This window comes from Caloenas nicobarica, chromosome 22, assembly GCF_036013445.1.
Source record: "Caloenas nicobarica isolate bCalNic1 chromosome 22, bCalNic1.hap1, whole genome shotgun sequence".
Lineage (NCBI taxonomy): Eukaryota > Metazoa > Chordata > Aves > Columbiformes > Columbidae > Caloenas > Caloenas nicobarica.
The window spans coordinates 5,992,777-6,101,878 of NC_088266.1; the positions used below are offsets into that span (position 1 = coordinate 5,992,777).

A 109,102-nucleotide genomic window follows, 5' to 3' on the forward strand; every position below is an offset into this window, starting at 1 on the left:
CTATATACAATCAAAGGCAAAATCTCATCAAAATAATCACAGTAAAGTTTTTATCTTGGCCATGGACTAAGCTGCTGATGCTGTATGACTTCGTGTTTGCCTGCCAAGGTGACTTCACACAATCTAACACAGTTTTCCAATTTTTTTTTTGTTTCGATTTTTTTTTTTTTTTAAGAAAGATAACCTGGAAAAAAAAGCCTAATATATCTTAAGAGTCTGGGCATGGTCTTCCTGACAGGCTAGTGGGAAAAAGAAATGGCACGTGATTTTTTTTTATGACCTTGCTACCGGATTCCTGTTGTGAGCGAAGGGTCTCACGCTGGCAAGTTCCGTGCTGTGTTCTGATGCTGCAGGCCGCCTGCGTTTGGCACAAATGTTATCACTCAATTTTACTGCTGTGAATGCTGTTCTTCGCTATCAACGCAGGCCACTCTTCTAACCCTTGTGCTGTGCCAGTCTGCATTAGCGAAGACTAAAAGACAGACAAAACTAACTTCAATACAGCCGTGCTGGACGTGCCACGGAGCAACAGAGCGGCGCCTTTAAGGGAGTTACACCGAATTGCAAAATCTCCCTTGCAGCGGACTGACCCACCCTAGAATCACCCCAAAAATCAAACGCTCAAAAAAAGAGCATCCTGCCGTGGATCCCGCACCCTTTCCCGCGGCTTGCAATGGCCATTTTTTTGCCTGCGCAGAGAAAACAGGAAACGATCCCAAGTATTTTATTCTCCCGGACACCACGAAGGCGCCGGGCGAAGCAGCAACACGCGGGTCGGGGCCGCCGCCGTGTCCAGCAGCGGCCGGGCCGAACGGGAACCCGGGGCGGCCGCGCGGTCCCTCCCCAGGCCCGGCGGGTCGGGAACGGGAACCCGGGGCGGCCGCGCGGTCCCTCCCCAGGCCCGGCGGGTCGGGGCCAGGCCGGGCCGCGCCGCGGGGGCCTCCCGGGACTTGTAGTCGGCGGCGGCCCGCGGGCGGCGAGCGGGGCGGGCGGGGAACTACCGCTCCCAGCATGCCCAGCCGCGCTGCGAGGGGCCGGGGCGGGGAGCGAGGGCGGCCCCGGGGGAGCGGGCTGGAGCGGCGCCGCTGCAGCACCCGCGGGGCGGCCGGTGCCTCGGCGGCTTCCCCGCGGGTAAGAGCGGGGAGCGGGGCCGGGGCGGCGCGGAGGCCTCCGGGGTGTCTGGGTGTCGCTGCCGAGCGGGGCCCGTGGCGGCCGACCCGCGGCGGGGCCCGGGGGCGGGAGGAGGGAGGCGGCCGTGGGGAGGTGCCTGCGGCGGGGGGGCTGCGGCCGGGGCCGGGCTCGGGCCCACCGCCGTTGCGGGGCCGGGGCTGGACGGGGAGAGGAGCCGCCGCCCGGTGCCCGCCGCCCGGTGCCCGCCGCCCGGTGCCCGCCGCCCGGTGCCCGCCGCCCGGTGCCCGCCGCCCGGTGCCCGCCGCCCGGTGCCCGCCGCCCGCCTGAGCGGCTTCTCGTGTTTTCTCCTCCCCAGGTCACTGTGGAAGTTCTGCTGCTCGGACTCTGCGCTGAGAATGAATGGGGGAAGGAAGCAAACGCAGCCCTTGGCTAAGGACAGCAGCTTTCTCAAGGGCTCTCTGAATTTTCTTCTTTCTCCACTCCATCAGGTACGTGCCTGTTTTTTTTTTCCCTTTTTTATTCCTTGGGAATAGGTCTGCTCTAAGTGGCTGGTTTTCTTTCTACCACCTCTAGCCAGGCTTGAGTCCAGGCACGTCTGCTTGCTCTTGCTCCAATTTTATTTATTTTATGCATTTCCTTTGGGATGGTGAGTACTGGCAGCCCTGAACAGCGTAAACACACATCCTGTTTTCCCGTTTGGAAACAGGAACTGCAGGTACGTCCGTACTTGCTAAGGTGAGAGCTGAGTGCTGGCACCGATTCCTGCCGGGCAGTTTGTGTCATGTGCCGAATGCTGAATATAACTCAGAACTGAAGCACACGCGGGCTTTTTCTCTTCTGTGTTTCTATGATATTTGCGATCTTCCTGAACTGAGAAAGAGCCATGAAAACAGGGGCCAAACTTAAACCTAGAGAAGATGGTACGGCTGCATTGGAAGCACTACATGTGTTCTGATTTCCTTGCAGACACTCAACTCCAGAAATCCCTTTGTGAATGTAGCAAATTCTAATTTCTGCCTTACACTTAGAAACAAGTGAGCTCTGGCTCACCTTCATGGAGGTCACTTGAGCTTGGCTTTACCGCTCAACCTTTTCTCTTTTTGGCTAAGAGCCTCATTACATCCTCTGCACTTCTCTGTTGCTATAGGAGGAGTTTATTTGCGCTCAAATGGGATACTGTTCTTATTTCTATTCTGTTTAACAGCTCCTTCGTTCCCTAAAGCTACTTCCTATAAAGACCAATGCAGTTGTTCATCCTTCTAGGTCCTTCTTCCATGCTTGATTACCTGTTGAATTTTTCATCCGTGGTTACAGGATATAGATGAGCGAATTGTCAAGGGGTGCAGTTACTGTAAATAACCCACATTACCCTCATTGTTATGATTGGAATGATGTCGTGCGTCGCTAAAACTTTGACGAGTGTTTTGGAAATTGAAAAAAATGTAGAAGTACTACAAGTATGGTGGTTGCAATTGTCTCCTTCCATTTTCACTTGGAAAGCGGTACGTTCGTGGTTTTCTAAGATACCTCGATCAACAATCGTATGGCTGCGTGACCACCACGGGCTGTTCAGAGCTGTTATTTGTGAAACAAGTTCGTCTCTTGCCTTGTGTTTGTGTAGCATTCGTATTGATTGCTCACAGAGACCCGTCTTGGTTGCCCGTGGTTTCACTGAAGTTGAAGGTTTTCTCCAACTTGATAATGAAGCTCTCCTAGGTCACGCTGCCACTGCCTGCCTGTTCCCATCAAATCTGTTTGATACAGAACTGCTTCTGGGCTCTGGCAGAACTCAGGGTCGTGCTGAATGTGACCGCACCGCTTGCGACAGAACTGATCATGCCCTTTCATTTTGAGTTACTGTTTTGCAGGGATCCAGGAATAGAATGCAAAGTCTTGCGAGCAGACTATTTGAGTCCCAGTTGTTTTTCAAGGATTCTAATTCTTGGCTTACAAGGGCATTTGTAGCAGGGCTTGGTGTTGTAATACAGCATGCTCAGGGGGAGCCCAGCGCAGCTTTCAGTACGCTCTCACTAGAACTTTGATTGGAGAAAGATCGTTGAATAATCTTCCCTTAAGCAAAGAGAATTTCTTGGGAGACTTAGGAATTTAAATATTTCTGCTCCCTCTGTAATGAGAGCTGTAGTGGTGCTTGAAATTTCCAGTATGGGCCAGGCTGTGGAGAGCAGAACTTGGTGCTAGGATATGTGAGCTTTGTTCCTATACAACTATGGCTCCGTTTCCTATCTGTGAAGTGGTTTTGTGTCTTCTAAAGTACTCAGCTATCCAGAGCTGAAAGATGGCATTGATACTTCTAAAATGTACAAACTCGTAAGTGAATTAGTGTACGTGCTGACCCTCAAGCCTTTGTTAGGTACCAGGAAGGAAAGCAACAGCCAGCTACTCAATTCATTCTGCTCCTGCGCAGCCGATGTCTGCCGAGTCAAAGGCATGTCAGGATAGATTAGATTTAAACCTTTTGATCTGCTTTCAGATCACAGAAAGGGCAAGTCCCAGGCTGAAAACTGACAGGAGTGCAATGCTGACCGTTCTGAAAGCCTAAAGGGGAATCTGAAAGTTGGTAGCATGAGCTATCAAGGCTCAGCAGAGATTCAGCAGCTTTTATGCTCCGGCTTGCTCTGTGCCAGAGTCTGAAGCAGATACTTCGCATTTTGAAAGGTCGGAGGAAGTTAGTGGGAAGTCCCTCAATGCTTATGAGTTTTCATTTGTTTTCCTTATGCCACAGGGATCTTCCAGGGAGGGAGAGCACAGGAAGGTTAAAATACGATTCTGCCATTTTTTCTATGTAAAGTGCAAAAGACCTTAATTCAAACTTAGCAAATGATTGCTTGCTTTCTTTTCTTTTTTTTTTTTTTTTTTTAAACAACATCACCCAGTAGTTGTGTGTGCTTTTTGGTGGAAGGGTGTGTGTGTTTGGATTTACTGTAATGCAATGCAAATTTAACTCTGAAATCCGCTATTGAATAAAAAGTGGATTCTCATCAGCCCTAGCTACTGAGCTTTTCAAGGCTTGAGGCAGCAATCTGCAAACTGTCAGGTCCAATTAAAGCAAGTGGCTGGAGCTGTTTTTTTCCCTCCTGGAGAAAGCAGAGTTCATCAAAAGCCAGAAGGAAATTTCATCGGGCTCATGAGCAATTGTCTTCTGGGATGTAATAAGAGAGATCCAGTAGATGCTCAGTTTGAACTTTCACTTATCATCACTTTTAATTCTCCAGTGGGCAAATAAGCACTGATCTCATAAATGTAAAGCCTGAAGTTTTTGTGTTTAGTAGAAGCTGGTAGAGGGAACTTGTTCTTTTGTAGAGTTTGACTGATGTTGACTTGTAAATCTGAATTTTGAACAGCCCTGATTTGCCAGTTTTGTGTCCACTGAAGCTATTAGGCAGTGCCTTACTCACACGTAATGAACCCGAAAATGTAAGACGTGTGACTTCTGCAAAACTTCCATCTTTAGGATCTATTCTGAGATTGTTTGCCACTTCTTAGGAAACCAGAATGCTGGGGTTAAGCTTCTCAGAAGGGTTTGCACAAAACTACTGTTATTGAATATTAATGAATTAGCTGATGCTTCTTTTAGGCCTGCATCCTTTAACAAGGTGAAAGAATAGATAGCAAGCTGGCATGATAACCACTGAAAGTATCGCTTCTACAACTTGAAAGGGAAGGCAGCGTTCACTTCTCACTGTCTCAGTGCTAGAACACACCCAGTGTAAAATTCAGTTTAGGCAAAACAGATCAATGGGCTGGCATTTGTAAAAGACGAGTGTTGATGGTAGCGATAAAATGCACTCAATGGGACCATCTTTAAGCGTAGTGCCTGGCTCGTTATTTTTAGTGTTTCCTCACTCTGTGTCCCAGTATTGCAGGATGTGTGCCTGCTCTTGTACAGTCAAGCTGAAATGACAAGATATTAATCCCTGAGCAAAGGCATATTAATCACCTGCTTTATTCTGTTTATATAACACAGTGAAATATACTTTGAGAGCAGGTGGGGTAGGAGGCACAGAAATGGTTTAACCTCATGCAGGCTTTTTCTTGATTGATTGGTTTTAACAGTGGCAGCTGCCCCGTTTGTATTTTTTTTTCTGCTGAGAGTAATTTGTCAGTAGAATGGCTTCATTTATCTGCTATTGATCTTTAAGCTGCAGAAACATCATCTGCTCTTCCCTCCCTCTCTGTGCCAGTGATGCCATTTTGCAAAATTTAGATTAAACAGAACTGACCGCCTAAGGAAAAGTGAAGCAAAGTGTCATTGAGACCTTGTGGCTTTGCAGTGGAATATTAAACTATTCACTCTAGCCAATTCTGCAAATCCTTTTGGTGGGCTGAGGGGGAATTTAACAGGTTTAGCCTAATTTCTAGTGGTTAAGTTTGTCAGATAGTGGCTGCGATGGTGTCACTCTTCTACCTTAAAAGATCCGCTAGTACTGGGAACTAGGAGTTCGTATTAATATCTTCTCCAAAATGGAGAGTGGGGCCATACTAGACTTTTGGTCTCGGTGGCTAAACAAGGCCTGGTCTGACAGTGCTGCTCTTGGTATGAGCAAGGGCTGTGGAATGAGATCTGGGAAACAATAAACAATGAAATGGGCCTGACTGCATGTTTTTGCACATCGAGAAGTGGGACTTGCGCTAGGGCTGTGCTGTGAGGTAGTGTTAAAGCCCAGCGTTTGTGAAGTAATAATTTATTGAAACAACTGTTCTGAAAGCAGAAAAATCTTTGTCATGTGTTAAAATTCAATATTAGCCCTTATACTAGAGTTTTGTTTCTCGTTTAATAGGGTTTTATGTATAGGTGACAGAAGGCATTATTGCCAGGGAGCGCCTTAGAAGAGGCCTGCTAAGAAGGCAAGGGTTTTGTTTCTGGAGTGGGGAAACTGGTTGGAAGTAAGAGACTAAGTTGAGGAGTGGATGATAAACTCAGTTCTGAGGAAATGGGAGACAATTAAAATCTGTATTTCCGCAGGAGGAGTTTTGGGCCCAATACAAATGGGCTGCATAGAAAGTCAAAGTCCAGAGCAGACAAGGAGATTTGCAAGTGGTAGAACTTGCAAACTGGAGCTGAGATAATAAAAAGCCGTGGGATAGGCAAAAATCCCTCAGACAGGGCCCCTGCTAGAACCTAGAGGTGGAATTTGGGTGTGCTGGGTGCCAGGGAGGGCAGAAAATCACAAAATACAGCACACCTGGGCACCACAGCCAGCTGGCGCCAGTGAGGGCTGCCGGCCTCCCCTGCGAGCCAGGACCGGACAAAAGCCGGTAAGTCAAACCACACCACAAAAGGTGGTAAGTCAAAAAAGGATTATTTACTGTGTTTTGCTGGTTTTCTGGTCTGCTTTCGTTTAATAGTGGATATATTTGTGGGAACTGTGAGCACCCTTGAGAGAAATTATGCTGCATTCTGTTAGTGAGAGCACAGGCCTGTGTCTGCTGCTGTGCTGTCCTCAGGTCTTACTGTTTACTGAGGGGAAAGAAAAGTGAAGGATGAGTCTTTGAGCTTCTTGGCATGAATGCTAGCTTTGGTAATTAACTTAGTGGCTTTGAGCCTTGGTCAGAGGTATTTGATCCTAGTTGTTGTCCATTATTAAAGAATACAAAAGTATTTATTTCTGTTTTGCGGGTCGGGAACAATAGGCAGAGCTCTCTGAGGTGGAGTCATTCACCCGAGAAGACAGTTCAAACCACAAAATATGTGTAAAGGAAAAAGAAAATCTGCTTAAAACCCTCCAAACCTCCAGAAACAGAACCACTTGCATCTTCCTCTGTTTACCGTACTGTTCAAATAAGTTGATAACCAAGTTCCATGCAGTGATTTTGTCAATCTGCTTACACCACTGTTGGGTTCTGTTTACTCTGTACCCGGTACAGCAGCAACCTTTGCCTCTTACGGATGAATATTAGGTTGCCCATGGAGCACCTTCTACCAACAGCGCAGTTTGAATATCGGCAGAACGTTCCAACAATTATTGCGTCTAAAATGTCGCAGACTGAAGGCACTAAAGTATTTTCCCTTTCTTCCAGTTAAGTATTATGGGGATTTCCTAAGAATGGACTCGTAGATGACACCTGGGCTGTTCTTTCCTGTGGCACAGCAGATGAGGTCAGAATGGTCAGGATTCAGAAATATGCTTGTGTCTTATAATGGATTATTTGTTCATAATTACTTTAAACTCCCCTGGGAAACTGGTGTTTTCTCTGTGAATCATTTCTGGCAGCTATACCTATCTTTCTGGGGAATAATTATGACCCAGATAGCATTGAGGGAAGAGTATTTGCTTCAATGAGTGAAACATTTCCACTTAGGAAGTAAATAATACTGATCTCTGGCAAGGTTCAGACTGCATGAGCTTTGTAATCCATCTCGTAAAGATTTTGAACGGTTCTTTACTCTCGTTACGCATCACCCCTCCAGATTAGGTGGGAATGCAGAATTTGGTGCCTTCTTGTGTGGCAAATGGAGTATTCCCATTAAAGGGGCAGCCTTCAGAGCAGTGAGCGAGGGCTTGCATGAAGGTCATTGCAGCACCGGCAGCTCCATGAACTCCATCCTCATCTAAAAAGCCCCATGGTATTTGTTATTTCCTTCTCTAAGCATGCAATTCCCTTTGCTGCTGTTACCTCCCTCTGCCTGCCACCAGCTCGCTTGGATGAATCAGGAAGGGTGGTGGTTGTTTTTAAGGAAATAATTGACCTGTGCTTCTCTGGTACCTTTGTATTGCTGGATGTTTCCATTTGTTTTCGCTGCAGCGGGTTTGACTGTGTTGACTGGTCGATAGCAGCCTTTTAAGAAAGCAGTTCTGCCTCTTAGCTAAAGCGTCCATTTTATTCGTTTCTGATGTGGAGGAAGAGGGATCGTACAAATCTCATTAGGCTCTGCAATGCTTTCTGAAAAATATATTCTTTTTGATAATTTCTCTTTTCATAAAGACAATAAACACTGGCGTGCCTTAAACTTGGCAATGTTACATCCACCACCACAAAAGAAGTCTAAATGAAAGTATTGCCCAAGGCATCTTTTCGTGATGATTAGAACAAAAGATGATGTGAAGTTCACAAGGACATTTGGTTTTGATATTGCTGTGATGTGGCGGGTGTTTGGACATCACAGTGGTGCATAGCAGGACAAGTCTGAAGTGAGAGAGGTGCTAAAGCTGAGCAGCAATAGGGCTCGTTCTGCATGCTAGAAACTTGATTTTGCATCAGACTACTCCTCCATACATTTAAAAGGGGATGTGTGGCTGGACGAAGAGTTTATTTTTAGGCGTCGGTGGTTTCAATTGCTTTATTGGTAGGCGTAGTGTTAACATCATCTCACGTGGCCCAAAGCTGCTCCTCTTGCTGTCTCTGAGTTCACATCCTATTAACTTGTCAGCCGGTTTGTCAGCCCGGGTTGAGCTGGCTCCGTCTCATGGCAGTTGGTAAGGTTTGCTGTACTTTGGGAAGCTGCACAATTTGGCCCTTGGCATTCGGTTTGTGTGTGGGTTTGTTTGTTTGTTTAATTTTGAGAAAATGTTGGATGTTATGGATGGCTTGAGAGGAAGAGGGAGACACAGGGATGCCCAAAGATAAATGGATGCTACAGGAGATTTTTCCAGAAGTCAAAGCAACAGCTTGGCCCTAAATATTAAAAGCAACACTCCTCTGTCTCATTGTTCTGGTAAAGAGGTAAAGCAGGCTTTGACGATCTATTGGATTTAATTCGGAGTTGTGGATGTGCTGCATCTGTGTGGTATTCACCTCATTTACCAATTGTCATGGCAACAGCTGGAAAGGCCATCCCAAGCTTTGACTGATCCCAGCACAAAATCTGCAGTGCTCGTTGCAGGTAAGCAGTATAGCTAGCATTGATAAATAGCGGCAAAGATTGACCTTTCTCTGACGCTGGCACTTTTTGAAAAACTGCTATTACTTTTGGAAAACAGACAAACGTTTCTTTCATGTGTGTCTTTAAAACTTCCTGTATCCCAAAATCAAAACCAAAACTAACTTTCTGGGCAAGCGAAACTCAGCCCTGTGGTATTATGTGGTAAGATGCATATGAAGAGTCTTCCTCAAAAATAGACTAGTGTTGACTTCCTCGCTAAAATCATGCTGCTGGTGTTTTCCCGGTCATTTCTTTAAACTCTGTTTTCTGTGCTTTTTTGTTTCTGTTGCCATTGTGTCCATATTCTTGCATTTTAAACCAAGGGCTGGTCTTGGAGTTTTGTAAAGACTTCTTGCCCAGTTCTCTTCCCTCATGCCCAGTGCTCTGGAATAGGTCTTTGGATATTATGCAGATGTTTCTGTGCCTTGGAAGTCTGGGTAGTTTGTGTATCCTTCCCATCTGTGCTAAAGCTGTGAGGATCCTTGTTTTAAATAAAGTGAAGATTTACCTACTCAGCAGGTCAGGCCTCTTTTGTAGCCAGATCATTCTGGGGAGAAAAATTTCCTTTCTTGCTTTTATTCTTAATTATCTTTATTAATGGGGTTGGAATTACATTTACCTATGATACTATGAAGAAAAGGGGCTTCCAATTATCTTGCTAAAGGCAGTTGTCATTTTTAAAACACCAACTGGACTGTAATTAAGATTTAAGCTAAATAGAAGGTAGTCAGGATGTTCCTCGGTAATATCTCTTCGCACAGAATGTCTTACGATGGTGTTTTGAGCAGAGTGGGATAAGCGCTTCAAGTTGGGGTTTGAGTTCTTTTCATTTGAATCTGGAAAACCTGCTGGCCCTGCTAATTCAGCTTGAGTTGTGTACCAAGGGTATGAGCTGAAGTGGCATCCACTCATTTCGCTATGAAAGTTATTGCTGTGACGCGTTGAGTGGCGTCACTTAATTGCGTGTTGTCTCATTAGGTGTGCTGAACATGCTGCTGACGATGCCGAATGTGTTGCTGATGATACTGCCTGTCTCCAAGACCCGTTACATGGAAGAATTGTAGGGGTTGCTGCGCAGATCGATGGACGTGGACCCCTATGCCAGCATGCAGGTTGGGATGCGGGTGGTGCGTGGAGTGGACTGGAAGTGGGGCAACCAGGACAACGGCGAAGGGAACGTTGGGACCGTGGTTGAGATCGGTCGGACGGGCAGCCCAACCACTCCAGATAAGACTGTGGTCGTGCAGTGGGATCAAGGCAACAGAACCAATTATCGAACTGGATTCCAAGGGGCTTACGACCTTCTTCTGTACGATAACGCACAAATCGGTAAGTGTGGCATGGACAAGAAGCGCAGACACTGGTGCTGTAAACCCATCTTCTTTAGTACGTGTAACACCTGAACCTGGAATGTTTGGCATGTTGCGACTGCCTGTGGACGGATGCTGAGCAGAGATTTGCACTCAACCGGTTCATGGCGATGGAATTCCTCTCTGCCTCTAAGCAGAGGCTTTTCTCTCCTCTTTTTTTATCTATGGGTCTAACAGTTTTGCTGACTTGGTCATCCTGCTAGATCCTGGCATGACTTTTAGGATCAGAGTCCATTAAGCCAGAAAATGGATACTTCATATTACACATATTGCTTCGTATTATATTATTGCATCATATTCAATAACTGCACAGTACATGATTTTTCTCTTTAAAACATGCCAATGTAGTTTTAAGAGCCTTGTCAGCTTGGTCTCTCTGATTTTGTGTGGATCTTAATATCATTTTCCTTTTGTTCTCCAAGGTGTTCGTCACCCAAACATCATCTGTGACTGCTGCAAGAAGCACGGTATACGGGGAATGCGGTGGAAATGCAAAATGTGTTTTGACTATGACTTGTGCACGCAGTGTTACATGAACAACAAGCACGATCTGTCTCACTCCTTCGAGCGCTATGAGACAGCACACTCGCAACCGTAAGTAGAATCTGAATGGTGAGAGATGCAAACAGAGTAATTTTTCCTTTCAAGGCTCGTATCTGACCTCTGGCCAGGCTGCTGTTTGGATTAGGCAGTAGAATATTTGCTGTCGGTGTAAAAAGAGAGCTGGGAGGGCTGCCAGTAAACTTGCCGGCCCTGGTACTGCCCTGCGTAAGTTGTTTGACTTTCACAAAACACTGCAGCGCTGATCTGGAATGTCCTCGAAGCGCTGGAGGGCTCTTTGGAGGTAGACGGTTGTAGTCTTGGGCTGACCATCGGTGAGATCCGATGTGAGCAAAGGCCTCTAGTGGGACAGTTTTGGAGATTGCAGCATGACGTCCTTGTGCAGCAAACTGCTGTCATCTGCGCTGCTGTTGCCACACCCACCCCGTGGCACTTGTACAGCTAAACCTGGCTAAGGCCGACACACAAGTGTTCATAGCAGCTCACTAATCCTGGGATTTAAGAGGCCCTAAGCCCAGACAGACACTGCAGAGGGTTCCCAGTCAGTTTTCTAAAGAGGCTTTGAAGACACCTTTACCTGAAGGCTATTTCAGGTCTTAAGTGACCTGAGTTTGAACCTCTGGTGGCAGAAAACCATTATTTTTATATATATATTTTGCCGTTTGAAGTAACATCTTCCTGACATCTGCCAATTGTTGCTATTTTTTTATTGGTCTTGTTTGATTTGAGTTATATAGCTGTTTAGGGAGAGGCTCTCGTCCTTAGTTTAACAGGACAGCTCAGTTTCACTGAAGCCGTCCTTTTTTCGCAATCTTGTATCCATTTGCTGAATATATGCTTAGTAATTAGAAGATAAATCCGTGTCTGTAAGCAGCATAGCAAAGCAAAACCCGTCAGGTTTATGTTAGGGCTGGAATAGTCAGGCACACTCCGGTGAGTTCTGCAAATAATCAAGTCTGAAATAATCTTCCTCTTAAATAAAATATTATTATATTCAAGTGCAAAAGCAGCAGTGGCATTTTGCATGCATCACCTTCTCGGGGATGACGCTAAGTTGAATTTTAGAAGGGGGTGTGGTGCTTTTACCCAGGCTGTTTTCTAGACTTCACTCGCCAATAAATCACAACCTTAACAGATTTTCAAAAGTCCTGTTTATTACTGGAGAACAATGGAGTCAGAGGAGCCAGCAAGCTACACAGGGCAATATTTTGTGTAATCGAGCGTAAGAAATACAAATATTTTGTCACATTGTGTTTTATACTATAGTCAAAACAGAGTTTGCAGTTATTTTCAGCCATAATTCTTGAAGCAGCTCTGTCTGGTCTCGTTACCAGTTGTATTTCTAAAGGGGATACGTTACAAGAACAAGTGCATGCTGTCGGTCGGGTGTGCGTGTGTAATGCAGACCCATTCAAGGCAGCTTTAATAATCCAGCCTTCCATCTGTGACTGCTTATACCATAAGCCTGAACTAATATAGCAGCTGAGTGACAACTGCTGGGAGTTTGATTACTAGGCAATAAAGGGGATGCAGGTTTATTTACTGTAGTAACCTCTTCAACGTGTGTTATTTATGCGGTGCCAGTTTAAGCTGCTAGACTTAGAAATTTTGGGGAGTAACATTTTGAACCAAATCTGACTCTTGTGTGATGATGTTTGTTTCCTAACTTTTTAAAATGCTCGTTAAGTATGGATGAATTTATTAATATGAATTTACTTATGAACTTATTCTGTTAATGAGTATAATTTTACTTCTAAAAACCCCTATGATTTACCAGATGCACTACCTAACTCTGTCCCTTTGAAAAACCACATACATTGCAGAACACTAGGGTATATCCCCACACTAGGGCTTCCCTTATTTAGTTTGGAGTATTCTATTTGTGCAATAGATATTAAATTTCAGTGATGTCTTTTACCTTCATCTTTTCTGGAATTACACGATCAAGACTGTAAGGAAGAGGAATTGTCACTAAAATGTCTTTAGCCTGTGTTTTGAACTAATAGCCATGTTTAAAGGGTGATAATGACATTTCACTTCGTGTGCCCACCAGTGCTTCTGTATCATTCTCCATACAATATTCTGCCATTAGAGGCTGCATGGAGACATCTCTGAGAGCTCAGTTGAGAAAACCTTCTGTCTGCAGCACAGTGGTGAGTCTTAGGTGCACACACGCATTTTAGTTCACATTTAGTAGCCTCGGTCTGAAATCTTGCCTGCCATGGCTTTCCAAACCCAATAACCTTTGGGATCAGTGACAATGACAGCAAGCGTCAGCCCAACCGCGACCCTGTCGCCTGAGCTGTACAGCTGGTTTTGTGCAGAGCTGTGCCTTGGCAAGGAAGGGGAGGATTGACAATGGAAATTCTTGGTAAAGACAGTTCCTGAAATAGGTTTCTGTGATCCTGATCCCTCACTACTGTCCTTGTCTTAGTCTGGTTCATGCTTCAGCAATCAGCACCCGCCTGCCATCTGTCAGAATTTCCTTCCTTTATCCTTTGCTGGAAGTGCTTCAGCAAAAGCTTTGTAAGGGAGGATTAGAAAATCTCAAATTTCTTGCATCGCTGAGGTTGGTCTTACCTGTGGTTTCCGTAAGATCTTCGTGTTGACCTTTCTTGAGGCAGCCTGCATAGATATTTATACATCCTAGAAGGAGCGTGGGTTTGTACTGCCACGAGCTGAGATTCTAGTTTACAGCTGTGCCTTTCTGAAGATGTGGGACGATCTAAACAAAACATTTATGGCCTGCCACCTTGCAGGGTGACCATCCCTTCAGCTTTCCAGTCCTGCGCATTGCGCTTGTTGCCTCGGATGAGAATTTTCTGCAGCAGAGACGTCTCTGTCTTGCAAAATACGTTGGCTGTGCCTGGTACAAAGGGGCCCTGACTTCTGCAGGGCCTTGGATCGCTACTGCAAATTAAAAGCAGTTTCTGTTTAAGCTTCTCCAAGTCAGTTGTTTTGGGTCTCAGATCTCTATCTGTAAAGCACGGGTCATGCTGTTTTTCTGGCTGTCTGGAGGGAAGCTCTCAGGGATGCAAAAGGCTATGTAAGCACCTCTTGAAATTTGAGCACAGGCAGAGTATCCCCAGGGGGTGGTTCCCAGCATGCTGAAGAGAGACATAACTTCATTCTGTACAGCACATGCTCCCAAGTGTCTTCTGGATTCCATAGTAATTTAATATTGTTGGAATTTGTAGGGCAGAAATGGCTGCAGACTTAGGCTGTCATAATTAAAGCTGTTATTAAAGGCAATATTGCAGTGATTAAATTTATCCCTAGGGGGTTTTTGCAACTTTGGTTGTTATCCAGTATTTGGAGCAAAACATATTGAATTAGATTAAAATCTGAGATGAATGGGCTCAGGACATCTGGTTCTCGCATCATTGTTTGGTGTTGCTGGTCAGCAGCCTGGTTCAGGACAGGGCCGGTATGGTGAGTTGCCTCCAGTATTTAAGTAGAATGAGAGATGAAGTTTCTTACACTTCTTCCTCCTTTAAGGAGCCTCAGCTTTCTGAACTGGACAGCTTTGTTTCCCTGGCCTCCAGCCACAAATTTTACTGAAAGTGACAAGTTAGCATGAGAGCTGTTGAAATGGCAGACGATTTCTGCTATATGATGATAAAAAAAGGGAAATAATGCTAGAAATGCAACAAATAGCAGTTATTTTGCTGTTTAAGCGTCTTGCTTGAGCTTAGCTTGGCACTTTATTTTACTGTCACTGGTAATCTTTGCATTGAAAACCCCTCCCTTGTTAGAGCAGGATTTGGGGAAAGAACTGTATTTTTATCACTTTGTGTCAGGGCTTGACTAAGACGTCTTTGATAAATTGTTAGAAGAATATTTGACAAAATACAGTGAAAATAGCATGTTGTAGCTAAGCTGTTATAGGTGTAATACACAAATCCATGCTGGTTTTTGGAGCCAGCCTATGGTGCATGACACAGGGCAATAAAATGAATGCTGATCAGCATTTCTTTTTAGCTGAGCTTTTTCCTAGCCCTATTTCGTTATCTTCTCTTTCATAGCAACTGCCAGCCTTGGTGGTGTGTAAAACTGACAAAATCTTAACCATTCAAAAAATGGTCTTTGTCTTCCTCCTGTTGGGCTACAATCTGGATAATGAACATTCGATGATTACAAGAACGTGTAAATAATCTCTCCCTCATTTTAAACACGTTAGGTCGTAAAGTGCAGGTGGGAGATCTGCTAACAAGTTGGGAAAGGTAAAAGACGTAGGCTTTTGGTGGATAAGTAAACAGTGAGTTCAAGCATAAGCTTTTTATCCTTCCGAGTCTCCACCTTCTCTCTCTAGGTATTAGATGGAAAATAGAGGCAGCGTTCTGAGGTCAGTCCTACCCCGGGTATCCCCTCCCCTTTCCCCGTGGAACAGCTGCTGAACTTCAGTTTGCTCTCTCTGGTCTGGGAGTTTGTCAGGAGGAGGTGCACGATTCCAGGCATGGATTGTGGCGCCTTTGCAGTCACCTAGAAAAGTGGATTGTGACACGAACGGGTCCGTAAGGACTTTGGGGGCTTGGTATCTCATGAGAGAGCTTTCTGCTGGCGAGCAGAGACTGGGAACAGCACGCACAGAACCAGCAGAGAAGCTGCTGTAACATTATGGGAATTGGAAGCTGCTTTAACAGGACATCAGACCCCCTGTTTACTATCACGTAGGTATTTTTTTTTTTTTACCTTAAGGTGGATTGGTGAGGATGCCTATGATTGCAGGGCAGACAGAAGGGTCTGTGTTTTCCTGGAAGCAGTCTAGCCACAGCACTGCTGGTCTAATCTCAGCTTTCCAGCGAGTGAAGCAGACTGTGCGGGCTGCAGCTTAGCTTAGGAAATGTGCTGAACTCCTTATGGCTTTGAGCTCGGAGTCTGCCTGAGCCATTAATGCTTTTGTGCAGCGTACGCCCCAGTGATGGCTGTAAGCATTGCCTTAAACTTAACCACGGCATACAAGGGCAGCTCAAAGGCAAGTTTCACTCTCCCTCTGAAGTGATGTGTGACTTTCTGGACAAGTTACTAACTTTCTCCTTACTCCTCTATTTTTTTTTGCCCCTCTCAGGGGCTTTGTTTTAAAGATATGTTTTAATTGTGTGAGCATTCTATTAATTGACTTGGCTATTTGTGGATTATAAGTAGCCCAGCTGGCAATGAAAATTACCATGCTCTCCTGTCATGATGTTTAAGATTGCTCGATGATATTTGTAGCAGGGCTTCCCCTGCTTTGTGTAGGCAATGGGGTGAACTTACTAAATCCGGATTTTGATGAGTTTGGTTTGCAGTGTTGTACCTTATGCTGTAGAATACTGGTAAATAGTTACGTTAAAAAGTATTCATTTGCTTGCGTTCACAGTAATCATACTTGGCCCTCAGTGAGCTGCTTTACCCTAATATAATTTGTAGTTTGTGCATCTCATAGGGTTGTGTGGGGAATTTTTTCTTCTTTGGAGCTACTAGGTTTTGGTTTTGCCCTACACAGCCCCCTCACGGCCCTCGAAGTTCTGAAAGAAGGATGATTTTTTTCCTTCAGGGCTAAGCATGCTGTGTGTGAGTGAATGTAATTGTTTTGAGTCTTTGTGTTTATAGATGTTCGACTTCCCGAGAAGCAAGATGCCATTCTGGTGTCTTAACAACATGAGAGAGACCCCAGCACGGTCCTGCTGCTTGTGTGTCAATCTGTGTTTGTCCCCAGACAGACCTCAGTTGGAACAGAGCTTTATAAAGCATGAATAGTAACAATAGATTAATTTGTCTTCTCTTTTTTCCAGAGTTCTGGTGAGTCCTCGACAGAATTTGACTCGCATCACATTAAAAGGGACTTTTCAGGGAGCTAAAGTAGTCCGTGGCCCTGACTGGGAGTGGGGTAACCAGGATGGTAAGCTGCTTTGGAGATGTCCTGTGAAACACCATTCATTTTTTTTTTCTTTTTGCCAAATTGCTAGTTGAAAATGCGTGTGCTGAGCAGTAGCTTCCAGGGGAGCTGTTCAGATGATGCAGATTGCAGTTCTTTAGAGTATTAAATATTATTTGTTTTCTTGTAGTTGTTTAAAAACACATCTGTGACATAAGCTGTGTGCATTCATTCAGGGTGTGGGAGGAAAGTTTTGCTGTGAAAACTCATGGGAACCATCCTGGAAGATCTTGTATAGAAGTATAAATGTACACCACGTTACATTCTCTGTTCCAGAGCCTTGTACACACCATTTACAGCATATTTTTTCTCTTAATTATTAAGTTTGAAGTCCAAAGGCTTCCAGTGTTGACTCCGTCTGGGTTCAGTGGAGGACATGGATACTTGCAGGCTCTGAGAGCAAAAGAAGCTTATGCTCAGTACAGCTTATCCATCCTTTTGAGATCAGATCAACATTTACATGTCTGAGACTTGTGTTGTCTACACTGTGACCTGAAAGCAGTTACACGTGCAAGACAAGTGAGAAGAAAGAAAAGGGCGGCCATCAGGCTGGTCTCTGGTGGGTCCTGCCTTGTCTTTGGTGGAGCTGCCCCATCCACAGCAGTTAGATGAGGAAGATTTACTTTCTCACAAATATATCCTCCTGTTCTGGATTGTTTCCATCATACTTCTTGCTTGGGCAGGTGATGAGTAGTACCAGGGCAAACTTTACTTGATGTTCTTCCACCTGACCAGTGTTGGGGAGAGATTAAAGATCTTGGGTGGATTTGACAACGCTGCTGTGTTTTTATGTTGCCACAGTGTGGTGCCACGACGCTGTGTGTTGCCTGGCTAGGCAGTGTTTCTGTACACCCGAAGGGATGTCTGCTTCGACACAAAATTCAGCTTTTCCACATTTGTATTCCAAAGGAAAGGGCTGACTGGCTTTCACTGAGTTTAATGTAGAGATTCTCTCCTCGTTGGTCAAACTGAGTTGTCTCGTGGATAATTTTTCTAATTAGAAAGGTGACCGACTCTTTTTTTTTTTTTTTCCCTTATTTTTCCATCAGGTGGTGAAGGTAAAACTGGACGCGTGGTCGATATTCGTGGCTGGGATGTGGAGACTGGACGCAGTGTGGCCAGCGTCATGTGGTCTGATGGCACCACAAATGTCTACAGGGTTGGACACAAGGGAAAAGTGGACCTGAAATGCACCGTGGAGGCATCTGGTGGCTTTTACTACAAAGAGCATCTCCCAAAATTAGGTGTGTAGAGACAAGTCTTGTGTTGAGAAATTCTGATTGATGCTGCCATTTCCTGACACTGAAGCCATTTTGCTTGGAAGACAGAACATCAGGAGGTGGTTTTATAAAGTTCCCACATAATATGTAATATTTTAAAAAGTGGTTGATGTGTGAACATAGTGCTTTATTTCAGAGTATTAGTCAAGTAGGTGGGCCTTTCAGTGGTAGGATGCCCACAGCACAGGGGGCATCCTGCCTGTATGTGGGTGGTGTCGTTCTTCTCTTTAGGAAAACCAGCTGAACTGCAGAGGAAAGAAAGCACAGACAGGCACCCGTTCCAGCACGGGGACAAAGTGAAGTGCCTGCTGGACATCGACATCTTGCGGGAGATGCAGGAGGGCCATGGTGGCTGGAATCCGAAAATGGCTGAGGTATGCTGCTGCTTGCTCCTCTTCTCTCGGCGATTTATCGATCACCATCTCAGACTACCTAAGTAGGCACGGGCTAGGAAGTTACCAGAACATCTTTGTATAAATTTAAATTGTGTTGCCTGAATCACAAATACAAATTCTTTAGTGATAGGACACTGGATTCAGATTGATTTTTAGGCTCAGATAAATCTGTGTTGCCTGAGCATTGCCTTGTGGAGCCCTGCATAATTTCTGAGAGTCTACGGTGGGTCAAAAGAGTTGCTCAAAAGTCTTGGAAGCCAGTGTGAAAAACTAATGGCTGGTTTGTTTGTTTTTAAAAGATCTGTGGATCTTTACCTTGGAGTTCTGGATCCATTCCCTGTTTGGCTTCTTTTGCACTGTGCATTACTACTAATAAAAGTTATGTGTTTTGTCAACAGTGGCCCTGGCCAGGGCTGAAATTTCTTGGCCCATATTGATGTTCTGTCTCTGATCCTGTATTAGTAACTTGTATAAAAGTGGCTTTTTTTGAGAGGGAGGGAAGCGTATAGCCACAAGCATCCCAAATACCTGCTACCTTTGAGTCAGTAAACTGAATAACCTGCAGGTCTGATTCTGAGACAGCGTCTAAAGCCTTGGTATGTGAAGCAGTGCTATAAAATTCTAAAGATACATTATATATGTATCCTAGCCCAACCTGCCCTGTTGGTGAGCACTCTTTTTGAAATCAGACTTTGAAATGTCAAGACAAATGACGTCATTTCAGTTTCAATGTGGAAATCTATTAACTGAGCATCGGTCTCTTTTTTTTAGCCTGATGGGCAGGGATTTAACATCTTCTGGCATGAACTTTAAGGCAGCTGTCAGTAGAGCCATGGATTTTTTTATTCAAAAGCTATAGTTTTTGAATGTTGCTGTGTAGCTAACATAGTCTGCTGGGTTGTTAAATCTCTACGCTTTGGAATTCCTGTTGGTGGTGAATGCAGGTGTAGAGAGGGATACTAAACAGAGAAAAAGTAGGTAATTTAGCTATCTATGCCTCACATGCCTGCTTTCCCCGCTATTAAGCAATGTGATTTATTTAGGGGGTTTCCCCTACTTTTTTTTTCCCCCCTTATCAAAAGTTCATTGGCCAGACAGGGACTGTGCACAGAATCACGGACAGAGGGGACGTGAGGGTCCAGTTCAACAGTGAAACCCGCTGGACGTTCCATCCTGGAGCTCTGACAAAGGTAGGTGCTGACAGGCGAGCGTGCCCAGAACGAGAAGAGCTGCAGGGAACAGCTCTCCCTTTAACCTGCTCTGTTAGGACACACCGTGTCTCAAGCAAGTGCCGAAGACACAGACCGCTCTTCTAAAAGCGGTAGTTCTAGGCAGAATTTCCTGCAAGCTGTCAGAGTCAAGGTAGATGGTTGCAGACAGTGGGAGCTGGGCTCCTAGGCTGTCCAGTTTTATGAATCTTTGCATTTCAAATGTTGTAAGTTCTTAAAGTAAATTCCATTTCTTAATTACAGCTTCTTTGATAAGAGCGATAACACTAGAACTACAGTAGCTCATCCTTCTGCAGCTTCTTTTCATTTGTGATTAACCTGCTTCCCCATCATTTCCATTTGATTTTTTTCTTTCTTCTTGTGTCTTTATGTTATTCTAGTTTTTGCATCTTTCTTTGTCTCGCTTCTCTCTGATTTTTCTGGATGACCTGAGTCTTTAATCCAGCTCTTCTAATTTTGTGTCTGCACTTTTAAAGCTCATAGCTCGGCTTCCCCAGAGGTTTGGGGACTTGAAATGTGGATGATAAGAAACAGGGCTAATAGGTATAGAAAGACCACAAAATTCTGAAAGACCTGAACAAGGTCACAGTGCTAAAAACTCCAGTACCAATGGAAAATGCAGTGTCAGGCTTTTGCATAAAATTAATCTGCTTTTAAAAGTACGTTTTGACAGAGCTCCCTTCTTAGCTCAGTGAGCAGAGGCAGCATCTGGCAAATTAGCAGTACAGATACACTCTGGATTCCCTTTTATGTTTTAAATAACAGATTTAACTTCCATATTAAAGTGAATTAAGATCTCCAGTGCCAAGTCAGGTATAGTGATGAGATGGACCAAGGAAAGTTCCATATGTACTTTATACTGGTATTAATTATAAATGGTTTGAAGAAGAAAAGAAAAATGTTTTGTCCCAAATTATTTCCCTACTTAATTGTGTACTTGGCTTAAAATAGAAATACGGCAGCCCTTGGACTGTGTTTATTTTGCAGTGCAGTGATTACAGATTTCTTGGTAGTCGTACTTACATTTTGTATTGCCTTGGTTTTTTTGAGTCAATGGGCTTCTTGTTTGGTTGGGTTTTCTGAGGGTGGGGGTGGAGTGGAAGGGCTGATTGCTACATATTTTATTTCCTGGCTTTGTCCCCCAAAAGCTTATGACTTTCTTTTTCTTGTAGCTCAACACCTTTTGGGTTGGTGATGTTGTCCGAGTGATAGATGATATGGAAACAGTGAAGCGATTCCAACCTGGTCATGGGGAGTGGACAGATGAAATGGCACCTGTGAGTGCGCGCCAGTTCCAGGACAGTCCAGTAACTTCCTGAGTTTTCCCAAGTAATTAGTTGTAGTGACTGGGCTTGCGTTGCCCTCCAGTGTTCCTGCTGCTCAGTGAGTGCACAGACCTTTCTGGGACTGCTGAGGCTTTGCAAAATAAATGTTGGTTGGAGCTAGCGGTGGTAAATCTGATTGCAGCACCCGAAGCAAAGTGGGTAGATGGGGAATCTGACAAAGGGTTTGGCTACCAGTAAGTCAGATAAGAGGTTTCACTAACCAAAGTAACAAGTCCTCTTACACCCTTCCGAATTCTCTGGAATGAGCCAGGAGTGTCCAGGTTGAAGAATGGCCTGATCAGACCAGTATGGCTAAAAAACAGAATACAGGTGTCCTCCAGGAGCAATTAAATGCACAGAGGAAACCTTTCCTAGCCCCAATTTTATCAGTTCTCTCGGTTCTTCAGACCATGTTTTGTTGTTTCACCACCTTCCTCTCCAGACATTTGTAATGTGTCTGGGAAACCTTTCTTATGTAAAACCAGCAGCAGAGAAACTGCTGAGAACCCTCTGGTGTCCTTGCGAGTGCGTCACTGTCCGTGCTTCTTTTCACAGAGCAGGAGGTGCCGCCTGCGAAACAGCTCTTAGAAGCGTTGCGTTGGTTCTGAGGTGTGAAGCAGACTGCGTCTTGCCTTTTGAAAGCGGTTTCTCTCTTTCCATTGCAGACCCTGGGGCACATCGGCAAAGTGATCAAGGTGTATGGGGATGGAGATTTGCGAGTCTCGGTTGGAGGGCAGTCCTGGACGTTTAACCCGGCTTGCCTGACAGCCTACCAGAGAGATGAGGAAGCAAACCTCATGACAACAGAGAACACAAAGGAATCCAAAAGTGAGCTAGTGAGAACAGAGATGTCTGATCTGGCAGGGACTGCGAAATGGTTGCTCTGGTGTAACAACAGCAACACGCTTCGGGCAGTGTTAAACTCCAGCTGCCTGTTCCTCCCCAGACAGAGTTCCAGATCCGAACTCTGCCTTACCAGGGAAGCAAAGCTGGCCTTAGCAGGAAAATACAGAATTTAGGACTCGGGAGTGCTAACCATAGCCCTGCCCTGGGTTCAGTGTTTGCTTCTGCCTTGATTTGTCTCAATTTTGTGTTCTGTCTTGCTGCCTTTCGTGGGGGAGGATACTAATTCTTGAATGCTTGGGAAATATTTCTAGGTCCTTGAGTGGAAGTGTGGTCAAATCAACAATTATTTTGCCCAGTCCACCCCAAAATTGAGTTTGGGATCACATGTTGTGTAGAGGGGATTTTGTCTGTTTTATACGTCTGCTCTTAAAATTTTTTGTAGCCTCACCGCACTAGTTTCCTTTAGATGTCAGGATCGTGCAGGAGGGAGGACAGACTTACTGGGGTTTTTTTGTTTGTTTTGCTATGTAGATGGGTCTTAAACTGTTTGCTTGAGTTAAACTTCAATGAGAACTTTTGTATGAGCCCAAGCTTTTAAACTTGGTTCTATCTGTAACCACTCTGTCCTCTCAAGCATTCAAAAGGCTGTAATTAGGGAGGCCCATCTGAAAAGACCTGTATTTCTTCCCTACAGCATCGTTTCCAAAACCATGCATTCCTCTTCAAATTATTTGCCTTTTAGGAATGATTTTTCTGTGTTGGTCTTCTGTACCATGGTCTCATATCTTTTTGGGTTCTCAAAACATCAGACTTGTAAAACAAAAGTTGTGTGTAAGCCACAAATTTGTAAAGCTTTTTGTGTGAGCTAGAGTATTAGAGGTACAGCAGGGCCATACTGTGGCTATACAGCTGTACGCATGTCTACATATGATCTTTGGTCCTCTTAACCCTTGGCTGTTTCTCATTCCTACCAGGTACTTTAATTACTGTATTGGAGAAGCTGCTGTCCCAGAAGACGGAGTTGGAGCACGCAGGGTGCCTGGTCATTTGTGCGGCGCTCAACAACTCCGCTAAAGTCCGGGAGCTCCTTCAGAAGTACCCAGACAAGGCAAGTTTTGAAGAGATCCTGAATGGTTATTTTTTGTCGCTCTTCTTTAAAATTCTGTCATAAAATTTTGTAGTCAAGTGGGATGGGAGAAAAAGAATGATTTTTCAGACCTAGTATTAGCTCCTAACAGCTGAAAAATTATTTTGCTGCGATTTAGGATTAAATTTGTATATTAAATGTGGATAGTTTATGGCTCCAGTTTGTGGCACTAAATCTGAGCTCGAGTTAAGTCCTACAACATGTTTCTAAAGCCAGCTTTTCCCAGATTTCATGTATGGACACTACACCAGTAGAACTAGGGGAGATGTATTCATCTGTATGAAAACACTAACAAGATGTCTGAGTATCCAGCCTCTGTTTGAAAAGAAAGCTGGGGTTGTGTCTGCCTGGATGTGTCTGTCCTTACATGACCTTGCAAAATGCTGTTGTTGGAATCGGGAAAGAGAAAAGCCGCCCAGATCCTGGTGCTGTGTGTGTCTGTGTGGTGTCTTATCTCCTGTCTGACTGGAGCAGGGAACTGGGCTGGACTTGTTGCTGAACAATCTATGTGCTTGCTGAGCGCCAGACTGTTAGGATCACATCTGCTCACATCACTGCTCTTTTAAGCTGCCTCTTTGAAGGCTCAAGCTCCTAAACAGGTTAAAAAAGGAGAACCAGAGAACAAAGTATTTCAGCAATGTCCTTGGGGACCATTGGTAACAAAACATGAGTTTTGTTGAGCCTCTGTCTGATGGCTGGCAGGAGCAGCTGGGTGCATGAACCAGGAAAACTAGGATCAATTCTGAAAGAACCCATGTGAAGCTCATTTAGTAGTTAGTTGTCTGATATTTATTGTAGTTCTTTGTTTACAAAGTTAATGGGGCCTCTGGAGATGTGAGGAATAGACAAATACCTGCAGTTGTTGAATTTATTACAGATAAGCAAGTGCCGAGAGTCAGAAATCCCTTATGTTATTAGTTATTTTTATTAGATTTCTATTGCTATTCTAATATTTATATTAATAAACTGTTATTTCTATTAGAGTCTTATATACAGCAATAGGAGGCTGGATTTTATGCTCACTTAGTAGTGCAAGTTGGAGCTGCTTGCCAAGGCCTTTTCAGCTTATCAGCTTTTTCTTTCTTGCGTAAATGGAATAATAACACCGTGGCCTCTAATGCCTCCTTGTCTGAATGACTCACCCATCATTTTGGGTGAATCAAGGGAAGTCTTGCCTGCTCTGCTCTCCTGACTGCTGCATAGAACCAGCTGCAGGGAAAAAACCCCTTTGTTCTCCTTGCCAGGCTGCTGAGGTTCTGCTAGATCCTTCATTGCTTCTCCTTAGTCTCCCACTGATTTCAGTAGCTTCTTTTCCTTTTTTTTTTTTCTTGCCTTTCATACAGCCTCTCTTTGTTCTTCAGTCCCTTTAATTCTCAAAAAAATCTCATTGCAGCATTTCGACACTGTGATATACCCTCCAGCCATTGTGCCGAGTAAAGCACCTGCAGTAACACAGAACAATGGGGACTTGGCATCTTCACAGCCCTATGCAAAGCGAATTTGATCTCCTCATGCATTTTCCTATTGGGAAAGGAGTTGTTGGCAGAGATGCCAAGAAGCATTCTGCTTGCAGGCAGAGGGATTTGGCATCAGAGCTGCAATTAGAGCCCTGGCTTCCAGCTTGAGTCACTCACTTGTCCCTTCTTGACTAAATGTGCTGTCCCCTTCCTCTTTAGAAATATTTTGGGACAAGGTCAGTGTTGTAGTTGACGTACACAAAACAGAGCCGCTGGGGCAGGGATTCTGCTTTGCATTTCTGAGCCTGCGACTGCTCTGCAGCCAGTGACTTCCATCCTGCTAAGCCTTCTCTAGAACAGAGCTGAGGCTTGAACACAAGGCAAGGGCTTTCCTAACCGAGCTGTTTGCCGTGTCTCTGCCCCTTCCTGTAGGTCGACACCAAGAACCAGGGCAGGACGGCCCTGCAGATTGCTTCTTACCAGGGACATCTGGATGTCGTGAAGATTCTGCTGCAGGCACACGCCAACGTCAACCTAAGGGATGAAGAGGGGGATACAGCCCTGCACTACGCAGCTTTTGGGTAGGACATCTGTCGTCTTGCTGTCTCTTTCTAGATATAAATGGGCAGTGTGAGAGGAGTGTGGCTGATGGAGGCTTTTCTCTGATTTTACCTTATGTTAGAAATCGAAGCTTCATGGCCCCAGGTGCATTTCTTAGTGCATTAATTTAACCCCACAACTAAGTCAGTTCCCATGCTAGAAGTTTTGGGGGGAATCAGAGCAGGTTTTGGTTACTAGATTTTTTTTCAGGAAGATGTTGGGGTGGTTTGGTTGTTTAGGATTGGTTTTGGTTTTTTGTTGCCTTACAAGAAGGAAGAATTTACTGCCTGCACAGGACTGAATCTAATCTGTTTTACTTCTTATTTTGAAATCAGAAACCAAGCTGAGGTTGCCCGTGTGCTTATTGGTAAAGGAGCCAGTGCAGACCTGTTAAACAACGCAAAGTGCACAGCATTGTATGTTGCTGTCAGTCAAGGATTCACAGAGGTCGTGCGGACCCTCTGCGAGCTCAACTGCGATGTCAACCTCCCAGTAAGTTCTGGGATTTGGGGTGTGGGGTGTGTGTTGGTGGTTTTTTGGGTTTTGGTGTTTGTTTGTTTTGAGGGTTTTTTTTTTTTTGAGGTAGGGAGGTGTTTCTTTATGTCTTACACCATCTGTTGCTTCATAGAATTTGAAGGTCATTCTCTTAAAACACACTACTGTGCATTGGACAGAGGAAGTATTCCTCTATCTTCAGTAGTCTGAAATTCCAGGTTTGGGTCTGCTCTTTCTCCACAGCTCAATCCAGCAACACTTCTTGCTGCGCTGGACTTGGGCTTCCAGCGAGAGCTGATCTGCTGCTCGTGTGCGTTGTTGAAACACTCCTGCTCCCAGCAATAGGGAGCGGTGAGATTTTTTACGAGTGTCATTTGATACTCTGAGGTAGGTGACTTGTATTGTGCTTTGGTGTCCTTGTTCAGGATTCCCAGGGAGACACCCCTCTGCATTACGCTATCACTGCAGATTACACAGTCGTTATTGAGATTCTCACTGAAGTACCCAACATCGACTTCACTGTCCAGAATTGCCAGGGCTTCAACCTGCTCCACTATTCTGCTCTGAAAGGCAACAAGCTGTAAGTGACCCTTTATCATTCTTAGTGCTTTTACAGGTGTTAACTCGTGGTTGCTGCCTTAACAGTAAGAACATAGTTGACCTAGCTAGCTAGGAAGGAAATGGTTGGCTATATGTTTCTTGGGTTTGGATACAGATAGGTATAGCTGTTGCCCTCTTTCATGCATTCACAGAAAACTGCTGCCATCCCATCTCTCTCATACCTCCCTAGCCCGGCTAGGAAATCTGTCTGCTTCTGCGTAGTCTCTGTAGATGTTTGGGTTCACACATAGAAGGACAGGAGAAGGTCTGTAGTAAACCATACTTGAAAAGACTATGTCTAGCTGGGAGCCTCTGGAATTCTTCCAAGGATAAATCCGCCCATTATTTTCATAGCAGTATGAGTTTACCCTACTTTATTAAATTATAACCGAGGGCTTTTGTTGTATTCTTGTAATTCAGTCTGTGAGATAGAGGGGGTGCTCTGCATCACAGTGGCCAACTCACGGTGCTGCCTATTAAAACATTAATATTTGTAATTGCTGAGCAGCAGAGGCAGGCCTGTCTTCTCTGCATTGTTTTCTTTCCTGATAAAGTAACTCTTCCATCTCTGCTAACCTCCAACACTCTAGAGCCATAAAGAATATTCTAGCAAGAGCTCGGCAGCTGGTTGACTCCAAAAAGGAAGATGGCTTCACCGCCCTGCACCTTGCTGCTCTCAACAATCACAAAGAAGTGGCAGAAATTCTCATCAAAGAGGTAAGTGACAAGTTTTCATACCCAAGTCATCATCAGGAAAATGTTATTTGTGTGTCAGTTGGGCACTTGGCTTCCAATCCTCACTTTCTTGATATTTGGGTGTGTGGGCGATATGGCCGAGATACAGAGGGCTGGATCATGTAGCTCTCCTGGAGATCTCTGTCCTGACGAAGACGGACTTGAGACATGGGGCCTCCACCATCACCACAGCTGCAGCACTCTTCTTCAGCCAAACTCAGCAGCAGCAGCTCACTCTGATGCAATTCTTCTCTTCAAGGGTCGCTGCGATGTCAACCTCAAGAACAACCGTAACCAGACGCCGCTGCACCTGGCTGTCATCCAGGGACACGTGGGGATGGTGCAGCTGCTGGTCAGCGAGGGCAGCGATGTCAATGCTGAAGATGAGGACGGGGACACAGCCATGCACATCGCCTTGGAACGGCAGCAGCTCATGTCCGTCATGATGGAGAAGCGCGAAGGGGAGATGGGGTTGTCCCTCCTTTCCAAGGTGAGCTGGGAGGAGGAGAAATTCCCAGCACCCAGGGCAGGAAAACGCTTGATGATGTTAGAATGAGAGCAGAGAGTGGGACCTAAGGGAGCAAAGAAAGGCAGGGAAATTGTGTAAAGCCAGTCCAGATGGGCAGTGTGGAAACAAACCTTCTCGCTGTGGGAAAACAAGAATAGATCCTCTGAGGGTATGTTTGAATGAAATTTCACATAGTCAGACAACAATTCATGCTGTCTCCCCCGATATTTTTATTAGCATTGCGCGTTTCTTTCTTAACATGGGAAAGGTCATGAATCCAGTTGCAGAGCCAAGAGTCTTGGGTTTAATTCATGCCCCAGAACCACAGCAATTAATTTCTGCCTGATGGTGTGGAAAATATGAGGACAGCCAGCCACAAACACCCCAGTAATCTGCAGATGTAGAACAGAATGTGAGAGGTGAGACATATCAGTTTTCATTGTACTTCCTTTTCACTACCTGAAGAAGTGAGTGCCCGTTACTATGATTAGTAATGATTAGCACCAGTTAGGACCAGTTATGCACTCTTGTTCCCAGAATACAAGATTCGAATCTGCTATTTGTATTTTTCAAAAAAGAATGCTAAATGGCCCTTTCGAATTGTAAGTACAAGGATTAAGACTTTGATCTGTATCAAGTTTTAAACAAAGCCACATAACAGAAACTTTTTCTATTAACAGAGAGTGTTTCTCAACTTCTTTTAGCTCCAGGCTTCTGGCATTCTTGGAAATGTAGAGCTGAATGTTGGAACTGCCATTGCATGCTACTTAGCACAAGAGGGAGCAGATATTAATTATGCAAACCATCGGGGAAAGTCTCCGTTAGACCTCATTACAGATGGAAGGATTGTCCAGATCGTCAAAGACTTCTCACAGAAATTCAGGTAAACCGTGTCCTCTGGAAACTACCTCCAGTTCCAGTTCCTTGCAGAATGCGAAGCGCTCGCACAGCACGGTGGTGTCACCGCACGTTGCAGTTGGTTGGATGCTGAGGGCTTTGGATTTGGGACTCGTAATGCCAGGACAGAAGTCTGAATTCGAGCCTGTGTCACGTCAGAGGCAAACTCCCAGACAGCCGCCCCAGGTGCCTTTCAGGAACATGCAAATATGGAGAATCGTTAGGGCTGCGCTTTTGAAATAGCTCCTAAAAACTGGCTGCTCCCCACAAATTATTGTACTGTCAGTACCCTTCAAAAGAGCAGTTTCAGATGGTGTAAATGCTAGTCATCCCTGCTCTTTCCCATTCTTTTTACATAGAACCAGTCAGAATCCCAGCTGTTGAGGGCTGAGTTGGTCCTGCTGGGGCAGTAAATGTTCACAGGTTTATGCTACTTGAGCATCTGCTGCTCTGTCTCTTTGTGGAGTGTTCGCCAGGGAGCAACACAACATTATCTGGTTGCTGAGAAGGACCTGGAGCATGTGGCTCAAATTTGATTCCTTGTTCACGGTTGCAGGGAACAGCAGGTTTCTTCAGACAGCTCAGCCGTCACCTGCAGCCTTCGCCGGGTGCACACCACCCCCAACACCATGACCAACCTTAGTGTCTCGAGTGTGGCGGTCCCCACAGAGTGCCTGGTCTGCTCGGAGCTGGCCTTGCTCATCCATTTCTTCCCCTGCCAGCACAGTATTGTGTGTGAAGGTAAGCCCATTCTGGGTTTTTCCTTTTTTCTTTTTTTGTTTTTAATTTTTTCTTTCCTCTTCCACCGTATAGCTTCCCTAGCTGGACTGTCAGAAATCAAGTCCTCTTTAGACACAAAGCTATTGTGCTGCTTGTGTCCTGAAACAACCCCAGCATGATTTCAGCACCACTGTAAGGTGTCCAAAGCTACCTGCGAAAAGCACAGTGTGTTCTCACCACCTGATGATCAGGAACCCAGGCAGCTTTGCTTATGCTTATAGATGCCCTGGATAATTCCAAAGGAAAGCCAGATGTTTCAGTCCTAGCTGGCAGTGCTTTATCCATCAAACATGTATTTGCTACTGGCGTAGGAAAGACTAAACCAAGAGACTGGGACGTAGCTCAAAAAGAAGGTAGTGTCCTCATTTCCATGCAGAAATCGTCTCTTAATCATCCAGGGAGCTCTCAGGTTGTTCAAAGCTGATGTTCTTGAGTCTGTTGTCTCCTCTTGATTTTGGCATCAGTGGGCTTGATCGTTATCTCTTCTTGTGTCATTTGTGGTAGAATGCTCCAGGAGGATGAAGAAGTGCATCAAATGTCAAGTGACAATAACCAAAAAACTGAAACAAGGTACGTTTGCTGTTAAGTGCTGTGGGAAGGGTCTTGCATAGAGTTAGTTTGAGCAGCATCGATGATTTTTCAGTGAAATAAGCATAAGAAAGGGAATTGATTTTTGTTCATTTGTTGTGGTTTTTTGTTTTGTTGGTTTTCGAGGGGACTGGCTGTTGTGTTGACCACCTTTAGAGAGGAAAAGGTAGATTCTCTAAAGGTGTCGCGGGCCAAGCCCAAGCTGCATAGACAGGACAGGACATCTCATGAAGCTTGTCCTGTATAGCCTGAACTAATTGCTGCTCTTGAGGGGCAGCGGCTAATTAAAAAGCCGCTGTGTGAGGCAGAGCACGCTGGTGACTGGCTCTTGCTCTCCTGCAGACAGCACCGAGGTGGAGTGCAGCCCCAGCTTGGAATCCACCGACCAGAGGAAGCTCATGGAGGAGCTGCAGAACCGCTACCGGCAGATGGAAGAGCGCATCACCTGCCCGATTTGCATCGACGACCAAATCAAACTGGTGTTCCAGTGCGGCCACGGCTCTTGCCCGGACTGCAGCACAGCCCTCACCGTCTGCCCCATCTGCCGGCAGGCCATCCGGGAGAGGATCCAGATCTTCGTCTAAGGATGCGCTCGCTTCCCTTCCCATTCCCGCCTCCCTCCTTTCCTTCCTTTTTGTTTGCATTTTAGATGAGAGGCGCTAGTCAGGCTGATGCGTTTGGCTCCTTGCAAAAAGCCATCGTGAAAGAGAGGAGAGCAAAAAAGTGACATGATTCGGGTGCAGGGGGAGGGAGTCCCCTCTGCTGCAGTGTCACGACGCCAGGGAGCAGCACGGGAGGGCTGGCAGCCCCTCACCCCCTGCTGCCGATCCAGCCAAAACGACCCCAAGTGAAGAACACTGACCTGTCTTCTGAAGGCAGAAGTTTCAGACCACAGGCAAACAGGCGTCCATGCGCAGATGTTTTCAGCGGCATCCAGCTCCAGTGACTGCATTGCGTCTCGTGCTCCGCGGCGTCAGATTTGCAGCCTTGCGCTGCTTGGGATGGAGATGCTGGAGGAGGATGCACCTCGTACCGATGGCAAAGCATCCGCTTGCACTTTGCGTGAGGAGATCCCAGAGACCCCAGACGCCTGTTGGTGGGAGGGAGGGAACGTCCCAGGACAGCACGCTCTCAGATCTGGTATTTTACGGGCTCAACGAGAACTTGGACTGACAGAGACAAATCTGGATGTAATGAGATCCTAAAGACAGAGTGTGTGCCTTAGAGATAAAGTAGTGAACACTGATTGGAGAAAATACGTTGTTGCTACAAATATTTCTAACCTCTAAGTGACACTCTTCTTCCATTTTTTGGTTTTTTTTGGCTCAACCGTGTGTTCAGAGACTCCTGAGCTTTCTATCCATAATGCCAAAGGCAAGTTTAAATACTCCAATCAAAATGTAAAGAAAATAAATAGTAATAATTAAGACATGAGAAAAAGGGATTTCATTTGTTTCTTTGTTTTGCAGCAAAACTTAATAAAATAAAAAATATATTTTCCTGAGCATTAAAATGAATGTACAAACAGTAGCTGAAATATGGATCCAGCTGTATTGTGTTTTCCAGCTGTCTGGCTGAAGAAATATTATCCAGAGTCCGTCCTGTAAAGTCACTGTTGGTGGCAGCGGCCACCTCGGACTGGTGTGCCATGTGCGTATGTACACGGACGTGTTTGCGGGTGTGCTGTGTATCTTTAACCACACAATTATACACAACTATACTGTTTATTACATATTGCAAGCAATATTTAAAACAAAAATATTGTGTTCCTCTACTATCTTTATTCGTTAGCAAATCTTTTAAAGCAATTTTTAACTTTGTGGAATATGTGGTAGTTACAGAAATATTTATTATTTCTTCATAATCCCCTGGTGTTGTGAGAAAGTCTTGTGTGTGCTGGGACTTGGGGAAGAGGGGCCAGAGGTGGCAAACGGTTCCATGTCTGTTGTGTTACTCTCATTTCTTATGCCTAAGGTGTCAGTGCATTCAGGAGAAAACAACAGGGAGCATTTGCTTCATTTTTTTATAATTTCTTTGGATACTAAATGAAGAGAGTCTTCCAAGTGAGTATTGTCCCTGAAGGAAAGAAAACGTAGGAAGGCTGCAGCCTTCAACTTCCAAGCTGTGCAGCTGTTGCAGAAAATTTATTTTTATTTTTTTCCCCTGTAATGAAAAGAGATTTTGTAGGGGAAAGAAGAGCTCCCCTCAAGTTTATGTTTTTATTTTTTAAAATTCTTTTCCATTTCAGGATCTCCTGATCTTGTTTTCATATCTGAAACTCACTGTATGGCCAAGATAGAGACGGAATTTTGCGCAGCACAATATACCTGCTTGAGAGCTGCTGTTTGTAAAGAGAGCTTTCAGGTTGGGAGTTTTTTCCTTTCATTTCCCTCTTCCTGCTGTGGTTGCTTTTGAGGAGCAAGAGCTGAGCCGTTCAGCACCATTCTGACCCTTTCATTTCGCTAGCAAGAAGAAGGGAATGGCTGCACCACAACCCAGAAGAGCCAAGGTGGTCAGTGGAGCCCCAGGAATTATATGACAGAGGCGAGAGAATGCCGCGTGTGCCAGGTATGTTTTTGGTGAATTGGTTAATCCGTGTGGACAGTGAGTAACTTTCTGCTTGATGTTTGTTGCTGGTTGGTCTCCCACAAACGTGCTGGGGAGCTCCTTGTTTTCCCTGGGGCTTCTGCCACCACGACGTGCAGCTCTGTGTGCGAGGTACAGCGATGGTTTTGGAAGGGAAGGATCTTGCTCAGTCCTTCTGGTGTAAAAACTTCAAATATAGCTCATCTCATACTCGGAACCGGGGTTTCTAAAGCATTTCCTTTGGAAGCGAGGCCAAAACTCAGCGTTTTACAGACAGCGTGAGACTGAGGGAGTGGAGAGGGAGATGACTGGTCAGGAGAAGAACCCATTTCTAGTTTGATTATGTTCCCACTAGGATTTCAGGAGGATTGATCCATCCACAAGTGGATTACAGATGGTTAATGCAGCCCAGTAAAGTGCAACAACAAAAATATCCCCACCCAGGGAAGCAATTGTTACTCTGTTATGGACACACTTTATTCTGTGTATTGAGAAAAAATTCTCCCTCATTTCATTCCTGAAATTCTCCTTGCTACGTGGCCATGACGGGGCTGCCGAGCTTCTGGCTGAGGTCAGGACCACGTCTCTTTGGTAACGCAAGGTCAGGCCGGTGCAGGCACTTCTGAGAGCTGCAGCTCCAAATTGACAGTTAAGCAAAATATTCCATTTTCCTTGCCAGCTGGAGCAATCCCTTGTTTTCAGCTCATTTGCTATTCAGCAGAGTGTGGATTTTTCTAGGAACATGCAGATGCTGATCACGAGGGGCTGCATGACAGTGGGAGAATGCTTGGGGACTAAAGAACATTTTTATTCTCTACCTCCCTGGGGAATGTTGCTCCTTGGTACAGCAGATAAAATCCTTTTTAGTCCATGACCCACTGAAAAAGTACAAGTTTTAACTGCCGTTCCCACAGGAACCACACAAAAATGTTGGGTTGTCGTTTTTTTCTTTTCCCCCCAAGTTGTGAGACGAAGGGATAAATATGTAAGTGCTTTTTAAAATAGGAGCTATATGAGGATTTGCTAATTCTTTTCACATGGGCCGCAGAGGAGCCAATATGTGGTAAATCACATTCAGCTGTGTGTGCTCCCCCTCCCCTGCCCGTGCTGGGTTTGGAGTGGTGCCCGAGGGATGAACCGCTGATGCCGTGAGCCATTGGACACCATCAGATCTTGGGTCCTTCTCCTTTCCTTGTCTTCCCCACCTCTGTGTAAAACTCCCAGTTCGTGACGGGGAAGCTAATGAGAGCAGTTTGTTCCAGTGCTGAATAATATGCACTTAATCCACGATTAAATAAGAGGTTTTGTGAGAGGTGAGATTTATTTTGGGTATTCAGACAGCTGCAGTTCTAGCACGAATGGTTGTAGTACCTATAGATACGTTGTAGTACATATAGATATGTTGTAATAGGTTGTTCTTGCATCATCTTGGGGACTTGAACGAAGCGGTGCCAGTGAGATTCCTGGCCCATGCACCAGGGCTGACTTTCCTTTTAAATGTGGCAAACGAGAACCATTTAGAAATAGTGCTAAAGTAACATTTAGTGTTTGCAATGCTGAATGAAGGTGGGGAGAGAAATGCTAAGAATAATCCACGGAAGTGAGAAAGTATTTATTTTGAGCTAAAACTTGCCCTTGGGAATGTAGCCATATGTTGTGTATGATATGTCAGCCCCACTTTAAACATTTTGGCAATTAAGACTGAAAGATAAGACTGAAAATAGGAAAGCAGGACTGAGGTGATTTAACAAGGAAAGTGCATCGTGTTGTGCAAATGATCCAGTCCTTTATGTTCTCCATAGCCTCTAGTCGACTGTTGGCAGATTTTATACAACATTCATTCCCTCTCGACAGCTGTTTAGAGCTTTCTCATGTGACATTCATTGCGTGCAGAGATCTTGGGATACACATCCCTGTTTGCTTAGAAATCCCAGCTCCCTGCAACGATAGCCAGGTCGCCGCTGCCGACAGGGTGAAGACAAAGCAGAGTTGGTTCTGTTCCCTGCCCTCCTTTCCAATTCCCCATTACACCAGATGGGTTCCCTCAAAGTGTAATGTGTTCCATTGCTTTGAGACACTGTGCAGAAACCAAAGCCAGGAATGCTCTTCTGTCCAAATATAGTCAGGATGACAGTTCTTGCCTGTACTCCAAACCAAATATCTGCACTCAAGAACCCGAGACCTCTAAAATTCATCCGAACTCCGAAGTCACAGCATCCGGTTTCTGCACTTGCAGAAAAGGTGTCGTTTGAGGGGCTCAGGCTGCCTGGTAAAGCAGGGAGAACATGTTCAGGTATTGGAGAAGACAGAGATAAATCTTTAGAGTTCTGACTAACTTCTTTCCCTTGGCACAGGGAAAGGGGACTCTGGGAGTTGTCTGAAGTGTCTGAATGAGGCTTAAATTCTGACAAGTGCTGTAGATTTGAGGCCACTGATGGCTGGATTTGAGAGTCTTTTAGGCACAATTATGTCTTGGCAAAGCCATGATGTTCTTAACCCAGGGCAGGAAACAGATGAAATGTCAACAGATGTGCACTCTGGTTCTAATAATCCTTAAGATACCTACAGAAGGGAGCTGTGCTTGAAATTCAACAGCTACAGTATTAACAAACTAAGCATAAACCTGCAATTTTGCTTTTTTACCAGCAGCGGCACTGAAGATTGTGCACTGAAGAACCCAGATGCACAGTGACTTTATCAGAAGCGTTGTTAGTGAGCACGGCGTGGAGTTCACGTGTCTCCCTCAGCTCCGCGAGTTGCATCTGTAAGTTCTGAATACCTCAGCAGAAGAGCTTTCCCCATCTGACTCTCATTGCCATAGCTGAGGTTTATGTTGGCCTTACTGCTGAGCTGGTTTCTGAGCAAATATTTGGCTTAAGTTTTGAAAGCGTTCTGCAGCCAGTGGTTTGGTGAAGTTGGACGCACAGGCACTGAATTTCGCTGGGGATGGGCACAGCGCATTCCCAGCATTTCCCCGGGGGGAAAGTGAACTATATGCTTTCCAAGAAATGCGGCTCTTGCTTCTGATCCATCAAGGTGTAACCTGCTACCTCGCCGGGGAAGCAGGATCCTAAATGTCACAGAGGTCACAAATCATCTCCGCAGCACATGGCGCAAGAAAATAAATGGTTAATATACAGTCTGAGCTCTGTCCTTCTTCAGAATATTTCAGTAACTCATGGAAGAAGCCTTGGCTGCATAAATAAGTATTCAGAAACAATGAGATCCTCAAGAATGCCCTTTTACTAAAGCTCCAGATACTGAGCTCCGGATACTCTTTGCTGGCAGAATTTTTCTTTTGAGCCAGCGCTGCTTTACTGGGAACTGCTTGGGAAACAGGGAGATTGCAGAGTTGCTTTTCCTCCACCTGCTCAGAACTGTTTGGCTAAGGACACCCCGAATCAGGAGTATCCAGCACTCAGTGAACAGGCAGAAAAGTGCAGCTGTTTCTGAAAACCTGAGGATTTCTGAGTAAGCTTTTTAGAAAGTCCTGAGTTGACCTATTGTCTGCAGCCTGGAGCTGCCTTAGAGAAGCGAACAGTTAAAGACAAACTGAGCACTTCTGCAAGCCTGTCTTCCTGACGTGCTCAAGCTGAGGTACCCAAAATCAGTATGATTCTGAAAATACTTGTCTTTCTCAGCATGAAAACCCCGTGCTGGGTAGCTCCCAGGTACACCGTAACTTTGCAGGTCACTTGCCAAATTTCATGGATGAGGGGGTCGATATTTACTTTTGTCTGAGTTTGTAAACCCGTTTCTTGAGCAGAGCCGGCTGCCTGTTCCCTCACAGCATCTCATTTTTCATCCTGCTCCCACAGCCCCTGACAAATGACAGCTCTTTGAGCGTTAAGCATCCCTAACGAAACATTCCAAGGGCGTGATGCTGGCTGCTGGATTCCTTTTGCTGCCCCCTCCCCCAATTTTTTCATTACATAAAGCTGGCAAGTGCAGATTTGTCCTCTGCTGATTATCCAGTCAGTTAAAGAGTTTATGTCCATCCCAGCTTGTTTCATTTTGCTGCTTTTCTTCCCAACTTTCAGCTGCAGAAATATGAAACCTCTTGGCAGAGGCTGAGAGAATCTTTGGCACATTGGAAAGCAGCTCAATGTAAAGTCTACATTTTTTTCTTTTTTTTCTTTTTTTTCTTTTTTTTAGGGCTTTTTGAAACTCCAGTGGTTCTGCACAGCTTTGGCAGTAACCGCAGAGCTACTCACAAATGCTCCAAATGCAACTGTGAGCAAAAGGATTACCAGCACATTCTGTGAAGAGAATGTCTCAGTGTCTGCCACATCTCTCTTTAATGCTTTTGTATTAAAGGACGACATGGATCAAGCAGAACAAGTCTGTGCAGACAGAAGGAAGAGCTTCCTCTCAGCTGACAAGAAGAGGAGCAATGGCTGTAGGACCATGGTGGGGGTTTTCTGCATTTTCCCTGCGGTGGCTTTGCTGGCTGTTGTGGGAGACCCAGCTGGAGCTGCAGTTCAGGAAAATCAGGTAGGGGAAAGGATCTAATTCTCAAATGCTTGAAAGGGGAGTGGGGGCATCAAATGTATGTGATGTCTATTCTTTTTAGAAGACGGATACACTCATAAAGCAATCTAAACAATATGCGAATAACTGCTAAGGCAACAAAATCTGTTTACGGCTGTTTGAATCCCTTTTTGCAAAGGATCCCAAAAGGTAATTATGCATCCAAGTAGAGTCAATTATCAGAGGTGTGTTTGCAGCTTGCAGGCGACCAAGCAGTGAACGCACAGATGATTTGGGTGGATTTCCCTCGGAGCTTTGGCTGTTCTGGGTACCTTTGCTTTCCCAGCCCAGTGTGATGTGGCATGTGGATATTCCCATTTCTGCAGCAGCCGAGCTTTCCTGGGAACTCCAGAGGCAGAGCTCGTGGTGTAAGAGCTAAACTGAGTTAATGCTGGACCTACGAAACTATTAGCTGTTATTAACTCATTTTTGAGGTCCATCTATTAGCATGACGTGCTGGGACAAGCTGGCATTCAGAGGGAGCTGTAGAAAGGCTCTGGCGCTCTCAGAAATCGATCTTAATTTTTGCTTTTAGTTTAAATTTACCTTTTGATTTTATTAAAAAACCAATCTTCTTCAAGCGCTTGCATCCTCTCCTGCCGTTTGTCTTTATGAAGATGCTGGCAGTAGCAGCCTTTGTTTGCATCACGTGCTCTTACTAATTGGTACCAAGTCACAGAGTCACGTTACTGTTCAGTTTATGAGAGGGGAACTGCATGACTAGGAGTGAGAGAGGGGAATTAATTATATTCATTACAACTCAATTAAGTAAATTAATGGAGGTCTGACTGCACAGGCTGAATAACGTGTGTTGGGTCCCATTTTTTCACCTCCACTGCTCAAGACTAAAAGGCTTTTACAGTTTGAGTCAGACCTGTCACCCAATTTTGTCTTTTACTGTATGATGGCTTTAAATGCACTCCAAGGTCTCTAGGGCTCCTATTTACTTGGAAGGCATTTCAGATCCACAGTGCAGCTCTATAAAGAGCTCTCTGCACAAAGCGTTGCCTGTTTTACTCATTTGTCCAGTATTTCACTTCTCCTGTGGTGAGGCTGGAGAGCAATAGCAAAGTGAAAAGGAAATGAGAACTTTCCAGGAAGAGCTGCAGAACTCGCCGTGGCCTCATTCCTGCTCCGTCTGTGCCTGTTGTGTTCCCCAGCCTCCAAACGCCCCGTACCTGGTAGTTTTTCACTCTGTCTCCCATCTCTTTCAACCTCCTGTTTTGTCTTTTAAGGAAGATGCCACATCACCTGGAGTTCACAGAGCGAGCGCCTCTGCTTTGCACAGCCCGGCTTTCCCACCTCAGCCTCCGGGACGGAGAAAACGATACACGATCACCCCAGGGCACCTGAAATGGGACCACTTCAACTTGACGTACAAGTACGGACTTGAACGAGCTCTAAGAGTGACGCTGGGGTCTGCGTTTTTCCTGGGTATAGATATTAACCACATGGATGTTGCTAATCTATTTGGTAGTGAATGGAGAGCACTAAGGCCACTCTAAAGTAGGGAGTTCTTCTACAGTATTGATTTTTCCCAGTGGACAGCAGGGGTTAGTTGTGCTGTGAGCCCAAAGAACGAGTGGGTGGCATCAACCTGCCTCCTTCACTCTGAGCAGAGAACACAAATCTCCCTTTACGCTCATCCCAAACAGGCTAAGCTTCATGATAGTCTGAATTGTCCAGGTTTACACTCATTAACAGCCTGGCTTGATACGAAACCTGCTCCCTTTAGGATGTGCTGGGACGGAGGGAGAACATAAAGTGCGTACCTAAAGAACAGAGGGAATAGCAGAATATACGCAGCTTTTCCCAATTGCTACGCTTCAGGCAATGTCCTGAATGTGGATCTTCTTTTGGGACAAGATAAGTTTCTAGGGGCCATCGATACATTTCCACGATACAAACAGGGGTTTTGCCATCCTGCACCAGGAGTTCTCTTACAGTTCAGCTGGATCAATACCTGTGGCCTAAGTAAAATCTTCTCACAAGTCTCTCTCTTCCAAGCAATGAGATTTTTTTCAAGGGAAATAGCTTGTTTCTCTTTCAAAACTTTTGAGGGAGAGTATTATAATTTAGTGCATGCACATACCATTGTAGCCTAAGTGTGATGAACAGGAGTTACCGCTACTGAAATGCAGTTGTTTTCCAGCAACACTGTGCAACAGATTGGGAGATGCTGGGATAAAAATAGTTTTCCAAGTGAACCTTGTCTAAAATGATGTGCCTGAGGAAGGACAAAAGCTGTAGTCCAGAACCTGTGACTGTAAAGAATATCAGTGAAATATTAGTCCCTGTGGGGGTTTTATTAAATATTCTTGATATCCAGTTTGAGCTACTCCTGTTTTGAACCTTTTAGAGTGAATGGAAAGACTGGATCGTCTGATGCAGCCTCGAGAGCCTTCAGCTTCTGTTTGAGAAGGGAAGAGCGTTTTCCTGACGTTTTCCTGACGTCGTTCTGTGTCCCTACAGGATCTTGTCCTTCCCGAGAAACCTCATCAGCGCCAGGGACACGCGCAGGGGCCTGGCAGCCGCCTTCCGAATGTGGAGTGAAGTTTCGCCGTTCAGCTTCAGAGAAGTGCCGCGCCACGTAGCCAGTGACCTGAAAATAGGTGAGGCTCACGGGACAATTGTGCGTGTTAATTCCACGAGGGACTTGTAGAATTTCAGTGTGTAAAAAGCAGGAGTTGGGAGGCAGATTGTCCTTTGTTGTGTGGGCTCAGCAGGGCCTCTTGGATAAGGTTTGGGGCATCATTTGCCTTTAGTCAGATTGAAAAACTACTTCTATTTGCTCTAAAGAAATGTTAATATCATCATTAACACTGTCTGTAAATCTTGCAGTCAGGAAGCTTTAGGTATTTGATGAGAATTAACGCTCAAAAGCTGCCACTGGGACAGCATGATCTCAGTTCCACAGATGGGGAAGGTGGATATTGAAAGGTGAAATGGCAAATCCAAGGTCACAGAGAGCGGAAGTGATGGATTCCAGCTTGTTTCTGGTTTTAGTCTCCCTTTGGTTGACCCTGCAGAAGCCCCATCTTTTCTGTCCTCTCTCCTCCCTTCCCTCTGCCCCGTCAGCTGTGAGCAGTCACCTCCTGAGCTCCTCAGGCCTAGAGAAACGTTCGAGCTGAGGCGTTAGCTGCTTAGTCTCAGCCCCAGATGTGAATTCTTCCTGGGATTTATGGTCTGTGTGAAATAACGATTTCCTGTGCAGATGGCAGCAACGCTGAAATAACCAGATTTACCATTGTTTCGCAACACGCTCCTCACTCTCGTGCTGGTGACGCCACTCGGCAGCGCGTGATGTGCCTTCCCAGGGCCCGTCCTGCCACACCATCACCACGCTGGCCAAAGGACGCCAAGCAGCTATGGCTCTAAGGCTGTTTATTTCTATTTAAAATGGAACAATTGCATCCTGGGGTTATCATCTCATCGTCCAACTGCTCTCCACCCCCCCAAAAAAAAAAAAAAAAATAAAATCCATGCAATGTTGAAAAAGAGCTCAGCGTTCCTTTTTGCAAAGGGCTCGTTTCTGTCCTCTGGGAACAGCTCTAAATCCAGGGTCATCACAGGGCTGAGCAGAGTTTGCATCACAATCATCAGTCCTGACAGTTGCCCTGCATTTATTTTTCCTTTTCTGGCTCTGTAGGTTGGAAAACATGTGAGATACCAGCAGAGATTTTTTGTTTTTCATAAACCACAAGCTGACAGATGTCTGTGTCCTGGCTGGGTTTACCCTGCTCAATACACTAAATCTTTTCTTTTTTCACAGGCTTCTACTCAATCAACCACACGGACTGTCTGGAGTCCCTGATCCACCACTGCTTCGACGGCACCACCGGGGAACTCGCCCACGCCTTCTTCCCGCCCCACGGGGAAATCCATTTCGATGACCACGAGTACTGGATCCTGGGGAACACTCGGTTCAGCTGGAAAAAAGGTGACACATGTCACAGGGAGCACGTCATTAGTGCCAGTTGGATTTAAGGTTTTAGTTCTTGTTCTGGGATTTACCTAATATGGGAAAGAGACAATGGAAAGGGTTGTGATTTTCTGTAGTTTGGGAAGTTGTTCGACTTGTTGTTACGTGGCTGAACTGCTGTGAGGGACCGTGTTTGGTGGCAGGGCCCTTTCTTCCCAAATAATGCAGTGGGCACGATAGTTCAGCCACATCCTCAATAATTCTATCTGCCCAGGCAGGTGCAGCTCAGAGAAGGGCCGTGCTATTTTACTTCAACTTGCTGGCAGAGCTTTTTACATTTTTTACATTTACATTTTCGGTCATTTTTGCATTTGTGGGCACCTAATACCAAACTATTAGTAACACAGTTTTATTTCCTTTTTTTTTTTTTTTTAAGCAATATCAAAACTAACTTTAAATGAAGATGATCCCTTACTAACTAGCAAATTCAGTTCATTATTATATGACGAATTCAGTACTTTCTTTGAAAGTATGATACTCTGCTTTTCTACAAATAAAAAGAGGAGATTTTTAGGTGACATAAGGACTTCCATCCTTCTCGTCCTAGTGCTCAAATATTTCCTGTGGTGTTAACCCAGGATTAGCAAAAGCCCTTCATGTTTCAATGCCGGCTGGTTTTCCATTTCCCTCCCAGGCGTCTGGCTCACGGACCTGGTCCACGTCGCAGCTCACGAAATCGGACACGCCTTGGGCCTCATGCACTCCCTGAACCCCAGCGCCCTCATGCACATCAACGCCACCTTGACCGGGAAAAAGACCATTTCTCAGGATGAAGTCTGGGGAATCCACAGGCTGTACGGTGAGGAAGGGGCTGGGTTGTGCCCGGGCTCCTGTGCAAAGGTTTGCCTGAGGTGTCACTGGATCCTGGGGGGCTCTCACGGTGTTGGACCCTCACGTTTGGCAGAGGCAGTAGGCAGGAGGGATCTTGCTCCTTTTCTATGCAAAGTAGAGTTAAAAGGACTCCTTGGGTCTTTTGTACTGTGGCATATACAACAATTAAAGCCTAGTTTTAGCCACGGAGAGCCCTGACTTGCATTTGTACATTTTCAAGCATCAGGTGCACAAAGGGAAAGGAAAAACACGCAAAGGGGGAAGAGAAAGAGCTGGACTCAGATGTGTTGATACAAGATGATAAAACTCTCTGCAAACCAAAGAGGCTGTGGCAAGATTCTCTCAAGCTCTGACACATTTGCCTGCTCCTCTTCAGACAATACCTGGTGTAGGACTTGGAGCAGCTCTTGAATCACAGATGCTACTGCATGAAAATAGCTCAATATCTGGCCCACTGCTCACATAATAACGGCACCCCGCTCTGTTTCTTGTACTCCTGGTTTAGATTCAATCTGATTTAGGTGAAATTTGATTCTCCAAAGGAACAGTCTATACCCCAATCCCTCTAATGCCTTTTCTCTTTCTGTTTCAGGATGTAAAGACAGATTATCCATGTGCCCATCATGGGCACAAAAAGGTTTCTGTGAGAAACGCAAGAAGTTGATGAAAAAGCACTGTCCGTCTGCCTGCGACTTCTGCTACGGTATCTGATTTTCTTCTGGGGTTCTTGGTGGGGTTCGCTCAGAGGGAGGAGGTTCAAGTTAAGCGGAGTTTGCAGGGATAGGCGGGATCTTAATTCCACACTGGAGAGCAGTGGAGGCAAGTGGCTGGCAGCTCTAATGAGAAGCACAGATTGTCTTGTATATTTGAGCCAAGACCAAGGCTTAGAAATAAGCAGCTTTTACGTTTAAGGATTTGTGGAGTAGAACATTGAACTGTCCCGTTCTTCTCTAGTTTAACTGAACCAATGATAGGGAGTTTCTGAATTCCGTATAACTAGCACCTCCTTCTCCAGTACAGGGTATTTTTTAGACCAGATTAATGCAAAAATGCAGTCAGATAATTAAAAACTCATGTATTCTATGTGATTGTTCATATACTCTTCCATATATATGAAACAGGCAAGTTGATTTTTATCCACCGCTGTCAGTTTACAAGCCGCAAAATCGTTACCTTTGCAAATGGATAATGTTACAGGTCTATCCAAAACTGCTCAGTAGGAGGCATTTTTAAATTAATACCTTTAAGATTCCTTAGTGTTTTGCAATGACTAAAGCTTGGCAATGGGCTCTGCTAACTTCTGCCATTTCTTTCTCTCACGTCTGGACAGAATTCCCATTTCCAACGGTCCCCCCTACGCTGCCCCCGCCAAGGACAAAAACCAAGACTGTGTCTGAAGGCAGGAACGTCACCTTCCGCTGCGGACAGAAGATCATTCATAAAAAAGGCAAAGTTTAGTAAGTGCTCTGTCATTTATTCCAGTCCCTTAGGAGACTTTGCAGCTCAGATCAAAAAGGATGAGGAAGGAGGACAAAAGAGCGGAAATATGAAAGTTTGTCTTCTGGAGCGTGTCACTCTCTCGTTTGGCACCCAGAGAGTGGTGGCTGAGAAAGGAGCGTGCAAATACTGTTCGTAGCATTGCAAGGCAGTTGGTGTGAAAGCAGAGCTGTCAGAAACAGGACTTGAAAAAGGATAAAATCCAGTTCATGGCACGAAGGTAATTCTTACCATCAAGTCAAATTCCCTGGCCCATATTCTGTAAAAAAAACTACAGTCTTAAATTTACCCTTTCAATTAATTAGTTGGTTAGCTCTTTACTAATGTACAAGCATCTTATCTCTGGATGTATCTAAAATGGAGAGATATGCCCAACATCATGAGTTAGTTTAGACTGAGGACCCAAATTCTCATCAACCTTCAAAGATTCAAGCTCCTAAATTACTCAGGATAGTGCTCTGTTGTCACTGCTTCATCTCCCTGAAATACACAGCAAAATTTAACCTGGTTTTGGTAAAGTCCCATGCGTGCTGCAAACTCGTTCAGCAAAACTTACTAGGAGAAAGAACCATGAACACATACTGCACTGTACTAGACAGTTTGTAGTTTAATTTCCATCATTTCTATTACTTTTCTAGAATGTCTATTATTTTTCTTCTGACAGCTGGTATAAAGACAAAGAGCTGCTGGAATACTCATATCCAGGTTACTTATCCTTAAATGAAGATCACATGAGCATCATTGCAAATGCAATTAATGAAGGAACTTACACTTGTATAGTAAAGAAAAAAGAAAGAATCCTGACTACTTATTCCTGGAGAATCAGACTGAAGCACTAACAAAGGCCCTGGAATGAGCACTTCAATTACTGCTGGTTGTTTCAAATTCAAAACGTTTCTTTGGCATAAGAGACTCTGAGACTTAATTACTGGAATGTAAAACTTGTATCAAGTATGTGCTATACAGAGAATTAAAAAAAAAAAAAAATTTAAGTGTCAGATTTTGCAGTTAAACTATGTGGATCAGCGTGGACTGCTGAAAACCAGGAACATAACTCTTCAAAGAAATGGATGAACAGCTGATGTTGCAGTGGAGGCAGAGGGTTGTGGAAGGAAGGTGACCGGTTCTATCTGTAAGTGTTTTGCTGACATTTTTTTAGATCCTGGTGCAAAGCAGTAGAACTTAGGAAAACAATGTAAGAGCTAATACTGCTTTTTTTGTTACTTGTCAGAAGGAGGATGTAGGGTCACAACAAACCTTTTCCAATTACTGCATTCTGCATTTCAACATGTTCAGTTTAAGTATCCCCAGGACATCTTTCTTCCCCTCAGCAGCTTTCCTGGGGTTTGTATTTATTACTTATGTATTCTTACCCCAATAGACTCTCGACCTCCAGCTGCAGCTCCTCACACCTTGTCATTTGTTGTCTGATCTCGACTTCTTCACCAGAGATGAGGTAATTTCCATCGCTGTCCCCCCATCACCCAAGGGATGAGGTAAATGTGCCGCGTCCAACAGGAAAATAACGTTAGTATCGATGGCAAAGCCTCGTGCACTCCAGTATTTGTTTGTATAGTCAGGAATTGTGCTAAAATCATGTACGCTTCACTTACCAGACCAGTAAGAGAACTGGTTCTCCTTCCGTACGAGGCAAGCAGTCAGGCCGAAACAGAAAAGAGTTCTGCGTTCCTGCCCAGGAATAAAAAAAAAGCCACAACGCTACTGGTTTCAAAATTTACCACAATTTTGGTACATCCGAATTCCAGTTCCAAGGCCTTTACCCAGAAAAAAAATTTTAAAATGTGCTGAAACTGATAGAATGTTTATAATTTAAGTTAATCCTTTTACTGGACTGGTGCCCAGTTCTGATTGCACAAATACCCCAGTATTTTCCCAATCTTCCTGTTCCCAGAAAAGAGCAATGGCCTTAGAAAACAGAGACTTAAAAGGATGTGAAATTCCAGCACAGCTCCTCTGGTCTTTCATCTTAGGAGAAAGGATGAGATAATGGCATTATACCATCAGCAAAGCTAAGCTCTTCTTGGTATGGAAAAAGAATATTTAAAAGAACTTTCTACAGAAAATAAAGTTTCGATTCTCCATATTAAATCTTTTTGGTTTATAAAACAATAGATTAATTCTTTTGCACCAGTGCCATTGTAAATACATGTTTATAACACAAACAGTGTTCAGCTCAGCAGTGCACCCAGAAATATCGTGAGTATTGAGCCCAACCCAGCCTCGCTGGAAAGAAAACCTCGGAACTGTTATGGTTTTTTGCCCTAACTATATTCAGATGCATACAATTTACTTTAAATAAATTTTTTAAAAAAGCCCAGAAGTTGTTTGCCCCGGCTGACAATATGCTGTAGTAGCATCAGCACAGATTTGAGGGTAGTGGGGGAATAAGTTCCCCCTCTAGAAGACTTAATGTCGCCAACATCTAAGTTTGCTGCATGTGTTGAACTGAAATCCTGCACGCTGTTAAACAATTAAAAATGTATTTTAATTCTACAAATGTACAAGGAAAAACAAAAACAAACCAAACCCAACGAAACAAAAAAAACCTAAAAATAAACCAGAAGCTGTTCCAGGATTGTACTTCAAGTTTTCCTTTGTCAGATTTTGTAACGATCCTTGGCTTTTCAGGTTAATTCCAGTCCGCTAATGGAATGCACAAGTTAAGACTCCACACCCAGCAAGAGCCTTTGAATCTGTGACGACATTTTGACTTTTCTTCACACGTGAAAAACATCGAGTCTCCCTGACGCGAAGAACAGAACTGTGCCACTCACAAATCCACCCACAGGAATGGGGCTTTTTGTTTTTCCTCCCCCTTCCTTCAAAACTTGAGGCTGAACCCAGGTCCTGCAGCAGATGCTCCTTGATTTGTGGTGGTCAGATGAAAACCTGTGTCTTTGAGATCATCATCACCCTGTCAAAACCAATCACAATTAATTTATCAGTAAGTGTGCAGATGCATTTACCAACACACAAATCTAAACGACAACAATGAACTTAGCAGGCTTTGGATTTTTTTTACAAAAAATAACTTTGCAGCTTTGAAAGCTTAGTAGAAAGTGTAAAACAATGTATGCTTTCCAAAGAAAAATTGTCCTGCACTGTGATAAAACCAGGCATCATTTCCTTCTCAGATTACGTACTGAAATTCTGATTCTGTGACCACCACAGTAATTGGCTGTGCCCTTTGAAAAGGAAGAGGGAACGCTGGACTTTAGAGTGTCTTTTTCATGCAAGTGCAGGTGAGTCACAGGATCCCAACCCCCAGAAGCCTCATAAAACGCTGCCCCCGCAAACTTTTCCAAAATCGGGATTTGGACACATCTGAGGACCTGAGAACTCTGTGTGGATCTGCTCCACTCACCAGCTGACTGTAGCCAAGACCGCCCTCCGGGGGCCGGGGGCTCGTGCCGCGTTTCACCCTTTGCTGTTCGCTTTTTGCTGGCCAGGTGGGGAACATGGAGGGGTCGATAGGAAGGGGAGTCTCTCGGAAATACTCGTGCTTCAAACCGTCTTCGGCAGTAATTCTTCTGGCTGGGTAGTACGTCAAAAAGCTGAAAAGTATTTAGGAAGACAATGAAATAGGGAAGAAAAGAGGGGCAAAAAGAAGAAAAAAATTAGCCCCAAAGTTATAAATTCTTCAGAAACGTGATTTAGAATTTTCTGATTTTTATCAAAATCTAGGAAAGAAACAAGATTACTTTTGCTATTACTAAAACATTTCTCTGTTCTTCTAGGATATAGGTACAACAATAATCTTGGACTGAGGCTTAGCAGCAGGTGCTGAGAGCACGATGTGAGGAATAGCACTGCAAGGAATGTTAAGGTTAAATGCACTGAATTCCAGGCTCCACCACGAGCCCTTCCCCCCCAGCCCCGCATGGGATCACGTTTTCCCAAGGACGCAGCTCCAGCACTTACTTGTTCATCAGATCGAAGCCCTGGTCCGAGAGCAGTGCCCCAAACCTCTTGCGGAGGTTGTTGTAGGGATATTCCGTGAACGTCATCTTCTTCACTGCCGGCAGCTCGTTGTAACCAGGCCAGATTTTTTCACTTGGAGTACCCAGATCCTGTAAATTAAAATATCTCCTTAAGAAACTCATTCTAGAGTGCAACCTTTGCCTATTCATGATGTAGCTATAGGAGCTGTTAAGCATCCAGAGAAAACAGACAAAACACGTATCATAGCCTACTGTCAGTGTTCTAAAACAATTATCAGAGTAATGAGCCTTTTATTGAGGCTGAATCTTTGTCAAAAAGCAACAAGCACTTTGAATTTCTTGCTGTTCTAAAACCAGTCAGTTAGAACCCAAAGATGTTAGAAACGTTACCTTAAAAACTTTGTTGATCTGATCGATTTCTGACTTCCCCGGGAAGAGCGGTTTCTGCGTTAAGAGCTCTCCAAATATACACCCGACTGACCACATGTCTATCGCCGTTGAGTATTCCTGAAAAGAAGGGATATAATATACCTTATAAAATCTGTAAGATACTTTTACGGAGTTGTTTGGGGAAAGGAGTGTTGTCGGTTTGGTTTGTGTTTTGTTTTTAAGGATTCCACCACTCTGACCAGAACACACACAACTGTTCCAATAAAATAATTCAAAACTCAATCTGTCACCCACCCTCTGTCGGTAGAAGATGGAACCTTTTTAGCTGTGATATTAGGAAAAATAATACTGAAGATTCAGAATTTCTACCTCTAAATCACCATCAATAATCAAGCATACTCATACTTTGTTCATCAATTATAAAATACCTTCGCTCCAAGCAGCAACTCCGGAGCCCGGTACCAAAGCGTCACCACCACCGGCGTGTACGGCTTCAGCGGGGACCCGTACTCCCGGGCTAGGCCAAAATCACCAACCTAAATGAAAATGGGTAATCAGTAATATTCCCAACATCGACCATACTATTTACCATCGCTATAAAGAATTCACTGTTCACTAGACCAGGCTTATTTGTCACATCCTGGCATAAAACTGAGAGTTGTGGCAAGGCAGCCTCTTAAATGGTGAAGTTCACTCTTTTTTACAAGCCAAAAAAAAAAAAAAAAAAGGCAAAACATTCTATGCAGCTCCTGACACAGCTACAATGCAGTGTAATTCTGCAATACAAGCTTTTTCGTGAGTGTGGGAATTTCATATATTCTAAAAGAATTCTTACTTTTAAAATGCCTGAATGACTGAGCAACAGGTTGGAAGTTTTCAAGTCTCGGTGAAGTATCCAGTTGTCGTGAAGGTGCTTGACTCCTCGCAGTAACTGAATCATCAAGGTTTTCACTTCACCTGAAATTATAAAAAGAAGCCAAATGCATTTAAGATAATAAATATACCTTTACCTTTTTTGTTTGAAGAACAGAAAAGGGGGCAGGGGTCAAAAGCACAGCACAGACTGCACCACAAAAATACGTCACAGAACAAGAGCAGTTAAACCATAGAGCAGAATTCATTTGGACAGACACTGAGGTTTTGTTGGCCAGTTTTCCAGTTTTAAGAGTTACAGGAGATGATAGCAACCAGTACCTGGCAGGAATGGCTGCTTCATTGTTTCCATCAGACTCTTGAGGTCGTGTTCTACGTAGTTCATTACAATATAGATTTTATCCATATTACTACCTACAACGATTTCCTAAAACACAGAAACAAATGATCAAAACGAGCACACAGTATTTTAAAAAGATGCAAAAACGAATTTTAGAAATTTACTGGCAAGAGGATGAATGGAGCCTGCCATTGATAAAATCCACAGAAAATGTATTTTTCAAAAAAACACACCCCATAACTCATTTTTGCAAAACATCAGGTTATGTAGAGGCAAGTACTGCCTATATAGTTTATGGGTAATATACAATTGTTTACAGAAACAAGCTCTGCTACAAATGCTAACATTTTTATAAGGCATTTTAAAAGTCAAGAAGCAATATTTCAAGAACAAAAATACATTTGAAATAGCAGGTTGTGGCCTTACTCTGACAGTGACAATATTTAGATGTTGTGCTTTCAGAATCGTATTTATTTCCCTCAGAGAAGTGATGGGAAAGCCTTCCTTTTCCTTCTCCATCTTCAGGCGCTTCAGAGCCACGATTTCATCTGCAAAGGAAACAGATTAGCTGCAAATCTCCCATCACATAACTAATAAACACACATTAAGAGGTCCCTCAGTGTTCTGTCATTAATTTAACTTGAATGAAAACTGTTACTCAAGACATTATGTTGAACCAAGAAGCAGAGTCAGCCCCACGTTAGCAAAGTGGAATCAAACCACCAGCAACAACAAAAGATTGTCAAGTTTAACCAGACAGGCAGGAAGATGGAATTATGTGACCAGCAGCTGCGCCGGCGGTGCCGCCTGGCAGAGCCCTCACAGCCAGCTCTTAAAACTTGACCCCGCTCATCACCTACAGCAGATCTCGAGCCAGAAACAACTGCCTTTCGAGCCAGAAACTGAAATCGCGTTAATTGTTCTACACCATCATGGCCAAGCCAGAAATTACTTCTGAACTCCAAGAGCCGCAAGTGAAGCCCTCGAGTCAAAGAGAATAACTGGAGCCGGCTTGTACTGACCAGTCTTCTTGTCTTTTGCTCTGTACACAACACCATATGTTCCTTCTTCAATCCTGTTCAAACACTGAAATTCCTCCACGCTACGACATCCCTGAAAAAAACAGACAAGACAGACAGACATTTACTCCTCTGTATGTCTTTTTTAAGATATACGGTAAACTTCGGCACCTTCACAGGAATAGTTAAAATGTACCAAGATAATTCAACAATACAGCAGAGTTTGTGTTTTAGTAGACTAACTAAATTATTTCATTAACTCATTCACTTTGCAGAGAATGAACTGAAATTTCTGTCACAATGGCAAAGGCAGCAGCTCAGCACCTTAAACTGATACCTTTCAGATAGTTCAGTTAAGAAAAAGATGCTTTCTTTTCGTATTTCTACACTTTGCTGGTGGCTACAAAAAGAACCACCCAGCAGTTTCTCTGCACGTGAAGGGAACTCTTCTCTCTGAAGTACCTATTTCCAGATAGCAATACCAACATATCAGTATCAAATGTATTATTACATTCATATCTGGATCTAAAAGAGTCATCTCACTTTTGCTCCATGCACATTTTTTTCCTCCTCAAAAAAAAGACAGCGATATTTCACACAGAAATGTGCGTTTGGTGATGCTGAGCCAGCAAGGCGTGTTCTTCCCATAAACGATCTCACGCACGAATACGCGTTTACGAAGTTAACAAATCCGTTTGCCTGCGATTCTCTCGAGCATCCTTTCCATGATCCTCTACCTGCAGCGCAGGAAGATACTTGGGCAGCTCTTGTTTCAGCTCGATGGGGGAGGACGCGGGCGAGTCGGGCACGTACTCCCCCTCGGTCATGGCGTTGGAGTGCGGGCTGCCCTCCCCGGCCTCCTCCTCCTCCGCTTCGCTCCCCGCCGAATCGCGGTCGAATCTCGACTCTGTAACTTCAAAAGTCAGAATCAGTCACAGAAAGACGGAGCCGTCTGGAACAATTAAACTCAGCTTTAGAGAAGCAAAGGTAGTGAAACGCTGATCACTACAAGAGACAGGTGTGCGATTTATGCCACTTTAGTAACTGCAGCCGTAAAGATCAACGAGAAGCCTCATTTCTCCCCTTTGAGGAGATGATGCTTTCAAAAATTCATTTCCAGTCACGCACATACAATTGCCAATGTGTCAGAAAAATAAATCTTTACACTAATAGAATGAAAGAGAAAACTGAGGCAGTATGTCTCATTCTGACTGCAAAGCTGCTTTGATGAAAGGACGGGAGACTCAAAATGAAAAAAGCAGGAAACATTTGCTCATTAGAGTAGGATCTGATTTCCTCTAAACATTTGAATAGATTTCAAAGAATTCCTGATTCTGACATAAGAATGGCCCCAAAATGCCCAATACAGGATGCTTTAGAATGATGGCAAAACTGCAACAAGAAATACATTTTAAGTATTTTTAAATACTTGTAGAAATAGATTTGGCTGCAAAAATTCAGCCAAACACTTCTTCAAATATTCAGTATTTGCACTGTACCAACTGGGATGTGGTTTCCATTCTCCTGTTCCTCCTCTTCACTCATTTCTTCTTCGCTCACCTCTTCTGCAAAACAGAATCAAGTTCAACTGAATAAACTCAACACTCTGGAGCTCCTTGTAGGGCAGATCACTCGTGAAAACGTTTCTGTTTCACTTGGAAACCAAACGCTTCCCCTGACTCCACAGAACGCACCTCTCAGCCTCCAACAGGGAACACAATTCTTACCAGTTATCTGGGAATTCAGGGATGGGGGCAAGTGAATAAATTAAGCCAGGAAACTTAGGAATATTTGCTTATTAGCTGAAATTGATTTTAAATAAAAGTACCCAGCCATCAGAGCATGCTTTGGTGCCTTTTCTTTACTCATTAATTACAAGAATGGGCGTAATTAGACTTTTTTACTAAAGCTTTTACTATTATGTTCATTTACCTGTACTAGCAAGAAAAAAACCCCTGAAATTTGCAACTGAAAAATAATTCAAAATGACAGCGACATTTGTATTTCACCACCCCTCAAATAAGTGCAAAATTGTTCTCTACAGAATATTTGTTATGTTACAAAATTACTCAAACTGTTAGCCTTACACCACTTAGGAAGACAAAAATGGCTTTCAGTTTTCTAATCCGGCTTCTTAGATGAAGAACTGGTATTACCTCTGTATAAAAGGATAGAACATGACTTGTACTTGGGTTTTTTTCTTTTTAGTTATCTTGACCTGTGAGGTCTCAGCCTAGCCTAGACTAAGAGAAAAGGCAAATGTTCAAATAAAACAATATGGAATAACAAAGAGGATCATAACACGCCATTCTAGGGCCTGCTTTATGTCCCTCACCAGCTGACTGCTCAGACACCTCCTCAGAATTGCTGCCCGTCTCCTCCTCCTCCTCCTCCTCCTCTTCCTCTCCCTCTTCCTCAGACCCTTCACTGCTGGACTCCTCCTCCTCTTCTTCCGAGCCCGATCCAGATTCTGTTCAGGAATAACCAAACACATAATCAAACACGTAACTAAGTACACGCTTTAACAACAGTGGCTCCTCAACAGACAACTAGACAATTAATTACATCTAGAAATTGCACTTAATCACCTGATGAAGACTCTGCAGAGCTGGTTTTTCTCTCGCTGTCACTGATGTCCTGCAGGTCGGAAAGGGGATCTCTCTCTTCTGGTTTCTCTTCTTTTACTGCTGAGACCACAAAAATTACAAACAGGGTGCTGACTGAATATCAATTATAAGACTCTGAATACCCAGATCACTGATTTACTTGCTCTGGACATTAAATTAGCGCTGAACATGCTGTTTTGGAAATACAGAGCCCTAAAAAAGAAATTGCAGACTCCGCTCAAAAGACAAACAGCTTTTCTGACTTGCAGTGGTGCAGGATCGACAGCCAAAAATATGCAATACTTTTATTTTTTAAACATGGCATATGCCTAAGCCCTTCTAAGATTAATTAAAATAAATAGATAAAACAGGAACATGGTCACACGTATCACCACAACACAGTCTCACTAACGTGCGAGAATGAACTAACACGTGCGAGTGGCCGTTGATCAGTCAGACAGCAGCTTCAAAGCACGGAGCGCCTGCACCTGGGCTGTCGGGTGGGCACATTCTGCAATCAGCTTCCTTTCAACAGGTACACTGACTTGTACAGCTACACACATCAACAAGGCAGACACGGAGCTTTTCTGCTTTAACCAAAGACACTTTAATGTCAATTGTGCAAGTTCTTTACTCACAGGACCTTCTAGGCAGGGGTAAGACCGTTTTCTGGCTTAGAAAACAGAATTCACTGTCTAACCAGAATACTGCCTTAAGCATTTATTTTTTTCTACAAGGTGACAATATCACTGATGCTTAAACTATATTGATCCCTGTAGGGAAACTTTTTAAGGTAGCTTGGATCCTGGCAACAAATCCAACTGGAGCTAATGAAAACAATCCCTTTTTAATCTGCAAGGGAATCAAACTACAACATTTAAAAAATTCAGTCAGCCGCTTCTTTCTTCATTGAATGAAGTAACTCACTTTGGAACTTTTAAAATTACTACTGCTACTACTAAAAAGGAAAGGTTCGTTCAATTTGTCACTTGCACAATCACCTGCAGAACCAGCACTGCTTTAGAAAACAGCACATTGTACATATCCAGGAACATCCCAGAGCGATGCCACCCGGGCTGAGCGCGCAATACTTTCAGCACAGCACCAGGGACAGAAGTTTCCCACTAAAATTTAAACACTACCCCGAAGATCTCCTCCTAATCCCCAGGCAAAGACATGATAACGTGGCAAATGCTACCTGGTTTCCTGCTATCTGCTTGCTCAAGCTTGTCTCTTTGCTGTCGTAATGGGCTGCGACTCCAGGGTCTCATTTTTACTTTGTCTCCATATTCTTCCCTCACTGTTCTATGGTGTGCAGAAACTAGTGAAAACAAAACCAGAAGAAATTGTTACATCTCCCTGCCCTAATTACAATATTTCTGTCTGCCACAACCACCTGCTTTGCACGCTTCTCATTTTTCCTTACCAACTAAAGGGTGCTGGGCAGGAGTGGAAGTGGAATCTAACTGTATCTAGGAGAACAAAGGACTACGATTCACCTTATGCACAATAAAATATGCATTTGCAAAGAAAGGTGCTGCTGTACTTGGGAAACAGAAGCAAGATGCCCCACGTACCACACAGGGAACACCCTGAAACTGAGGCATGAATGCCAGAGAGAGAAGTGGACAGATCAGGAAGATACATGAAAGAATAAAACCACCTGAAGTTTAGAAGAAGCCGACAGAACGTTCACAACAATAAAAATAACTAAAATGAAAGGCCAGACAGATTGAGCAATATCAGCATAAATACCAAGCACAAAATCGAGCTGTTTGGCATGAACCAAACTAGAAAGAACAGCAGTAAATTTGGCTTCTTCTGCTACTCTTGAACAATCTTTGTCACTTCATCACAGGAACGGGCTCTGATTTTTACCTCTGACCGCTGGGACAAAAAGAGATCCTTTAACCAAAACCCATCTGAACTCAGACAGCAAGTACCTGATACGCTGCGCAAAGTGAGGGTTCACATGTAGAAGTGAAATTAAATTGCTCGGTTATCAGATCTGCCCCACTTGATTCCCACTACAGCCTTTTCCATGGCTGGAGTGCTTACATGATCCCTTACCCTCCCTTGGCAATTTATTTCCCCAAATGCTTAAAACACTTAATTCTGAGACTTCAATCTCTATCAAATTGGGTTAGACTCACCCAAAGAGTTTGGATTGTGACGGATACACAAACACGCACACACAGAGACAATGTCAGTTACATAAATCTTGTTCATATAGGAAACCAGACTAATGGAGAGAGGCAAAGAAAGTCTTACGGACTGATCAATACGCTGTGATGTTTAAGGCATGTGACGTTGTTTTACTTCCCCATGCAGAACTTCAGATTTTTTTCCTATCCCACATCGAAGGACCCCAGCTTTATTTTTTTTAAATTCTAGCACTGATCTAGGTAAAAACCACTTTCTATACCTCCATCCCAGCATCGTGTCAGCAGACAGCGTGCCAAAGCAACATTTACATGGAGACAGTTACCTTCTCTTCTGGCTTCCCGTTCCTTACGCCTTTCCTCAGCTCGTCTTTCTCGTTCTTTTTGCTCCCTTTGTTCTTTCTGCTGCTCTCTGATTTTTCTTTCTCGTTCTCGCTCAAGCTGCTCCAGACGATCTCTAGAAAATAACGACTTTTTGTTACGTTACAGCCCACTGCAAATTCAGCTTATGAAATAAAGGAAAACTGTTTTGCCATAACAAACTACAGGGCCATGGAGTTTCACTCACAAAACCACCACTGATTGCACAGCAGTCAAAACCAGATGTAGCTTTTCGGCTGATCATTTAAAAACAGTGTTTCAAAGACAAAGACCATGAGCTCTAAACCACAGGAGCTTCTGCACCCTTATCAGGATTTAAACAGAGATTAAGCAAATTCAGTTAATAAATCCCCTGGTACTATGCAAATCTGGTTTGTGCTGCCTTTTTTTTTCTTTCCATGATAGTGAAACACTGGCAATGAATCACCTACAAGTATCTGTTGCAATGAAGCCACTAACAAAGGTAATTAAAAGTCCAGAACACATTTTCATTGGACAACACGTTCACAGGAACATGGCCGTGGCAGCACAAGTTTTTGCTCTGAATTTTTATGTCATTTCAGAACAAAGAAAAGTTAGAGACAGGTTTAGAGGAGGAAGCTGTCCATGTCTGTCGGTCTGTCCCGGGGAGGAGGGACGTGTGTACCTCTCCCTCCTGGAATGCTCCCTTGCCAGTTCTCTCCGTTTCTGTCTTTCCCATTCACGACGGGCTTTATCCTGCTCTTCTCTATGTCTCTTCCTACGCTCATGTTCCCGTTCTTTCTCTTTCACTCTGGCATGTTTCCCTAAATAAACAAAAATTAATTTTGGAGTGTTACTATTCAAAATACTTGGCGCTTCTATTTTTAAAAAGCAAGGCTAGAAAATGTGAAACTTATGATAACCTATTTTAATGTTGTCTGTTATTTTCTTAATGGAAAAATCCTGATCTGAAAGGGTGTTGGGAAACTGAAAGATTCTAAGATCTCAAACACATACAAACCCCTGTCATTCCCACGAAGACATTACATGTAATCAAAGAAACAATGCAAGTTTAAATTCCTTTGTCTTATCCACCTAACATGTTTTCTTTAGTTTGTAGTTATTATTATTATTTACTTTCTACACAGTTGTCTGTTCGGCTTCGCTTCGGGAAACTACCACAAACGTTATAGACATGTAGTAATAACCACCTTCTGCTGAGTGACTACGGTGTCTGCGTTTCTCTTTCCTCTTCTCATCTTTTCTATGATGGGTTTTTTCTTTCCGTGACATTTGCTGCGGTGGTTTTATAGCCAAGGAATCATCCTCTTCTCCTCTAAAACACAAGATAAATTAATAAACTCCGGAAGGTGACATGGACTGTCAAACAGACTGTTATTCTCTTTTACTTACCTGTCTTCCATGGAGTCTTCCCTCCTGTAAGGTGAATTTCTGATTGTTATTTCCATGCGATGATCTCTCAACTCCCCCTCTTCAAGAGAATCCCGCTTTGAATCTCTATCATCGGACTGTGACAGAAACGTAAGAAAGGGCAAGAACAAAATGCAATTAATTTCTATGTCACAAAGGGAAAATATTTAAATGATACTCTTCCATTCCCAGCTCAAAAGCCATCCCAAACTGGTCACACCAGTAACATACACTGAATTATGAGGCAGAGATCTCATAGCTGTAAGCAGCCACATACAGCCTCACTGCAATTATAGCTGAACTTCTGTATCTTCAATGTAATTAGACAAAATTAAACAATGATTAAGGAGGATTGCATTAACTACTAGGGTTTTTTTTTCCAAAATAATGTTATTTTGTACATAGCAGTAGAAAAACAAATAGTAACATGATAGTTATTGAAGAACAATTATTTAAACCCATTCTTCTATAAGATCTTTGAAAGATTTTTACTTGAACTGCAGCTTCCAGTTAATCACATCAATTTCTTTACCTTTTCTAACCAACAGCTATGAACCAAAGCACAGTACATAGCGCGAGGCCAATGAGATCTCAGCAAAGCGCCGTATCTTTGTCACATTTTGGAATTAGAGATCACACACAAAACATGCACAAGAGCACAGCGGAATTCCACTGGCAGGGCAAGAAGCCTTGTTCTGGTCAGAAAACGAGGATCCTGGCACTGAAGGTCCCCAGGTTTCATTGGAAATGCTTGTATATCAAAGGACAACTTACATTTTTCATACGTTTTATCTCTGCCTTCTCCTCTTGCTCCTTCCTTCGCTTTTTTTCCTGAAGAATTTCATCTAAAGTTTTCACTTTCCAAGAATCCTTTTCATCACCCATTTGAATTAAAAAAACCACTCTGAAAGAGAACACGACGTTAATGAAACCTACACGAAGCGCACAGTCCAACACAAATTTGTCTATTTTAGGTTGACTTCTTATATCAGACACACAATATATCTTCAAGTAAAGTCAAGTGGGACTTATGCTGAACCAGAAAAGTACTGTTGAAATCTATAAGACGAGCTTAGGAGCCGTTCGGGTCAAATAAAAGCACCGTCCATAGTCCAGGGACGGTGTTTCCCTGAGGCGGCCGCAGGCCCCGGCCCTCACGTACCGCTCCGGTACCGGGAGGGTGACGGGAACCGCTGCTCAGCGGCCTCGCCCCGAGCGGCCGCGGGTAGACAGGGCAGCCCCGCGGACCGGCGCCCCCGGCCCTCCCGGCCCTCCCCGGCCCGGAGCCGCCGCTGCGGCCCAGGGCCCGCCGGGCCCACTCACCGCCGCCGCCACCGGAGACTGGGCCGAGCAGCGCGGGACAAACGCGCCACTTCCGCCCGCCGGAGCAGGATGATGACGTCACAGAGGCCGAGTGGCGCAACCCGGCGCCACGGCGGGAAGGGCGGGGCCGGACAGCGACCAAAATCTGCCATTGTCAAATTATGTCAAATTAATTATGCTCGCGGGAGGGTAATTAACTAATTAACGGCCACGCTCTGCCTGTTCAACAACAAATTAAAACAACCCGCAGCAAACGAACACGTTACAAGAGGAGAAACCGTCACGCGTGTGTTTCTTAATTACATAGAGTTAAATTTTATTATTCATTTGAATAAATTGTTTTTCTCACGATCATTTAAACAAGCAATAGAACGAACACGCTACGAAGGAGAATTTGCACAAACTCAGTGTGAAAGGGGCAATTCTGAAAGGAAAAATGACTGGAGGTTACGCCGCAATACGTGAGAAGAAAGAAGATTTTATTACCCATCCACGGATTTAGCTGGGAAATTGTTTCATTTTAGAAAGTAACTGCAGCAGGTGACGCATTCGCAAGTCTTATGACACTTCAGGAATTCACATCTTGAGGCGTTTCAGGAGAGAACTTTCCAGAAGGAACCAGACAAAGCCACCGGGGCTGTAACTGATGAATCCTCAACATGGAACAAAACGGTTCTTTCCACCCAACAGGGACGAGGGCAGAGAAACAGGGGGACAGGAGGAAGAAAAGGTCTTGCAAACGGACAGTGAAGGGGTTGGTTTGTTTAATCTGATCAAAATAATGACCACATAGAAAAGTACATCAGCTCAACACCGAAAACAACCCCCTGGTAAAATGGGATTAGTATTGGGGTAAAGCAGCCACTGATAGGTTTCCACGTGTGTTAGGAATTACAAAACCACTCCCCGCCGTTTGGTTCACAAACGTGAAAGACAAAGAGCCTGCTGGCTTTTCAAATGAAGCTCAGTCTACACAAGGTCGGAGCCAGGCGACCAGAAAGCCTCTTTTATTTCTGTCTTCCAACAAGAGTAGAAAAATATGATGCAAACCAGACTTTTTTTCCTGCCAAATACAGTGAGATTTTTGAAAGCACAACTCCCAAAATACCAAAAACAAAACAATAAAACCTCTCAAACAAAAAAACCACAAAAATCCACAGAGCTCCACCTAGTCCACAGCTTTTGTAAAAACGACAGGAGTACAAAGAAACAAAAAAACCCCCCAGACATCACATATACAATGATGAAAAAAATTGACATTTTCCTCCCGCTCCAATTTTCAGTGAATACGTCCCAGACAACCGGTCGTGTACAGGAATGTAACCTGTAGTCAGCGCAAGACAAAACACGCACGCAATATTTAAACAGGTGTTCCCAAGACAGTCTCAGATCACACATTTTTGCTCTGTGCAGGAACAGTTCACCAGAGCCAACACAATACCTCACACGGTGAAGTGTAAGCACGAGCTTAAATCTTACAGGAATTCCACAAGTAACTTCTATCCCACATTATTTGCACCACAAACACCACTTTATCCATGCTTCTAATGCCATGCTACAATCTTTCTGAATAGTGGCAATTATTAAAAGTCAGCTCATTTCAACTGTTAATTTGTTACCAAAAAGTCCGTTTGAATATTTTTGTGGCTACACGTGGTTTTTTGCCAACACTAATTACTAATACTTTTAATCTTTGATCTACCACAAAACGGACTTAAAAAAAACCCAACAAAACAATTTCCTAAAGACGGCAGAAATAAAGATTAGCCTCAGTTTATGGTTAATATTCCTCCCTTTAGTGACCTCTCTTCCATCTGTGTCACAGGTACCTCCAAGATTCTTTACATATCAGAAATGATAGAGAGACTTTGTACATAGGTCAGAATTATAACCCTGAGTTTCTAAAAGGCAGTATTTTGTTGCACTCTTAGAAATAATACCAAAAAAAATTGATTTATTTCCTCATAACAAAAATATATAACAAAATGCAAGAAATGAAAATGGTTTCCCATAGAAATACAGAGATCCTGCTGCCTTTATCACCAAAATTTTTCAGTGCTTTTTACCTTGAAGCAACTGCAAATATTTAATTCAACAATCCATTTATACAGTGTATGTATACGTGTGTATACTTGCATTTCAGTCTTGTCAATACGCAACCAGGATGTAATATTTCCATGTTAAATTTTATTAGAAAAATCACTTTTCATTCCTGGCTTTGTAGTCAGAAAGAGCTGCTCATCGCTGCTTTGGGGCATGGACTCGTTTCCATAGTTTACTTCAACTAAATGTATTCAAAATAAGTCATTTGTTGGGAGGGGGTTTCCTTCTTCCAGGTCGACAACGCACACACAGGATGAAGGATGGAGGCAGCGCCAAGTAACGAACCACCAGGAATTTTGGTTTTGCACCAATTTCATTCCACTGCGGGCACACAACGTAGTGACGGGGCCACGTTTTCACATTATTTCCATGGGTAGGGAGAAAGGAATTGTTTTCCCACAAGACACTCAAGTTCTTTCTCCAGTTTAGGCTTGTGTGTTATTTGCAGTTAAGACAAGACAATAAAGCCAACGTTTACCACGTTATATGACACTTGGTCCTCTGGTATATTGGTTTTCCCAGGCTCACTGGATTCTTCCCATCGTCTCCTCTCTGCTTCGTGTCCCAGGCTTGACCTGCCATGAGCTCAAAGGAACAAAAGCAGCATCAACAGTTGCAAAAGAACCACTTTCGGGAAGAGTTCCTTTGAGTTCCACAGGGTTGGAAGAATAAACGGCAGTATTAATCATATGGTTTCAAATCCTTGGCAATTAGTGGCTCAGTATCTTCAGTTGTACCCTGTGCAGACTGCGGGGCCGCAGCTGCCAGGCTCTGAATAGTCTCTTGTTGATGCTGCTTCGCCTTGTTATACAGCAGAACTCCGATCGTCACCAGAACGGTCCCGATGGCCGAGAGGCTGGTGATTTTGTTACCAAAAACGATAATACTGAGCCAGATCGACAGCGCATGCTTCACAGTACTGGCAACACTGGAAAGGAATAGAAAACTTAAGGCCAAAGAAAGATTTCCCATGTCCCACACACAACCCTGCTTTAGAGGAGCAGAAATACTGAGCAAGAAAAAACTAAAATAAAACAGTGTTCTTGATGTGAAAATACAGTTTTACCTGAAAGTCACAGGAGAAATTTTTCCCATCAAGGCATAGGCCGTAACACTCTGTAGGTGGAACAAGACTCCATCTATTAAGAGAAGTACAACAACATCTTGGTTGTAGCTGAAGCTCCTCCCACTTTTCCCAATCACAGGCACATCCTAAACAACAACAAAAAAGAACTTTAAGAGCTTAGTTTATAACAAAATCTAAAAGCGATATCCCACCCATCTCATTATTATTATTATTATAAGCAGATATAGTTTTACATTTAAACTTCAGCAAAACAAAACTTAAAACATACAGGACTTTCTGGGTCACTTGTCAACTCATGTCTATATTGAATTATTTCTTTGAAAATTCTCTCTTTTTTACCTCCCACCGATCTCTTGTAAATATAAGATGAAATGCATTTCAGGGTGATTTTAAAAATGAAGAGTAAAATTTAAGATTAACCTTAGTTGCACATTCTGCTCGCAAGTCAAAAAGAAAACATAAATCAGCGTTAGTGAGCTCAAATTACCATGAAAAATATCCAAGCTGGAATCAGCATAACCACTGCAGCAGCACTCGTGTAGAACTGAAGCTCTGGGGCTCTACAAAGGAGAAAAAACACTGATTAAAATGATTCAAAGCTTCCTCATTCTTAGAGCTGAAGAAAGCTGCACCATTATTCTATCTACAGATGGAAGCTGTCTGCCAAGCTTTGGGGGCAGCAAATTCAGCAATCTCTGGTGAAGACAGTTCTGCTCTGTGTGCTGGCTGGGGGGCGCTGAAGATAACAGGCACACGTTTTCAAGACCCAAACTTGCATTTTATCCTGTGGTAAAATACATACATAAAGCTACAGGTATATTTTACCACGAGATTTTGCGCCTGGCTCGTGTTTCATAGTTAAAAATCGAGCAAGTTCTGAAGTTCGTTTCTGCATGTCTAGTAACATCAAGGGATGTTTTATGATTGCAGAATATGGACTTATTCTGTGAAAAGATGACTCATTTGGGGCATACTGAGAGTTCTAGCGGACTGTGAGACTGAGCTGCCACAGCAGGATCTGAGCACAGAGGAGTTTTCTTTCCCTGATAAAATGATTTAGGTTAAAGCTCTCTGTGAACAGTCTGAGCGGGAAAAAATGGTGCAATATTATCAAAACTATATGATATCTTTATTTTTAATACTTACGAAAATCTGTATTTATCTCCACTGAGTAGTTTTTTGGAAAAGACATTTTGCAAACTAGAAAAAAAAAAAACCACAACGCAATTTAGCTGTATTCTAGTTATGACAAATAAATCAATCCATGACATAGACAGCTGTTTGCCTTAGATATGTTTTCTTACAGTTTACACCACTACAGAAAGGAGTTGGGTCTAACTCCTTTAGATTAATGGAGTTGTACTATTTTTTAAACTCATGAATGCTAGCAGATATACAGAGAAAACTATATCTTCTGTTAAAAATAAATTTTAAATACCAACATTTAAATATAACATACAAAACCAACAATTTTCTTCAATCTACCAATAAACAAAATTCCTTTATTCTACATATAAAGCTATTGTTATGCCTTACCAGTCCATGATATTAGTAGATAAAGCTGCCGAGAACCCTAGAATGTTGAAACTGATTTCAGTAGCTGTACACAGAGCTAGTCCACCCATAACAGGGATGAGAGAGAGATTAACCAACAATCCTGCAATTTAAAAGAAAAATTTACATCTGAGTTTAATTACTGCACTTCCTCGTCCATGGCCAACTGACAGTATGATATCCAAACCAGAAAAAAATTCAGAAAAAAAATGCCAGCTCACCAGTGAAGTACTTACCAGTATATTCCCCTAATATCATCCGAGACATGATAACAGTAAAAATAGGTGCAGAGCTTTTAACAGTTTCTGCAAATGAAACTGCCACATTTTTCAAGCTGACAAGACCCAAGACTACCGTTGCAAATCTGTAAGAGAAGAACACATGAAATTAAGCAGAAAATAAAATAATGCTGTAAGAGCTACTCTTAGACACCTAGCATAAAAAAGAATTGCATTATAGTTTCTCCGGGTTTATGAATTTGAGCTGCAGTAACCGATCAGCTGCACATGGCTGCTCCTCAGCAGTTTCCAACAGGCTCAGTTAAAAGTTTATACAGCTCTGCTAACAAACAGTAATTGAACAAGGAAATTTTATCTTTAGTGTAAATTAGATACAGTACATATTTACCATACATTAAACCACAAAATTAAACAACAGGGCAGCACAGTTATTATGATAAAGCTCCTCTGGATTAATTTAAATCCTGTTATCTTTTATCAGTTTTGCAGTGTGGAGGAAACCAAATCATATATTCTTATTCTCTACTAGACCACAAACTGATACTATCCCAGCACGCCGCAAACATTTACTTTTTAAAAGATAAATATTAATAGCCTGTATCACTTTGGAGGCAAACTGCTGGAAAAGGTGAGGGAACAAAACAGCAGCACAATAAATACTAGGACAGCAAACAAACATCATCCTCAAAAGAGAACAGGAAGAAAGTAAATGGAAAGAGAAGCGTGTTCTGAAAGCAGCTAAATGTGATGGGAAGCCAAGCTAGCAAAAAAAAATGACATCTGGAAAAAAGGAACATAGCATTTAGCAATAGCAAATAAAAATAAAATTATCCTGGGATTTTTTGGAGGGTGGGAAGGTGAACACTCCAAACACTTTCCAATCAAGAATGAAAAGGAAAAGAACCATGAAAATCCAGATTCTATTCAGAAGAACGCAACGAAGCAACCAGATAGATCTCTAGGAAATATTTAACCATTTACCTCATTAATCCAACAAACAGCATTATCATGATGAAATTGGGTGGATAAGAGATGCGTGGTTTGTGTTGATACAAGCAGCATGGAACGAACATTTTTATACAGCCAATGAAGGTGGTTGAAAGCATTTGAACAGCACCTGAAGAAAGATGAGAGGGGAAAAAAAAAAATCAGATGATGATGGGAACATAACAAATCAAGCAACATAAGAGAATTTCTTAAACTTACATGTAGCACTTTTAACAGTTAAGAAACATGGCAATTACTGCTAATTTTATAAATTCTCACAAAAGCCACAATACCCTCCAACACAGAAAACAAACAAAAAACCCATTTTTCTTTCCAGCTCTTTGTTCTCAAACACTATCTTACATCTCCCCTGTGAACCAAGTTTCATACCAACACCACACTTCAGTGAGAGGAGCAAAGGACAGTGTCAGAAGCCCCTTTACAGGCCAAGATCACAACTCCTGAGTTCCCAGCCCCAAATCCACCCCACATCTCCTAACTAGGTCTTTTTCACTTCAGCTGAACCACTTTGTCCCTCAACTTTATATAGGAGGATCTGGCATTGTCAAATATCTCTCTGGAATTAAAGTGTAAAAGAAAGGTAGGGTTACCGAGCATGCTGGGCTCTCCCTCCAATAAAGAAAGAATGTATTTGTTAAGAAAAAGCGTGCAAAAGCTGAAGAAAAACCACAAAGTGAGGTAGATGAGAGCATGTGAATTCCAGATGCCCAGGTCCGACTCGATGACCGTAGTCTCCGTGATCGTTATCTTCAGAACGTTCTCCTCTGGTACACTGTCACTCCTCGCAATCACAAATTTTTCGCTCCTGTTAGCAAAGAGTGAACTGAAATGAAATAGTGATTTTTCCTTCGGCTTTTCTTCAAGGGTGGGAGGATCAGGCTCCTCCGGTGTCTGAGCGCTTGTCACAGTCGACATGCTGACATTCAGAAATTAAGATTTGTCCTTAATACAAACCAGCATTGACTTAGCACAGAACAGCACTTCAAAGAAACAAAAATATCATGTGATTGGTCTTTCATCTCCCATGGCCCGAAAAAGTCTCCTTGGTCCTCCAAATAACATCTTGCATAAAAAGAAACTTCTCATGCTTCTTCACGTGTTCTATTCCATCTTTTTTCTCCCTAAGAATGAAAACAGAAGGAAAAAAGCATGTAGTTTTGAACTTAATGACATTTTAAATCCCACATGCAGCAAAGATACCACCTTTCACCTGCAGTTCATGAAAGATTAAGAGACTTCTGTACCTTGTCCTTCAGACTGGATTTTGCACTAATTATCACGATACCAAGATTAAGGACTAAGAATTTAGATAACGGAGACTTCTTAATTCTAAAATAGCCACACACACAAAAGACTTCAAGTGTTTTTAAGTTTTTCTCCTCTAAAGCATGGCAACACAGCCTTTTCAAGTCTAATTAACGCCCCTTCAGGATTCCACATTTTCTTTGATCTCAGTCTAAGGTCTTATAACCACTCAACAGAAAAACCTTCGCAACCCACAAAATCTGGGCAGGAGTCTGTACCCTCAGTACTAATTAACCTGTTATCAGCTGGAGTCCAAGTGAGCAATCAGGGACTGTAACTCCCAATAATCACAAACACGTTATCCTGGTAATTATGAGATCCAGGTGAACTAAATAGGAAAATATGTCCAAGAGCTCTATTTAAGTACTTGTAAATAATGCAACATTACTTATTTTGCCATGCAGTGCTGTTATGGCTTGTAATTCAAGATTAGCGCTTGCAACAATTCTTAAAGCTGTTTTAAAAGAACTGTCAGAAAAAAGGCATTAAACTGTTTCCAAGTAGAGCTTTCTCCTTTTACAAATTACAAGAGATGTGGCAAGTTACAGTACAAGAGTACAAAGAATTACAAAAACACATGGTGACCTTTATCCTTCTCAAGTTCTGCAATGTTAGTTAGCATCATAAATGCTAACAAAGTCTGTATTAAGAAAGAAGCAAATTGCACCTGAGCAGCTTATCTGCAACATTAAAACCCACTATTGGATTTATCACTTTCTATTCTGCAACCTATGTTTTATGAGCAAAAGAAAATGATGAATCAGATGAGAATGAAATGACGGACAGGACCTCTTCTGCTCCTCAATGAACAAACACCAGGGGAAATCACATTTTTATCCAGAATCCCATTTGCTGGATAGACAAGAATTTGTTAAGAAAAATGGATTCTTGACTCCTCCTCCTTTTGCAAGTCTTAAAAAAAATACTCCTCTACATTCAAAAGGGTTCTTTATCATAACTTTTGTTACTACTTTTTCTGTTTATACTACCCGATCAGAACCAAAAGCAATTAAGCGCAACGAAGCTCCCACGCTCAGCAGCACTGCGACACCGTATTTGATATCACAGGTTCCACACATGGCAGGAAGCAGAACAGCAAATAAGAACAAAACTGCTCCCCTAAATTACTGACCTGCTGTCTTAAATCAACTGGGAAGCCTGAACTGGGCTGGAAGGGCTCTCCATCTGGAACTCATTGTGTCTTCCTCCCTCCAGACCCACCCACACTGATGTTTACCAATAGATGAAAACGTGGCAGCGGTTGCTCGACTGTTTCTTTTGGATCACACACAAACGTTCAGTCTCCCAGCTCAAAAGAACAAACAGCACACGGCGCCGTTTACACTCTTCCTTGCATCTTCTTCAACTTTTAACTACTTGTAACCCCCTTCACTCCAACTACAACACATTTTTGTGGACATGCAATAGATCAAACCCAGGAAACTGCTCCCCCCTGAAATTTTAAGGCTGCTGGGAAGAGGTGACTCTTAATCCACACCAGGACCAGCACACACCACCTACTCTTAATCCATAGACATCACCTACACTTATTTCACACTCATACGGTTTAACCTCAAAAGCAGTTTGTCTACATGGATTATTTTCTACATACAGGTCTCAGAAAAAAAGAAACACCAAGTTTTGCAAAAAAAAAAATGCAGAAGCAACATAAGTTAACAAGAACACACCCCCTGCATTTTTGCATTAGTTGTTTCATAAGAAACATTCTCCAAAAAAACTACAACATTCCTCACTGAAGTCAAAAGGATAAAAGGGAGGATACTCTGACGGCTTTTGGTCAGAAGCTCTAAGTATTTCTTAAACAGCTACAGCAGATTCTGACAACTGCCATTCCACGTATGACACTGGCAGTTTCTTATTGCATTTGTTTGTCTAAACTGAAGCGCTCTGGACTTTGGAATGAGCGCCATATAACAGCGAAGGCAAAAAGCCATTGCTGCAGTTTTTCTGACCACTTCTTAGTACCTGTATATAAAACCAGATACTTGCTTTTGACAATATCCACAGAGAACTTGATAAGATCAGCTTTACACCTCACACAAAAAAAATAAAAGCTCAAAAAAGTTACGAGAGAAATCCAATAGCGAAAAAACAGGCTTGGTGTGTGTGATCTCTTAATCTACCATAATATTACGCAACACAGGTCATCCAAACATTGCTGCCAACACAACTAACCACAGAATTCAGCTTCCCAAGCCAGCTGTAAATATAAACACTGTTTTGCTAAATGATAACAAGGGCATCCAAGATGTTTATAAACACAGACCGCAAATACAATCACAAAACTATTGACATCTCCCATAGAGAGATGCTAAGACTGAAATAGCCCAGCACTTTCTTGCGCTTCAGCTGCATTTTCTAGTCACCCAGCCCTAAGACCTTCCCTTGTCTCATTCAGAATCAGCTACCAGGCCAACCAAGCACATGTTTCCGCAGGCCCTGTAGCATCTCGGAGCTGAGCGAGCATCCGAACATGGGATGTGGATCCAGAGCTCAGCAAGCATCCGAATATGGGATGTGGATCCAGAGCTCAGCAAGCATCCGAACATGGGATGTGGATCCAGAGCTCAGCAAGCATCCGAACATGGGATGTGGATCCAGAGCTCAGCAAGCATCCGAATATGGGATGTGGATCCAGAGCTCAGCAAGCATCCGAACATGGGATGTGGATCCAGAGCTCAGCAAGCATCTGAACGCAGGACGCGGATCCAGAGCTGAGCGAGCATCCGAACGCGGGACACGGATCCAGAGCTGAGCGAGCATCCGAACGTAGGACGCGGATGCAGACCTGACCGAGCATCCGAACGCAGGACGCGGATCCAGACCTGACTGAGCATCCGAACGCGGGATGCGGCTGCAGACCTGAGCGAGCATCCGAACATGGGATGCAGATCCAGAGCTGAGCAAGCATCCGAACGCGGGATGCGGCTGCAGACCTGAGCGAGCATCCGAACGCGGGATGCGGCTGCAGACCTGAGCGAGCATCCGAACGCGGGATGCGGCTGCAGACCTGAGCGAGCATCCGAACGCGGGATGCGGCTGCAGACCTGAGCGAGCATCCGAACGCGGGATGCGGCTGCAGACCTGAGCGAGCATCCGAACGCGGGATGCAGATCCAGAGCTGAGCAAGCATCCGAACGCGGGATGCGGCTGCAGACCTGACTGAGCATCCGAATGCAGGATGCGGCTGCAGACCTGACCCAGCATCTGAACGCGGGATGCGGATCCAGACCTGACCGAGCATCCGAACGCGGGACGTGTCTCCGGAGCTGCCTCCTCCCCACGGATTGCGCAGGGCAGCGGGGCTGCCCCACGGCCTGTCCGCCCCGGCTCCAGAACGTTTCGGGAGCACCGTGTTCGCAGCAGGAGGTACCACAGAGCTCTCCCACCCCCGGCACGGCCGCAGCTGAGCCAGCACCTGCAGCCGCCCCTCCACCAGCCGCCCGAGCGCCGCTCAGCGCCCCCGGCCCGCACCTGGGTCCGCTCACACCGGGCTCCGGCTCCTCGGGCTGCGGCCCTCGGGGCTCCGACCGCCCCTTCCCGGAGCGGAGCCGCCGAGCGCGGCAGGGGAGGCGGGGCCGGCCCGCGCACCGCCCCGGGGCGGCTGGGCAGGAGCCGCCCGGGGAACCAGCGCGGCCCAGGCGACAGCCCCCGGGCGGCCGCTCGGCGGGGCCTCCGCGGGGAGGGGCCCGCGCCCCGCTCGTGTCCCTGTCCCGGCGGGCGGCCAGCGGCAGGCCGCTGCACAGAGAAACGCGGGGCGGGCGGCGGGAGGCGGCGCGGCGGCCCCGCCGCCCTCGGGGGCACCTCCCGCCCGGGGTTGGGAAGTGACGTCCCGCTCTGCCCCGGAAGTGCGGGCGCTGCCCCGAAGCCGCCGCAGCCATGTAGGTGCCGTTACCGTTAGCGGCGGGGACGGCGGCGGAGCGGCCATGGAGGGCGCGGAGCACAGGTAGAGGCGGGAACGCGCCGGCGGGCAGGGCGGGCGGAACCAAGCGCCGAGCGGGGGTGGCCCCCTGCGCTCCCCCGCCGCGTTCCTCGGGGGGGCGTGGGCTGGGGAGGGGCGGGGCTTGGGCGGCTCCCCCGCGCCCGCGCCCTGGTTGGTACCGCCCGGGCGGGCGGTGCTGGGCCCGATCCCGGGGCGCAGCCGGTGACGGTTCCCCCGTTTTCCCCCGTTTTCTCCCGTTTTCTCCCCCGTTTTCTCCCCCTGCAGCGGCGCCGCAGCCCCCCCGCTGCCCAACCTCACCCCCCGGCACCGGCAGCTCATCCCCACGCCCTGCGGCCCCGTGAGTACCCCCCACAACGACGCCTCCCCACCCCGGGAGCCCCGTGGGTTTTTCTTAACTAAAAGTGTGTTTTCAAATATGTAATTCATCATCTGTCATAACACAGAACTGGCGAGTAACGTTACCAGTCCCCGTTATTAACACCAAAAGCTGTGGGTAAGCTCGGCCCTACCTGCAGGTGACTCTCTGCCTCCATCTGCCTCTTCAGGAACCTTTTTTCTTTTTTTTTTCCCCCTTTCTGCCAACATCACAGGAAAGTGAAGTGGGTTTGTGTTTTTTCCTACCGCGGTGCGGTTTATCTCCACGATTCAGGCTGCCTGGGATGAACGGGAAAAAAGAAAGAAAGAAAAAAAACATCACTCAAATCCATTGCATGTTGATCAGAAGCATGAACCTTCCTTTACAATTTTCTAAAATTACAAATCTTGATATGGGGTCCTGGGAAAAAGTTACTTGCTGAACATCGCCAATGCCCGCGTCACCTATCACAACAGCAATCTTAATTTCAGCAGATGAAATTAATAACACCCTGGCCCTTGTAGGGCACTGAGAAAAGCAGAAAGCAGCCTGTAGGTATAAAACAGAACAATCTAGGCTGAGATTAATCATGAAATAAAGTTAGAGTTCTCCATTCCTCTACAGTTTTGGAGTTTCAATCAAGTTGCAGAGAGTTTCTCTTCCAAGGCAAACCCTGCACTGTGTCGCTTTGCCTATTGCGTTTCTTAGGAACAGCGACTAGTTTGTGCTGCGTTACGTGTTTAAAACTTTTCTTCCTTTGCAGATAAAGCCTTGTTCAGAGCTATCATTTCCCGTGAAGATCTACTTCTGCGTCACTATTTTGTCTCTGCTGAGTGTCATAGGGCTCACCATAGAGACACTTGTTCGACAGACTGAGGAAGATTTCACTGTTTCTCTTATTCAGTTAATTGGAGTCGGTAAGAAACATACCATCTGTATTTTAAAACATTTTTTTTTTCCTAAAGTAGTAATTAAGCACTTAAGTTTCTTATTTACTCCATTTCACCTGGTATATAACATCTAGAATCTTCTAGTTTAGCACTAACGAGCTGGATGCTATTGCCATTGTTGCTTTTCCAGTAGTATTTTAGGGAAAGGATCAGTAATAGATGTGGTGTCATCCAGAACACATTAATGTGTGAATAGTGTGAATTTTTTCAGAAATGTGCATATGCTATCTCTGCAAAAGTCTTAACGCTTACAAAAAAACTTGGTTTTAAATTATTTTTACAGACCACTTCTGATTTAGCAGCTGAATTTGCAAAACAAGGAAATACTGTCTTAAATCTTCCAGGTCTTCCCAAGGTCATAAGCGTGCAAAAAAAATTGCATGCTTCACTTTGTAATTTGGCTGCTAATAAAAGTGAAAAAGGAAGTTCATTCACTAGGTTTGTTTAGAGAGACTGAAGTTATTACGTTACTTTGAAAACTTGTGTGACACTTTGTCCCCATGTCCCAACCTAGCAAAACTAGGTTATTTGTGTGGAATCCAGGAAGTAGCTCTCTGGAAAAAGAAATCTATTGTCACTTTATCTATGGTAAAAATTAACTACTGTTTGCAGGAGCATCCTATGTAAGAACAAAGCACCGATTCCTATTTTTATGAACGTCTTTTCCTTATTTAAGCTTTGTCAAAACAGATCTGTAAAGTTCAATGGTGATAGCTAACTGTGGTGTTAAAGAGTGGTGGGTTTGATATATCTTATAAAAACGTAACTGAGAACTTGCCCAAACCAGTTCTTTTCTGGACTACCGTTTGCAGGGTAGGGCATTTCAAAATTTGCACAACAAAATAAAGGTACGTTCTTGACCAAGCAGCCTAACTTACATGGTCTTAATTCTTCCATTTTGCCATCTGGATCAAGCATATTGAAAAATTGCAGCGTGTGCAATCAGAGTTCACCTGCTAACTCACCTTTCCTTCTGCTTCCCAGTGTTCTGCGTGTACTACGTGACCAGAGGAATCCTGCAGGAGAATCGCCAGGAGCTCATCGTCTTTGTTCTTTCCATCTTGCTCGTGATGTTTCGTTCCATCGTCAACTTCACGGTTCTCTCCACTGAGCAAAAGCCAAAACTCCTGGTTAGTCTCCTGGCTTTAATTAACTTTGCTTTTCTCCACAGCTTGGATTTGAAAAAATCTTAGAAAGGCAAGACATCTGTGATAAGGGCACAGAGAAAAATCAGGCTGAATTATTCCTACCACTAAATATAACAAAATGCACCTCCACAATTGCAAATCTGTTTCTCTGAGCTATTCTGTGGGTTTCTTTGTGGCAGCATCTGAAAGTAACAGAAATTCTTTACACAGAATTACCACAGAAGATATCCTTCACTTCACCTACTCTGCTTCAGATTTCTGTCTATAAAATGACTGGCGTAAAGCCATGTAAATCTGAACCTATGAACAGAACTGGTATCTCAAGTCTATGTGCAAGGACGGAGCCATTAGCCCCACTTTTTAAAGAGAGCTGCAAGGAAACAAAAGGATACAATGTGCTAGGGGATTCCAGATTCTCTTGTTTGCATTTCATAACAATAAAATGTAAACCAAGGATCGTATTCCGTGCGTTACTAAGATTGGTAGTTAAACTTACGCTTGCCATGCTGCTCAGAAGTCCCTTTTCGTGGTCACACGTTTATCGCAAATGTGAGAAGGAGGTTCCTTGCTGTGAAGTCATCCAGAAACTATTCTTCACTAGAAGAGATGGCAACCAAGCTAGGAATATGCAGCAAAGCACAATTTGCCTATTCAATTTACATATCTATTTTACATTGAGTTAAATGTACTTATCTACGGAAAACGGGCTTTTTCAGGTCAATAAGGAACAGGCAAAGAGATGCAAATAATTTCAAGGTCTGCATCCCAGTCAGCAGTTTATGTATTAAACAAGAACCTCAAAGTAGAGCCTGGTTTTCTGAAATTTAAGTACAGCAATTAGGATAACCCACTGTCCCCACTGAAATCAATGGAAAGATTCTTACCAGTTGGTTTATGCCATACGGAAGGTTAGAGCCAGTCCGTGCCAAAGAAAGCTGTGTTTTTAAACTGCACGATAAAGCCTCAAACAAAACTGTGCTAAAAGTCATCACGATATTACAGGGAGTACAAAGGTTAATTTAAAATGCTGTTACTAGGCAGCCTGGTTCTCCTTACTCCTTTATTCTTTTATTTCCAGTTAGATGGAAGGTTAAAGACTCCCTGTTTTGACACGGCCAGTCACATCCTTATTTGTTTCCCACCAGGCCCGCTTCATCCTGATCCTCTTGGTTGGCTCCTTCGACGTGATCTGTGCCATCGTCCTCATTCAGAGTCAAAGCATGATGGCCTTTCGTGTGGGGGGTGCTCTGGAGAGCCTGCAGTCGCAGTACTTCATGGTCAACCTCTGCTTTTCCATGCTGACCTTTGATCTTCAGGCACAGGTACAGAACTCTCTCCCCCTTGAGTAAGTGAAGTGAACCCAAGATGTGTTTAAAAAAGGCTGCAGTTCTGTGTGCCGCCCTTCCTTCTCACTTTACCGTTGTATTAGCTTGTGCTTCATGTGGAACACATCTTACTGCCTTCCCTGTTCTCCGTTGTTGCTAATATCCCATACAGGGAAGTACGTCTGTCCTTGTGTCCTGTTTCATACAGTCTGCCAGTTTTTGAGGAAAGATTTTAGCCTTTAGACCTGTGCCCAACTTAGTGTTGCTGGGAGTTTGTATCAAATATTTTTTGGTGGGCTGTATGGTCTCAAACTAAAAATTTTACCAAGTCCTTGCCTCTTTCAGCTCTGCCTGTGCGTTCTGCTGATCAGCCTGCACGAGATCACCCTTCTCCATAACATCATCTCAGCAACGGGGGTTGTTTGGGCCTGTCTGAAGGTGACCATTAGCATCATCGCAGTAAGTGTGAAGCTCAGACAAGTTTTTCACAATCTGCTTCCTGCAGATGATGCAGCAGTAGAGAAACATTTCTCATTGTCTTCTCTGGTGCTCTCACAACCTGCACCTGCTGTGAGGCTGTTATGTAAGAAGGGTATGGAGACATACGTAACCCACTACAAAGCATAAGCAGCATGGAACGGAAAACTTGGAAACGCCTCCTCCACATTCCTTTCTGTAACTGCAGTACCTGAAAGCACAGCTCAGCATCATGCCACCTCATTTCTGGGTTGATGCACATGCCATTTCACAAGGGGATTATTCATTATTTTTCTTCTGTTTAGATACACACTCTCTCATTTACGTTAGTGGATTTATTTTTCCTGTCTCCGTGATTTATTTTCTCTCTTTTCTCTCATTAATTACTAATTCTTTCCCCCTCCTCTTGCTTCCCTTTTGGTCTTATCCTAAGAGGAGCACTATGCTGTACCACAGAAAACAGAGACAACAGTAGAGGTGGCAGAGAACAGACAAACTCCCTTAGGGGAGAGACAATTCCCTTAATGCTTTTGTGGAGGTTCATATATTGACCATTGCAGAAAGGTCAGTATTGGTTTGGGGGGGAACCTGCGGTTGATTAGATGCATCAAATCTCATCCCAGCATTGGCACAGTCACTGTTTTCATTGCCAGTGACTCAGCTCTTTTTATTTTTGTTTGCTCAGACCTGCCCTTCCAGTTCAGGGCTGCTCAAAGTTCCTACCTGCTGTCCATCTTCTTTCCCAAGTCCCAAGGTTAATTGTGAGATTAAGTTTTTCTGACAGTTAAATCCTCTTGCTTCTCCCACGTTTTTGTTCTCAGTGACTTGACTTCTCTGTAATAGAAACAAAGGTGGAGAAAAAAGTCACAGAGCGCTTTCAGTCTGTTAGCTATGGAAACATTGATTTGTTAGAAAAAAATCTGAACATATCCAAAAGTACATCAGCTTAGGTGCACACTCGAAATGCTTTTGAAAAACCAACTATATAGAGCCTTTACAGTATAGCAGCAAGTTATAAAGCTGTATCTCCTTATTTTACAGATTTTAAAAGAACTGAAACCTCTAGTGTGGATTTTTCTGAGTCTGAATGTACCTGAAGTAGCTTATCTCATCTACCTGCTTTACACGGTAATTCATCCAACTTACTTCCTCGGTAATGGGGAGCAAGACTGTGGGACTCCTCCTCATTACCAGATCCAAAATGTGGTGCCTCATTCCTGAGCGTACCCCATCATTGCAGCTCCTGTTTGAATCAATGAGGGCAGCAGCTACATCCTGCCTCTTCAGGATCAACTTTTCAGACATCAACCATGTCAAATTGCTCTTAAATCGATTAGTTAGAGGGAGAGGCCCTGGAAGCCTCTGCAACTGGCAGCGTCCAGAATGATTAGGGAAAGATGCAACAAAATCTCCCTGTGCAAGATACACAGCTCCTCACAAATGCCTCCCCTCCTTCACAGGATGTCTCAAGTGGTGCCAAAGCATTTGACCATCTGCAGGGCCTCAAGTCATGATATTTTAAAGAACTTAGGCAGCACCCCCAGCTGTTGATCCTGATGTAGCCAAAACAAGAGACAGTGCAAGCCCAACAAACTCCAGTGTTAGGCATTTTTTTGGCATTATAATGGTGATAGAAGTACTTATCACTGGGGCACCCCAACACCTCCCACAATACGTATGTGAAAGGAGGTAAGGAAGAAGAAACACAAAGCAGATTGCTCGTCACGGGAAGGGCTCAAATGCTGATAGCAGCCCATGTTTCTCATACTTCACGTAGTCTCCAGATACTGATAAAAGTCGAGTGGCTGCGGTCATCCACACCCTTGGGGTTTTATTTTTTAAAGTATGCAGCCAAATCAGGCTCTTCCAGTTATTCACAGGCCTGTTTGATCTGGCAAACACAGAAGGACCACACACTGTCTTGGGTGGCTAAACGTTCTTGGTATCGCAGTTAGGAAGAAAAGTGCAGGTGGTGGCTTCTGATACAAGAGTAAAATGACAACTTGAAAATAGCTTGGTCTCCTCATATTTTTGCATGGCAAAAACCAGAAGGTATAATGCATTTGGCTCAAGTCAGCGTGCAGCCAGAGAGTCACATAATCAGGACAGTAAGGCAGTTTAAAAGTTGCCATGTTTCTTTCCTCCAGTTACTATCTACTGACTGCTTTCAGAAATGTAGCAGTTGATTGCATTTTATGGCTTCAGGTTGTTGTGGCGCTCGGTGTTCATTGTTGTATGTCTCCATTTTCCTGCAGGTGATAAGGGAGTGGGGCAAAGGGAATTCTTACACTCTGGAAGCTGCTTTCATTACTGGCTCTTGCATTTCTGTTGCAATAAAATCTGTTTTGTTTTGGGCACTGATTCACGTCTACCGCAGCTTTGGACAGGGGCTGAGAGAAAGAAGTAAGTACTTAAAAAGATTAACTGAACTATGAAGGCTGTAGCCTATTGTATCACAGTCACAATTAAGTAGCCAGGAAAACAGTATGAAAAAAATATCTCCTGTATACATGTCATTCTTCTTCTTTATCATGCTGTGTAACTGCTTCATAATAACTAAGAGAGACAGAATGAAAGGACCTAGAAAGCCACTCATCTTCAACTACCCAAACCTCTTTTTCCATGAAGGACATTCCAGGCATTGACTGATCTTTCTTTCTTCCCACAGTGTTTTCTTCCTATGGAAGGATTGACTCCTGAGCATTTCCCTTGTGCTCTATCTGCAGCTCTTACAGAGTGAAATGGTCGCTGGGGAAGTTCTGATCAAGTAGTGGCTTCCAGGATGTGAGATAATGGGTCGGTGTCACAGAAGCAGGGGAAGCTGCTCAGAAAAACGTCTATACATTTCTTGGTTCATGTTGTGCTAGGGAACTACAGCAGTGCAGCTGGTAACGGTTTAAAAGGCAAAGTGCGCTTGGGAAACTAACAGTAATCCTCTCAATTCAGTGAGTTTTGCTGACAGGACAATGCATCTTTCAGTCCTTGTTCTACTGATACTGCTTTGTAACTGCAGGAGGTTCACAACATGCATGCGAGTAGAGAATGTTGTTAATATAAATGCTGTTTTTCTGGATATACACAAAGTAATTTGCACACCCGTCTTTTATTACTCGGTCTAGAACTGGATTGCCCTACCATCATTCCTCAGCTCAGATGTGTTGCTGAACGTTGTTCTGGTGACAGCTGTATTCCCTGATCCTACAGCTGTGGGATGGCTCAACCCCAGCACAATGAGTAGGGCTCTTGTTCCTCCTCCGACTTTGGAATATTTCAATTATTTTATTGTTGGTTGTTTTTTTAATCCCAGCTACACGTGAACACTTCGCAATGTAATCTCCTGCCTTCCTCCAGTGTATCTAACCTGTGTGCCATCTCATACGCAAGGGTAACTGTTACAATAAGCCCTTAATATTGTAATTTAAAAGTTTGGTATTTTATTGATTGGAACCCTTTAGCTACTGGCTATTTTTTAATAAAGTATAACCACGGTTTGCACATAGAATCATAGAATCATTTTGTTTGGAAAAGACCTTTAAGATTGAGTCCAACTGTTAACCAAGTCCAGCGCTACCCCCTGTCCCTGAGAACCTCAGCTCCGTCTGTCCAGCCCTCCAGGGACGGTGACTCCAGCAGTGCCCTGGGCAGCCTCTTCCAATGCCCGACAGCCCTTTCCAGGAAGTTTTTCCTAATATCCAATCTAAACCTTGGATAATTATTTCTCATACCAACAGCATGGAACTGCAATCCACGCGTGCTGTGAACTTCACCGTCACGTTCCTCTTTAGATACATGTTTAACTTGCAGGTGCTCGTACACTGCAAAAAGTAGTTAAAATAGCTTATTGCAGCTTACTAGGGAAGTTTACAAGGATGATCTCCAAACGTCTATATTTTTTTTTATTTTTCTCATCCTAGTCTTCTAAGCCTGAAACAAATCTCTTGTATAGACAGGCCAGTGGAGGCACGAAGAGGTTAAATGTGTGGGCAGACTGCGCACAGCTGACACCACCAAGAGAAAGCACGAGAGCAGCAGCTGCTGCCTGTGACTTCATTGCACCAAACGCGGCCACAAACTGCTGCTGAAACGGAGGAACACAATTAAGCATATTCAATCCTTTCCTAAAATGAGCAGACATGCAGCAGATCTTACCTAGAGCAGGATCAGTAAGTGCAGACTTCGATCCTGCAGAAGGCCTGGTCAGAATGAGCTGAGGAAAGCGGGATTGTGCTGTGCTCCTTCTATCTTCACAGCAAGGGGCTGGCAGAAACAACTGGATCATTAGAAGGAGAAAAAAAGTTGTGAGTACATTCAAACATTTATCTCCCCAAAAGCAGAAATGTGTTGTTATGTCTCGGAGAATTATTAACCTTTGTATTTTCACAGAGAAATGTTCTTATTCCTGACTACGGTCTTAAATTCCTGTGGAAATCTGCCCGTTCTTTTTCACAAGCTCTTGAAGGAAATACTTGTGTAGGTAAGAGCTACTGGGCTGAACCTGTGAAAGTTTCCCCCATACGCAATCCTGTCACAATCTGCAGCAAATACCTTCGGCCTACTCTAAACTAAAGCATGTTGGTTTTTGCCCAGTCACTCTAATCCTGGACACAGACAATCATTAAACCAGCTGGTTCAGACACCCAACTGCACATTTTCTATTACAGCAGGAGGTTAATCCAGCTAAATCCAAAGTTACTCATCGTAATTTTATTGGTATTCACCAATGGAAAACATTGGGAACAAATCCCACTGTACCAAACAAATGGAAGCTACTGCTCTACACATCATCAGGAACTTCCCCTGTCAAAAGCATTTCGCAAGTTTTACTCAGAATGATGAGTAAAAGGAGATTCCAGTTTTAGGTAATTTGCGCAAATTCTTTACATAACACCTGAGAAATACACAAACATTTCCCCTTCTTTGATCAACCTTATTTTCCATGCTATATGCAAAGGCAAGGACAGAATGGGCATTTAAACTACATTTTCAATCTTAAACTTACTAAGTATCGATATTATCTGAGGTTTTCTCAGTTTATTGCCCTTATCTATTTTTTTTCCCCTCATTTTTTCTACTCTTGGGCCTTCAAAAAGGGAGTTAATGTAGCCCAACTAGTTGTATGGAAGATTTGTTTCCACTTGCACAACAAATCCAGCTTTTCTTTTGAAACTTTTGAGAAAAGCCTGGTGTCAGACACACACATTCAAAAAGCCTCAGGTATATTCCTATGAAACAGATGCTGCTGTCCCATGTATCGAAAACCCACAGTGGATATTCATCTTCCAAGCAAGTAACTACTTAATTTTATCTTCTCAACAGTCAAAATGCTGCTTTACAAGTCCAACTTTACAAAAAGATTTTATTGAAAGGATTGAAAAATATTTGTTTTCAACAATATTTAAAACAAGTTTTCAAAGCGTTAACAATATGTAACAGGATTTTTCCTCTTTTATTCCATACTACATCAGTTGTTAATAACTTCTTAAACTCTCTATTAGAGAATAACTTTAAAATAAAAAATTAATTTCCAAGCTTCCATTTTGGCCCTTTGTAGAATGGAAAGGATTTGTAGGTACAGTGACATTTACAAAGCCTTATATTAGAAACACTGGTCTTAATCAGCAAAAACCTATGTTACTAGTACAGTTTAAACAAGTTACTCTGAGTAAGCTACATCAGCACAATGAGCTTTTCTTGCCAATATAACCAAGTCTGCATGACAGCTTTTTTTCCTGAAGTTCCCCACACTCTCAGCAGTTAAATACGCAAAACTTGAGAGCTGTTTAAATCTCACCAGCCTGCTTGTGAATCGCTGGTTTGTGGATTAAAGGCCTTGAAAAGTGACTTTGTACCATTAGATCAATTTGTAACGTATTAACACAATTCGGGCTGCGTTTGGATGTAAAGCAGTCAGTACAATTAGAATCAATGCAGCTTTTTGAAGAAAAAGCAAAACCTAAAGTCAGCGGGTGACTTTCTTGCCTGCAGTCGGTCCTGGAGCGCTTGCTGATCCACGTCAGGTTGTTGTCAAGCGAGAATAGTTGTGCAAGCAAAACTGCAAAGTCTCAAAGCCAGTAACGCAACTGCAGAACGTGATAAGTTTAAATACAAGTACTGATCTAGATCTAATCTAGAGAAAGGAGTTCAGTAAATCTCGATTACAGATTTCATAAACTATGCACTCTGAAAATTAAAATTCGGCGACTTAGTCAAGAATAGATTTACTATTATAAAAAGCATAAATAAAAAGTGCTGAATATAGTTTTATCTTTAAAAAAAAATACTAGATAAGGCTCATTAATCATTTCGCCTCACCTCCGCAAAATGATTTCCACTTCCTAGCATGCCTCATGTTCCACTTACTTTTCACTTAACAATACATTTATATAGCCACTACACCCTGTACCTTTTCTCAATTATTGCATGTTTAAATAAAAGTTTCAAAGCAAAAAGTCTGACACTTCTATAGTTCAAAAAGTAAACAGTTATTAAATAACTGAATACTCCCCCTAGGAAACCCGTAAGCAGCTTCAAAATAGTAATAAAACAATTACTTCCAATTCAAGTGAAAGATAAAACCCCAAAGCTATCTGGATATTCTCAAAGATACCACAAAATTTGTCTATTTAGACCAAATCAAAGCAGTATTCTATTTTACAAAATTTACAAACTGAGTATTCATTTATATTGACACGTTTTCATTGTGATTTGTATCATTAAGCAAGAATTTGCTTCTCTTTTACAGAAAAGTGCTCTCACCTGGATTTAATAAAATTAGACGGACTAGGGCAGCACCCGAAATGAAAGAGACATTATTTAAACCACCAGAGGAAGCAGGTTGGGCAGAGTTCGGAAATTAATACATTTCCCATTACCACTTTGGACCACATAAACTACGTAAGACAATCATGAAAAGTTCAAGAGAGCTTCTCACTCCACTTTCAAGGAAATCCCACCTTAATCAGTAAATTAACTCCTCCACAATATTATGCCACGGTCTTAAATTTAGCAGATAACATCCATTCTTTTAACGACCAACACAGCAAGACTTTGAAACTGCTAAAGCTTGGATAGTATGATTATGAGACTGCACCACAGAGAACAGAAATGTAAACATTATACTTCGGTTTGATATTTTTCAGTTAAAGTACAGTACAAACCCTTTTTTCCCCAACCAGGTTTTTTGTTGGGTTTTGCTTTGTTTTTTCTTTCATAAAAGCACATACAATAAAATATGTACATAGAGAAGTTAGAAACATTTGAAAGCATCTTAAAAATGTAAATACGAGACTTAGAATATCTTGAGTGTGCTGAAGGCACCGTTGCTGCTCCCCGGGGAATGCGTCCTCCCATTTCCAGCCGCCCCGCGCAGTGTCCTGCTCTGTATCACTCGTCACTCACAGCTGGAAGGTACCTCTGGAACTCAAGGGCATTCAGGGCCTGCTATAGGACATTATTTTCTTCAAGACAATAGTGGAACTAGACAATATAGTAGTAATCGAAGTCCAGATTCTTCTTGAACACTCTTTTTTTTTTTTCCACTTTATAGTCTCTAATGCTACCATTTATTCCAGAGAATCAAACAAAAATAAGAAAAAGCAACACATTGATGACTGCCACCGCCAGGAACTGTGGAGCTCCAAACCAGCTACAAAACTGGAGATCACTGTAACAACCAACTCAGCCCACGCCAACGCTCATCCGAGCTATTTGGGGATGTTTAAACAGTGATGACAGCCAAGGGTCACACACTGGGCAGACGGCCATAAGATATATACATGTATATTAAAAAAATATAGTATTTTTTTTACTAGTTCCATCTATTCATAAAAAACATTCTTCATGAGTGTTTCTTCACAGTGTGTCACATTCACAAGGAGAAAGTACTTTAAGCGCTTCATGGGGAGCTGTTCTGGGCAAGACGTATTGAAGCTAACAAAGAGAAGCTGCTTTTTTCTTTTAAAAAAAGCAAATTTCTTAGAGCCTTTATATGCATTGCAGTCTTAAATTGAATTAGAAATATACCAAATTAAACAGACTATTTTAATGCCATTTTTCTACTGCCACTTTTCTATTATGTGTCTACATTCAGCCTACCATGTTATTGGTAAGTTATAGGTTACAATCAAATCTACAGATGTGGTTGGCAATACCAATCAGAAATCATCCATTTTCAGATTGCTCATTGAAAGGAAATTCAAATTGGATTACAACAACCAGAGCCTAATTTCTTCCATTCCTACCCTCGGTGGACAGGAAGTAGCACAATAATTTCCAGACATCAGCAGATCAGACAAATATAAACTATAATCATTATATATGCCTGATGGTGACCACACTCGTTAGCCAAAAACTTGAAAACCCAAGCGTATAGAAGGGATACTGCCACTTTCCATTCCCATGAGTCTTGTTAGACGTAGACACTCAGAATTCTTCTTCTTCAACAGCAAAGTTATTTTGCTTCTTCCGAACATTCCAGTGTAAACACTCAGCCAAGCTTTCAAACCAGTCGCTCACAGGGTCTCGGAAACAGATCGAAGGAAGGGGATAGCAAGAGGTAGTGATGCTAATACTGCAACGACACAGGAATACCCCGGTCAGTCAAGGGCAGTGAAAAGCAACTTAATTACAAAAAAATGTTTCTGTTCACTAGCTAACACAGAGCTACGATCAGCCAATTTGGTAAAATAGCGAGTTTCCATAATGAAGCAATAACCAAGTCTGCAGGCTCATCTAAAGAGGGAACACAGGGCTTGGAATTGTGAACAGATGCGCTGTGGACAGCGTTTGTTAACAGTGAGAATACTGAACCCGCTCCACGACGTCCTGCAGTCTTGTGCTGGTCGTCACATCAACATCGGGACAAAGGAAAACGTAACAGCACTAAGAAGTCTAGAATCTAAGAAAGAGCCAAATCTTATGTTTGAATCGCTACTGGTCTCCTGATCTATTCTATAGATCTTTCAACCTGAGATGAAATTGTATTTCAGCTCAAATGAAGTGTCATGCCGGCTATACATTTTCCTTCCTGGCAACTTGTATGGACTAAGAAAACAAAGAAGTCACCCTGAACAGCAAGTCTACCAGTCATATATCACACGGTTGCCTTAAATCACCTCCCACTAGGACAAGCCACCACATTTTGCACGTAAAACATGAGGAAACTTCACACACTGCATTCTGCTCCCTCACGGCAATAAACAGCATCGCAAGTGACCACAACCAGTCACTGAGATAACAGAGTTTAAATCATATGGCATTGTTGACAGCCACTGCTTACATGCAACTCCTGTTGGTAAACCAGGTTTACATCTTCTCAAACTCCTAAGATTTCTCTTTACGTTAGATTTACAATTTTTTCCAAAGACGTGTTGATCTTTCTTGCCAAGCGTGCAATGTTTACATGTTTTCGCTCTAACACGTCACTTGCTTTCATAGCAAGAGCTAAAAAACTCATGTTAGAAACTAAATGCTTTTAGCGGTTTGTGCTGTAAGACATGTTAGGTTTTATAAAAGCTTGTCTCTTCCCTGTCAGCAACCCTTCTGACAGTCTAAACAGAATGAGAGAAGCACACAGATCAGTATTTTCTATATAGAGAGATGCTACAATCAAAAAAAGGCTTGACCTGTCTCCATGGCATATTTCCTGCCTCTTCCTTCCGTCAAAGGAAACCCACGCTGTATTCCTGGCGTCTGGGGAGAGCATAATCTGAAAAAGGAGAATTTTTCATTTCCATGAACACCACTGATTTATACACACTTTACCAGAAATGATGTAAAATTTTATTAATCAGAATGTCAAAGTATGTATTCCTGTTTTGCAGAATGCTACACAACTACAACCCAGAAGGAAGCGGTGTAAAGTATCCTGCTAGTGGGGGTATTATTTTAAACAAATTTGCACTCTTCAGACTTGATCTGGTCCTCCTACAAACGAAAGGATGCAGGAGACACACAGCATTTCCCAACCTCTCCCGCTTTGGTCACATTCACGTCACTACAAAAGTTTTTAACTTAGAAAGAGAACCAACAAAACAGAAGTTAACCTTGAGTTCCACGCCGGCAGGAACAACAATAGGTCTGAAAGACAGGGAGTGAGGGCAGATCGGGGTGATCATGATCGCAGGAACGTTTGGATGGATCATAGAAGCTCCTGCTGCAGCTGCATAGGCCGTGCTACCAGTCGGCGTGGAGACAATGACCCCTGTGAAAGGAGGTAAAATTTCACTGACGTTAGCGCTACAATCGTGCATTATTTTGGAAGATGACTAAGGAATAGCACTGTTATGAAAATGAGGCGGAGAATGCATCAACTTGCATTTCACAGGTGAGTTGAAGCGTAACAAACAAAAACTCAGAAACTCTCTTCTAATCCTGGCACAGCACCTTTGTTCTGTGGCTTCACGTAAGTTGCATAAACTTCTAGATCTCAGGTTACGCAACTCTGTAAACAGTGACATTCATTTTTTGAAGTATAAGAGCTTCAAACATGAACTTCTGTATTTCAAGAGTTGAGATCTTTGGCCTTTGGCAAACTCCACGTGGGAAAATCCTCCAGTAAAATAGCAACGGTCTACACATGAACTGACACGCAATTGAACTCAAGCAGCAGACTCACCGTCTCCTTGCACTGTTGTTATCAGGTGTCCATCAAGAAAGACGTCTACATTGGAAAGGTAAGAAGAAGGACCGCGATCCACTACGACTTCATTTAGGACCTGTCAGGACATCAAATATCACACACCAGTCTGCTATTGCTGACTTGGCAATGTAATGAATCACAAGCCAAAACATGCTTTCCAGACCTTGGGCAGGTACTAGATCAGCAGGAATTTTTCAAATTAGACTCTACACTTCTGTCTCATCAAGTGCCAGCTGAAGTGGTTTTGTTAAGGATTATTTCCAGAAGGTGGTTACTAATAAAATGCAGGGGGGTTTTTTTGTCACTTACAAAAAAATCTTTGGGATACCCCACTTTAGAACTACTACTTTGTTTTCAAAATACAAGGAAAATATTACTACAGAAAAGTACAATATTAACACTTACGATTACAGAAAGTAATGATGTACACCTCTTCATTATTTACTGCACACCTTGTAGAATAGAGCAATATGCATCTATCCCACACTGCCGGGCTTATGTAAGTAAACTAGCGAAAAGGGGAAAGTCATAATAAAACAAATACAAAGCAATTTACAAACTGCATATTAGGTTTTTTTGCTTGTTTTGCGCTCTGACCTGATACTGCATAATTTGCTTGCCCACTTCTTTCTCAATATTTGTCGACACTACTCCATTCTCTTCTATCCCATTTTGTACTGTGGTTTTCTCTCTGTGCTCTTTCACTACCTTCACTTTGAGCCTGCTTCGCAGAACGAGCGCTGCATTGCCTACAAGTGAAATACAAGAGAAAGTACAAAAAAAGCTATGCCAGGATAGCAAGTGAAGCCCTGTAAAGACTAGCAAACTCTATGAAATGCCATCCGTCTATTGCCCGCACTTTCAACATTCCCAATTTCAGTCACAAGATAATTGTCTACATTTGGTTAAAGCTCAAAACCCACTTCACGTGTTTACTCCACACAGGACAAAATTGTTTCTCAGCAGTTTTCCTTTACAGAATAGTACAGAAAGCAGCACTGAATGGGCCAATGCGATACTTTTGTCAGTTCAGTATACAGTTCTTGTGACTCAATCTTACGGGACAACCTAAATGAGTTAGTTAAGAAAATGTACTAATCTTGGAAAAAGCTACAGAAAATGTAACGAAAAGAAGCACCACATCTTGTCCCCTTAAATTTACCTTCTATAACCTGAGTGACTTGGGACTGAAAATTCTCAAAATTAAATGGAGTAAGAAATCCAAGGGATCCCAGATGAAAAGCCATAACTGGAGGTACACTACCCTATCAATAAAGAAAAGAATTTAAAAGCTACTGAATAAAAGCAATTCATACTTCAACTAATTGCCTGTAAATATTTTGACTATTGATGTCAACTGAGCATAATAAAAACAACACATTACATACATTATTTTCAAAAGCTATAGGCTTGATAAAGAAAAAAAAAGGAATGAACAGCAAAGGACAAATGCTGTCCTCAATAACAAAGAAAAAACAAATAGACAAACCAAAAAACCCACAACCATCAAATACTACAAAAAGAAAAGAGGTCTTTAAGTCTATTTCCCATAAAGACCAACCTGGAAAAGCGAAGAAGCATAAAGTAAGGTCCCATCTCCTCCCAGGCATATGATAAAGTCTATCTGATTGGAGATATCATCATAATCTAGAAGCAATATTGAAATACAAGATTTTAATTAAGTTTTATCAACAGCCTTAACTTCCTACCATAAATTAAGTGCAGCACGCCAACATTCACTCACAAATATAAAAAACACAACTAAGCTGTAACAACAGCTGTTTGCGAAAAGCACATGAATGTAACAAACTTAACCCAAGGACTAAGGAAGCACCAAGACAAATAAGCCACATACTTCAATTTTACTTTCAAGAAATTCTTACCATACCTTCTCTGAAGGTGCAGAATTTCTTCTTCACTGGTCCAAAATTATCATCATTAGCTATAGCAGGGTCTTCCAACACCTTTTTTTCTACATACACTATCATGTTGTTCTCCTTAAGAGAGGTAAGATAAGCTTGTTAATAACCTCTTAAAATGACAAAATGTTTGACTCTCCCCATAATTTGCAGTAGTTTAGAACACATGAATAATGTTTTACAGAAGTGGCCTACATCTCTTGGTTGGGGGGTTTAATTTTCATGTGTGGTCTAATTCTAATGAGAATTTCGCAGCATGCACAGACCATATAATAAATTAAACTAAACTTCTGAATATAGATTACATGATGCAGTCACATTGCTACGTTTGTTCAAGGTTTAAAAGATTAAGCTTTTTATATCCCAGCCCCTGTAATATTAGAACTGCAAACAGAATGAAGGAAAGTTTTGATTTTTCTTTTAAGCTCTGTACTTAAGTACTGATCTTAAGTTGTGAAACAAGTTTTACGGCTTCCAGTGGCAACGGGTAAAGCAATTTGTTCGCACTTTACAATTCCGCACATTCCACAGAATCAGTAACTGAAAACAGTTGAGATGTAAAATTTTTTATTTTGTTAAAAAATGGAATTTAGATGTCGCTACCTCAGTAAGATACACACAAAGCTCTTTAAAAGGCTGGAGCAGACTGGCATCACGGATCTTTTTAATAACAAGGACGCTCTTGGGAGGTTTGTTCCATGTCAACCGCTGGCTTGCTGGATCCTGAATGTGCCTGGAGAACAGAAATCCAGATGGTGTTACTCTGGGACTTCCTACCATAAACTTCACGGATAAAGGACTCGGGAACAGACACCTGTACGTACGCTACAATTCCACTACAACAGCAAGGCAAACATTACAGGTAGGTAAGCATACCGAACTTTTGTGCAAGATTTCTTTAAAACTCTAATCTATATATTCATTTTATTCTAGTGTTGATCCCCAAACAAGATTATTTGCTTAGAGTAGCACAACTACTACCGTAAATTAATAGAAAAAATAAATTTTTAAAGTATTTTTAAACTACTGTCTGCCTGCTGGCAGGACAGCATTCTAAGATTTGAGAACCTCAAGAACTAAATATAGGTACAAAAATAATTTTGCAGCTTTCAAGAGTGTTCACTGACAGAAACCCCATGTTGCTCTATAACACATGTAGTTAATTTAGGAACACTCGGCTGTATTTTCCTTCTTCATTTACAGCTACTTCTAAGCTACATAATTCCTGGTTGTGTTTCGCATACTACAAACATCCCATTCTTTTCTATATAGCGCAGGTATAATCCATAAAGCAAAGCAGATTAGTATAAATGCTGAACAAGCCAAATTTACAAAGGGATTTGGATTTAGCCACTTCAAGGGTTAAAATAAAACAGATGATGACGCTGGAGGTGGAATTACCTGCTCATTTTACTTTCCAAAGTGCCTACATTCTACATATAAATACAGTATAAGGTAGTTTTGAAGATACCACACACAATCCCAAATATCGCCATGAATCTGAGATGACTATGACCAACCAGTGGCCAAACTGAAAATAAAATGAAATGAAACAGGAAGAGTTGCATTAATGTGTTTATTGCTGCCAAACAGTTGCAAGGAACTGAAGCTGAAGTTTTATGTGCTATTTCCAATACAAACGGCAACTAAGGAAGCGTTTTCTATACTAACGTTCATTTCATAAAATTAAATTCCTCACATCTCAATACTGTTAAAAGGTAAAAAATATAAATAGAGGAAACCACCCCCAAAACCATTTCCAGACGACCAGACTACCATCTAAATCTGGCCAGGAACTAAAGATTGCAGTGCTGGTTTGCACTTAATAAATCTAGAACTAATACACTAATACAGACTTCATTCAAACAAAAGACAGGCTGCCTATTTGAACCATACTCACCAGTTCCATGTAGTTCTACAAAATGAAAAATTATTCATAACATGCTGTAAGATCTTCATGTTTCTTTCCTGAAGTCAGGCAAATGCAACAGCTCACAAAAAAAATAAAGGCTGAGGCTTTTATCACTTATTAATAACCTGATATCTCAAAAGAAAATATTTTTTCTGATTTTTTTTTCCAGTTAAGTATTTCAATCAGTCCAAACAAAAAGTTGTGTGGCTTTGCAAAAAAATCCTTTATTGCAGATCTTCAAAGGCAAGATTTCACAAGAAAAATCCTATTTCAAGAGTTTAGAACCAGGTATTTTGCCTCTCCTCTCCTCCACAACACAAGCACCTGATTCTGTTTTCACTGAAGAGTTATTCAACTCATCCGCTCATCTTGCATAACAGTCTTCAGAAAGCAGGTTTTTCAATACAACCATTAACACCAGCACTTAAAGACCTTCACTAACTTATGCTCATACATAAAAACTAAAATTTTCTGTTAAAAAATTCCAGTTAAGAGAGTTTAACAATATCACTGACCGTAGAGAAGAAAAACCAAAACAAAAAGGTCTTGCTTGGTTTTAGAAGCCACACCAAAAACCTCACGTATTGTAAGAACAGTAATTTACAATTTGTTCTTCAAACAGCCCATTTTCCTCCCACGAGCCGAGGGCGCCCGTTTTTCCCCAGCTATTCCGAACATGCAAAAGCAGATTTTTCCTGGCATGCCGCGTGCGTTCAGCATCGCCCGCACCTCCTGCACGCAGGGATCTTGACCCTGCGCTTATAAGGACGAGGCTGGTCCAGCCCATGGGGAGGAGCACGATCCCAACAGCTGGGCTGGGCTTTCCAAGAACCACAGCACACCCGGCAACTTCACAACCCGCAGCGAGAATAAGGAAGTTCAGAGTTACCGTAAACTGCGAGATTTCCGCCACACCTTTGGAGGAAAAGTCAGGCTGCTGCCAATCTGTTTTGAGGCAGGCTACTGCTGGTCAGGTAAAGATATAGGCAAATAAACACTTAATTCAAATACTTTGCGTTTAACTGAAAGAATAATGAAATGAAACTTTTTAAAAAGACAAAAATAGGGGCCACCAACATGGTTAATCTGTGGAACTCTGAGATTCCTCATCTGAGCAAGTTGAACCACCATTTAGTAAGTATATAATACATGGAGTAAAAAGCCACATTTTTATACCATCCAACACAAAAACATTTTCATTTCATATGCCTGCAAAGCAGAAACCAACCCTTATTTTCACATTAAATTCATCGAGTCTAAAAGCAAACTTGCCTTAATGGTATTTATACACGTAAAGTGTCATAGATGAGATACAAAAATTCAAACTACCAGATCAAGCACGTAATCCCAGAGAGGGAGAGGCTGTCCTCAGACTGCACAGCACACAGAACCATTTCTCCTCCTTTCTTTGTGCTGTCCATAAAAATTTGGGTTCCTCTATCATTCAGAAACACTAATCTTTACATATTTCAAGCTGAGGAAACAAACAAAATGCTACTAATAGCTTTGCCATATCAGAATTAGATTGCTATAAAGGGTGTTTAATACACATAGCAAGTTCACTGCCAATTATGTTGGAAAGTGTTTATTATTGCTGCTGTTGTTGACATCAAACTGTGGATTACAGAGTGTGCAAAACATGTCTAAACAAAACTTCAGTACTTATACTATTCACATACCTTGCTCTATTTTTATGTGAAATGGTTATTTTTTTTTTTCCAAAATAGACAGACTGAGCCGGGAGAAAACTCCCATTATTTTAGGTAGTAGATAGTGGGCCTAAGAACACCACATGAGTTACTAATGTTAAACCAGTAAAATGCATTTCCTTTGATGTCTGCTACCCTGCAGCAAGCACTCCAACCAGCAAAACCACTGTAAAGCCATACACAGAAATACTGGTTATGTCCTACCATCCCTTGGGAGAAAAAAAACAATGACATTCAAACCCCTATGATAGTTTCCAACATGCAGATCAAGCTCCTGCACGTGTAACGAGGTTTTACTTGAGAATACAGCTCAGCAGTGCCATCCATTCTCTCAGGCTGACTTTCTAAATGGGCAATGTGTGATAAAAATAGCAGGCCAGTTTTGGCAACGCCGACCCCACGCTGGCCATCAAGCGACACGAACATCTCTAAATATCGTACAATACAAACAATGCTGATTAGGGGGTGAATAACGGCAAAGCAAACTTATTTTATAGAATAAGCATAATACCATTCATTTCACAAGTACTTACATAATCGTTTTGGGATTTTGCAGCATACAGGCCTTTGGTCCAAATGTGGTCACTGGGCATGGTCCATGCAAGGAGCGTGTTCTCCTAAAAACAGACATAAAATATAACCAATAAGTAAAAGAATGTGATGACAAACTGGGTATAATTAGCTCCCCAACCAACAAAACCACTTCTTTGAAACAGTTGCACTAGGCAATTAATTAAAATACAAAACATAAGCCAGGGCTTTTGTTTATATAGTATAAGCATTTTCCCTTCCGTAATATCTTGGCATGCATTAGTTTTTGTTGACAACGAGCAAGCAAACAACTAAGCATACACACAACAAAGTGAGCCCAAGACCCTTGAATTCAGGTCATGTTCTCAGCAAAACAAACCTGCAATGACTGTTAGTTGTCTCACCAGCTTGTGTAAAGGATTAGTCTGCATCAGTTCCTAAATGACACCAGCGTCTCTGCTGCAGACACAATGACCACGATACTTTTATTTTCTATATTTCCTGAAGCACTACATCCTATCTGAGAGCAAATAATTTCAGAACAGGACACGCAGAACGATTACACCTGGTATAAATACACATAAAATAGCTTAGCGTGTGCTCTACATCTCGAGAAGCTACAGTAACACATCTAAACGAGGTTGCTCAGCGTAAGTCTTGACAAGCATTTCCCATGAAATCTCCAATACCAAGGCAACACCTTCTCATTTTTTTGGTGATCGAGCCACAGTAATGGTGTCCTGATCATTGAAACACTTTTTTGTTGTTTAAGTCTTTGCACTCAATAAATTAATAAAATGCAAATCCTTCAGTTCTAAGATATATGGAGATATATATCTGCAGTACCAGGCTTTAGTTCATTTTATTACATACTAGGTTGGGTCTCCTTAGTTTTTTGGTTTGCTTTCTTCCCCATTACCCACATTTGCCTTTTATAGATTACATTGAAAACAGTCCCCTTTTCTTTCCATCACCCTCAAACAAATAGAATCCAGGATCTTGACTGGCTATTTGAGCAGAGCTTTTTATTAACCATAAACATTTTTTTCTAGGTATCAAGGGCTGAGATTAAGGCAGGTAGAGACAAACAAGAGGTAGAAAAAAAAGCTCATTTTTTCCATTTATTTATCTAAAAAGACCTAAGATGATCTTTGCCTTCAAATAGACAAGAGCTCCAAAATGTCATTCATCCTCAAACTTCAATCCCACCCAGCGGACAGGATTACCCCTGGCTCTAGGATGAGATTATCTGGAGCAAGTCGGAACTGTTCTGCCTTGCATCCCTCCCACCGCCTTCAGCAAATCTCCACACGGGAGGAAAACTTACTCAAGTCATGGAACTGTTGAAACATTATGTAAATGCTGTTTGAATTATTCCATTAAAAAGAAGGGGGAAATATGCCTTTCCTGTGCTTAATTCAATTACCACAGGAACTGGTAACTGACCTACTGCTTGGCAGTAACAAATCATGACTGCACTGCCTTCCATTGTGTATATTATAAAGTAGCTCAGACCAGCCTGATGACTCACTCTTAATACTAAAAAACCATTCAGAAATCTAATAAAAATCAAAACCGGATGACAGGTTAAAAATATATTATTAAGGAATAACAGCAACATCTTATTTGTTCCATATCTAACAAAATATGCATGTGTAACATCTGAATTCCAATAATGAAAATGAGTATTTAATTTGCTACATTGAACACATGAAAGTGATATTTGTTTTCCAAATATTTTTTCATTTATAAACCCAGGTATGTCTAATCCAGTCAGATAAGATTATTACTAAGTGTTTTATAATGTTTACCTTAATTATATTAAAACAGAAAAATGAGCAAGGACTGACATAATTAGAGATGAATGTGTGTACCAATATGTGCAAAGGAATGGTTAAGTCTCTATCTGCTTGTGAACAATTACACTTTAAATAGAGACAGTTAAATAACACCTTGGCAACATCACTTCCCACTGCTTGCTCCACCCAAGGTTCTCGCAAATAACTGTGTTTTTTGCAATATTTACAATGGGTCCAAAGATCACAAAATCAAAAGTCCTCTCCAAGCCGCCCACATGACGAGAGCAGCTGGATTAGAAACTTGGCTCAAAGCAAAGTGGGTGTTTCTCAGTACCGTGAAACGACCTGCGAGCACAAACTTACTTTGTGCTGCCTCACATTACCAGACAACCTGAATACGCAGGTTTTTAATGACCAGCACTAGAGCTCTACCTAGAGCGTTTGTAAAAAATTGCTGAAGTGTCTCTACTGTTGACTGATTTTTTTTTGAGAGCATGAACCCTGCAGATCCCCGTTTTGACAGCTCTGCTCTTAAGTTACCCCCACGTTCAACCCTCTCCCTTCATTCTGGACTCACAACCTTTTGAAGTGCATTTTAAGAATCCCTTAAAAGCGGCTTGTTGAGCAAGAGGTAAAAGTTCTGCCAGCTAGTTAAAGATGTGGAACCAAGAACAAAACTGTTCCTTTCTTACCTGAGCGACTATCAAGCTATGAATTAACACCGCTCGGTACAAATGCATGTATATTTTATTTCTGGAAGGCACGTAAAGCTTCTGAAGCTAGGCTGAAATATGACAAATATCATAGTATCCAAAGTTCAAACCTGCCCAAAACCCCTGGAAGCTGACTACTTGTGCACGACAAGCTCCTTAAATTTGAAAATTAATATTTTGTGTTTATCTATTTATAAACAATAACCCTCTAAGCTTTTATACGAGTAATGTGCTGTCTTGCTGAAGCTGTATATGCACGTATAGAAAGTTGCTGAAATATCTAAAAAAAAGGCAGTTTAAGATCCACCACGAAACACTGAAACGGAAGGCAGGTCTCACAATGGCCAGAGCCTATTTACATGCAAGTCAGTTTAGAGATGACCACTCAAATGGCTACTTCAGAAAATCAAGCTCTTTTCACAGCATGGGCCGCAATAGAATCGTTCAATAATCATGTCTCTCTCTATTTATTACCACAAAACACTATTTTTATTTCTCTTCATCATCACTTGTCACAGCTGCAAGACTACAGTTATGTAAAAAGAGAAGCGAAAATTAAAATCCAGATAATTTTTTTAAAAAATTTTCTTAAAGGTAGCAACAATAGGAAGAACCAAGAGCCATACCGGAATTCTTTGGTGCTTCCCAGGGCTGGTGAAGCAGACAAACTTCGTGACTTTGCTCGTCCCCGGCTCATATTGCTCCACTCCTCATCGTCATGACACGTTGAGCAATGAAACGCAGAATCGGAGCTCACATCAGCCTTACTGGGACACAGTTTGTCTCGATTCATCTCCATACTGGAAGTGAAGGAACCTCAGTGAGAGAGAAATTCAATTCCTGTGGAAAAACACCAGGAGAAAGGGGATTGGGAGAAGAAAAATCTCAGTATTAGCAAAGCTAACAGAGTGAGTTTTAAACACCAAGTTCGGAGACTTTGATAAAATCCACCAGAATTAAAACACGTATGTTCCCAGATTTAGAAGAGGCTCAGTACAAAGTTGTTTCACGACCAGCACAGATTCACATCTCCAGTTATATACAGGATAAAATAAATTTATTTTCAATACAAAAGAGGAAGAAAAGCTTTACATATTTCCCAAGGAACCAAGACTCAGGAAAAAGAATAGTCTCCTATTGGATGATACATATATTAATAAAACTAAAATACCCTAAGCTATAACAGAAGAAACCCTGTCAAAGTAAGCAAAAAAATAATGCAATAGAGATAACCATAACAAACTTTAGTTTTTCACAAAAATGAGATTAACAGCAAGCTGACATGAGACAAAAATAAGCTGGAGGCCGATACCAAAGTTCTTAAATAATTTGTGACAAACTGGGGAGATGGTCCAAAACAAACAAGACGAAATAAGGACAAATGTGAAGTGTTCCACAAATAATCAGCACAAATAAAGACAAACAGCTGGCTAGACAGCAATTTTGCAGAAGAAAAACCAAACCCAAACTTTAAATAACCATCCTTCCCCAAAAGTACTAAAATCCCCTATGTAAGTTCTCATCGTTATTTGAACCAAGTAGGAAGAAGCCGTACCCTGCAGAGAATGGACCATAACTTCATGGTAACCATTCAAAAGGACACGGCTCTGGAAAACACCCATGGAATAACGATACCTGGCTGTAAAGGTACCAGAAGATGACAAGTTCCATAATTTTACAGGTCCTGTATTTCACGGCATCCAAACTTTTAGAGAACAAAAGCATCAATAAAATGGAGTTGTAATTTTAGAATGAGCGCTGGCTCATTACTAAATGACACAGAACCACCACCTAATCAAATTAGAAAATACTCTTGCTCCTAGTATAGATTCGGCTTACCCTAAAAGAACACCACTGCAGAGAGGTACAATTGCTGCCAGCCATTAATAATTTATAAGACCCTGCACTTGCAAAGATATCAATGTTTAGCTCTTGGTTACTCATTGCTCAGTATCACCTGTGGCCATGACTTGGGAAATAGTAATTGCAAAACATTTCTAATTTTTTACAGCTAAAATTAGAAAACTGTAACTCCATATTTAGACAACTGTAAGCTCAATATAAATTTTGTGCCAGTTGATTTATGCACATAATTACTCTGATTGTGCAAGCACCTATGTAAAACCTGATTCAATATAAATTATTTTTAACAGTTTTCATTTGTATTAGCTTTTATCACAACCTCATCAAGGTTCATTAATACATCTCTGGCTGGTTGTTTCTGAACCAGCTACACAAACCAAGTCATTTAGATATCTGGGTTTCAGAAAATAAGTTATTTTAAAACAAGATATTTGGTATCTCTGACTGGAAAGGGTCTCCCAGCACCAGTGTGTGCATGAGGAAGGTTCTTAAATTGTTTGTTCTTTAAACCATCATCTAACTACCACCATTTTTACTTCAGAGATCCCAGACTTTGTTTGAAGTATTTTCATCTGACAGATGCTGCCAGTCAGGAAAATCAGATTAGCACAAAACTGGGAGTAAGACGGTGTGCAGACGTACTAAATACAGCCTAAGAACTTGCTATTCCTTCCATGTAATACTTTCCAACTCAGGATGTTTCAACTACAGCTTACGCCATGTACTGTTTAATTAACATTCCCTCACAAGACCTCTATTAAATAAGCAGATCTGACATAAGGACTGAGCAGCTTCCAGGACTGCATCCAAAAAAATTTAGGCACGTATTAACAAACTAGCGAAAAGGCTGCTCTGGTCTCAGTTGTGGCCAAAATTAAAAATAAAAAGTATTTAGATGTTCAGAATGAAGGACTATTGAGAAAGTATTAACATTTAATATTATATTTCTCTGATGGTAACACAATTCTAAGCTTTCATTTCTATGTAATTCACATCCAGGTGGCCACGTAAGAGTTATGTGCGTTTCCACCTTACAAAGCCACCTTCTCCACTGCTTGATCGCACTGAATAGCATACAAAGAAATAGGATCTTTGGCTGCAAACAGCTACACGAGAAGCATAAGGCTGCAAATCATCACGTAGTTTAGATTTTTTTTTTTTAATAAGCATGCTTGCAAGGTGTTATTTTGTAACAAACTTTTTCCTGCCAAATGCATTGCCCGAAATCATCGTGATTATACAATTACTGCAGGGTCATCCTGACCAAATGCTCACACTGCTTTTAAAATGTCTTCAAGACTGCAGCATTTCTACTAATTTCTTAGAAATTACATCAGCCATTCAAAACCCCATTTTGTACCATATTATCAACCTTGTATTAGCGCAGAAGAGGAAGATGCTATATCCAAAAATGATGCCGCTTGCCCCATTGCTACAGACCCCTGTTTGCTTAATCACGTAATTCTGTGGAGACTTTTTGCTGTTATATTTTGCTGAAGAAAGCACTTCAATAGAGGTTATACCCCTATGACCCCATCCTTAAGGCACTAAACCTCCTCTCACCCAAAAAGAGAAGGAAAAACTGTGTGGGCTCAACAAACCTCCCTTCTCGGTTTAGTTTAGAACTTCATATTCTAGTGTGCCCGAGGAAACAAAAACCAAAATAATATTTCATATTGAAATGTAGCGGTCTGACGGCGGTTGAAATTTAGTAGCGTGTTTTTTGATTACATGCTCCAGTGCTATTTCTACTAAAAAGCAGATAGTCTGACTGTCACGTGTTTAATATCCAGGGAAAACAAGTCCATTTGTTAACCCTTCTGCTTCGGAAACACCGACACACGTAAGATTCCGAGGAACGGGCATTAATAACCATTAATAACTCATCGCCGTCCCTTGAACCAGAAGCGCGGATGTTCAAACAAACCAGGAGCTGGGTCCCACGCACTCCATGTGTGAGCAAGGAGAAGGCGGGCCAGGTGGGGCGGGTTTACCTGTTATCCCCTCGGGAGATGTCCGAGCTCAGGGCTCCTCACCGCAGCGCACCGAGCCCCGCGTTTGCCGGCGCCACCCGAGCCCCGCGGCGGGACCGACAGCCCGCGCTCCCCGGGCGCCTCAGGGCCGGGCCGGCCGGCCCGGCCGCCGGGGACGCGGCCGCCGCGGTTCCCGCCCGCCCCGCGCTGGCCTCAGGGGCCGGGCCGCTCCACGCCGGGCCCTGTCGCCGCAGAGACGCGCACCGGGGACTCGAACCGGCGGCCTCCCGGGAAGCCGCTTGGCACGGCCGAGCTCCCCCGGGGACTCCCCTCAGCACAACGGCCCGCCGCCCCCCGGCTCACCCCGGCTGCTCCCCGTCCGGCGGAGCGTCCCCACCCCTGCTCCCTCAGAGGCCGGCACGTCGGCCCCGGCGGTGGTGGTGGCGGCGGCCGCGGCTGCTCCCGGGCGGTGCGCGGGGCCGGCGGACCCTGCGCGCCTCCATCGTCCTCTGCCCGCCTCCCCGGCACAGCCCGCCCCGCGCAGGGGGCAGCGCGCATGCGCAAAAGCGCCGCCCTCGGCTCCCCGCCCCGGCCCGCCGCGCATGCGCCCTGTCAGCTCTGGGCGTTATCTCCCGCTTGCTTGCTTTTGCAATTAGAAATTACCCAGAGGAGGAATTAGAGCCCAGCAGAAGCTTGAAAGCTTCTTTCTGTCCTCGATCTGAAACCGAATTTTGAGCAAGGGTGGGGGAAAAAAAAAAAAAAAAAAAAAGCGTTTGTTTTCAGCGTGCGTGTTGTACTGAAATCATCAGGAGCTTGGTCACAAACTTCAGCAGAGGCCCCGAGAGGCTCCTTATAACTGCGAACACGAAAACGATCCTTCCCAGTTGCCAAAATCAACCAGCTTTTCTAATTTCTACCTTGCGTTTTCAACCATTGTACTTCAAAGAGCTCATAGACCCAAACATGCAGCTCACTGGAGTGCACATCGGGCTAAATCCACAAACTGGGAACAAGTTACACCACTTGAGAATGGCGGCATTTGGGATTTTTGGTTTTTTCCTCCTTCCTTCATGTAGAAAAGTATGTTTTGAGGAAACTGGGGAGCTGCAAAGAAGTGACAGTCAATAACAGATGAGACAAACTTGACAAAGAGGAAGCAGTTGCTACATCTGGGGAAATACCACGGTAAGGTTACACCATTTCATAAAAAGCGCAGTATTTTGAGTCACGATTGCTCTTTACTCCTCCTTCCACACAACGTTAAGAGCCTGGCCGGCATGAATTAAGGAAACAGTGCACAGTTCTATGAAGTTACCACTATCTTGGAGACTGAAATATCTTTCAGGTGCTGACAGAGATGTTCAAACTGTTAAAGAGACAACAGCACAGGGCACTAGGAAGCAACGTAGCACTAATTTGTACAGAGCCAAGGCATTAATCTTAAAAGCTGCAGTAAAATAACACGTTCAGCAGAGAGGAACGATGTTCAAACACAGTGCCTTTGTCTTGTCCATACCCAGTTCCTGGCTACAAAAGCTACCCAAAGAGTCCATTTTCATTTCAGTGCACTCTTGGGATGAATTTTTCGAAATTCATTAAGATGAAAGAGATAAATCGCCACTAAAACCGGTTGCCACAAGAATATATTGGCTGTTAAAATATAAACATTCTGAAGTTCATAGAGTTCATAGAGTTGCTCAACGTTTTGCAAGAGGCACAAACTCGGCAGCATGATGAACACTTATCCCCATTAATTGGTGGAGATAAGGATGCTAATCGGCTGAGCCTATCCTATTTATAAAAGAGCTGCGGTTACAAGAGCAGCTCTGAGCTGCCCAGCTTCAGCAGTGACCTTGGAAACTCTTCTTGCTGCTCTGGATGAAGGTAACAGACGGTAACAGCCCAGCCCTCCTCTACATACCGATGTGCTGTGAGAAATAAAAGTGTCTTGTGTCACTTTTGAGCACGTCCTCCCTCACACCACGACCAGAACAGTGCAGCTCAGCACGCTTGCCCACCTTGTGCTTCCTTTCTCCCAGGGAAGACACCGGGGAAAAATAAAGAGAAACGTCGGCAGCAACGTTGAGAAATAAGCATAAAAACCTACTGCTTTTTTCTGTTAAGGGTCTCAGGTCTGTGAAATATAATTTGACTGGCTTTATATTAACATATAAAAGATAAGTTAAGAAAAATGCTCTTGCTTGTTTAACTAATTGCACAGAAGAGCAGTGCATGGTACCAAGAGGCTCCAGCTACAACCCAAACCCACCTCCAGCAGAAGCTATTTCCACTAAACCGGAAAGAATTAACTAATTTTCTCTATTAACACCTAACAGCATGGAGGAATGTAGTTCTTACCTCTCAAATTTAATTTCAAACAGCCTCTGATGACTCAGAATTCCTGAGGAATCATGAGAAATAAAAACTACCGCGGAGTTTGAATTCTGATGAAATGGTGGCCCATGAGTGTGGCAAACAAGCCATTTATCAATGGCCACAAACTACAAAGCCACTGACAGAGAGAACAGTACACAACAGAATTGCATTCATTATTCAGACTGGTTACAAACACCTCCAGTCATTACATAAATGTCATTATCCCGAATTTCAAGATAAAGATTTAATTGACTTGCACAAGGGTTAATAAACCTGTGGCGCAGCTGAGATAAGCGATCGGGAATGTTGGCGTGTGGCCCCACGCAATCCCCTTGACGATATAGATTGTCTTTGATAATGTCAGGACAGGACTGAGAGCTTGTTGGCAGCCAATAAAGAAAACTTAGGGAACAGGGAGTGGAGAGATTTTGGCAGAATCTAATGTGTGAAGAGTAGCATTGAAGCGCGCACCCAGGACTTACCTCCTGCCTCGCTGCAGGATTTGGAGAAGAGATAGACTACGGAGAAGGGCTTGGGATGCAGCTTGGGGTGTTTGGGAGGTGCTCCTGCCTCTCCCTGCCTGCCTAATGGAGTTTGGTTTTTTGCACCTTCAAAGCAGATAAAAATAATTACTTCTCTCTTTATCAATCTTGTCAAGATTGTAATCTCACTGATGCAGGAAACACCTCTTCGCATGTCTCTGAGCAGCACGCCATCCATGCTTTATGGATTTCCGGTTGCTATCCTAAAACAAATAAGAATTAAAAAGCAGGTCTATAATTACACCATTTTAGTGTTCGTAGGAAGCCTTGATTCTTTTTAGGAAAGCAGCTTGATTAGTTGGAAAATTTAAAAGCTTCTAGTTGCTTCAACTTCTCCGGAGAAGACAGAACTGCACTTGCAGTTGCTACCTGCTCCCGAGCCACCAATGCTCCCAACGTTTATGACAGGAATGTGGGAGAGACCTCAGAATCTGGCCCTATGGAATTCTATAATAGCGCTCTCTCAGTATTTCAAGGAAAACTGGTTTATTTGTATCACCTAGGCTGTCAGCAGAACACACCCCATCGCCGTAACAAACAGCTAAAAGGTACTGAAATTGCAATTTCAGCTGCTAGTTGGCTGGTGACAGCAGGGGGAGCTGGTTGTTTTGGGCCCTTTACTTGCCAGAAGCCACCCAAGGAAAACATCTTACTGTAATAACGGAGGAAGTTGGGTCACGAGCTTTCATAACTGCCCGAACTTTGAAAACAGTCTGATGAGCCACAGCGAAGAAACAGAATGAGAGTTTCTTTACGTTTGATTCCTCTTTGTTGTCACGTGTTATCAGTCACATTGACATCTGGAGACCGTTGTGCAGTTACGGAATTATTTTAAATAGCAAGAGGCACAAGTTCACCACATGACATGAAAAGTAAAATGGCCAAACCCTGTTCTTCTTCTGAAAACAGAAACATATAAAAACAGTTGTTGTGATCAGTAGAACACAAATGCAGAGGAAACCAGCCTGGAATCCAAAAGCCTCAATGTAAGACAGGATTAATTCTGAATGTAAGCCTTACATCACACCCTGCTAACTGTCAAAAACAGAAATGGAAAGAGGTTCGTCTCTGCCAGCTACTGGGTCATTTGCATTAGAATTCTCTATACTCTGGCATTATTAATATTCTTCTTTTCATGTATTCAGCTCCCTTGTATTTTGCAGATGCTGAGATCACAGATGCATTTGAAAAGCCTCCCATTCAAAACCTTTGTTCCAGTTCTCAGAAAGCCACAGAAAGGTGAGGAAGAAATCCTTTTCCTTTGCACAAAAAGGACATCTACCTACCAAATACCCCATATTAAAAGAACAGCCTGCTCTATAGTTAAATGATCCTTTTCTTCATAGAAAAGAGCAAGGTAATTTTTCAGATAAAAGAATGACACACACGAGAGATCTGCACCTGCGTTTACAATAGCTTGGGTACAATTACCGGTCCTGCTACCTCAGCCAGAAGGCTCAGAGCAGCTGTGGCCCAGTGAAACCCTTGCCCTAAGACTAGAAAAAGTACCAGAAAGAAGCACCGGACTTGTTCTTGAGATTACTAACTAGCTACACTTAAGCACCAAATTTACCTTCCCTCTTCATTCACAGATGATTTCCAAAATACGGTGGTCAGGCAGCCATTTAAAAAAAAGTCATCCAAAATAACATCCGTTCATCGTGCCATCTCCCACCAGACCTATGTCCCCACCTCATTCGCCCAGGTAACTCTGTTTTCCTTAAAGTCTGTATTTCTTTTTAAACTGAATAAATATATTTTAGTTTCCTGTGTTTGCCAATTTCTTCCTCTACTGCTGGAAAATAAGCTTCCCAGCATTTCCAGTTCTGGCACTATTCTGCACTAACCTTCAAAGATTTCCAGTGAGCGTGGCTGGATCGTGATTTTACATCCTGTTTTGTCTCAAAGTGTTCGCCTGTTGTGAGACAGCAGGTTAGTTATTCAGCAAACATTTCAGTAATCAGATCAGCAAAGTGATGTTTATAAATCTATTATCGGACAACTAATCACAGGAAAACAGGGCTCGGTGATACCTCGATAGGTCATACGTCCCTCTGCCCTAAGGCAGGAACAATTTTATCCATGTCATGTCATCTACCAAAACTGTTCCTAAGGTTCACTAATGGAAGAAACACTAAAGCAACCTAAGGCTATATATTTCAGTGCCACTCATAACTATTACATTAATAGGCTTTTTCTAGTGCAAGACTTTCTTGGTACATTCTGAACTCCCATTACTTTTTGATCTATTCATGAGGGACACGGACAAAAAATCATATCCCATTAATTCCAGCAGCCTTTTACACATAAACTTATGTTTCTTCTCAGTCTTTTCTTTAGATTGAAACAATTCTATTGTTTAAACGGACTTTACATAACAAGATATCTACACCTCTGGTATTTTCATTGCTGGATGTTTTCCAATTTATCCATGTTTCCTTGCAGAACAGCACCTGAAACTGCAACCATTACACTGTCTGAGGAACTACCACTGCATCAGAAAAGATCCAAACCTGCACAGAGGTGGGCAGGGAGCACAAAATCCTCCAAACCAGGAAACAGCAGCTGTAAAAACTGCACCAGTGCCCTCTAGCGCTTATGAGATGGTGCAAAGTCCTTAACTGAACTTTTTAATTAAACTCAAGAGATCCACGGGTCCAAGCACAAAAGGTGAACATTTAAACCAAGCTCAGTAGCGCAACTTGCACAGCCTGTGACAGCAGCCTGGCCAGATGGACGCAACTCACGTTTGGGTCTTTCGCAGACAGTTCCCTGCAAGCAATTTTTAGGAACACACCAGCGGCTGGCTTTGCTATTCCTTTACACATCGGCTGCAAAGACGGAGAGTACAGAAGAAATAGTATTTCCTCACCATACTTCATGTCTATAAATGAACATAGAAGGTCCAGGCAAACAGCATGTTTTGCCATGGCATCTAAGAGAGAGAAGGATGCACTAAGAGTTTGTATTGTAGGTTTTGCAAAAGAATGTTGTCTGTAACAGTATTCCCTGACAATAGCAGGTGTATATTGCCAACCCGCTATGAAATACAGGTCCAGTTACAAGTTCCCAGGCTAAACTGGGCATCAGCACCAGGTGGCACTAGAAGCTGCAGCCCGGGACAGACACAGTACCCCAGATCCACTTAGAGTGGCTTTCACGCTCATCACGGGAAGAGATCCTGCAAAAGTTTGTGTGAAGGCAAATAAATCAGTTATATTAATTTGCAAGATCGTGCCCCACTATATTCTGTGCGTGCATACGTGTGTCAGTACACAGGCCCCTATAGGAATAATTCACCTCACCAAGCGACTCACAGAGTTGAGAGCATCATGTTACTCATATCCAAACTGCTATTTTCTCCACATTTTAAACATATTCTCCTAACATGGTCGATTACATTATATTAAGTCATAAGAGCATAATATTTTTTGTAGATAGGAGTTTAAGGGGGTTTTTAAAGGCTTTTTTTGGTGAATGGAGTTCAAGTTTTAGCTCTAGCCATTCTGAAAAGAGTAGGATACAAACTAGAATCACTTGCAGACTGTTTCACCAATAGATCCTAAATAGCACTGGACTAGAATGAAAGTTGCTGGCTTTGTGACATGGAAAAGGGGGGAGAGGAGAGGAAGGAAAGATCCCAGTAACCTTCAGATGCGATGCAGCTGCCCTGTTACGTAACTTCTCAAAGAGCCCAGACCATTATTTTATGGTCTGGTCTTCCTCCACAGAGCTGAATTTCCCTCCTGCAAAGCATTAAAGCTTCTCAAACAATACCAAGAAAAACGGGACTATCATCTGAGCAGGAGGAACAGGCTCGTAAGTCCACTTGATATAATTGCAGAGGATGTCCTGTGCAGAACTCAGCCAAACACAACTCCTAAGATTCTCTCTCTCTACTAGGATAAACTGTAAAATTAAGAATGTGCTTTATCTGGCTTACACCCAGACGTATTACAGTTGACGTTTCCTCCAACAGTACGAGAACATCACGCTAATCCCACCCTGATCCTGTTGCCATCATCTTTGCTGCTCACTCGTGCGACTTCACGTGGCAGAAAGCGATGGCAACTGCCCAGATTCATCAGCACGAGCGGATGCGGGACAGGAAGAGCGAAGGCACAGGAATATTTTCCTTGTGGAACACAGGACCGCGGGTCAGGGAGCCCGTCTGTGCTCCAGCTCGGCCATTACACGACAAGGGTCAATCCTGAGCATCTCCAGGGCCCATACTCGCTGTGTACAAAATGGAGGGAACTCCTTCCTCACAGGAGCCTGGTGAAATCTGCTGGGAGGTTTGGGCCTTTGCAGCTGGAGACATACGCAGGCATCGCATTATCAAGCTGACAAAGTAGTTCAAAAGCGCACACACAGGTTTGGCAAGGGATTTCTTACTTGATTTATTCTAACAATTTGTTGAAAATGGTTCAGATCCACAGGATGCTTTGCAAACGTGCTACCGCAATAGAGCTGCAGAGGAAAGCTGAAGTGCTATTGCTAGCACTGCTGCTTGCCATTCAACATGTGAACAGTAAAGCATTAGAAATCATATATTCATAACTATTTAGATCCAACATGAGGACAAAAAGGTATTGAAGCTCCTAGCAGCAGTACGGCTGACTTTAACTGCACATTTTCCATCCAGTGCACACCACACATTTTAACTGATGATGCTGGCTGAGGTGCAAAGGACTGACAGAATCATTTAGAACCTGAGGGCGGAGAGGATACAGCTGCCACACCGTAAAACACCAAGAGTTTTAGTTTATGTTTTTAGCAGAGAATGAGAAGTTAGCCTTGTTAATTAGACTCTACAGCTCAGTGAGGAACTTTCACTTTTACCAGGATCAGGGCTGAGGAAGGAAAACTGCCTGGCGCCCATCCGGCCTTTCTGGTTAAGTTACTCTTGGCGTATAGAACTGTGACAAGCTTCAAACAAGAAGAATGATCCTTTTGCTCGTGAAAGTTTAACCTTCAATTTTTATAAGCTGTTCCTTGAAGTCTCTCTGTTATTGCTCCATTTCCTGCCACCACATGTGATGCTATCACTGGATTGAAATAAGACACGGGAGGAAGGAGACAGAACTGCTCAACAGAATAATTTTTTTTAATGTGAACATCACTTTTTAGAACTGCCACTGGCACCAGCCTGGCCAAGGAATCTCATTTTCCTCCATACTGAACAGTCTGAGCTCTTTGGCCTTCATTCATGATTCAGTAAACCTCATACCCTGGGCAATTCTTTCACATGGCTTGACTGCATGAACGGGGGACGAGACTTGACAAGCTTTTCAGAACGCAGTGGGTTAAACACACATCTGATGCAAGTAGGAGATGAAATATAGAATTGTTCAATTAAGTGATGCAGTCATCCTTGGAAAAGCTCCCAGATCTCTCATTAGTGCACACTGATGTCCATCACTCCCAGAGCTGTCATTCCTTGAATACTTATTGTTCATTCAAGAGCTCAGATCCCCACTAGGCAAAGAACAGCAAAGCACGCACAGAAAAAAAAAAATACAAACAAGCATATTCCAAATATTTTTGTTTGTTGTAAGGAAGAGATTGAAATACCTTCCATTAAGCAAACTGTAAACTGTACCTAGACCACTTCATCCACTATTTAGTGTCCTCTGGATACTAACGTGGTATTCTGAGCACCTTCAGTGAATGAGAGAACACAGAGCAAAAAACCTTGCAGTTATAAAGCTTGAGTAACTTTAAATGTCAGATGTTGCCAACCACTCACTCTGGATCTTGTCTTGTTCTCTTCAGGGAGCCAAGGATCAAACCTGGTTATTCCTATTGGACCTTGTTTCAGTTTTGTTTATAATATCACAGAAAGTAAATAACTAAAAACGATAAGGAGGCATGGTGAAAAATCAATGAAAGTTTAGATAAATATATGCAGTTACATATTATTACAGTATGACTCACTCTATCAAGCACCAGCCAGTGTAGCAAAGGATCTGCTGCTGCCTGCTGGCTCTTCACTCAACACGAATCCTTATTTTGCAGAGGAGACCAAAAAAAAAAAAAAAAGAGTTCTCTAGATCTTAAAGTATGTTTGCTTTTCTAAACAGGGACTTGGAAATTATGTGATGGTTCTATCAGATATAAGAATAATATCTATCATAGCAATACTCATTTCCAGTGCAGAAAGGCACTTCAGTGCTGGATAGAAGTAGACGTCAGAGTCTGATCTTCGCACAAATACCTTGTCAATCAAAATATCTTCGTTAGAAACTCCAGATCCCACTTCCTACCTAAAGCAGAGGAGGGAGGCTGAAAAGAGCAAGCACTTGGGATTGCAGTTGTGACAGGGAGTGTCAAAAAAGTTAAAGAGAAATATCGGGGCGGGTGGGAGGCGGAGAGAAGTGCAGGGAGTTACTGAAGCTTTTCTAAAGAAGAGTTGGATTTAAAGCTAAGAGACCGTGCTCCAGTTAACATTGGCTGATTTTAACCTCTCCACCTCTGCCAGCTCAAGTTTTTACATTAAAATAATAGGAAAAAAAATCCCTATGAAAGTGAACATTAGGAAAAGCTTGGTTTGTTTGTCTTTACCGAAAAAACAGAACATCTTCAATGAACTCTGAAAATATCTGAAGGAGGGGTGACACATACTAGGAACAGACACTGCAGCCAAATTCAGCACAGGCTTTGTCCCATACGCGCCCTCTCCACTGACCATCCCATTGTGGTTTGTACCACCAGAGGGAGCTGCACTGTTTGTACTTTACAAGCAATTTTCATGAGAACTCGGTATTTTATCACCTTGAATAGTTCATCCTTTTTAAACAGGCTTTTTTCCTCCCGTATCTATTTTGCCATTTAAAAATTTGTTACATCAAATTAACTTTTCGTTTTCCACTTGCAGCTCCACAGATGATCACCTCTCAGGGTCAATCACGTCTCACCGCAATAATCTAGAGCAAACGGCTTACAAATAAAGAAGGAAAATAAAATTCTCTTTGTTCAATTTTATGACAAAATTGACTTGGTTTAAGCCTGGAATTACTTAAACGAGTATTTTGCAGGGCCTGTGTCCTAAGGGGTGAGTTTTTAGCAGCCAGCTCTCTAAGCAACAAGAAGATCACCTAACTTTTATTCACATTTTGTGGCTTCTGTTTTCCCCATGCATGTGACATGCTGGGTATTTTTACAAATACGCTGTTACTATCCCCTACACGCTTTCAAAACACTCCTTGGAGACTTTTTTAGTATGGACATTTTAAGAAAAAGCTGAGTAAGTTTCAGAATGATTCAACTTTGCCTTCCTTTAACATCCATTTGGATGGGCCCAGAGTATCATGCTCTGGAACACAAACTCCTCCTCTGGGACCCCACAATTTGTCGATATTTGACAAAACTTTCGGAATCACCACTGGAAGTGTGAGCTCAAGCCTTCCTGCTTCCACTGAATTGATTTAACCCATAGAGTAAGCGCTACACAGCATTTACATAGAAAGTAATGAAGTCAGCCCAGATCCATTGAGTAGCCCAATGTTTAAAGCAGCAGATTTCCTAAAGATTATACAAAGGGAAGAAAAATGGAGCATCACTACACAAAAATAGCCAGCTGCTGTTAGAACTTGTTCATTAGTTGGTTCTTTTATTCTTTCCCCTCAAATCTGAATTCATGGTTACACCTACACTACAAACAGTGTTAATCATAATACCACACAGGATCTTGATTTGTTTCAGACCAAGTTGCACAGAGCTCAGCAAGGGTGACAGGTTTTATTATTCTTTATTTACTCTACCACTTCCCAGAAACCAGATCATTCTATTTTTAGCTCTTATAGGGCATGATTCAATCAGTAATTTTAAGTATGTTTCACAGCTGATTTAAAACATACACTCCAAGGCACTTAATGGTCAAAACTCAGAATGCCCAACTCAGATATTTTCTTCTACTAGCAGTAGAACCTTAGATCTTTAAAAATACATTTGATTTGCTGAGAAACTAAAGGCCACGAGAGGCACAGAAAACATTAAAAGTCAGCTCTAGGTACTGAGACTGAGTAATGTGTTCTCTTCTCCTGCAGCTCCCCTAAAGTCCGTTGTTCCCATGACACCTCCCAAGCCAGGACCAGACACTTGTCCCACCTCCACCCCACTCCTTAGCCCAATACCTCAGATCTGTTGGTCTGGTCCACCTTCGTCACCTAACATGCTTCATAAACACGTCAAATTTTACTCCATCCTCTTTTGCAAAGACACCACTCCTCATCCCTTCACGTATCTAACACAGGAATCCACAGGTCAAACTGCAAGCACTGCCACTAAGACCAAGCAGAGACAAACTGTTCTCATGTGTTACTGTTCTCAGTGTACGAAACCTTGCTCTAGAGATGGGCCTGCAGCGAGCTGGGGCTGACTCTTTTGGAACCACGTCCCAGAATTATCTTCAAGTCAGAATCTTTTGAAAGCCTACAGGAGGAGCTAGGATTGCTCTAGGTAGGATTACATAAGCCATTTTGGTTTGGGTACTGATCCAAGCGCACCCTAAAATCAAAGGCATTTAAAATTCAAAGGCTTGGTCTACAGTCAAAGACACAAGAGTTCAGCACTTCCCACTTTGAGTACCCATTTTTCTTCAGTTACAGCGCTCTGAATAACTAAGTGTACGAGGACAGAGCGATATTTAGATAATATAGTTGAAAGCTTCATATTTAACAGAAGCACCGTCTGTAATAAGAGTTATTGCAACTGTTTGCATTTCAAATAAATTGCCCTACACATTAGCTTCTTGACATAAGAAGTTCCTACCTTGGCAGCTATTTTATTGCCGAAGTCGTTCTCAGCATGGAGGGGAAGCAGTAATTTAACACATGGATAGAGATTAAGGAAGTTAAGACAGATCATGTCTGCATTGATTTTACTATAGACAAAGTCATATATGAAACATCCGTTGGAATACAAATGTACCACGTGAGTGGAAAGAACAGCTTTACCATTTGGAATTGGAGAAGACTAAATTTGAATTCCCAAATTTAAGCATTTCCAGCCATGAGCTACTTACCAGTGTTCTGCAGTCTAAAACCCAACGCTCACAGTTAACGGCTGCTCATTATGTCATCATCATATTTTCCATACTCACAGCTTTTAAAAACTTCTCCATTGAGGCTGAGAATTTCCATGTTTGGTATGAAACCAAGCCATGGCACTGGAATTTCTCTTGGTTGATGTGAAATGAGGGAAAAATCCACTTTTGTTTGGGCCAGAACAAGAGAAAATACTTTACCCACTAAAAATACAAACCAAAACCCTCAAGCGGACCAATAACAAGTTGTTAAACCAATTGCCTTTCAACACCTCTTGTTTCAGGAATTTGCTTCTGTGGGTATAAAATCCATTAATTTTTTTTCCTAGATATAATTCCACATTGTGGAGACTTTGTTCTTACTGAGCATTAAACTGACAACTACTTACCCTTCTCAATACCTACAGTGAGGACAGCTAACAATGACAACGGATCCTCAAATGGCAATAACACAAGATGTTCCACTCAATTCTCTTCCTATTAAAGGACACAAAAGTTTTAAGTTAAACATTTTGCTCTGATTTCCTACTTCAGGTGTCAGACTCTTATATTCCACACAGCATGTTTGTGATGTACACCACAGGAATCACACCGGCTGCTTTCATTGGGAGTTTGAGCTATGGGAGCTACCAGCAGTTTTTGATTAAGCTCTTGAGTAGCTCCAGGAATCAAACCAAGAAATGTCCCTCTTCACTGGTTAAAAATGGAGGGAGCACGATGCCTTTGGGCACCAGGCTTCACATACTTGCCGTTCAGTGTTAGCACATACTGCGCATTTTCACGTACATTTTCTGATACTGCTGGCGACACCTTCCAATAACGAAAATTCGTGAGGGTTTGAGTTCATCTCGCAACTCTGTTTTTAGCTCTAAAACAAAAACACACATCCCTTCACATGAAAACACACTTTACCACACTGCATACTCTGCCCAGTTAGCCCTTAAAAAT

General features: G+C 42.9%; 6 protein-coding genes and 1 long non-coding RNA gene across 20 annotated transcripts; 4 read left to right on the forward strand and 3 right to left on the reverse strand.

Moving 5' to 3' along the window:
* The first annotated feature begins 1,039 nt into the window (after positions 1–1,039).
* MIB2 (MIB E3 ubiquitin protein ligase 2) lies at positions 1,040–31,553 on the forward strand. Of its 4 annotated transcripts, none has more exons than XM_065650016.1 (20): positions 1,040–1,131; positions 1,487–1,619; positions 9,992–10,342; positions 10,806–10,977; positions 16,719–16,825; positions 17,911–18,105; positions 18,373–18,515; positions 19,580–19,726; positions 20,938–21,042; positions 21,756–21,918; positions 22,911–23,044; positions 24,973–25,121; positions 25,476–25,632; positions 26,061–26,215; positions 26,826–26,952; positions 27,230–27,460; positions 28,183–28,361; positions 28,932–29,116; positions 29,660–29,725; positions 30,086–31,553. In XM_065650016.1, exons 3-20 carry the CDS (start codon positions 10,096–10,098, stop codon positions 30,325–30,327), a joined length of 2,904 nt encoding a protein of 967 aa, XP_065506088.1. In that variant the 5' UTR covers positions 1,040–1,131; positions 1,487–1,619; positions 9,992–10,095; the 3' UTR covers positions 30,328–31,553. The 4 variants fall into 4 exon arrangements, with proteins under 4 accessions (XP_065506088.1, XP_065506089.1, XP_065506090.1 ...); XM_065650017.1 differs by having other exon boundaries at positions 19,619–19,726; XM_065650018.1 differs by having other exon boundaries at positions 19,631–19,726.
* Positions 31,554–31,721: 168 nt separating this feature from the next.
* On the forward strand, positions 31,722–45,640 carry MMP23B (matrix metallopeptidase 23B). Of its 4 annotated transcripts, none has more exons than XR_010607410.1 (13): positions 31,722–31,806; positions 31,992–32,107; positions 32,210–32,311; positions 34,976–35,093; positions 36,647–36,823; positions 38,095–38,240; positions 39,332–39,471; positions 40,632–40,799; positions 41,476–41,640; positions 42,265–42,375; positions 43,003–43,129; positions 43,834–44,301; positions 44,551–45,640. XR_010607410.1 is itself a non-coding variant. In XM_065649829.1 (12 exons), the coding sequence occupies exons 5-12, from the start codon at positions 36,653–36,655 to the stop codon at positions 44,006–44,008; spliced, it is 1,203 nt and encodes a 400-aa protein (XP_065505901.1). In that variant the 5' UTR covers positions 31,722–31,806; positions 31,992–32,107; positions 32,210–32,311; positions 34,976–35,093; positions 36,647–36,652; the 3' UTR covers positions 44,009–45,640. The 4 variants fall into 4 exon arrangements, 1 of the variants encoding a protein (XP_065505901.1); XR_010607411.1 differs by having other exon boundaries at positions 34,979–35,093; XR_010607412.1 differs by having other exon boundaries at positions 32,214–32,311.
* LOC135997327 (cyclin-dependent kinase 11B) lies at positions 45,283–57,654 on the reverse strand. 6 transcript variants are annotated; one of them, XM_065649824.1, is made up of 20 exons: positions 57,618–57,654; positions 57,069–57,198; positions 56,277–56,392; positions 56,075–56,199; positions 55,549–55,687; positions 54,848–54,978; positions 53,558–53,680; positions 52,342–52,437; positions 52,089–52,223; positions 51,253–51,318; positions 50,491–50,666; positions 49,757–49,847; positions 49,161–49,282; positions 48,716–48,821; positions 48,357–48,478; positions 47,950–48,057; positions 47,522–47,638; positions 47,112–47,260; positions 46,555–46,744; positions 45,284–46,104 (listed from the first exon to the last, which is right to left on the reverse strand). In XM_065649824.1, the coding sequence occupies exons 2-20, from the start codon at positions 57,177–57,179 to the stop codon at positions 46,012–46,014; spliced, it is 2,316 nt and encodes a 771-aa protein (XP_065505896.1). In that variant the 5' UTR covers positions 57,180–57,198; positions 57,618–57,654; the 3' UTR covers positions 45,284–46,011. The 6 variants fall into 6 exon arrangements, with proteins under 6 accessions (XP_065505900.1, XP_065505896.1, XP_065505894.1 ...); XM_065649822.1 differs by having other exon boundaries at positions 52,342–52,440; XM_065649823.1 differs by lacking the exon at positions 57,618–57,654 and adding an exon at positions 57,457–57,475 and having other exon boundaries at positions 52,342–52,440.
* Positions 57,655–58,294: 640 nt separating this feature from the next.
* On the reverse strand, positions 58,295–68,494 carry SLC35E2B (solute carrier family 35 member E2B). 2 transcript variants are annotated; one of them, XM_065649990.1, is made up of 9 exons: positions 68,409–68,494; positions 64,199–64,729; positions 63,582–63,717; positions 62,598–62,725; positions 62,344–62,464; positions 61,954–62,007; positions 61,295–61,367; positions 60,787–60,932; positions 58,295–60,648 (listed from the first exon to the last, which is right to left on the reverse strand). In XM_065649990.1, the coding sequence occupies exons 2-9, from the start codon at positions 64,521–64,523 to the stop codon at positions 60,402–60,404; spliced, it is 1,230 nt and encodes a 409-aa protein (XP_065506062.1). In that variant the 5' UTR covers positions 64,524–64,729; positions 68,409–68,494; the 3' UTR covers positions 58,295–60,401. The 2 variants fall into 2 exon arrangements, with proteins under 2 accessions (XP_065506062.1, XP_065506063.1); XM_065649991.1 differs by lacking the exon at positions 68,409–68,494 and adding an exon at positions 66,046–66,214.
* Positions 68,495–68,673: 179 nt separating this feature from the next.
* LOC135997434 (uncharacterized) lies at positions 68,674–76,616 on the forward strand. Its single transcript, XM_065650022.1, has 9 exons — positions 68,674–68,880; positions 69,142–69,214; positions 69,996–70,149; positions 71,167–71,312; positions 72,476–72,652; positions 73,001–73,114; positions 74,174–74,260; positions 75,388–75,535; positions 75,801–76,616. Exons 1-9 carry the CDS (start codon positions 68,861–68,863, stop codon positions 75,830–75,832), a joined length of 951 nt encoding a protein of 316 aa, XP_065506094.1. The 5' UTR covers positions 68,674–68,860; the 3' UTR covers positions 75,833–76,616.
* A 485-nt stretch (positions 76,617–77,101) lies between these two features.
* Positions 77,102–80,768, forward strand: LOC135997520 (uncharacterized). The gene is made up of 3 exons (XR_010607452.1): positions 77,102–77,430; positions 77,516–77,606; positions 79,875–80,768. It is a non-coding gene; the product is annotated as an uncharacterized LOC135997520 (long non-coding RNA).
* On the reverse strand, positions 78,538–96,660 carry NADK (NAD kinase). 2 transcript variants are annotated; one of them, XM_065650162.1, is made up of 12 exons: positions 96,554–96,660; positions 92,981–93,154; positions 89,845–89,928; positions 86,294–86,423; positions 85,660–85,768; positions 85,333–85,418; positions 84,934–85,036; positions 84,369–84,520; positions 83,748–83,847; positions 83,176–83,333; positions 82,756–82,838; positions 78,538–81,701 (listed from the first exon to the last, which is right to left on the reverse strand). In XM_065650162.1, the coding sequence occupies exons 2-12, from the start codon at positions 93,151–93,153 to the stop codon at positions 81,554–81,556; spliced, it is 1,326 nt and encodes a 441-aa protein (XP_065506234.1). In that variant the 5' UTR covers position 93,154; positions 96,554–96,660; the 3' UTR covers positions 78,538–81,553. The 2 variants fall into 2 exon arrangements, with proteins under 2 accessions (XP_065506234.1, XP_065506233.1); XM_065650161.1 differs by having other exon boundaries at positions 92,981–93,194.
* Between the last annotated feature and the right edge of the window lie 12,442 nt (positions 96,661–109,102).

What these genes read in the sequence shown, in the direction of transcription:
- NADK (XM_065650162.1), bottom strand. Translation starts at nt 93,153, where the DNA reads ATGGAGATGAATCGAGACAAACTGTGTCCCAGTAAGGCTGATGTGAGC. An exon ending in CAAAATCCCAAAACGATTAT is followed by an intron (nt 86,424 to 89,844) that starts GTAAGTACTTGT and finishes TCTGTTCTCCAG; the next exon opens with GCACATTCAGGATCCAGCAA. An exon ending in AACAACAGTGCAAGGAGACG is followed by an intron (nt 83,334 to 83,747) that starts GTGAGTCTGCTG and finishes CTCCTTTCACAG; the next exon opens with GGGTCATTGTCTCCACGCCG.
- MIB2 (XM_065650016.1), top strand. Translation starts at nt 10,096, where the DNA reads ATGGACGTGGACCCCTATGCCAGCATGCAGGTTGGGATGCGGGTGGTG. An exon ending in ACTGCGATGTCAACCTCCCA is followed by an intron (nt 25,633 to 26,060) that starts GTAAGTTCTGGG and finishes GTCCTTGTTCAG; the next exon opens with GATTCCCAGGGAGACACCCC. An exon ending in AACCAAAAAACTGAAACAAG is followed by an intron (nt 29,726 to 30,085) that starts GTACGTTTGCTG and finishes GCTCTCCTGCAG; the next exon opens with ACAGCACCGAGGTGGAGTGC.
- LOC135997434 (XM_065650022.1), top strand. Translation starts at nt 68,861, where the DNA reads ATGGAGGGCGCGGAGCACAG. An exon ending in TCCCCACGCCCTGCGGCCCC is followed by an intron (nt 69,215 to 69,995) that starts GTGAGTACCCCC and finishes CTTCCTTTGCAG; the next exon opens with ATAAAGCCTTGTTCAGAGCT. An exon ending in TATTCAGTTAATTGGAGTCG is followed by an intron (nt 70,150 to 71,166) that starts GTAAGAAACATA and finishes TCTGCTTCCCAG; the next exon opens with TGTTCTGCGTGTACTACGTG.
- SLC35E2B (XM_065649990.1), bottom strand. Translation starts at nt 64,523, where the DNA reads ATGTCGACTGTGACAAGCGCTCAGACACCGGAGGAGCCTGATCCTCCC. An exon ending in GGAGATAAATACAGATTTTC is followed by an intron (nt 61,368 to 61,953) that starts GTAAGTATTAAA and finishes TCTCCTTTGTAG; the next exon opens with AGCCCCAGAGCTTCAGTTCT. An exon ending in ATTTCTCCTGTGACTTTCAG is followed by an intron (nt 60,649 to 60,786) that starts GTAAAACTGTAT and finishes ATTCCTTTCCAG; the next exon opens with TGTTGCCAGTACTGTGAAGC.
- MMP23B (XM_065649829.1), top strand. Translation starts at nt 36,653, where the DNA reads ATGGATCAAGCAGAACAAGTCTGTGCAGACAGAAGGAAGAGCTTCCTC. An exon ending in CACTTCAACTTGACGTACAA is followed by an intron (nt 38,241 to 39,331) that starts GTACGGACTTGA and finishes GTGTCCCTACAG; the next exon opens with GATCTTGTCCTTCCCGAGAA. An exon ending in AGCCAGTGACCTGAAAATAG is followed by an intron (nt 39,472 to 40,631) that starts GTGAGGCTCACG and finishes CTTTTTTCACAG; the next exon opens with GCTTCTACTCAATCAACCAC.
- LOC135997327 (XM_065649822.1), bottom strand. Translation starts at nt 57,179, where the DNA reads ATGGGTGATGAAAAGGATTCTTGGAAAGTGAAAACTTTAGATGAAATT. An exon ending in GAAGACTCCATGGAAGACAG is followed by an intron (nt 56,200 to 56,276) that starts GTAAGTAAAAGA and finishes CTTGTGTTTTAG; the next exon opens with AGGAGAAGAGGATGATTCCT. An exon ending in GAGCATTCCAGGAGGGAGAG is followed by an intron (nt 54,979 to 55,548) that starts GTACACACGTCC and finishes GTTATTTTCTAG; the next exon opens with AGATCGTCTGGAGCAGCTTG.